Genomic DNA, 106,354 nt, shown 5'->3' with positions numbered 1-106,354 from the left:
GGGAGTTGGGAATTGGGATGCGATGCGAGTGTCTTAAAGTTGCTAAACTGAATAGTTTTGATGCTTAGGCTCGTGGGTGCTCCGCACCCACTCATTTTCTTTAATGGGTGCTTGGGCACCCGAGCACCCACGCAGTCGGCGCCCCTGCTTTGAACTAAAGTCTGTCCAACGAGCCAGGGAAGATTTTGACTTTGCCAAATGCCAGATGACATCTAAAATATGACTAAAAAGAAAATACAATGTATCTGTGAATTAAAATGACCAACAACTGTTATGTATTGTGCAGGGTGGGTGAAATTGAACGCTTTTAAACAGAAACACCCTTTTCTATAGGAGGAAAACTAATATTGGTGTCTGGAGCTCAATTTTTATCAAAAACATGATGCTGAAAACCGCACATTAATATCTGTTACCGTTTAGGAGTTACGGGGTGTTTTTCAAAAATGTGCATTTTTAACTGTCATTTTCTTGCTATGGAAAATGTATTTTTATGAAAACATTTTAAAAGCATTTTTTACGTAGAATTTAATGGTTTTAGTATATTTTTTTTAAATTAGTAAATTAAGAGTTATCAACAGAAAAATTGATTTTTTATTAGGGACACCCTGTATATTCTTAATTAACTTAAAATTACCATTCCGAAAATATAGCACACTGGATATTTTGTTATAGTCTCCTTTGAAATACAGAATTTTTAAAACTTCGTCACTTTTAACTAGTATACAGGGTGCTACAAATTCGAGGTACGAGCATTGGTATCTCGGTAACCGTAATAGATACGAAGATGGTTAAATTGGGACTAAGTTGCGCTTTAGGATGTTCACCAAGATGCCATCAAAAAAGTTTTGAAAATTTCGAGGATTGCTGAGTTTTTTGGAAAAAACGGATTTTTTGAAAATCAATTTTATTTTTTCCTATCGTTACTTTTCAGAAAATCAAAAAACTAATTGCACATTCTTATAGACACTTTATTAGGACTATCTGATAGTATTTTTAGATTTTCAAATTAGCTGATAATTTGTGAGATACAGAGACCAACATAATTTTTTTTAAATACGGACCTGCATTTTTTATCGAGAACTCGGTACTCTGAGTACAATGATGTGCCACACTTAATATATTTTTTTTGTTTTGGACATTTAAACACAATTTAATTGAACTAATTTAAAGTCCGGCTCTGTTTTTTTTTTAATATTTAATCTATGCATCGTTACAATATTGATTAGCTTTCAAACTTAACAATGACGTGGGGTAAACATTGAATACGGAAAATCTAATGCAATAAAATAATAAAAAATAACATAAAATAAATAATATAGTATAAACAATCAAATCATTTCCCAGGAAGGTTCCTAGATCTGTCGCCAAGGGGCGGCGGTAGGGGGTAGGTATTACTTAACGTCATTTGTAAATTGTAAACATGAAATTAATACATCTCAACATTTACAATAAAGAGTACAAAATGCATTCGGAAGTATAAGAAAAAGATCTGTTCAAAGAGCTATAAATAAAATTGAACGAAAAATAAATTTGTGCAATAGGGAGGGGGTAACCCTTTCGAACCTGTAGAGCCTTAGAAACTAGTTTTTAGAAGTTGATTTATTTATAATAACTACGATTAATTTGATGCATATTATTATATCGTAGGGGAGAATGCCCAACAGTGAGACACATTTTTTTTAGACCGTAAAAAATATTTTATTTTTTCATCAAAATAAACTGTTTTAGTATACTTTAAAGGCAACCACTCTCTCCTAAGCATCTTTAATTAACTACTCTCATTGAGACAAAAACATGTCTTAAAATTAACAATATTGTTATTATTGCATTTGTCTCATTGTTGGGCCCTAAGGTCTAACAGTAAGGCAGAGGAAGTTTTAAACAAATAACTATTTATTAATTACTTAAAAATAGTTAAGAGTATTTATTTGCGTTTGGCATAAAACAAAGTAGAGCTGTGTTAAACAAAGAACTTAAAATATAAACACAAGTGCTAAAAATATAATTGACTTAATCAACTAACGAAATAAAAAAAAGAGTTTTATAGATTTTTGTTGTTAATGTAACTTCGACTTAAAATAAAGAAAAATTCTGTTATATAACAATCAATAACATGATAGACATGTTCAACAATGCCAACGAGTGCCCAGTCTGTCGGACACTGTCTCACTGTTGGGAAATATATTTTGTCTCACTGCTGGACATTAACACCAGTCGGCTATTTTGTAATTTATTTTATTCTAAAACTACTTGAACAAAAAAACTTAGAGGTATATTCTAAAAAACCATTCTAAACTTAGCTCTCCACTAATGGATTTATTAAAATAACTAAGTGTTGGCCTTACAGACTGAAGAAAACGCACGTGTTAAAAATTATTTTTCGCTTCAAAAATTGTATTGGGTGCAGTTGACATATATCTCCCAACACTGCAGGTTCCATATTTGATACAAAATAGTTGGTATATTGGTAGTGTTTTACTCTCGAAACGGGAATTGGATTCGACGCGTTTTAAATGAAGGGGATTAAATGTCTCACTGTTGGACCTGTCTCACTGTTGGGCATTCTCCCCTACACTGAGATTTCAAATTCACATTTTTGTTGTTGTTGTTAAGGTACCCAAAACAAAAAAAAAGTATAAAGTGTGGCATATCATTGTAACTGGGAGACCGAGTTCTTCCAAAACCTGAAATAAAAAATGCAGGTATTTAAAAAAATTAAGTTGGCCTCTGTATCTCACAAATTATCAGATAATTTGAAAATCTAAAAATACTATCAGATAGCCCTAATAAAGTGGCTATGAGAAAGTATCATTAGATTTTTAATTTTCTAAAAAGTAACGACAGGAAAAAATAAAATCGAAAAAATCTGTTTTTGTACCTCGAATTTGTAGCACCCTGTATAGACTTTAGACCCTTTATTGATGATGTGCCCCTAATGGAACTCAAAAACATATTTTTCTAGCAAGACGAGGCACCGCCTCAGAACTGAAGTTATTAACTATCTAACCTAACCAATGCCAATTTCGAGAATAATTAAATAGCTAACCAAGATCCTAGCCTTTGGCCGTCGAGGTCGCCGGACTTAGTGCCTAAGGATTTTATCTTTGCGGAAGAATAAAGGTTTTTATTTTTAAATTGCCTGTATAATCTAGACAAGAATTAGAAGTACTTTAGCGATTATGGAAGGTATCTTTCACACTCACTGAGTTAACGAATTCCACGAGAAATGTTCAAAAACGGTTCCGTCTATCCATAACATGTCTTGGTTTGTTATTAATTTTTATTGTTATTAGATATAGTTTAAATGTGTTGATGTTGTTAAATATGGTTTAAGTTGTTATAAAATTCTGCATCTTTCACTGCAAATATTATTTTCGTTTTAATTGCTGCTCACAGCTAGATTTTTTTGCATTATTTATTTTGCACTAATTCAGTGAGCGAATTTTTAAAGACTCTATATCTCAAAGAAGAATCGAGTAAAATATCAAGTATGCTATATTTTTGGAAAGGTAATTTTAAATTCGTTTCAATAAATTAAAAATATACAGGGTGTCCCAAATCTTCTGCCACCAGATTGTGTAAATTGAATTCATCTACGCATCACTATGATATCGGCATATACATTTAAAATTGCCATCTATGAAATTTGAAAGAAGAGTTAAAATAAAAAACAAAAATAGCCTCTTTTTAGCGTATAATAGAAACATATAAAATATTACAACGTCATATTATTTATTGTAATACTAGTATCATTATTTCTTAATTCTACGAAAACGATAAAATAGGTGGCCGTTGTACCGACTATCGAGAATGTCGTCGATCTCTTGATTTCGAAGAAATCAGCAGCTGTAAACTTTACCGGCCTGTTTTTCATTTCGTCTATGAAACTTTGCAGTTCCTGGTGTAATTCTGAGGACAGTGCTTGGTTTTCTATTATGTCGTAGCATATCGACAGGAGATGCAGGGATTCGTTCTTGGTCATGTCACAACGAAACTGCGTTATAGAAAACCATATCTGGAAAGAAATGAGCATAGCCATTAGTTCTATAAAAACCAGAAAGTATATAAGATGGTATTATATACAGGGTCCGGCAATAGTGCGTCGTGCATCTGTAGCTTCTAGAATAAAAAACTTGAGAATTTTGTTAAAGTGTAAACCTAAAGTATGTTCTAGGATGTATTTCAGAAAAATATTTTAACTTCTACAGGATGGCTCAAAAAAGTGTGAGTGGATCTGTTTTTTTTAAATGGAAAACGCCCGTTATATTATTGTATTTTTGGCTATAATTTTTATTTATTTATTAATATCTCTGAGATTATCAAAATATATTAACTCATGTCTTAGGATTATGTAAAGTGATCTGAAAGGAGGTCAAAAATGCAATAATATACAGGGTGTTCCATTTAAAAAAAAACATCCCGATCCACTCACACTTCTTTGAGCCACTCTATAGAAGTTAAAATATTTTTCTGAAATACATCCTAGTACATACTTTGGGTTTGCACTTAAACAAAAATCACAAGTTTTTTTATTCTAGGAGCTATAGATGCCCGACGTACTATTGCCGCACCCTGTATATGACACGATTGACATTTTATCCAACCAATAACAAAAGAAATTGAAGGTATTGATATTTTAGATCTTAATTGAAATGCAAAAAAGTTATTATATCTGTAGTTACTTATTACTTAAATGTAAGACGTTATTTAGCCATCTGTTATTTACAATCTTGATTTGAGCACAAAAACGAAACTTGCAGTGTTACCGAGCAATAATCCCTACTATATTATATGTAAGCAATATCTGGGTGCCATACCGCCGGCACATGCAGGGCCGGATCTACCTAAGGGCTGTTTGGGCTGCAGCCCAGGGCCCCGAGGTTACAAGGGGCCCCCAGACCCCGCTAAAAACAATAGGCGATAATATGAATTTAAAAAAATCTAAAATTAAAAAAAACTACCACAATTTTTAATTACTGCACTCATTACAAAGTATTCACGTATTCAAATGCACGATTATCTCGTTCACTGTTTATTTATCGGAAAACTATCAAGTTCATTGTTTATTTTCAGAAAAAAATCAAAGTTTTAATTTACAATAATGTCTGGTCGAAAGTATAAAAGTGGAGCTGAGAAACGCAAATTACAGCTAGATCGAAAAAAAGAAAGAAAAAAATGTGCAAAAATTGGGACTTTTTTCCAATCAAAACATGAAAACGAACGACGAAATCGCTGAAAATTCATCAACAAGCGACAAGAGAGGATCTTATCTGAAGAGAATCTATTTGAAGGGAGTAGCAAATCGCAACACCAAGAAAAAGACAAATGATGAAAATGTGCAAAGTCTTGACTACCAGCAATCCTATGATCAAACGGCAAACGATATTGGTGTTCAGCGACAGGATGGTAACACCGAGACGGAAAGAAATTTAGACAATACTAATTTTGAGTTTGAGAAATATGTTGACGTGGGCTTGTGGCCAGAATTGCTAAATAATGATTTTATTAATGACATCCTCTCACATGAAATGACTGACTTTCAAAATAAAAAATCAAAAAATACATATTCAGCTTCTACAAAGAAATACAAGGAACAAAACAGAGCATTTTCAAATATACATTTCACTAAAAATTTAAAATGGTCAATCACTGGAAATATCTTGGCTAATATATTCAACCAGTGTTGGTGCTGTTTTTTTTTAAAACCTCTTCTCAATACACGACCGGAATTTCTGATTGGAAACACATAGAAACTTATTTAGAAACCCACGAAAATTCTAATGAACATAAGAAATCAATGTTAGTGTGGTTGACAAAAAAGAAAATAAGTCTGTTTTAGACAAGCAGCTTCAGGAGTAATTAAGAAAAGAAACAGAATATTATCACAATGTCCTAAAACGGGTAATTGTAGTGGTAAAATTTTTGAGTATAAGAGGCTTAGAATTTAGAGGTTCCGAGGAAGTATTTGGTTCTCCACATAATGGTAATTTTATGGGGGGTCTGGAGCTATTGGCAGAGTTCGATCCATTCATTCGTGAACACATTGAACAACGGAAGCTGCGACCAAAACCGATAATATCGTAGCGAGTATCGTACTTATCAAAAACACACAAAGACACAAAATATTATTCAACTGTGATGGATTCTACACCAGATCTGTCTCACAATGACCAACTTGCTATTGTATTACGATACTGTTTTCGGGGAAAAATGAAGATGTGTAGCCTTCATTAAAATTAGTAGTCATATTGCCTTACATTTATTTAATATTCTACAAGGGCTTTATAGAAACAAAGGGATTACTACTGAGTAATTGTAGGGGGAAATCTTATGACAACGCTGCCAATATGGCGGATCACTACAATGTTTTTTGACATGGCTATTAGTTGAGTACTTAGGTAGGCCCCTAAGTAGTTTCAGCCCAGGGCCCCACAAATTCACGATCCGCCCCTGGGCACATGGCCGTATTAAACAAGTTGCGACAGGGACACCGTGTCCACAATGTCTCAAACGTATCGATCCTTCAAAAAGCTAGCTGCGAGAGCATTGAAGTCATGATTATTAAATCCCGCTTAAGATGGACTGGTCATGTATGCCGGATGCAAGAAACCGTCTACCGAAATATCTTCTTTACGGTGAGCTTGTAGAGGGCAAAGGAAAACCGGGTGGACAACTCAAAAGGTACCTACAGGGATATTTTCCTCGAAAATCTAAACAGCGGGATAAGCATGCAGAATCAGTGGGAAGAAGCAGCGCACAATAGAACTCAATGGAGAAGAGTTGAAAACTAAGTTAACAACGACAACTAAAAAGAAAGAAATAGAGGCAACAGAAGTAGAAAATAGAGGCAACAAAGTAATGAGATTTTTGAATGTCCGGGATTCAGAAGAGAGATAACATCACGTATTAATAATATTTTCAGTCACAGAAGTGCCCATGAAAGACGACGCCTTGCGTAACCATCTGATGCGTGTCAAATACTCGCCAGCAAGTAATGGCAGTAGTACTAGTGTTATTTACAAACTGCTCTTTACAAATAAGAGTTTGCAACAGTTGTTGGACGCTGACGGACACTGACGACTCGTGTACTGGGCAAACATTTGTTATTGGCATACAAGGTCCTGCAATAGTGCATTGGGCATATGTAGCTCTTTAGCATCTGTAACAACTTAAGACATTTTGTATAAATTAACGCAAACCTATATAATAAGTATATATTAGGATGTATTTCAGGAAAATATTTTGAAACTTGTACCGAGTGTAAGGGTCAAAAATGTGTGAGCGGATCGGAATGATTTTTTTTTTAAATGGAAGACACTGTATATTATTGCATTTTTGGCTTCTTTTTGATCACTTTTTATAACCTTAAGATATTATTAAATATGTTTTGATAGTTTCATCAGAGATATTAATAAATAAAAAATATATTTTAGCCTCTTTTAAAAATTTATTGAAAATGCAAGAAATACCCTGAAATGAAACGTTATATAAGTTAGTATATTTGCATCACAGGAGCCATGAGAACCTGTCCAACAGCAGCAATGGAGGTCATTCTAGATCTAACACCACTGCACATTGTCATTGGTAGATATGCCAATGCGACAATGATTAGAATGGTCACTAACGGAATTAGTACTGGGAGAATTGTCAGATCAGGGGCTTGGAACACCCTCAAAAAGGAAATACCACTCCTGCAACTCCCAGTGGACGATATGCCAAGAACGTACAACTTTGACAAACATGTCAATGTAGTATTGAGCAATAAGAAGGATTGGAAGAGCGAAACGCTTGCCCAGCAGTTAAAAGACCATACCATAACTTGGTATACTGATGCTTCCATGCTCCTTCGGAGTGTTTGGGCCGAGAGCTAATTACTCCGAACCAATGGGCACTTACCCTAGTATCCTACAGGCAGAAATCTACGCTATCGAGAGATGCGTACAACTTATCTTAGATAGGAACTAGCTAGGAAAGGAGCGAACACTCCACTAACTGGACCAGAACCGTTCTGCTTTTCAAGTGGTAACCAACTCAAGGCGGAACTCAAGAACTTGGAAGATTTCATCCGCAACCTGGAATGGAAATCTTGCAATGGTCTAAGACACTCGAAGAAGTTTCTGAGGGCTTATGATCAAGAAAAATCACAGATCTTCCTGGGTCTGAGTAAGAACAATCTTCGGATTGTCACGGGGTTTTTAACAGGACACTGTCTCCTCAATGAACACCTCAGTAGATTGAAACTAAGAAGAAACGGCGAATGCAGATTCTGTGGGGAAGATGGTGAAACACCAGTACACCTCATCACTGAGTGCGCCGAGACGACAACCATTCGTGCCATGAATTTTGGTACGACTGATATTGGAGATGGAGAACTACCCTCTATAAAACCGTCCCAGATGCTGGCTTTTGTCAAAGCCCTGGGACTGTATGATGAGTTATGATTCAAGAAAGGGGGACACAATGGATCTGTAAGGTCGAAGTGATTAACCCCCCTCCCACTCATTCTAAATTCTAAAATTCTAAAGTTAGTATATGCATGACATAAATTAGGATTGATTTACGTATTCAATTTTTTTCGGTCACTTCCTGTTTGACATGAAATGACTTCAACTTTTGATTTTTAAATTGCACCCTTGGTTACTTTGGCTGTATTCCGTTGCAAAACCAGGCGAACCAAACCGGTAAACTACGGTAAAGAGCGGTTCCTGAAAAACATCGGTCTGGTAAAATATTGGAAACGTCATCAATGTTGACGTTTTCTAAATTTCATTACCTCTATTATAAAATTTATCTTTTATGCATTTTTAATGTACCTATATTCTCTGCTTTTACGTTTGCTTCTTCTTTTCAATGGAGTTTAATATTGAAAAGTACTTTATTAATAAAATGTTAAACTCGTTAGACAGCTCAAGTGAAGATTTGCAGGTCCAATATTAAAACAGATCAATAATAAATAAACATATCTAATCAATATTTATATTTTTATAGCTTATAAAACATTCACGATTATTTGTTGTCTTGTTTTTCATGTTTTCTTTAAATGTTCTTGACTTTAAGAAACAATGGCTGCAATGATATGTTTAAATGGTCCTAAAAAGTCATTCTATTTAGTTCATAAAATTTATTTGCCTTTACTGCCTACCTCCATTGCTTTTGGATGTATAAAATTCAAAATTTAATTATTACAAATTTTAGAAATTAAATGAGAATTTCATTCGTACCAAACCAATATTTGCTTGATTTCTGTCACAAAAATGACATTGATTGACAAACAAAACCAGAAAAACCAGCCTTCTCGCGCTGGTTAGTTTGATGACAGTTATAACCAACCGAATTTTACAGGAACCGTGTTCCGTAATAAGAAAACTTTCAGGAAACCGATAAAAACGGAACATAAAACCATAAGCGAAGTAAGCAACGGAATACACCCTTTATTGATAGAAAATGACATTCTGAATAGAATGACATATCATATGTAAACTTTTGACATTTTTTATATGGTTTTTTTAAAATTGTAACATGCGGTTCATAACGACAATTTGACTCGAAATACCAAGTGAGTGGTACCAAATTATTCGTAAAACTACTTTTTCCACATATGCTTATGAGCCACCCTCGTATGATGAAAAGTACGATTTGGGCATCTTTAAACCGGCCGGGACAAGGGACAAGACATGAAAAATATTAGACCACTAGAAATCTATTTTCCAAGGCTCCTTGATTGAAAATTAGTGTTTTTAACACAGCGATGGTACTCTAGATAGAAATTTAAAATACGATTTTTTGAAGCAAAAATGTCAAAAGTTGACATATCATTCTCTTCAGGGGGTCATTTTCTATCGAATAAAGTAGAAAAATACCGAGGGTGCCATTTTAAAAATCAAAAGTTGTAGTAATTTTCGGTGAAACAGGAAATGACCAAAAACAATTGAATACGTCAATCAATCCTTAATTTATGTAATACCAAATCTCGTTTTTATTATCTGAAAAAAATAAAAAAGTTATAAGGGTGAGCCATGTTTGAGACGCACTCTGTATGGTTTGTACAAGTGTAGAACCAGGCTTGCACAGGCGGCCTAAGCGATAATACTTAACGTCTGGGGTCTTAACAGTCCCAGCTGTTATTTTGAAATGACAGTTTTGCCCATCGATAATCCAAAAACAAAAAACGTAATACTTTCCAAGTTCAATATAATAAATATGACGTACAAGAAGAACGTATCATATTGAAACTGCAAGTTCGGCAAAACCAGCTCTATAAGAAATATTCCGAAATCCAGTATCTGCAAAGAGCATTGCACAGCCATTAACAACAACATTCCTCCAAACAACTTATTAAATGTATCGACCACTCTGTGCATCTCCAAGTATAACCTCTTGGCTTTGTGCACTATCTTTGTAACATTCTCCACATTTGTGTAAGAACAAGCTGTCAACGCACACTTGATATACTTGTACTGATTGGACAACTCCAGAGCTATTTGCCCTATAAGGTTCGACAGCAAAAAACTGTAGTAGAAGTAGATGTAGGATAGGATAAAGCTAACTGAGTTGTTTTCGATCTGCCAGAACAAGATGTCTAGTAGATAGAGTACTAAAATAAGGAAAGTTGCTACTATGAAATATAAGTTGGCGTTTCTTAAAATGCTTCGTTTGATGTCTTGACGCTCTTTGATGATTTGTTCGTTGCACACGTTGGACAGTTGTTGAAACAGTCTTTCCCATAACTTCCTTTTCGTGTAAGACCACAAAACGACACTATTGAACATGATGAAACCCGATAACTCACACATAACTCTTACTATAATCGAGAGATAACTTTCCGAGTACTCATTGTAGAACTTGTTCATCCAGATATAGATTTCCATGAAAATCATGGAAGTTATAAGAAATATCACGTAACACAGTGTGCATTTTTTACTTCCAAGTCGATTTAATCTAAAGTTGGAGTTGGGCAAGATACCAAATACTTTCATAAATTTAATATTAGGACCGAAAAGAGGCTCGCACTTGTTCTGATGGTGAACCATGATGTAATTGCTAGTGTCGAGTGTTACATCACCGTTTTACGCGTTCCAGCTGTTCCGTCTGTCTGGCAATTTATTGTAGGTATTAATTTAAGATAATCCAGGTAAATCGTGTTTGTTTAGATAAAATGTTTGTTTGTTTGTTTTGCTATCTAACAGTTGGCGATGCTGATACATGTTAATCGGGCTATTTGAAAGAATAATGTTGGAATTAGGTGGGTACATAAAAAAAGTTTTACTTATTACAAGGCTCTATAAATCATGGTTGATAAAACAGTTTGTCTATATATATATATATATATATATATATATATATATATATATATATATATATATATATATATATATATATATATATATATATATATATATATATATATATATATATATATATATATATATATATATATATATATATATATATATATATATATATATATATATATATATATATATATATATATATATATATATATATATATATATATATATATATATAAAACAAAAAATATAGTGCTAACAATTTGCCTATTCAGGGCCGGCGGAAGGGAAATATTGAGACCGGGCGTGTACCATACCCCTCTTTCCTTCAATACTATACTTTAACTACAACTAAGCATATTTATGCTACTTTAACAATAAATTTTTACTTAAAGATTCTTCTCTTCGTTCAATCTTATTCTACGGTTGTTGTTTTTTCTACACAGGTTGCATCTCAAAAATGACTCACCCCTACAACTTTTTTATTTTTTTAGATAAAAAATCGAGATTTGGTATGTTAGTATATGACATAAATTAGGCTTGATTGACGTACTCAACATTTTCGCTTAAAAAATCGTATTTTAAATTTCTAATCTATAGTGCCATGATTGTTTTAAAAACACTGATTTATTAATTTAAACAAGGAGCCTTGGAAAAATAGATTTGATCTTTTTAATAATATCTTAATTTTTTCAAATGGAACAAGGGTGGCTCATTTGTAAATTTGGAAAAAAACATTTTTTACGAATAATTTGAAACATTGTTCCAGGGTTCCAACATTTTTCGGATTCATCCTGTAAATTTGTCGTAAGGTAATGATAAATTTATTAACTAAAGCTCATTAACTAAAACTCATTCATAAATTCAAAATTAGTGGTTTCAATTAGCGTAGGTTTGGTTTGGTTATTCAACGTATTCAAAACGTCAAAATTAGTTGTAGGATTTTTCAATTAGTTCGAAAAGTTAACAAACAATTTGCGAGTAGCGTTATTTTGGCCTTTGATTATCAACCCTTAAGAGAAATCGTGGCTAAAATAAAAAGAGTATTGTTTTATAAAAGGCTTTTATTAGGCTTTCTCTATGTTATCTATCTCTAAATTTTGTCATTTACAGACTATTTGACTTGGACAAAAACGGTGGTCTCGACGTGAAAGAATTCGAGTCTCTCTATTACTACATTCGTCAATGGTTGAACGCGTTCAACACTTACGATCGTGACAAATCCGGGTTTCTCGATGAAAACGAGCTAGACTACGCCTTGAAGCAAATGGACATCAACTTTTCCCCGGAATTCATCAGATTTCTCATCACCAAAAACAACCCGAAGGCCAAGAAGATGGCTTTGGACCAGTACATCATCACTTGTATTCAGATTCAACGATTCACCGATGAATTTAAGAACAGAGATGTGAATTATTCGGGAAGTATGAATATTAAGTACGAAGATTTTTTGGAAATGATTCTAAGATGTTTATAATGATAATTTTAATCTGAAGGTTTTGATGTTTTAACTGAATAAAATGACTGCGCCAAAAAATGTGTTTTATTTTGTAGAAAGTTCTCTTCCATTAAATAGTCTTCCAGGTTCTTCAGTTCTGGTTGTAAGTCTGTCTTCAATTCTTGTAAGTTGGTTTCCACTTGGGATGCAAAACGGTTCTAGTCCAGTTAGTGGAGTGTTAGCTCCTTTTTTAGCTAGATCGTTATTAGCTTCTTTATTATTCTATTCTGTGGTGTGAGTACTTTATTTTCTTTGCTTAGTTTGTTCAAATTCCCTGGCATTCTTTGACCAACTTCGAATTGATGGTTACTGAGTTAATTGTTCTTAAGGCTGCTTGACTATCTGATAATGTCAGATGGGAACTAGATGCCGATGACAGCTGAACATCAACAGAAGACACAAGAAGGCAATTGACAGAACATCGTCTTATTACAAGAAAGAAAAGAACATAAAGAATTTCAAAAGTCTACTAATATAGTACTAAAACCTTAGATCTTATAAACTTCAATTAATGCCACTTTTTTTGCTTTTTGTATACTGTTTAACCCATGATAATAAAGAGTTGATTTGGATTTCCAACGATATTTTAGATTTGTCTTCTGTTTGAAAGTTGGTTTTTATAGTGTGATAAAGTTAGTTAGGGGAGGCACGTTGGGGAATGAGGGGAAGGTTCGTTAGGCAATTTATAGAAAGATGTAGTGAAGGAATTCTGGAAATAATTATTGATAAGTTTACTACGAGATTTCTTGAAGGAGTATAATATGAAAAACAAGCTGAATATAAGAAAGACTAGCTTATACCAGCGACTACGTTCGCGTCGAATTAATCATTTGTAATGGTGATGATAAAGCAAAGCAAGAATTTCCATTAACATACAAACTGGATAAAATTTTCTCACATTTATGTCAGCATGAGAAAAAACAATATGGCGATATTATTATATAACTTGGTAATATTTGAGGGGTAGTTTCATCTCGTTGAAATTTGACTTTCGAAAAATCCGTTTGCCAAAAATAAACTTTTTACGTCAAGCAGTTTAAACAGAATCGTGGTTAATCAATTATCCAAATTTTTGAAACAACCTGTATGATTTCTTAGAAAATTTCAAAATATGTAAAAAAACAAAATAAATTATGCGTGTCCAAGCGTTTTTCCGAAAGACTAACCGTTTTTTAAATAACAAATACTGTAATATTTGAGAGGCGTTTTCACCCTCTTGGAATTTGAAATTCGAGAAACCCCTCCTTATCGAACTTCTACACCACACAGTCAATCCGTTTGCCAAAAATCAGCTTTAAACGTCAAGCAGTTTAAGCGGAATCGTGATTACTCAATGGTCATATTTTATAAAACACCGTGTATAAATTTATAAAAAAATCTTAAAATATGTAAAACAACAAAATAAAATATACGTGTTTAAGAGTTTTTCCGAAAAACTCACCGGTTTTTAAATAAAAAATATTTTAATATTTGAGGGATAGTTTCACCCCCTTAGAATTCGAGTTTCGATAAATCCCTTTTTATCGAACCTCTACACCCTAAAGTCAATCTGTTTTCCAAAAATCAGCTTTTTACGTCAAGCGCTTTAAGCAGGATCGTGATTAATCAATGACTAGATTTTTCGAAACACCCTGTATGCATTTTTAAAAAATCTTAAAATATGTAAAAAAACAAAATAAAATATACGTGTTTAAGCGTTTTTTCGGAAACTTGACCGTTTTTTAAATAAAAAATATTGTAATATTTGAGGGGTGGTTTCACCCTCTTGGAACTGGAATTTCGAAAGATCCCTTCTTATCGAACCTCGACACCTGGTATTTCGTGTTAAATTGTTACAAATTTTTCGCCGTTATGAACCGCATGTTTCAAATAAGTCATATGCGAAAATGTCAAAAGTTGACATATGATATGTCATTCTATTCATTTTAGATTTATTTTCTATCGCATAAAGTAGAAATATACCAAGGGTGCTATTTAAAAATCAAAAGTTGTAGTAATTTCCGGTGAAACAGGAAGTGACCAAAAACAACTGAATACCTCAATCAATCCTAATTTATGTCGTATACTAACATACCAAATTTCGTTTTTTCATCTGAAAAAATAAACAAGTTATAGGGATGAGCCACTTTTGAGACGCACCCGGTATATAGAGCTATAAGAAATATAATTCCAACTTCGGCAGTCTCGTTCTGGTATAAGTGATCTTTGAAAACATTAGTATTAGTATTTAGTTGCAAGCAGTTGCATTATTTTTCAATAAGAATTTAAGAAAATTTTCCTTTCTTTTTCACAATCAATTATTGCGTGCAGAATCAGTAGTTTTAGTTTTGTCGGCTCCAAATGAGGATCAGCCAGTGTTTGGAATGCATTTCTTTGTGAGAAATTTTTCTTTGTGTAATTTCTCTAATGAGAAAATTCTACGATTGTGTTACCATTTTCCATGTATTATGTTCCATATTCAATCCGGAACAATCAAAACCACCAAAAGATATTTTTTCCCACTACGGCTGTTAATAAATTAATTTAATTAATGAGGCAAACTTATAAGCTTTTTTTGATAATAAGGATACCGGGATCCTCTTCAGCTTCTTGCGAATGAATATTTGCCTCATATAATGCTAGGGCATCAGCTATTAATAACAAATAAAGGTTGTGGGTAGTAGAAAAAGTGCGATTTTGAGCGGTAAGTCTAAAACTGTCAATTTTGCTGGCCCTTGACCCAAAACAGTTTGTTTAGAAATTTATAAAAAGTTTCGAATAGAGCACCCAAAAAACATATAGAAAAGAAGAAATCAAAACTATCGCAAAGCTTTCGTGTTAAGAATTTTTTTTTGAGCATAATTTCAGTAAACTATAATAGGATACGTCTAGGATATAGTAGTGTTAATAATGTTTAGTCAGATATTTCTTCCCTATGTGGTATGGTAATTGCTAATTTAATGTGAAAATTGATTAGTACCGATTAATTATTGATCTGGTTTTTCATTATTGTTTGTTTATATTACTGTTTTTAAATATTTTAGTTGCCGTCGCACAGTGCTTCGTCCCATGGACAAAAATCGAAAAAAAAAGTTAAAATTTACTAATATCTGAATATGTAATTTTATACTTATAGCAATGTTCAACGATCCTGTATATTATTTTTTATAAACAGCGTTTTTTGTTAGCAAATATTTTCACTAAAAATAAATTTTGCGAGCATTATCTTATATCAGTGAAAAGAATAACATTCATAGTAGTTCTGTGTATGCAGATAAACGGTACGTACTTAATTGAAAGCCACTGTGGATATTGTTAAACAAGGTATGGTAACAAGGTAACTTTTTACAAGTTCGTGATTGTTTAGTTTTTATTTATTTTTTAAGATGATTCTTAAATGGGTATAAAAATTTTACGCTTTCAAACTTCAAAAAGGCATTTAAAAAAAACATATCAAAACATATCGTATGTATTGAATGTTTTTGTTGTCATATTCATACACTTTTAATTTTTGTATAGTTAACCTGCGTCTGCTTGCGACGAATTTTATTTTATAATACTTTTCAGATGGAGTAAAATTGATATGCAATGCCGATCTGGTTAATACTTGGCTTGATCATAAGGATAAGAACTCAAAATTATTTGTATTTCAGAAATCAGTTCTTTATTAGATATTGATGAACCTTCCAGTCAAATGAGACACCACTTGTGCCTGAAAAAGCCCACTATGTTGGAGCGAAACGTCGCATAAAAAAGTTTTTAGTCTTTCAATTTCTTATAAAACCTTATACCCAAGAAAAGGAAAAAATAATATATGGATATGGTCTATTAAAGAGGTAACTATTACATCCGAACTCCTCATCATCCCCCCTAAACATCCGAACCCCCCTAAACATCCGAACCCCTCATACCAACAAAAAGAACAGTAACGCGAAAAAGTAACATAATTAGAAAATTATGTACATAAATATCTTATATGTGAGGATATTTCATCTATCTGTGATTTGGATACTATAAATTTGGAAGATTCTGTCAGCAGTTATTCTTCTGAATCAGAGTAGTTACGATCTATGCATTTTACTGTCCTAAGTAAATTTATAGTATCTTAATTTTTTTTTAATTAAATATAGCATTAATGTTTCTTTTTCATTTAAGAAAAACATTTTTATCTTATATTAGGCTTATATTGTAGGAATCATGTTCTAGTGTTATTTCAATTCTTTTTTATCACAGGGAGTTATTTAATACTTACACCGTTTTCATACTATAAATTATTATTTCCTTAGATGGAACACAGCTCCAACATTTTTATTATTTATAAGATTTTTTTCATAAACGTGGGACTAAGAACATCATCATTTAGTACAATGAGAGTACTCATCATTTGTGTCAAATAAACCTACTTTAAATAAATTGCCTGCAATAAAAGAGAAGTTTTGCATTTTTGTCCTCTAGAACCATATGTACGAAGTACGAAGCACTGTGCATCGTGGCGCCCCACAGTGGGGTATTTGACACAGATAGTTGATCGAAATTTTTTTATGTAGACCTTATATAAATTATTGCTATTTTCAGTTAAAGAGGAAATAATATGAACAAAATAAAGGATAATTCGTCGATTCTAAAAAAAGAAAGAAAAATCACTGTTCCAGTGTTTCCACGGTCAATGCCACTAATGCCAGTAGTAATATCGCAACTAATACTACTAATACTACGACTGATCCGCGAGCAATGCCCATACCACTAAAGTCGCTACTAATGCCAAATTGTGCTATACTGCTAATGGCACTAATGCGATCGCTTTGTACACAACAATGCTATCGCGGTTTACACCTCGCATTAGTATATCACTGATTGGCAAATTAGAGGAAACCAAGAATGTTTTTCTCATTTTATCAGCAAAGTCGCAAAAAGTCGCAGTATTTTATTTTACTGTATGAAAGCCCAATGTTTACTAAGTAAAACGTATATAGACAATAGCTGAATTCTTCAAAATGCGCAACTAAATCTCTAAGTAATAATAAAAATGTCACAAATTTAATCAAATTTTCTGAACGCCTAACTTTTAGTTGCAAAAAAAAATCGTTAGTATAGAGAATATCACAATAAATAATACGTTTTTGTAGAATACATACCTGCAGCTTGCTGAGTCATTTTCAATCAAAATAATAATATAAACGTAAAAAGAGCACAAGAACAACAACAATTTATAATTTTAAACATAAAATATAGCCATTTACCTCTTATCTGTGAGAAGTAACAACTTTGACGTTTCGTTGAAACAAATGAATGCAACTAAACACACCCATAGCAACGCCATTCATGGCAGAGATGATTTAACTTATCGCTTATCTTTTTTTGTGAAATCTTAAACACATTTGCTTTTTCGAATTTCGATCACCATTTTCATGCTAATACCCCACCGTGCGCCCCTCGCATGCGGAGACGCGGGCGGCCGCCCGTGTCGCCCGGCCCTTTCGCCGACTCTGTGCCTATTTTTATGATATTGGGAAGTATTTGGAGAGATAGAGGTATGGAACCTGCTTATATTATGGAACCTCTCTTTATTATGAAACTACAGATGACAGCTGTACATACTAACTGAAACTATGTTAGTAGTCACCTACAAATGCCGCAAAATGCTTAGTATACCGGTTGCGTCTCAAAACTGGCTCACCCCTATATTTTTTTTATTTTTTTAGATAAAAAAACGAGATTTGGCATGTTAGTATACGACATAAATTTGGATTGATTGCAGTATTCAATTGTTTTCGGTCACTTCCGGTTTCACCGGAAATGAGTACAACTTTTAACTTTTAAATGGCACCCTCGGTATTTTTTACTTTATTCGATAGAAAATGACACTCTGAATAGAATGACATATCATATGTCTACTTTTGACATATTCGCCCAAAAACAATTTGTATTTTAAATTTCAATCTAGAGTGCCATCATGGCTGTGTTAAAAACACTAATTTTTAATCAAGGTGCCATGGAAAAATAGATTCGATCGTCTAATGTTTTTAGTGTCTTGTCCTGGCCGGTTATAAAATGCCCAAATCGTTTTTTTAATTATATCTCAATTTTTCAAATGGAACATTAGCATATTTGGAAAAAACATTTTTTTACGAATAATTTGATACCACACACTTGGTATTTCGAGTTAAATTGTCGTTATGAACCGCATGTTACAATTTCAAATAAAGCATATGCGAAAATGTCAAAAGTTGACATATGATATGTCATTCTATTCAGAGTGTCATTTTCTATCGAATAAAGTAAAAAAATACCGAGGGTGCCATTTAAAAGTTGTACTCATTTCCGGTGAAACAGGAAGTGACCGAAAACAATTGAATATGTTAATCAATCCTAATTTATGTCGTATACTAACATACCAAATCTCGTTGTTTAATCTGAAAAAATAAAAAATTTATAGGGGCTGAGCCACTTTTGAGACGCACCCGGTATATGCCGTGTCGCTAGTTTAGCGATAAACGGTCCATGATCGCGAGTTTTTTACATTTTTTTTACCAAGAATATTATACCGAGTTTAAATATCTTTGATATTATACAATAATGCTGACCTATCTAGTGGTAAGCAACTTTCGAGTGTTTTAGTAGTTTAATATAGAGTGTACCTATTCATAATGTTTTGTTAGAGAAAAATTATCATTGTTGATCTCTTTAAAAATATAAAGTAACAATTTTCAATAGCATGCGCTGTTGTTAATATGAACCCTCTTTACTGCTGGTATTGCATTATGCCCCGGGCTGAATTATTGTCAAAAGAAAAGTTTTCAATAAGAATTTCCAATCGGAAAATATGGGACAAACAGTCTATGAGTAATGGTATTGTAGCTGTACGAGAAAAATTATTTTTTTTTGCGATTTTAATGAGATAATTGCGATTTTTGTCGGTGTATGTTGATAACGTTGATGAAAATAAAAAATTATATTTTTCTATTTCAAACATTGTGTATTGTTTTCAATCATATATTTCGTTTATGTTTACATTTTTATAAAAATCCTGATAAATTTCTGGGGGTCCATATTATCAGCAAATTTTTTCCCGCGCGAAAATTGCACTTTAAAATTGCAATTAAAATTGGTACTTTCTTCAAAGTAGCTTTCTTGCGGTGTTAATTTTCTTATTGACTAATTACAAGAATCATTAAACAACGAATTTCCTCATGTATAGTTTTTGTGGTTAATAGATAAAAGAAAAATATTGTGTCGGAAAAACAAAATGGGGTTCCATATTAGCACCATCTCCTCTATTGTTAAATTCGTATTTTAGACTGAAGTGATAATAATATTATCAGGGCTACATTTTAGACCGATTGGGGTTAATATCAATTTGGGAAAAACAGTTACAAACTATAATTTCTAAATTAATATAATTTTTTTGGGGGTGTTATTACTTGGCATCTCTAAACCAACTTTACGCCGTTTTTTTTTCGATTATAAGGTATTTATCAGATGAGAGGATCTGGCCACAGTTTTCCCCGTAAACAATGTAGAGTCCGTTTACGTGACATCAAAAAGGAACTGTTACATTTTAACTCAAAAATACTTTTGCTGTTACTTTTTTTAAAGAAAGTCGTGCAAATTAATATGACAGCATCATCATCATCGTCATCATTTTCAGCTTAATCAACCATTTCCAATTATGGTGTAGCCTCCCTCGCATATTTGGATACTCTCTCTGCAGTTTGGCCCATTCCCCCAGTCTACAGTTGGCTATGCCGGGCCCAAGTTATCTAATTTCCTAATACCACGGACCCGTCTCAGGTTTGGTCTTCTTCTAGGTCTCTTAATTCCTCGTGGGTATCATGCAGTAATTTTCTTGCTCCATTTGTTGTCCGTCCTTTTTGCCAGGTGTCCTGACCACTGCCACTTAAGAGATTTTACTCTGTAGATGACATCTGGTCTACAAGTTCAAATATTTGGGGTCCTGAATAGTTAACACCTTGAACAACGACGTCGAAATAAAAACCAGAATAGAACAAGCGAGAAATGCATTTTTAAAAATGAAGAACGTCTTCCAGAACCCCAGATTGGACCTAGAGTTGAGAACTAGGCTCGTTAAGTGTTATGTTTGGTCAATCCTATTATACCGAGCAGAAACATGGACACTGAAAGTTCAAGAGATGAATCGCCTCGAATCGTTCGAAACATGGATATATCGAAGAATGCTTAAAATTCCATGGACAGCCCATATCACAAATACCGAAGTCAACAACAGAATAGGCAGAGAGAGAGAATTGCTCAATATAATAAAAATAAGAAAAACATCATACTTAGGGCATATATTGAGAAATGAAAAATACCACGTCTTACAATTGATAGTTAAGGGTAAGATTGAAGGAAAGAGAGGTCTCGGCAGGAAGAAACTATCTTGGTTGAGAAACATCAGAAACTGGACTCACCTAACTTTTGAAGAACTTATAAGGAAAGCCGAGAATCGTGAAGATTTTGCCAATGTGATCGCCAACTTCCTCGAAAGAGACGGCACGTAAAGAAGAAGAAGAAGATGACATCTATTACCTGGGTCTTTTGTCGTATCCACTCTATTCTTTTACGGTCTCTCTTGGTTATTCCCAGCATATTTCATGCCATTGGACGTTGTGCAACCTACTGTGTCTTTATAATGTCCATTTTAAGCGTCCAGGTTTCGCATGCACAGGTGGTAGTACACATTGGTCGAATATTTCCTTCATTAGATAAAGTGGATTCTAGAATTGAATATGAGTGAGTTTCTTCCATAAATACTCAATGCTAACTTAATTCTTCTGTTGATTTTTGGTAGTAGAGATCCCGAGCTGTCTATTAGTTGTCTTCAATATATATATTCTTCTACTATTTCCAGTGTTGTGTTATTTCTTCGAATGTCTTTTCTGTCCACTAGTTCGTTGTACATTGCTAAATTCATTTTGAGACCCTCTTTATTGCTGGCTGTATTTGGTTTGTTAATTTGTGCTTGTAGTTCTTCAGGACTATTGGCAATTATAAGGTTGGCAATTGATTAAGATATTCTCCATCTATTTTTAATCCTTTGTTGGTCCAGTCCAGTTGACGGAAGGTTTCTTCTAGTGTCAACAGCTTTGGGGATACTTTGAATGTGGTAGACAATAATTCAGTATTAAAACTAAAAGAATATCAGACTTCCACTTTCCACTGTCTTTATTTTCATTTATTTTTGCTTAAACAACGTTTAGGTCAGAAGTATCACTGACCGTTATAAAGAGTGAACTAAACTAAATAACGGTATATAAATAACGAAAAATAAAAAAATAAACAAATTAAGACAATGGAAGTCCGAAATTCTTTTAGTCTTTTTAGCTTTGGGGATATCGCGTCTCCCTGTCGTACTTTTTTGCTACTTGGGAGTTGGGATCAAAAAGGGGTAATTTGACATATCAATCTTTATATTACTATTTTATGCTCTGCATCTGTTGAATAAAATACCTACTTTATTGTAGTGATTTGCGACGATCTAGATATACTATATGTTTATTCAGATAAATTGTTTGTTTGTCTTCCAATCCAATATTTTTTTACCAAGTGTAATTCGCAACGATATCGAAATATTAAGCCCTAAACAATGACAATTACATTAAAAAAAAATAGATAAAATACGTAAATTTATTAAGGTAAATTAATTTAATTGATATGGAATAGAACACGTAAAAGAACAAATAGAATTTTGGCGTATAGATTGTAGAATTACATACAGTTCAAAAAATAGATATTAAGTTAATTATTTCTTTTATTAATAAAATCATATTGTTATAAATTTCGAAATTATTTTTTAAACTGATTTATTTAATAAGGAATTTATATATTTTCTTTATTAATGATAATCAGTCTCATGTCTTAATGTCTATCTCCATATGCTTCACTATTATATAATTAAATATTAATATTACAAATATTATTATTATATATAGCTTTAGAGAATAACTGATTGGCATTTTTTCAAAGGAGTTACGGAGCATATGCCCCAAGAACACCTGTTATTAAACGAAACCAGTCTTGCAGAACACCGTGCATACGTTTTCTTCGGTTACCATGTTAACCGTCAATATAAACACAGTTTGCTCCTTGTTCTGCTTAGTATGTGTCAAATATTTTTACACGTCTGCTACTAGTATTAAATTCAGATTTTATATACAATGAGTGAAGCTACTGAGGGTGATCTTTTACAAGGTATGTTTGAATATCCATATATAATTAAGATTTAATTACATGAACATTGGAAAACCCATGTAACTTTTAAAAATGATGATAAAATCTACCATTTTATTTCAGAGACAAACTTATTTCAAACTTTTTAAAGAATTCTTTAAAATGAAGCGTCGTCTAAATTATTCAAAATAAAAATTTAGACGAATTTGTTTTCGAGTTATAAGAGATATAAAAAATTACTCGTAAATTAACCGAAAACTTTAAATAATCAAATGATTGTTATCACAAATGATGTTTTTGATTTTCTTTTACAAATATGAGATATTTTTTAGCTATTAGAGAGTCGCTACAAAAAGATGGCACCCTGGGGAGATTCAAAGGAGAAATAAGAGCTGCTATTATGACCGTATTGAATCGAAATTCCGAATGTCACGATGCTCCAAAAATTCCAGACGAGACCAAGTTGATAAATGATTTGATTAGGGAATATTTATCGTGGAATGGATATCTTTATACCGAACAAATACTTTCTGCAGGTAAATAAACTTAGTGTATTTACCTAGTATAGTCCGGTCGAGCTACCAAAATCCGAGTGTTTTTAGAACTTTTTTTATGATTCTAAATAGTTTTTAAGGGGTTCAAATTTAGCGTGGTTAAGTCAGTTCGAAAATTTTGGCATTTCGTTGCTACATTAAATTGTACCAGCAAAAAAATGAAGGTGTAAATAAAAATAAGATGTTTCCTCTTGGAAAAGGTAAGTAACTAAACGACCAGTGAGGCTTCTACGGATAGAGCTCTATATTCGCCCCTTTAACCCATTAACGCCCGCCGTACTCAAATGAGTACAGTTATTTTGGACAAACTCTGCCATCTGATGGGCAATATATTAAGTTGTTAGCTATCGCGCCATATTTTATTAATCTCTGGGCAGTGTTTACTGATAGTTGACAGGTATTGGTGTGTTTTGAAAAGATTAGTTACAGTTTTAAAATATGACTTATTTTGAACCTGGTAAGTAAAGTGAATATAATATATTTAGGAGGCTATTTGTATAATTATTGACAAATTACGCCAAATATCTATTTTATATGTATTAAACAAGTGGTAAAAATTAGCCATAGATTCATAACCTCATTTCCTGAAACGTGAATCAGCGCCAAACACGGATGTACTCAAATGAGTACAGTGGGCTCAAGTATGAATTTTTAATTTCAAGCTACGTTTTGTTTCAGAAATGGATGACGACTTTCAACCAATAACGACCACAAGTTTTTATGGTCGAAAAATATTTTCTACATTGCAAGAAGCTGCGGATGCAATTGAGAGTCACGAAGACGAGGCTGATGTAATAGTCCTGCCACCAGAACCGGATGTTCTCACCGATCAAGAAGAGTTTGATGATGATAATATTATGGAAAGCCATATTCCAAACGATGTGCCCGGATATATTGAAGTAAATTTTGGCAATACAGACGAATGGAGTGACAGTGACGACGAGCCATTATCAATATTTGTCAGCAAGCGTCCTCGTGCCGAAGAGAGAAATCCTGTATGGGAGAAAATTGAGCCGGTTTATGTTTTCTCACGTGACACAGAAAATGGCGCTAATGATCGTTTAGAAAAAGTAAAGGAAAGTTTACGTGGCTATAATCCAGTGCAAATTTTTGAGAAACTGTTTGACGATAATGTGTTCCAACTTATGATAGAGCAATCAATTATTTACTCTCGACAGAAAAATAATCATGATTTTTTTGCTACCATGGAAGAAATGAAAATTTTCATTGGAATTTTGTTGCTCTCTGGGTATCACAAATTGCCACAACAGAGGATGTATTGGTCTTTAGATGAAGATTTAGGTGTCAAAATTGTTTCGGGATCTATCTCACGCAATAGATTTCTAGAAATAAAAAGATACCTACATTTTGCAGATAATGATAAAATAAATAAAAATGATAAAATGTTCAAGTTACGGCCCCTTATGGACATTTTGAACAAAAATTTTAGACAGTGGGGATTTTTTCATAAATCTCTGAGCGTGGATGAAGCAATGGTGAAATATTTTGGGCACCACTCCGCCAAACAATTTATCCGCGGAAAACCAGTCCGCTTCGGATTCAAGGATTGGATGTTGTGCAGTTCAACCGGGTATTGCTACGCGTTTGACACCTATTGTGGCAAAAACAGTGAGAAGAAGGGGCAATCACTTGGTCTTGGTGCTGATGTGGTAATTTCATTGCTAGAACATCTAGACAACCCAGCTGACCACATAGTGTACTTTGACAATTTTTTTACCACTCTTCGTCTCATGAACCAATTGACAGCTAAAGGTATACGTGCTACAGGCACTATTCGTGAAAATCGGCAGAAGAATTGTAACATTCAGTCTTCTAAAATGATGGACAAAGAGGAAAGGGGCACATACGACTATAGATTTAACTGTGAGAATAACTTACTGATTGTGAAATGGAAAGACAATAGTGTTTGCTCAATGGCTAGTAATCACGATTTTATTGAACCTCTCAACTACGTCAAGCGATGGTCGCGAGCCAAAAAGGAGATAACTACGGTCCAACAACCTTTGGTTTTTCAAAATTATAATGCTGGAATGGGCGGCGTTGACTTGAATGACCAGGCAACAAATACTTACAGAATAAGCATAAGGGGCAAGAAATGGTGGTGGTGTTTATTCACTCATATGGTCAATGTAACCATGACAAATTCCTGGAAGTTACATCAAATTTGTGCCTCGCCGGAAGAAAAAATTAGCCTTCTTGACTTTACAAGATATGTTGCTCGGTATTATCTCCGCTTGAACAATAAAACTCGTAAAACTAATCGACCATGTCAAGTTCCTGGTGCTGTGAGATATGACAATGTTGGTCACTTCCCAGAGAAGATTGAGAAACAGCTTAGATGTAGCGTGTGCCATTTGCGTATTAGATGGCGTTGTAAAAAGTGCATTGTTACACTTTGCGTAGAAAGAGAGTGTTTTGAGAAATATCATACTTAAAAATATTTTATTTATGACCTAAGTTTTTTATTTGTATAGGTATAACAAAAATAACTAGTATATTTTCACTTATTTTGTTAAAAATACTTTAAATAGATATAGTTTTGTAGTATTAAAGGAGTAGTATTTTTATACACCCATTAGCCCAGTGTACTTATTTGAGTACGGCGCCATATTGCATTCCTAAAAGCCCAGATTGCCATTTTTTTATATTTCTAACTATTACTTACACCCAACTGAGTTACTTTTTCTAATAAAATTGGGTATTTTATTATTAATTTGCATTTGGGCCTTAATGGGTTAAACTGTGTTGAAAATGTATAGTTTCCAAGATATTTAATTTAAAAGATTTTGTTTGCCGATTTTCTGGATATACCCTTATTCTTAATGTAAGGATAGAAACCTTTGAAAAATATTGAATTTTTTGTTTATAAACTTTTTAAATTTTTCTCGCCTGACGGTTAGAAGACGTTAATGTAAGAATTCTAAATGCAATTTGATGCCCTTTTTAAGTTATGTTGTATTTAAAAAAAAATGCCGAAAATGAAATAATCGGTTTTTATTATTTTTTTCTTACCTTATTATATATTATTAATATTAATCAATCTGCGGCGATCCACGCTAAAAAATCTTTCGTTGGAATAAGTAAAAAAAGCTCGATTTTGGCCGGGAAATTTTTTGGAAATTTTCAAAACACAGTTTAAATAAGGCGATTATAGGGATCCAGTAGCTCTATTCGCAGAGGCCTCACTGGTCGTTTAGCTATTTACCGTTTCAAAGATATTTGCGTTTTTTAATTTTGGCAAAATTTCAACTTTAAATCGTTTTCTACGAGTCCTTATGAAAAGCTAAGAAACGAAAAATAGGCCATGGGAGGGCGCCATCAGTCGTCTATCCGACGTTGCATAAATGGTTTCTTAGAATTTCCCAACATAGAAATTTCCCCGCGAAAATCGAGCTTTTTTTAATTATTCCGATTTGAAAGATTATTGAGAAATCTTAAAAAAAGGTCCCCTAAAGAAACTCATGGGATTTAATATTGTCGCGACCTAGCTGGGGGGTTGTTTGCTAGGATCGTTTATACCAGGTTCTCTCTTTTAAGCAAAACAACCGTTAGGAAAATATACATATTAAATAAAAGTGTACAGTGTGGATAAAAATATCAGAACTATTTTGGGAAATGCCAAGAATTGCTAAGAGTATGCTGAAAGGAGTATTTACAGGAACATCTTCAACGTCTTCACTGCCTTCTGACTAACCATTTAACTTACTACCGATTAACTGGCTACAAATTAACTGTTTATTACCCTTATTATTACCCTTCTTGATTTTAGTTTCATAATATTTTCTTGTTTTTATTTTTATGTTTGTTTGTTGTTGGTTGTTGGAACGAATATTTATTTTATTTCTGTAGGTATAATTTTACCAAAGACCATACGTTCCTTGTTTTGATATTTATGTTTATTGTTGGAAAGAATGTTTATTTTATTCCTGTAAGTAAAACTTATTAATAAATAATAAGCTATTCTGATCAGACGGTAAGTATTTTTATTTTATTTACCCCCCACCCCCCCTCCCGCGGTTCTGTCTCCTGCGGTTCTGTTCGGCCCCCCTGCGAAATTCGTGATACAGGGCCCTTTCAATGCTAGCTACGCTACTGATCTGACTTTAATTGTTTTAATTAATAATGTTTATTATAAGAACCGTTTACGTGAACGATTCCCTTGGGTCTACATCAAATTGGTTTACTAGAATTATATTTTACATGATTTTTCCCAATTTGATATAAACCCAAGTTGGCCTATATTTAAGTCTTGACAATATCTCGATCGGACTAGTAGACCGGGTGGTGCATCGTCGTTGGAAACAGGAAATCCCATGCAAACTGTCCAAATATTGGCTCCTCTATTAATTTTACAGCTGAGACTGTAAATAGGTTTTTAAAGGCCTGTCAATGCTGAATATACTTGCCAAATTGAACAATTTTGGACAAGCCGATTTTAAGTAATTTAAGAAAAACTGCATCTACTTCTAAATTAAAACTGACAGGTAACAATGTAACACCAAGGAGATGTTCAACATACCTTAAAAATGTAATTTGTTGTACTGTCTACACTACTACGTTATTGTACCTATTCACTATTGGCTATCGGCGGAAAAATTATTGCAAAAATTATGTGAAATCGCCTGCACCCACATATAGAAAAAATCCTTCCAGAATCGCAAACGGGTTTTCGTACTAACCGCGGCACCGTCGATTCCATATTTTCCTTCCGCCAACTACAGGAAAAAGTAAAAGAGCAGCAGTCTAAACTTTATGTTGCATTCATCGATCTAACAAAAGCCTTCGACTCTGTGAACAGATATGCGCTTTGGGCAATTATGGAAAAGTTCGGAGTACCCAACACATTTCTTACAGTGTGTAAAAGCCTCCATAACAACAACGAGTCAAGAGTGTCACATCATTGATCACTGAGCGACACGTTCCTAACAAATACAGGAGTTAAGCAGGGATGTGTCTTAGCGCCTCTCCTGTTCAACATATTCATGGCAGCGCTCTCCATTATAGTGGACAGCAAACTGCAGGAAAGAGGATTGGGCATTAGATACAGATACGACGGCGGTCTGTTCAACATAAAAAGACTCAGGGCAAAAACACGTACAAAATTCATCACAGAACTTCAATACGCTGATGACTGCGCTCTAGTTGCAAACACAGTACAACAATTACAATATACCTGGACATATGATGCTTTGGGCCTTAAGCTAAACATCGACAAAACTAAAATCATGTGCACTCCCTCGGAAGATTACAACAATGCTATAAAAATCGAAAAGAACTATTGGAATATGTGGCGGAATTCAATTACCTCGGCAGTTTGATTTCGGAAAAGGCCAATATTGATTCTGAAATTCAGCACAGGATTAGCAGCGCCTCAATTGCATTCTGGAAATTAACAGATAGGGTTTTCTACAATCATGACTTGTGTACAAAAGCGAAACTTGCAGTGTACCGAGCAATTATAATCCCCACCATGTTATATGGCAGTGAAACCTGGGTGCCGATGCCGTACCGCCAACACATGAACAGAGACACTTTAGACAACTCTTAAGAATCTGGTGGTTCCATCATGTCTCAAACGTATTAATCCTTGAAAAAGCTAACTGTGAGAGTATTGAAGTCATGGTTACAAAATCGAGGAGGCCGGGTGGAAAGTAAGAGGAGGCCGGGTGGACAACTGAAAAGGTACAAGGACATTTTCCACGAAAACTTAAAGGAGATTAACATGCAGAATGAGTGGGAAGAAGCAGCTCACAATAGAAATCAATGGAGAAGAATCGTAAACTCAGTTAACAGCGACAACCAAAAAGTAAAGAGGCAACAAAGCAATGAGATTTTTGAATGTCCGGAGTGCGGTAGGCAAATAACATCACGTATCGGGCTTTTCAGTCACAGAAAAGCTCATGAAAGAAAACGCCTTGCGTAACCATCTTCTGATGTGTGTCGAATACTCGTTAGCGAGTAATGGCTGTATGTATGTATGTATTGTACCTATTGCTAGTGTCCTCGAAAAGCATTTTTGTAGGTTAAAACGATGAGGCAAAAGCTTTGAATAAGAAGACTAAGGAAGGATCATAATGCTATCCATGTATTCATGCATGGTGGGCGGAAAAAGCTCTCTAGGGTGGGGATCCTTGACAGTTCTGTTTGACGATTCATTTGACACATTTGAATTTGATTTGAAATTTTGTGGATTTGTCAGTCTTTACGGAGCTTATTTTATGTTATTTATTATTTATTCTACTACTGATAGTTGTATAAAGGTAGTAAATCTAGATGGAAATTGTGGCAGAACTTAAATTAACAGTGACATTATCGCGATTTATCGAAAAAGACTCTAAAATAGTTGGTTGTGTAGCGTGCGATAGATCTCGGCAAAAATTGAGTGAAATAATGGAACAACTTTTCGCTAGTAAGTGACTATATAATATACATACGTGTAGTAAACCGATCATTTATGAAATTCGCTTAAATTAACTAAATTATATATTTTCTTGCATTTTAACTTTTATTTACTACTTGTCAAAGATCAGATGTCAAAGAATTTTGATACGTTAATTTGACTTACCTGCGTCAGTAGCGTATCGGATGTTTGTGTTAATAAATACTTATTATAACTTATCTATTTTTATTAGAATTATATATTTTTATAACAATTTTAATAATTACCAACATTTATTCATAACGTAAAATAAAATAACAAATTATTGAGTCTATCCCACGTCTACCCTACATCATAGTTTTACATTTTTTAAATAAAATTAGAACGGCACTGATAAACCGGAATTTAAGTCGGGCATATTTGAGGCCCATCGCGGTGTACCTAAGATTTTTGATATGCTCCTTCCTTAGTCTTCTTATTCAAAGGGCAAAAGCCTAACGTTTAGAAAATACAATTACAAAATTATAGGATAACAACTTAAGGTACGTTGGCATTTGCCTGGTTAATTTAAAAATAGATGCAGTTTTTCTTAAACTACTTAAAATCAGCCTGTCCAAAATTGTTCAAATTTGGAACGTATTTTTGAATACGCAGACCTTTAAAAAACTTATTAATGACTTAGCAGTAAAATCAATAGGAGAGCCAATATTTGGTCAGTTTAAACTTTGAATGGAATTTCCTATGTTTCCAACAACGATGCACCACCCGATACCTATATTAATATTTGTTAAATTATAAGTATTTAGTATACTTTTACTTTTTTTTTAAGAATCCGGACAATCAAGCGATAGGACTGGCAGAGATGTTTTAACAACCAAGTTAGGTGTTATGGATGATTCCAAAACAGCGAAAATTCCGTTATTGTATTATATTGTGTCAGCTTTCCAAAATACCGACGATTCTTAAGAATTACTTTATTTTATGTAATATTTATTTCTTATAAATAAAAAAACATATAGGATGTACAGGTGACTTTTTTGCAAATTTGTGACTTATTTTCTTTTATTACGCTTAAAGTTTGATTTTCATGCATCCGTTATCCGACGATACGATGATACGGTATTAATTTTATTGGTTGAATTTAAAGACTTTGATTGATTAGCAAATTACGCAGTTTTTAAATTTATTGCATTTTTATTCAACGGATATACGATTTGCTTGTGGTTGGTGTCAATTTATATTTTTATTTCCATAACGATTTCGCTATTTTACTTATAAATTAGGCCCTCTGCATTTTTCAGCCGTTATACTGTATCCTAACGTTATTCGTTATACAGCACATGCGCACTCTTGACAAAATAACGGACTGCGTTTCCCTTGGCCCCTTCTGAAAAACGTTTTTGATGCTCAACTACAGCACGTACTACGTTATTTATTTTGGTAGGTGGCGTTTATTCTAATCAAAGCGTCAAATAGTTTATAAGCATGAATCATTGAATACTAGTTATAGGTTGAGTCTTATTTCATAGTTTGGTAATGGCCTTATATATACATAAGTAAGTATAGTAATATATATATAAACAAGAGTAATGGTTACAACTGTTTTTGTGCTGTTTTTCGTTTTATTCCAAGTTGAAGTTGAAGACGGTCTCTTGACAGCTGGTATTGAATATCGGTATATTGCCAAATTTATGTTTAGAAGATCAAATTTTTGATAATATTTTACTAAACAGGTCATTAATTTGACGAGAAAATACTTACAGATTCGTTCCAAGAATAGATTTATTTATAAAACTACATTGCCTTACATTTATTTTAGTTAAATGTTAAATGATTGCAATAGATCCGACAACAGTGTATAAACTTTCACGTTATTAGCGTTACCGATTTTTGTCCGCAATTAGCGTAATACGTTATCCCTTATCAAAGTATTCGGTTATTTAAGTATCAATGCGCCTGCTCTGTATCACGTATAAAGGTATAACGGAATATGTTTAGAGGGCCTAAAATCTCCCTAATATAAGAGCTAGCAACGTTTTCGAGAGAGCATTTTAAAAAAGCTGGTTCTTTAAAGAGAGAAATTTTTCTTTAAAGAGAAAAAAAAAATTCTTTTCTTGAGAAATCTCCACATGAGAGATGGCAAATGTTTTTTAAAACACCCTGTATAACGGGAGAAATTTTGCACCCTGATAAGTACCCCCACCATGCATTAACCTTTTATACAAAGTCGTGCGTCTAGGCAGTGGATCAAAACAGTAAAAAAAATGATTGTTAGAAAAACTCGGGTGCGTTAAGGCAAGGTGTGTTAATATTTACATGCAGAAAAGTGTGTAATTAAATTATGACAATTAAAGACCGTGACGGCACGGCGCACAATGGATCGAAGCATAAGAAAATAGAGACATTGGCCGTTTTTGAAGAGTTCCAAATTTAAATATTTTTTTACATATTTGTGTTAAAGAGATATTCTAGTCTTGTAAAACATATACAGTATGTCTATTTGTTATTTACTTATTGAGCATATGAGCACCATTTGAAGTAAATTGAAAAATCATTCAAATTGGTAGATAAAGAGTCTTACATTTGATTGTAATTTTAAAATGGATGTAAAAGATATTCGTTTCTTATATATAACGACTTATTAGAAGCGTTCTTGGGCTATAATATTGGATTGTTAAATTTTAAAAAAAAGTCACAACAGAAGTGAAAAACTCATTTGTTTTATTTATGTCATTAAGACTTAAAAATATAAAGTTTTCTTGAATTACAAAAAAATGTAAACGGATGTAAGTGGAGATATTACGTGCAATGTAAAGAGCCACCTTTACTAGCACATATCATAAAAAAAATGGCTGCCCCAAAGTGCCACTGCAAAAAATATAATGTTTTTAATGTGAAAATCCTTGAATGTATGCAATGCACGCACAGTCCACCATCAAACAATTTGTAATTTGCCGATATACATAGGTAAGTATATTCGTCGAAGAATATTGGAGTGGGACTTAATTACACTAAAATACATAAGGCATATGGTTGAAAGGCCCAGAAATGTTTTCGTTAATACCATTAATTTTTATGTAGTTAAGATAAACAAGTGACACCGGACATGAATGAGTCGAAGTTCAGGTTTTGTCTTTTTATCAATACAGAAATGATATAATATTTATACATTTGTAATACAGTGCCCTTAGCTTAGCAATTTCGTTACTCAGATATCAAGTTTGCCATGGAATAACAATCAAGCCCATTGTGAAAAGCAATTTCTCTTTTGTTATAATGTTTTTGTTTTCTTTTTTATTTAGAGATTAGTTCTTTTGTGAGTCACCCTGTATATTTTGTTAACTATTTGGTACAAAAGGCCATATCAATTTAGATTTAACAGAGAAAGTAATTTCTCATTTGTTATAATGTTTTGTTTTCTTTTTTGTTTATAGACGAGCTCTTTTTGTAAGACACCCCGTGTATTTTTTAAAATTACTAGTACAAAAGGCCATATTAATTTAGATTTAATACAGAAAGCAATTTCTCTTTTGTTATAATATTTTTGTTTTCTTTTTTGTTTAGATATTAGTTCTTTTTTGAGACACCCTGTATATTTTGTAAACTATATGGTATAATATGCCATATTAATTTAGATTTTTGTTGTATTTATTGAAGTCGTACATAAAAAGCAATCAAATAAAAGTATTAATTTCGAAATAAGTCAATGTCCATATTTTCTTATGCTTCGATCCATAGTGCGGCGCTCTGATTGGTCATAACGTTTTCGCACTACTTTTAATCCGTAAATTTTTTACTCCAGCCCATCAACAGAGAAAGTAAAAGAGCTAGAAACGTCGGGAAAATGAGAATTTTAAGAATCCTGGTTCTTTAATATATATTTTGCTATGCTCGCCTGATCAAAGTGCGGCCCTTCTGGCTGCCATGCCGGTAGACTACTGCGGTTCACAACTGCGCACCACATCTGTACAGGGTATCCCATTTTCGTGTGTTTTATGGGATTTCTCGTTTATGCGTAGAGATACAATGATGCGATTTTCACATTACTTTGCTACTTTTTTTATGAAACTAAATATGCTACACAAATCTTTGTCCTAGCCTCCTTAGTTCCTGAAATAGAGGGCGAATTTGTGATGCGCAGTAGTGTAGTAGTGAACGCAAGGTCTACCGGTAACCAGACGGTCCGCACTCTGTTCAGGAGAGCATAGCATAAGATATGATGTAATTTATTACTAAATTTTACTAACATTTATAACACTGTTCACATTTTTTATTACATTTTGGTAAGTTAATGACATTAATTTTTGTAAGATTGCTATGAGAATTATTGGATGCCAAATTAATTAAATTGCTTTTATCTCATCAAGGAGACCGAAATCGATAAAATATCAAAAGACAACTTTTATTCAGCATTTAAGGGTCTATAAAATTCTGCTAACAAAAAAAGTCAGTTGCGCAGATATTTTTCTTAGAAAAATATTTCAGTGATAACTCATATACAGGTCCCTGGTGAATATGTGGACACTTTTTGCATTAAAATTTGTCGCTCTTATAGTAGTTTTTACCCTCAAAATTTCATTTGAATCGCTTATAAGCACTTTGAAGAAAATTATAATAAACCGAAAAAAGATGAAGACTTTTACGCTCTGTAGCTACGAAACAAAGCAGAATCGGATCCATGTTAATATGAAAAATAAATCTTATTTTTACGTGAGGAATCTCCCCACGAGAGATCGCACATGTTTTTTGAAATACCTGTATTATTTCAAAACTCTCGCTTGGGCTTCCCTATAATAAGGAACTTTGTGTCAAATACAATAACAAAATGAAACCCTCTCACAGGAATATATAATAAATAAGTGTTATTTCTTAAAAAGTATGGATAACAATCAGAAGATAAAATGTTTTAAAAAAATACGGCTTCATATAGTATAACGATTAAACTTATATTTCCAAAACTGAACTCTCTACATGTTTGTCATTGGTGTAATATCATCTGCAGCTGCTATCAGTCCTTTTTGGGCTCCCTTGCTACTACAGCTAGGTAACAAAATGCTCCGCATCTGGGTATCGGCTGAGCCGCTAGGAAGGCACCTCCGTCAGGTGAGTTTTCGTATAACATAGGCTTTTTTGTGCCACCTGCCGCGTGCTCCCGCCATTCCTCCAAATCAACTTCGGCGACACCGCCAGGCTGTAGAAAAAGAAACAGTTAAATTATAATAGTTTTATAGAATAATTTTCTCTCAGCGTGTTGTTATTATCATACTATTAGGCTTCGTGCTACGTGGGCGACAAAAGCGAGCGGCCGAGGCGTGCGACAACAGAGGTCGATGAGCGCGCCGCGCGCCACATATTTCAATCGCCTTCGATACCGCTTCAGTCGCGCGCATCTCCTTAAGGTTGTCGCCCACTAGACCGCGGCGCGACGCGGCGCGGCGCCATGTGGAAATTTCTTTTGTCTGCTTGCCATGTATTTAAATGGACCAACGCACATTAGAGCGCGCAGCGCAGAAGCGCGCCGCGGGGTTTCCGTCAACAAGTCGAAAGACTTCTCTAGCAACTTTTTTCCGTCTCCCGCGTTTCGGCGCGTTGCAGTTGCGTACTCACAAGGGAAATAATTTTGCATTCGAGTCTTTTCAGTTGGCTTTTTGACTAGGAACTAGTGATATGTATTAATGGCAGAATTGTATTTCTAAAGGTAAATTAGGCAAATCGATTTTCATAAAGGAATATGATATTTTTTTTATTCTTCCCTCACTAGAGACAGATGGACGAAATGCCTTTCTATCAAAGATTTAATATAATTGAGGGGTGTAGAGGCAAAACTGGCAATCTCCACTTTTTAACAAAAGTGACAATCTCCAATTTTTAAATTCTAATTACCTAAATATATCAAAAAGATCAGGGTTTTTTTGACCACATAACTAATATACACATCAGAATCAATAAGAATTATCAAAAATATTAGTAATTTGTCTCTTCTGAAAAAATATGATGAGTAGATATACGCGGTGTTTTTTCTTCTAAAACCCTCAATTGAGGAGTGCGTAAAATGTTTCCTTTATATTTTGTAATACTGAAAAAAATGATTTTGTCTTTTATTAAATCTGGAAAAAGATGGTAAAATTCTCCAAACTTCTTTCTTTTTTGGTTAATCGTATGAGTCCAAACTTTTCCTCACCCCCTCTTCCTCTTCCTCTGTTAGAAGAGCACAAAAAATACGCTTTCGTCAGTACTTGAACTCATTGCTTTAAAAACTAAACTATTGTAAGTAAAAAACACTTCAACTATAACTAAATAGCGTTGCCGCGTTTCAAAAGCGCGCTATAGTGGGCGCAGTCCCTTCGCAGCCGGAAAAAATTCTCTTCCCAGCGCCGCGCCGCGCAGCGGTCTAGTGGGCGACAACCTTTACGCTTCGTCCTACGTGGGAGATAAAAGCGCGCGATTCGGGCGGTGCGAGCGACGCGTATTTATCAAACAACGTTTTCCTACAAAGCTGTCCTAAGTAGGAGAGTCGCGCGACTGAAGCGGCATTGAAGGCAATTCAAATATGACGCGCGCGTCGAGCTCATCGCCCGCTGTTGTCGCACGTGTCGCCCGCTTGCTTTTGTCGCCTACGTAGGACGAACCGTTAATCTCCTACCTACGCGTCGCTAGACCCGTATTTATAGTCGCGTCTCGAAACTGTGTCTTAGTTACCTATTATTTTTGTCGGTCTTTTCCGAGACCCATTTTCGAGACGCGACCATATATACAGGCCCTAGAATTGGCATAATAACGAGAGGATTATTTGTTTCTTTTGAAAATATAAGACAGGGTTTGACTTCTGGGTAAGTCATAGATTAGTAAAAAACGTAATATTCATTATTATGTGACAAAAAGCCCAAACTGTAGTAGATAGCTATGACACATTTAATGAGACAATTTTCTTATCAACCCCTTAGGGTATTAGAATGTTATTAACAATTACTAGTTAATAAATTATATTTTGATTAAGTCTTTAGAACTAAAAATATGATGACATTTTTGATCTAAAGAGTGGTTAACTTCAAATATTATAAAGTGTTTGATTTCAAAAATTCATGAAATTTTACAGAGAACTTAAATCTACACTAACCGGCATCGGCACGAAAAACGGGCACCATAAAATTTTCATGTACACCCCTATAACTTTTTTATTTTTTTAGTTAAAAAAACGAGATTTGGTATGTTAGTATAGGACATAAATTAGGATTGATTGACGTGTTCAAATGTTTTCGATCACTTCCGGTTTCACTGGAAATTACTACAACTTTTGATTTTTATATGGTACCCCCGGTATATTTTTACTTTATTCGATAGAAAATGACACTCTGAATAGAATGACATATCATATGTCAACTTTTGACATTTTCGCTTAAAAAAATCGTATTTTAAATTTCAATCTAGAGTGCCATGGGTGTATTAAAAACATTTTTAAATAAAATAATTTTTAAAGAGGCTTGGAAAAATAGATTTGATCGTCTAATAATTTTTGTGTCTTGTCCGGGCCCGCTATAAGATGCCCAAATCGTAGATATAAGTATTTAATCATATCTCAATTTTTTCAAATGGAACAAGGGTGGCTCATTAGCATATTTGGAAAAAGCATTTTTTTACGAATAATTTGGTACCACACACTTGGTATTTCGAGTCAAATTGTCATTATGAACCGTATGCAACAATTTCAAATAAACCATATGCGAAAATGTCAAAAATTGACACATGATCGTTCTATTCAGAGCCATTGCCTGGAAACTTATATGGTAAAATTTTGATAAAATAATTTAGTACACACTAAAAACACGGTATGTCGCTAGTGGTAGGAAAAATAATTTTTAGAGGTTACTAGTTTATTTGGTTGCCTGTGATATGCATATACAGGGTGTTTCCTAATTAATCTAAAAAATATAAAATCGTTAGAAAATGTATTAAGCCGGGCTATTAATAAGTATATTTATTTTTTTCTCGACAACCGTTTGATGAACAAGAAAAACTTAAAAGATCAATTTTGTTGAAAAGGGATGGCCAGTCAATAAAAAAATATTTTTTCTTTAAAAAAGCAGTAGTGTACCATTTATGTTAAGCAGTTTTTTAATTTTTAACACCCTGTAGATCAGAAAGGAAGTACTTTAGACCCAATGGTTAGATAAAAATTGTTTTAAGAACACATGAGGAATCACACCATAATTTTTTTAGACTAATTCGAAAACACCCTGTATATTGTCAACTTGACAATGACTGCTAATAAATCAAAAATACCTTTTCAGTGAAAAAGCCTGATTTTCGCAGGAAAAATTTTGATTTTTATTGAATTTGGGCCTGCGTTTGCAAATACTGGTTTGTTTTTTAATTTTCTATCTATCTAAATTTTAAATATCATAGTCAGAAATAGTTTTATTATTTATTAACTGTAAAAATGGTGTTTTCTTGTTGTGTTGCATCTTGCAAAGAAACTAACAAAACTGCAAAAATCTTTACGTCTTATCTTAGATAAAAGAAAAATATATGGTATGTATTCGTTGTTCGATTTTTTTTCGTTCGCTTTAAAATCTATAAATCTCGGTCTATTCATTAGACAGCCAGTCGACTTACGATCATTTACATGAAACTCTGTAAAATAAATAAAAAAATAAATCGTAAAATATATATATTCTTATGTTTTATTAAAGTTACTCTGATATACTAATATATCAGTGTAACTTTAAAAATAAATCCTTTGAATTCAGATATAAACATAAAAAACATTTACAGCAGAAAAGGCGAAGGCGCTGGGTTAAACGTAGTCTTCACTAAAAACACGGAGGGGCGCTTTGACCCAAAATTTTACTATTAAGTTTCATATCTATCTTAATAGTAGATTATTTTCTTTTATCTATGATTCAGAGTGACATTTTCTATCGAATAAAGTAAAAAAATACCGAGGGTGCCATTTAAAAATCAAAAGTTGTAGTCATTTTCGGTGAAACCGGAAGTGACCGAAAATAATTGAATACGTCAATCAATCCTAATTTACACATACCAAATCTCGTTTTTTTATCTGAAAAAATAAAAAAAAATATAGGGGTGAGCCACTTTTGAGACGCGCCCGGTATATTGTGTTCTAGTGGACCAATTTTGATTATTTTTAAGCAATTTGTAGCTATATTATTTGACTTTTTAGTATCTCTGACTAAATTAAAATTGAAAGTTGCCACCATGTCAATTATACGAGGGATAATGTTGATATTTTTGTAAAAGTTTGAAACACCATGTGGAGTACCGTTAACAAAGCAAGGAATTTAAAAATCATTTTATCATTTAAGTATATGATTTCTCGAAAGTTTGTTTTTTGATTCATATCAAAAGCTTTGTGTTTCTTGGAGATATTCGCTTTTGAAGAAGACACTAACATTATTTCGTATTTTTTACATTAAAACCATGCCGTTGTTTGGTCCTAGTGAACAGACCTATAAAATAGTGTTTATGATTTATGTAATGTCACTGTTTTTGAAAAATCATGATCAATTATAGCAACAATAACATAACTTAAAAACATCTCTACTAGAGTAAACGTCAATAAACAATAATTATATGACTTTTCAATGATAGTGACATTAGAAAAACAATAAACACTATTTTATAAGTGTGTTGTTGAGAACCCAAAATCAAATTGCTGTAAATCATTACTGTCTTATTCAAAAGCGAATATTTTAGTTTATTGGTCTAACCTAACCTTAAAAATAGATATAAACAATAAAACTTATATAAATGTATAAAATCAAATAAAATATTTTTGTAAATGTAAAAAAATAATATTTTTGTTGTATAAAAATTTTTATTTGCTTTTGCGTTTTATCTTTCAAAAAACACTATTTTATATCATGCCTAGTACATACCAAAAATCGCTATTTCGAAAGTAACGTCGCGACGGGAGCACCAACGTCAATAGTAACCGAACAAATCGCGACAGGCAAAACCGAAACCCTAGAAGCGCTCCAGCGACTGCTGGAACGAAGTACGTGGCCGCCGAGGTCGAGCGTCGATAATCAGTTACAGCAGTTACTTCTGTTCGCGACAGAGAACTAAAACTCTAGGAGCGCGACGGCTGGAGCGAAGTAGCACGCCGCCGAGGTCGAGCGTCGATGCCCAGTTACAGCAGTTACTTCTGTTTACGACAGGGAACTACAACTCTAGGAGCGTGACGGCTGGAGCGAACACGTCCCAATAGAGATAGCGCGGCGCTACGGACATACCAGTTCCAGATACTACTGTTGGTGACCGGCGAAATCGCGACGGCTGGAGCTAAACACGTCGCTATGCGGTTACTACGTTTCGAGCTAACTTCAAGTGCGATTATAAAAATTTTTTTCGTCATTATGATTGTCGTTCTTCAGTAACAGGTTCCTGATTCGTTGTGGAGCGCGACAAAACGTTACAAAAAAATACCCCTCCAAAATCGCGTTACTCAAATACCGACAGATAACTAATTGAGATGAATAAAAAAAACATGGAGAAAAGACGTACCTAGATTATAAAATAATTCCTTGCTTTGTTAGCATATTCCACCGAGTATTTTAAACTTTCACCAAAATATCAAAATTTTGTTTTCTCTCGTATAATTGACAGATGGAAACTTTCATTTAGAAAGATTTGCTAAAAAGTCAAATAACCTAGCTAGAAATTGCCCAAAAAACATCAAAATCAACCCACCAAAACACAATATACACTGAGATGCAAAAAAAACGCAACGGAGAAATTTTTGGTCAAATTTAAAGTGTTATATTTTTGTTATTTTTAGCCCTATTTTCATGATTTTTTAGCAACCTGTATATAATTATATCAAATTTAATTTGTAAACTCAGTTTTTTATAAACTTTAGTATTTGGCATATTATACAGGGTTAATCGGGGAGTTGTTTTTTTACCTTAACTTTAAAACACCCTGTGCAATAATTTCGTGTGTAAATTATCTTAAAATATAATTTTACGGTCAGAACCATGTCTCCTGAGTATTTTGTTTCTTGGATCATGTCAATATATGCCTTGATTAATTTTTAAGAACGAAATGAACTTGACACCAACAATTTGCAATTTTATCAATTATCATTTCTTTTTGAAGTTATTTTTCAATATTACAAGCCGGCTTTGGTGATTATTGTGAACTATATACTACTATGAACTGCTCATGTTCGACGTTTGGGACATGCTGGGTCTGGGGGAGGGTTAGGATTAGTTAAGTAGGTATTACAGATGCTTTCTTTAATATCGTTAGTTCTGTTATCGTTATTAATGTTTATTAAAACCAGGACTGTATCTTAGTCTTAAACGTTTTTTTTTTAATTTAGTATAAAGTATCCAATGCAGCGTAATATGACATTACGACAATAGTCACCAAAACCATCTCGTCATATTAAAAAATTACATCAAAATATAATGATGAATGAAAAAATTGCAAATTGTTGGTGTCAAGTTCATTTCGCTCTTAAAAATTAACCAAGGCATATATTGACATGATCCAAAAAACAAAATGCTCAGAAGACATGGTTCTGACCGTAAAATTATATTTTAAGAAAATTTACACACGAAATTATTGCACAGGGTGTTTTAAAGTTAAGGACAAAAACCAACTACACGATTAACCCTATATAATATGCCAAATACTAAAGTTCATAAAAAACTTAGTTTACGAATTATAGTTGATATAATTATACACAGTTTGCTAAAAAATTCATGAAAATAGGGCCAAAAATATAACACTTTAAATTTGACCAAAAATTTCTCCGTTGCGTTTTTTTTGCATCTGAGTGTATTAAACATTAAAATACATCAAAAATTTAATTTGCTCGTTTTTCGTACCCGTGAATGTATAAGAGAAAGTGGTGGTATTAATTTCAAATAATATAGTTGCTGCCAAATTCATTACTGTTATACTGAAGTGGTTTGTTACCTACTGAATACAGTTAAAATCACTTTCCCAACAATTTAATTTAAGCATAAAATTAATTTAAAAATAAATTATATCTAAAAGACACAACTATAAACTGTATAACTCTCAATTTCAAACACATTCACTATTGGAATTGACTGTTATGACAGTTTAGCTTACAGTTGGGGGTTGGAATCTTTGTCTTTCTTTTGTTACACAGCAAAATAAAACGCTAAATCACTACAATACACTAAAACACTGTTACTTTTACACTTGACGCGCGTCTTGCTAACCACGTAAGCATCATCAGCAGATGATTAAAACTGTTTTGGTGTATTGTGGTGATTTAGTGTTTTATTTTACTGTATAGCTTACCAGAAGATGAGCTATATCCGGCAGCGCACTAGCGGGAGGCGGGTCCGTAAATGGCGGTTGTAGCTCTCCCTGCTGGATATTAACCACCAAATAATACATAAAATCGTTCCTTAGTTTCATCTCCTCGATCGATTTGTTACAGGTGGCCAATTTCTTCATCCATCGCACCGCTTTTTGTCTATCTAAAACAGGTAAACGATAACCGACGCGTATTCCACACAACTAAGCACATTTACCATCGGTTTTGTTCAGATTCGGTAGCATAGTCTTGGCCAGAAACATGTTATAGTTGCAATCGTAGTTCAGGTCTTCCGCCGTGTCCGTCATCTTGGATGATTTAGAGATAGTTGAGCGATCACAAAAATTTTTAGACGTTACATTGACAGGTCATAAAAATGACGTTATTGTCCGGTAGATTTTTGACACAAACAGGTTAATTCTTTGTTTGACGAGTTGTAGTCTTGTGGGACAATTTAGTGTACAGGGTGGACCATTTTGGTTGTTTCTATAGGGTATCTAGTAAACCGTGAGAAATATTCAAATTTCATACTGCAGTCTCGGTTCTTTTTTTGAAAAAATACAATGGCGCAAACGGATCGTGGCTATCTTGATCGGTTTCGAAGCTACAGGGGGATTCTCAAATTTTGTACTTTTTGAAGATGTTCGATAGTTTGTTTTCTGTGTAGAATGCAGTGGCGTAGTTAGACTTTTTTTGAAAAAAATATTTTTTGAGATATTAACTATACTATTTTTTTTTATTAAAACCTCCTGTATATTTTTAAATTTTCTTATTCAGCTTGGCATGGGCTTCTCGAAAATATTAACACTCTATATTTATTTTCACTATAGAAATTTTAAAACATTTCCCGATGCACGTCATCAACTTTGAGTGACAAGCGATGGCGACAGCGCTGCCAGATTGTGATGGATTTAGGAGATGAATCTTAATTTAAAAGTGACAAACAATATATTTAGTATAATATAATTTTTATATATTTTTTGTAAGGCAGCAGTTACTCGCTACAAATTGAAATAAGCAGAAATAACTTGAAAGTGGTATAATGTGCTTACCAATCAATCTTACTTCTCTGACTTCTTTCAAGGGTAATAAAGGACCTTTACTGTCACGTTCGCGCTCAAAATATTTTATCAGTGAAGCTACAAGCGCTTTGCGACTGTTTAAAGGCTTCGGCATATTTTCAATCCACAATTTCAAAAAATGCAGTAAAAAGTCTCGAAAATTTAGTTCTTAAATTGAACTGTTTGTGCCTAGAAGTACAATTTAAGAAAAAAACTATGAAAAACGGCAAAAAAACGAAAATTACTCCCAAAAATTCAACAACACGATATTATACAAAATAATGACTGACACTAGGATAATTGTCAAATAATACACGACAACATTGCTGAACATGGCGCAATGTGACCAACAAGGCGATAATAAAAATCGCTTTAAACTGATTTTTGCAGCTTTAATCTAAATAAAATATCTGTTACAATCATTTGCTCCATAAAGTATAATGAAGAGCTGCTTGGTATTTTAAATTAGTCAACAAATTTAAACATGTTTGCTAAAATTTCATTTACTCAGGTTTATAGGCTTTAGTGTCAATTTCTATATGATTGATGACGTCAATAAATGTTTTAAAATTTCTATATTAACCTCAACATTTAAAATGTTTCTTAAAATATCCACTTAGTAGATAGTAGGCCGCGTAACATAGTAAACGGTTGTCATGGTGATCGGGATATACCTTTGATGGATGCCTGGCATTTAATTTCCACAGATTGATGTGTGTGTGTTTAAAATAATAAAAAAATGAGTAAATTTGAAAATTTTGAGAAATATAATATGTTAGAATGTTATATTGAGTCTAACAAGCATAAGCAAATAGCAGTTGATTTATATTTTGAGCGGTATCCAGAGCGCTAGCAACCAAACCCAGCCATTTTTAAAAGGTTAGAAGATACTTTAATCAATTTTGGATCTTTTCAAAAACCGCGTCTGAGAAATTAACAGAAAGAAGATGAATAAAATCAATATATTAATGTCCTCGGAGCCGTAACACTAGATCCAACAACATCAAGTAGAGCTATTGAAATGCTGTTAGTGGCGGCGTGCGGAGACGGTACCAACTCTGTCTAAAAATATACAGGGGGTTTTATTTAAAAAAAAAAACATAAGTATAGTTAATATCTCAAAAAAAATTCGAAAAAAGTCTGACTACGCCACTGCATTCTACACAGAAAAGTGCCTTTAGAATGTATATAATTCATTTTTCCGTGGTTGCTGAAATAAACAAACTATCGATCATCTTGAAAAAGGACAAAATTTGAAAATCCCCCTGTAGCTTCGAAACTGAAAGATAGCCACGATCCGTTTGCGCCATTGTAATTTTTTCAAAAAAAAGAACCCGAGATCAACCCGTATCAAAATTGAATATTTCTCACGGTTTCCTAGATACCCTATAGAAACAACCAAAATGGTCCACCCTGTACAATTTTTTTTTCTCAATAACAAGGGGATGTCCTTTGCCGGAAAGACTGCGACCTGTGAGGCTTATTGTGTTTGTCCCCTTTCTATATCTGCACCCATTCTCCTATTCCTGTACCCTGCACTAACTTATTCAGGTCCTTGATAGGAAGGGGGAGCATAGTTCCTCCGGTTCTAGCCTAGTTTTCCCAAATAAAAAGTATCGCTTGCGATCCAAAGCATTGCATAAAACTATTATATTATGTGCTCCGCTGTTTCAGGATATTTATCGCAGAGTCTGCAGCAAAGACCTCCTTGATACAGGTTGAGCTTGTTCAGGTAACACTTGACAGCCATGTGTCCTGTCAAGAGTCCTGTTGTAATCTGCAGTTTATTCCTGCTAAGCATTAGCAGTTCTTTTGCGGTTTTAAAGCTAGGCCCTTGGATAAAGGCCTTCCTGAGCCTGTGCCCCTGTCTGTTTCTCCAGTGGACATTCTGCTTTTCCCTGATCCAGAGTTTTAGTGCACTACGGGCTATACATTTGGGTATTCCTAGTACTGGCTCTGGACCAAGATAAGATGCTGATGATCCTTGCCTAGCTAGCTCATCGGCTTTTTCGTTGCCTTGGATGCCGCTGTGGCCCGGCATCCAGAATAATAATTTAATTAGTGTACAGAATTACCTAGTATCCGAAAAAGCCCTACAGGGTTCGGCAATAGTGAAAAAGCGGCATCGGTAGCTCCTAGAATACAAAACTTAGGAATTTTGTATAAGTGCAAGCTTAAAGTATTTGTTAGGGTGTATTACAGGCAAATATTTTAACTTCTACAGAGTGGCCCAAAAAGTGTAAGTGGATCGAGATGAATTTTGAAGCGAAACTTCTTTACGCGCTGGTAGGGATTTTGACGATTGATTCACGCATTTAATTGTTTTGGGCACTTCCTGTTTCACTGGAAATGACTACACATTTTGATTTTTAAATGGCACACTAGGTATATTTCTACTTTATTCGATAGAAAATGACACTCTGAATATAATGACATATCATATGTCAACTTTTGACATTTTTGCTTAAAAGCAAATCGTAAATAATATAATAATAATAATAATCGTATTAGCATATTACTGTAAACATAACTTCTGACAAGCAGCGCAGCGTCCGTTTAGGTTTAACGCAGAAGTGTTTACAAAAAATAACTATTTTATTTTGTAGATTTTCTTGCAGTGCAGTGGCGAAATACCCATAAAGGATTTTTTTGGAGAGTTCAATCTAGAGTGCCATGGCTGTATTAAAAACACTAATTTTTAATAAAGGAGGAAATTTTGGAAAAATAGTTTTAATTGCCTAATGTTTTTCGTGTCTTGTCTTGACCGGTTAAAATATGCACAAATCGTATTTTTAATCATATCTCAATTTTTTCAAATGGAACAAGAGTGACTCATTAGCATATTTGGAAAACCAATTTTTTTACGAATAATTCAGTACCACACACTTGGTATTTCGAGTCAAATTGAATAACATCACATGTTATTATTATTGCAAGTAAACCGCATGTTACCGAGACGCCGAGGTACCGAGAGTGCCATTTAAAAATCAAAAATTGTAGTTATTTCCGGTTAAACAGGAAATGACCAAAAACAATTAAATACGGCAATCAATCCTAATTTATGTCATATACTAACTAAATGTCGTTTTTTTATCTGAAAAAATAAAACAATTATAGGGATGAGTCATTTTTGAGACGCTCCCGGTATATTGGGTGATTCAAGTATATTTCACTAAAGGTGTAAAATTGTTGTAAATGGAATGGATATAAACAAATAAAACTCATCATTTATAATTTGGCATAGTTGTTTATTAACATAGAATTTAATATACCACATGAGAGAAAAAAGGCAAACCAAATTGACTGGTAAATGACGATAAACTTATCGCATATAATTTTACATATAAAATGACAGCGATGATAACTATGACGACGTTTTTTTTCAAATGGTTAATGTTGGAATTGTTAGGAAGGACTAAAGTATTAATTGAAATTTTTAGTATGTGAGCAAACACGAGAGGCGCTTTATTTACTTTAATTTCTTAACATGACAGATGAAGTTCAAAGGCGGATGTTTTGTGTAGTTATCTCTGTTTTGTGCCAGTATTTGGACAGTTCAAGATTTGCATCGGATTTCCTATACTTTTAACGCCCATGCACTAGCCGGTATACAATTCAAAGAACTGTGTTCACAGGCAGAATTGGTCTTGTCCTTCTACTATGTTTTAAACAATATTTTTATTGTATTAGATATACATAGATTATGCATCTGGACCGTACCATATACCATACAAATTCAGATTGCAACAGATCCTAACAGTTAAGAAGTAGATCACTTCCATAAGAGATAAAATAGAGAATCCAGTAAATAGACCTAGAAGACCTCCAAAATTAGCCAGGAAGTCCGTTGGACCATAGAGTTCGTGGCGCTTTGATGTGACGAACTGTGAATTCTTGAAGTACAAATTCAAACGAGATTGATGAAAACTGAAAAAAATAATAGAAAAACAAGGATTATAAAGATGCGTTTTTGTTAGAGCTATAATAAATTAGATAGATTAAAAAAAGCAAATACTTTTAATCTATATAGTACCGTTCAGATTTAATTTATCCATGATCAAAACAATGGGCGTTGGCTTGCAAAAGGTGGTTCCTAAATATCTTGTACTCCTATTGGCTGGGAAAAAGACAGAGTACATTGAGTACCTGTCGCTCTGAATACTTTCGTGAGAGTTTTCACATGGTTAAATAAATTAGTCATACATTCGTCATATAAATAGAAGTATAGCATAAGCAATAGTATGTTTTAAGATGAAAGTTCTAAAATGAAACACTTCATTCACCACAATACACCAAAACATTTTAAAAATAAACATTATTTTTAATCATCTGATGATCATCGAATGGTTAGCTAAGATGGTTAGCTAAACGCGAGTTTTAAAAGTAAAGTGTTTTGGTGTATTATGCTGAATTAGTGTTTTATTTTGGTGTTGTTACACCAAAAGCTCTAAACCTCCCCATCTGTAAATAGTATTAAATAGTTTTTAGTGTTGTTCTTTTTTGTTAATACACTTCTTTAGTTGAATTAGATTTTTGATTATCCACACAGTACCCAGCAAAAGGTAAAAATATAACCACCTTTTAAAGGTTTTTAAGAAAACTAATAGAAAAATGTATTTCTATTACTTTTAAGTAAATGTATTTATTATTTTGAAAAAAACATCTTTCACTTACTTTTTGATAAAATTCTTTTTGTTAGGATACAAAACTGTCTGTTTCTCTTGCCATTGCCAATTAGCTTGAGATGTCTCAACATCGTAGCTTAAATCAGTGCAGATAGGCATACAATCACATGAAGGCACCTAAAACCAATAAACGGCATATAATTTTCAGCATATATTATAATTTATAACAATTTTATAGACAATTTCATTTCATATGGGAGTATTTTTATTAAGAGATTTAATGAAAAGAATTTGATATTTGGTATCAGTTGGTGCTTTGTTTTATATCACAATATAAAAATGAAAAAACTGTGTTGATTTAAAATACACAGTATAGTGTTCCATGTTCCAAATAACGGAAAAAGTGCCCCATATATACCAATCAGTCTAGCTTATTTAATTATAATTAGTGGGGCATTACAGGGGCACTAAATTCTATTCTTTGGCAAAAAAATATAAATACCACAACAAAAACCCGCATATATGACTCTATAGTTAGAGAGGGAAGCACACTTACTTATGGCGCTAAAGTATGGCAGATGAGCAAGTCCATGGAAGGAAAGCTTTTAGCAACTGAAATGGACTTCCTTAGAAGATCGGCAAGAAAATCAAAATTGGAAAGAGTGCGAAATGAAGAAATAAGAAGAATAACGAAGAAAGAGATAACCGTCATAGAAGAAATCCAAAAAAAAACAATTAATCTGGTATGGGCATGTAAACAGAATGGGAGAGGAAAGGCTACCAAAGAATATAATGAAATGGATCCCGACTGGAAAGAGAAAACGAGGAAGACCCCGAGAGACATGGTTAAAGGGGGTAACAAACGCATTGTCATAGCGCAATTTACAAACTGATGACTGGATGGACAGAAGACAATGGCGGCAAGGAACCGGAAGGCGGATCACGCTGTCGAACCGGACTTGAAAAATGGGGTTCTTTTGGCTAACCCACTAAGCAAAAAAATACAGAATTTCTACAGAATACAGAAAATATATTTGAATCTCACTATCTATGAACATAAATTCAAATGTGCTCTATTATTTTTCAAAAATAATTGAAGATTACCCCCCCCCCTTGAAATAAAAAAATTCATTGTTCTCAATACCAAAAATCAAGTTGTCATGTTTTATTTGTAAAATGTCCCTAAAGTTCCATAACCAACAACATATATAAAGCGTTAAGTGCCACGGCTATTAAATTGAAAAAAATTCTCAACAGATACACCGCCCGCTCTTATACATTTGTTATACACCAAAAATGTTTTTTTATCTCAAAATAATAATTTTGGTACTTAGAACATTATTTACTTCAAGTCTTCAATTGTTGTTAAAACCTCAAATAGGAAAACTGACATGGTGTATTATCTGAACAATGGTTCACTCTGTATACCAAGAATTTACAACTTTGAGAAACATCTCACTGAGTAACCTCACTGTATTGAGTAATAAAAAGGATTGGAAGAGAGAAACACTTACTCAGCTTATAAAAGACCATACCATAACGTGGTATACTGATGCTTCCAAAACCAAAGCAGGGACAGGGATAGGAGTATTTGGGGCGAAAACTAACTACTCCGAACCAATAGGCACCTACCCCAGTATCCGTCAGGCAGAAATTTACGCTATCGAAAGATGCGTACAATTTATCTTAGATACGAACTATCGAAAACAGGAAATTGCCATCCTATCCGATAGTCAAGCAGCACTTAACGCGACCAACTCAGTAAACATCAATTCGAAGTTGATCAAAGAATGCCTAGAGAAGCTCAAAAAATTAGGCAAAGAAAATAAGTTCTCCTACTCTGGGTGCCTGCTCACCAAGGGATAGAAGGCAATGAAAAAGCAAATGATCTAGCTAGGAAAGGAGCTGAACACTCTACTAACTGGACCAGAACCGTTCTGTTTTCCAAACGGGAACCAACTGAAAGCGGAACTGAAGAATCTGGAAGACTCCATTCGTAACTTGGAATGGGTGTTCTCCAACGGTCTAAGACACTTGAAAAAGTTCTTCAGAATCTTCGGATTGTCACGGGGTTTCTAACCGGACACTGTCTCCTCAACGAACACCTCAGTAGGCTGAAGCTGAGAAACAACGGTGAATGCAGATTCTGTGGGGAAAATGAGGAAATATTAGAACACCTTATCACTGAGTGTGCCGAGACGACGACCATTTGTGCCATGAACTTTGGTACGGCTGATGTCGATGATGGAGAGCTGGCCTCTGTGGAGCCGTCTCAGATACTGGCTTTTGTTAAAGTCCTTAGACTGTATGATGAGTTATAACTCTACATTCTACACCAAAAATGTTGTTTATCTCGAAATAATGATTTTGGTACATTAGAACATTATTTAGGAACTTCAAGTCTTCAATTGCTGTTAAAATTGCAATTAGGAAAACTGATATGGTGTATTATCTGAACAATGGTTCACTATGATTTTTTTTATTAATACTATTATACAGAGTTCTAATCATTTTTTTACTCTTAAATTTATTACATACCTGTATATCGTCATTATCTTCTGTCTTATTTTGAGATGAGTCATTCATTGGTTTTAGTTTATTTATTAAACCTTTCGTTTGCAGATATTTTTCTGCGTATAACATGCATCTCTTTTTACCGGCTCCACATATTGGATAACCTTTTAGACCTAAAAAATATTACCTTCTTTGAACGTTAATTTGCCAAAAATGGAAACTTATCCTATATCCTACATATGATTCTATTAGATGGTGACTGCATTCAGCAATTAATAGAATACTTAAATGTTCCTATTGAGTTATGCAAAAGGCCATACCATCATGTGGTATACGGATGCTTCCAAAACCAAAGCAGGGACAGGGATAGGAGTATTTGGGCCGAAAACTGAATACTCCGAACCAATGGGCACCTACCCCAGTATCCTTCAGGCAGAAATTTGCGCTATCGAAAGATGCGTACAATTTATCTTAGATAGGAACTATCGAAAACAGGAAATTGCCATCCTATCCGATAGTCAAGCAGCACTTAACGCGATCAACTCAGTAACCATCAATTCGAAGTTGGTCAAAGAATGCCTGGAGAAGCTCAACAAATTAGGCAAAGAAAATAAAGTCCTCCTACTCTGGGTGCCTGCTCACCAAGGGATAGAAGGCAATGAAAAAGCAAATGATCTAGCTAGAAAAGGAGCGAACACTCCACTAACTGGACCAGAACCGTTCTGTTTTCCAAACGGGAACCAACTGAAAGCGGAACTAAAGAATCTGGAAGACTCCATCCGTAACTTGGAATGGGTGTCCTCCACCGGTCTAAGACACTCGAAAAAGTTCCTTAGAACTTATGACCGAGAAAAATCAAAGGTTTTCGTTGATTTAAGTAAAAACAATCTTCGGATTGTCACGGGGTTTCTAACAGGACACTCTCTCCTCAACGAACACCTCAGTAGGCTGAAACTGAGAAACAACGGCGAATGCAGATTTTGTGGGGAAAATGGGGAAACACCAGAACACCGTATCACTGAGTGCGCCGAGACGACGACCATTCGTGCCATGAACCTCGGTACGTCTGATGTCGAGGATGGAGAGCTGGCCTCTGTGGAGCCGTCTCAGATACTGGCTTTTCTTAAAGCCCTGAGACTGTATGATGAGTTATAACTCGTTATAACTCAAGAAAGGGGAACACACAATAGATCTATAAGGTCGCGGTGATTAACTCCCCTCCTAAACATTCTACATTCTACTATGCAAAAGACAGTGTTTATACCAAACTGGAGCAGCTATTGTCGACAACATGAGAGAAATGATTGTGACTGCTTTTTGAAGAAGAACTCCACATGTGCCTTTTAACATGAAACGAATAAACAAATAACATCTTTTGAAAAGAGAATCATTTTATTCAGTGAACAGGAAAGGAAACATATTGGAAAGGAAACTTTTTGTGTCATAATTATACGCTTACTTATATCTAATTTTAATTCAGTAATAATTAAAATATGTTTTAAACATGTATCTTTTTAGTACCGTTGAGTATTTTACTCTACATCCCTTTAATTTTTGTTAAATTACCCCCCCAAAAAAAAAAGTTATATCCACCGAGTTTTTATCAAATAATAAACATCTACTGGCACAAAATCATAAAAATGAAAATATCTAGGAAAATCTTTGTCGGAGGGGTAGGCAACCTTAATAGTATTTGGAAACCGGTATAATATACTGGGTGTTCTATTTAAAATAAAGGGGTAACTTGCTTGTGGCAAATGTTCAATATTAATTTTGTTTCACCCTGTATAACTTTTCGGATCAAATTTAATTTTCTTTAACATGCAATGGTTATTGTAATTAAATATCAGGTTATACAGGGTAAATTGCAATTTAGGTAGCTGTTATAGAAATTTAAAATTTATTTTTCAATTTCACAAAATGTGAAATATGTCCAAAATCCTTTCAATGGGTAAAGATTTTTGTTTTGATTATAATCCAAACTGTTATCAATATAGCTTTGAATTGACGTTTGAATACTACAAGAATCTGCTGATGCAGTTAATGGTGATCAGAAACACATTCAAAAATGGCTCAAAAACCACTATTGACCTCCCTTTGTCACAACCACAAAGCATTCGGGGTGACTAAATTAGATCGAGGAATGTAGACAGATGTGTAAACAGGAGCTGGAGTATTTTTAGGAAAGACCAAGAGCAAGCTTATACTTTTCCATGTATAAGTACTCGACCGTATTCCAGACAAAAATTTTCATCATTATACATACAAAATACAAGTGCGCTAGAAAAATCAATAGAAGAGCTTATTCAGAAAAGCTCGTCAATATATGCCCAAACAGTCCAGCGGCACTTAAGAGACTCCTTTGGGAATGCCTGCATAAACTTGAAACTCTGGCAGAACCGAACAGTATTACATTATTCTAGGTATAATATGGTATCTTGTACCATATCCAGTACTGGGAATACCCAAATGAAAAAGACAGGGGCACAGGCATGGCAGGGCTTTTATCCAAGGACCTAATTTTAAAACCACAAAGGAACTGCTAATACTCAGCAGGAATAAAATGCGGATTACAACAGATTATATGGCTGTCAAGTGCTACCTGAACAAGATCTCCCTATATCAAAGGAGACTTTGCAGACTAGGCGATAAAAATCCTTATACAGCAGAGTACATAATATGTCACTTCTAGATTCTGGATCGCAAGCGACACATTCTTGGGAATACGAAGCTAGAACCGGAGGAACTATGCTCCCATCCTTTCCAGAAGCTGCACAAGCTGGTGCAGGGCACAGGGATAGGAAACTGGGTACAAGACATAGAAATAGGACAAACAAAATAGGCCTTATAGCATAGGCCGTATAGCATGGCCCAATGGCCCATGAATATCGATGGAAAAAATTGCCACACCGCCACGCCGCCGCCGGCGCCGGATAGATTGGTGTGGTATCACGTGGGACTAGTGTGTATGCCATACAGGTATTGATTAAAAGAAAATAATCTAGGCATATATTTTCGTCATATGTCGCGAAGTGGAATAGTATGATTAGTGATGGGAAAAACCGATTAATTTCAATAATCGAGTACTCGAGTACCAAGCGGTTGCAGTAACCGAGCAATCGGTCGAGCAACATATCACTCGTATTTAAAAATACAGTTTTTCGTCCGCCGCTTGTTGTAAGTACTCGTTAAAGCCAAGCGCCAAGCAGTAAGTTGCGTGCGCAGGGTACAGATTCTTTCGGTGATGAGTGGTAAGTAGCAAACGACGAGCGATTCGCTTGATCGCTTGATTTAGTTTATTTCAAAGCATTGTCGGTGTATGTCGTAAAATTTTGTCTCTCAGATACGCAACGGATAAATATATATACGGCGTCGTATAAATTTGCTACCTGCAATGTATGTAGAAAATTCACTCGGCTTTTTATCGAGTATGTCACATTAAAATCGGATTTCAATTTATTTCATTCTAGGATCGCTTGCTTTCGTCGCTTGGTACTTGTCACTTGCATCGCTCGTTCATAATCGAGCGATGTCGATTATTTAAATAACCGAGTACTCGAGCGAAATTTCGCTCGAGTGATCCCATCACTAAGTATGATATCGAGTGTTACTAGTGGGTTACTTAATTTGTTAGACTTACGTGGCATAAAGAAGTTAACGCAACGACACAGCTGCAACGTGAAATTTGTCAGGCATTCTAAGTTGCAGTTGAGTTGCGTGTAGATTTTAAAATACTTAAGTTGTCTCTCTGGAGGAAAGTAGCATTCACGTCTTTTGGGATTATAAACTTTGACAGTATCCGAGGTGGTGATCATGACGGGTTGGATAGTACCCAGAACAACTTCATCAAGAGGCACCCTAAAATACTGTTGACTCGGTCTGGGAATTCTCATGGGTGTGTGTAAAGCCACCTAAAATACATAGGTTTAGATATTTAAGGTAATTAGATACATCAAGTGTTTCATTAATGTCGAGAGATTCTCTATATATTGAGGCAGTAAAAAACTGTCCCCTAATTTCATAGTCCTCTAATTTTAAAAGATCTGTCCTCGCGGACCCCCCTTCCTCTTATTCTACATTCTGTTATTATTATTATATTTATTCGGAATTATGACAGTTGATTATTATTTTTTTATTTTACCTTGTATCCTTGTACTGAATCTTTACAGATATGATCGATATCGTTTTTGGGAGTCACCATGGTTACCTCTAAGGAATTCTGTACCCCAGCAAAGGACGCTCTTCTAGGATATGTTTCTAACAGATCATCTTTTGAATAGCCTTTATCCAAATTCCAAGTCAAATTTCTTCTTTCTGGATTTTTCATAAAATTGTCAAAGAACAGTCTGCAAAGCAGTTTGTGATTTTTAATGGTTCTTTAATGAAAAATAATTAATATAGCAATTCAATGAAGTAAAATGTTATTTAGTAAAGACAGTTTTAATAAACAAGTTCTAAATATCTTTTAAACCAGACCTTATTTTTTAATGATATTGAAAATCATGTTAAAGTTTATTGTATTTAGCATGCTTTTCTGCTCTTCAAATCATATTTGTTGCGAATGAAGTTTCAATGTATACATTTAAAAATGTTTTGTTTTTGTGTAATAAGATGTGTTTAAAACACAAGTAAAATTATAATTAAGTATTTATCTTAATTGGGGCAGTCGGTAGGATTACGTAAAAATAGCTGAAACTAAGTAGGTACCCTTGTCTTTATCTCAAAGATAACATAATATACCTATATTAATATTTATTTTAACTTGTATAAACAATTGTTAATGCATACTATAGTTTTTGTCAGTAAGTATTCTGTAATAAATCATACAAATTAACAATATTAATATATTAAACCGTCATGTCAATGAAAAGTTAAAAAGAAATTGGAACTGCAGTTAAGCTAATGACGTAGAAACAAAAGTTATATTTTGGGTATAAACTGAGTTTGACAAGGCAGGACTCATAGGCTTTTTGTTTTTTTATATAATTGTACGTAAACAATAGGTACATAAGACATTTAATGATCTCTTTGATTAAGACGTTATTACTGGAGTTTGTAATAACATGTAATATTATATGCATATCACTTAAAAAAATTCACAGACAGTGTCTTCTTCCACAATTACGTAAAACTATAAAGAAAAATTTATCATAAGACTCTAAGAGCCGCTAAGGACCTTTATTATAATAGAATAATAGTCAATTCTGGTAATGTTGCTAAAGAAACGTGGTCTATTGTGAATGATTTGAGAAACAAAGCTTCTTCGTCTAGCAATATCTCTACCTCACCTGAGAACCTTAACGATTACTTTGTAAATGTAGCGAAAAACTAATACCATATGTCCTTCTCATGATCCACTTTCATATCTCTCTAATGATAATGTAAACTTCCACAGTTTCTTTTTTTCGCCCGTAGTTTTAGAAGAGCTTCGCAGTACAATTAATACCATCAAACATAAATCCTCATCTGGGACCGACGGGCTAACTTTAAAAATGTTTTCGAATCTGCCAGAAAGCACTCTGAATCACCTAACTGCTTTAATAAACATGTCATTCCAAAATGGTATTTTTCGAAAATGTCTTAAGACGGCAATAATCATTCCTCTGCATAAAGGAGGAGACAAAGATGAAGCTTCTAACTATCGCCCAATTGCACTCCTTCCAACGCTATCTAAGATCATAGGTTGGTTAAAGGAAGGCTGGTATCTTTTCTGTTTAAGTACAAAATACTTACTGAACATCAATTTGGATTTCTAAGCAACAAGTCCACAAATGACGCTATATTTTCCCTCCTTAATAAAGTTTACTCCAGCCTAAATAACCATCATTCTACAGCAACAGTTTTCTGTGATTTTTCTAAGGCGTTCGACTGTGTAAATCATAAGATCCTAATTAATAAACTACAGCACTATGGGTTCAGGGGAACATCTCTCGAATGGTTTAAGTCGTATCTGAGCAACAGAAATCAACTTGTGAGCAATATGTCACCATTAAATATTGGTGCGATTCGAACCTCCTGAGTCTCAACATTTCTAAAACTAAAGCTTTGTCGTTTAAAAATTCGCTGCAGCCTTTTGTACTTAACAACACCACCATTGATGTCGTAAAATCTGTAAAATTCTTAGGACTTGTTGTAGACAATTCTCTGAAATGGGACATTCATATCGAAGCTTTGTCGAAAAAATTGAGCTCTGCCTGTTTTGCATTAAGATCTGTTTCTAAAGAGCTTAACTTGTCAGTGGCTAGAACTGTTTATTATGCACATTTTGAGTCGCACCTCAGGTATGCCCTTCCATTCTGGGGTACGTGTTGTGCGACTCAATTTGACCGCATTTTCAAGCTCCAGAAGAGAGCTGTTCGATATTCTTTAAAAAATTAAAAATATTAACTCTTCCTTCCTTATTTATATTTGAATCCGTTTGCCTAATACGTAAGCATGTATCAGCTTCTCAAGAAAGGCCATCTCACACTTATCCACTCAGGAACGCGGAGCAAGATCTTTATCTACCTACCCCACGCTCAGAGTTAGTTAAAACTTCAATATTATACAACTCGAAAAAAATGCACAATCACCTGCCATTTGAAATCAAATCCATAACATCATTTTCTTCATTTGGCAAAGCATTGAACTCTTATTTACTAGACAAGGCTCACTACGCCGTAAATCAATTATATTTTGATAATCGAATTTGATCTTGTAAACACTGATCTAATGTTTGCTATTGCTATATTTACCAATGACACCGAAATAAATTTATTTAGAGGTCATTGATATTTACTATAAACTAACTAAATATTTTTGAATATTATTTTTATTTTTTTTTTATTCTTTGACATTGTTACCATTTATAAATGTTTATTTTAAACAATAAGACTGACAATATTATTTCTATAATCTTTTGTTTGTTTGTTTGTGTACCTTGTTTGTTTACTTCGTTTGTTTACTTTACCTTTGTCTACAAATTGTAAATTTTTTTGATAATAAAGGCATTTATTTATTATTTATTTTATTTATTTATTTTAATGTAACTATTGCTTTAAACGATACAGGAGAATTTATTGAACTAAATTTTGGCACAGTTGGGAGGATTCAAAAAATATAAAGCATTGTGCTGTTTTTAAATCGATATTTTTTTCTTTTGGATAAAATTATGTAAAAACTTAATATTATAAATATATCAGCATCTCTATCAAATTGTTCTTTTTCCCGCTGAAGTCTTTAAATAATTATTGTTAAGTGGACAGAACAACTGAACACTTATTATACACTGAGATTTCTTGTATAATTTCAGTTAAATACTAGAAATGAATATCGTGTGATCAAATAAACTCAACACCACATTAAGGGTAGGAATAACATTTTGGATTTAATTTTATTATTATTTCAAAACTTATATTTTCTATGATTACAAATACTTACACTTCATCATTAAATATATCTTCCCTATCCAGCATATTAAAACTGTAGCATATTCCTTCGTCCGTAATAGTAGGTGTAAACAGTTCTTCACATTTTACTTCTTCGTTCATCCATTTGCAAGTTTTAAAAAAATGACTGTTGCGTGTCTGTTAATTGTATATCGTCAATATGAAATATTATATTTATTTTTATACATACTTTATTCATAAACGTTAAAAAATCATCTGTATATACATTCTGGCCTATTTTATTTAGTTTGTACAGCGTACTGCGATCTACGTCACAAAGTAAGCTCATGTAGAGGGCGTTTCGTTGCCTTAAAAATCAAAAATAATTATGTAAATATTAATTAAGTTACTTAAAAATACTAAAAAAAGATTAACGGTTTTATAACCGACATATTTCTCGGTTTTCCGTTTTTTCTTATTTTAGGGCCAATAATGTGGGGCAGAATCATCTTTATGTTAGGTTAGGTTATTTTTAATCATATCTCAATTTTTTCAAATGGAACTAGGGTGGCTTATTAGCATATTTAGAAACAGCATTTTTTACGAATAGTTTGGTACCACACACATGGTATTTCGAGTCAAATTTTCGTTATGAACCGCATTTTACAATAATTTCAAATAAACCATACATATGTGGAAATATCAAAAGTTGACATATGATATGTCATTCTATTCAGATGTTATTTTCTATCCAATAAACTAGAAATATATCAAAAGTTGTAGTCATTACCGGTCAAACAGGAAGTGACCAAAAACAATTGAATACCTCAATTAATCCTAATTTATGTCATACACTAACATAAAATATGATTTTGTTTGCCGATGACACTACTATCTTATGTGCTCGGAAATCCCCTGAAGAAATTCAAACTGATTTTGAATCGATTTTGCTAAATGTTTGTGACTGGTTTCAGGCAAACCGATTATGCCTGAATGACACTAAAACAGAAAGAGTTATTTTTTCTCTTAAAACAAAATATAAAATAGATTTCTGCAGTGTCCGATTTCTGTGAATAAAATTTGACACAAAACTGATTTTTGAAAGTCACGTAGTCTATGTGGCAGGGAAGGTTTCCATAAGCAGGTATGCATTTCGGCGATTGGCTAAGTGTGTGTAGAGGGATGTGTTAGTAGCTGCTTATCATGCTCTCATTCACTCGGTGCTTACTTATGGAATACTTGTTTGGGGTTACTCAGCTCATGCTGACAGACTGTTTGGACTGCAAAGAAAAGCATTGAGAATTATGTCAAATTTAAGTTATCAAGCAGATACAAAAAACGCCTACAAAAAAATGGGAATACTGACACTTCCATATTGCTATATCCTCCAGTGTCTTTTATTTGTGAAGGATAACCTAGAACTATATACTACGCATGATGAACAACACAATTATGCAACCAGAAACAGAATGAATATAAAGCCTGTTCATTTGCGCCTCGGAAGATCTTGGAACTCCAGCCTTCATTATGCTCCTGCATGCTTTAATAAATTATCTCAAAATGTCAGAAATTTACAAGACATCAATTTAAAACGACAATTAAAAGCTACCTTCATATGACTTATTTTAGTGTTACTGATGTTTTAGAAAGCAGTGAAGGGTTATAGCGTGGTTATAGGTCAAAACATTTACATTGTGTATTTGTGTTTCATGTTTTATGTATTTTTTTTTCATGTTTTTTTTTGTTATTTATTGATTTTTGTGTATTTTAAATTACTGTTTGATAATTATTTGTTTTGTTTATATATATATATTTGTTTATATTGTTTATTTTATAATTTTGCATTTTACAAAATATGACTTTGTGTAAGGATACTTGTATCTATTAACATTCAATAAATGATTTGATTTTGATTTGATTTGATACCAAATCTCGTCTTCTTTTGACAGAAAAAATAGGAAAGTTATAGGGGCGTATACAAGGTCAACTAAAATTTAGGTAGCTGTTATCGAAATTTAAAATTTACTCTTCATTTTCACAAAAAGTTAAATATGTCAAAATCCTTAGATTTTAGGTATATACTTGTTTAATAAACTCACCTTTATTTTTTTCATAGAATCTAAAAATCAATTAATATATAGGGTGTTCCATTAGAAAAAACACAACTTTGATGTGTAACTTTTTTTGGGGACACCCTGTATAATTCTATATATTTTTTAAAATGCTTTCAGTTAACCTACATATGCTGCCAAAATTTCACTTCGATATAAACTACCGTTCTCCTTGGAGCTTCCGTGGCGTATGGTAGGCGCCACCCTGTATAATATATATATACTAAAATGAATAACTAATTGTGAAAAATTTCCAACCCCAGATGCAACATTTTTCGTACAAGCGGTTTAAAATTCTGATGCAAAATCCGGCATTTTTTTATCTCTTTTTATTGATTTTTTTTATATTATTTGATTTTACATTACATACATGTTAAATTTTTTTACATATAGGTTAAAATCCAGACAACACAGTATTGATGACATCGGTATAAAGTACAATTTAAAATAACGAAGATTTGAACAATGTTGTAAGTATCAGAGATAAATATGTTTTTTTACCACCTTGTATCGTATCCTTATACAGATCGAATATATTGACTTTCCTTAACTTATAGTCCAAATTTCAATTTTCAGTATACTGAATTCATTTTAGTACTGTTTACTTAAGACCTGTTTTATTATCTATTATCTCAAAAACTTTTAGAGATTGCTACAGAAAAGTGAAAATCCGGTTCTCTATAAATGGATAACATACAATCGATAGTGAATCACCCTGTATAGCTGAACATAGACCTTTAGGACAGATAAGTAGAATATAAAACAAAAAAAAAGACTACGAATTTTAATAATGTTCATGTTCTAAATAATAATACATACATTACAATATATAAAACTTACTCAGTTGCATTCAAATCTATCTGGTTTTGCAGTTTAATGGCAATGTCTGTGTGATTATACACAGAAAGTCTGCTCTTTGATTCTGGACAAATGGTGACTGCCGGAAACGGAATACTATAAATGGGTGTTTCGCTCGTGGCAAAACTAACTATAACTGGAGTCCTCTCCCATTTGTGGTAAACCTCTTTAATTTGAAATATGCAAATGGCCAAGACGAAACTAAACACAATAAACCACCAGACTCTACAAGAATTCACTGAGTTTTAATTGTTAAGCTGGTAAAGTAACATTTATATTTTACAGATGAATAAAATAACAATTTGTGCATATAAATAGATATGATTATTATTCAGAGTGTCAAAAAATAGTGTACCAAACTTTAGTTGGTGATTCTACAGTAAAAATAAAACAAAAAGTTCCTATTCAGGGTGGCCCAATATTTCGAGGAAATAGAACTACTATGTATTGGGCAAAATTTACTCCTTTACAAAAGTGCTTCGTTTTTTTTGATGGACAAACTTTAAGAAATAAACAAATTTTTCAAGATATTTTAAGAACCAATATTCCCATTTAAATGAAATTTGGAATGTATATATATTTTGCTAAGATAAATTACATAAAAATAATTAACCTGTTGCTGTTATACAAAAAATATCACAGTCTTATGTTGCAATTAATTAATTAACAGACATAACAAAACAAACTATTAAAAAAAATAGTTTATAAGAAGAACATAATTATTAATATGAACTAAATAAGTTAATAAAAAATGTATTACAAGCTTTGAGATTAGATTTTTTGTGATTTTACATACAATTAAAAACCTTATAATTACCAAACAAGAAACAAGAAATAAATTCCACTTGAAAAGTCATTAGATAAAAAAAAACGGAGGGATAAATAAATTATAATATGACACATAAAACTTTTAGAATACCTAGTAGTTTTATTGTGTTTTTACCTTTCAAAGCGTGTTCTTTTTTCTCCAAAATACCTAAATCCATGAATACTACTACATTGGCAGTATTCCCTAAAATAATTTCTTATGCTTTTGCAAACAATCGGTTGCTCTTGGTCACTTGTTGGATATTGTTCAGACTTTGCCATGCTTCAGACAAAAACTTATCAATAAAAGTTACTAATAACTGAATGTTTCTGCTAAAGAATTTTTGATCAAATGGTTTATAAAAAAGAAAGTCGACTGGATTAAAGTTCGAGAAGCATTTGTAGTGACTTATTTCCTCTAGGAATAAACACATTCCCTTAATTAGAGGTGTCTCAAAACAATTATAGTAAGTGACATGGGTGTGATACTTATCTTCCCGTAATACGAAGGGATATAGAGCTATAGATATAGGTTTATCCTAGTTTTTGTTGTTCAATTAGGATATTAAAATTTTTGGAGTAACGTTATAATTTGAAGTTCTTCATTCAGTAATGAAATGGACCCCACCCTGTAATATTGAGGTCGACCTGATACAAATTGTATTTTTATGAACGTGATAATATCTAAATTTTTATATTTATAAACATAACGCAGGTATACGGGGTGGCCCAATAATAGGAGACGTCGCGTCGGTTGTAATTTTGAAACCTTTAATAATAGAACTTGAATTGGAAAAACTATTTATATTATAAATACTAATTAAATATATAAATTTTTCACAACGTTTTGGTCAGAAGCATCAACTATCAACTATTAACTAATATTAATCCTAAAACAGATAAGCAATCCATAAAACAAAATAAAATTTGTAAGGCTTACATAAGATGAATATTTCAATAAACTAATATAATTTTTTTTCTTTTGAATGTCGTTACTTATAAGAGACAGAAAGAACAAAGAAGAAAATGCTACTTTATTTATATGTTCGATTTTTTTATCAAATGTTTGCATTTATATCGTGACAAAAAAATATTTAAACTCAAGACTATTATCGATTATAGTGATAATAACCAAACTAAAAATTATTTTTTTTATTAAAATTATAATGAAACAAGAGATAGCGAGGGCGATAGCCTATAAAAGAAAAATAAAAGAGGCTTTTTTAATTCAATCTAATAAAAATAAATGTATTGCTCATGCGTCTGTAGATGTTAGTAATGTATGGCAATGTCTTCTTTAATTTTAAAGAACATAACATAAATAAACATAAAATACGTAAAAATTAAAAACAAATTAAAAATAATAATACAGAAAGTTTGAAGCTTTTTGGTTTTACCTTATTAAGTAATAGTTAAGTTTAATTTGATACAAGTCATTTTAACAGAACGTCAATAGTTTTTATAGACGTGTCTGTTTAAGAAAAACTAAAGTGTTCTCGAATAGTTACATTTACATTACTTTGAATGTGGTAGACAATGATTCAGTATTAAAAATCCATAGACAATATTATATCCAATTGCAGGTCCGACTCATTGGTGCGCCAGCCTGAGGAGGATGCTCTCTCTCTCTCTTGACGATTCCATATGTGAAAGGAACATCGGAGAAGATCAGGCGAATAGCTAAGCAATATAAAATTAAAACTGTTTTTAAGTCTTGGACTACTCTAAGAAGTGTCCTAACAAAAGCAAAACCTGAATCATCAAACCAGGAGAAAGAGTGCATCTACTAATTTAGTTTAGTTCACACTTGATAACGGTCAGTGATACTTCTGACCGAACGTTGTGTAAGCAAAAATAAATAAAGACAAAAAAATACTTAACGTTTCGGAAAGGACTAATGTAAGCCACTGCTGACACCGTTGGATTAACGCAGCAGTGTTTACAAAAAATAACTATTTTATTTTGTAGATTTTCTTACAGTGGTGAAATACATATAGGACTTTTTTAGAGAGATAAATCCGCCACAGAGGTATGGACATTTTTTATTACTATCTACTTTTTCGATTTTTTCCTTACAATAATCACACTTTCAATTCGAGCAATAAATTAAAATCATTTTGGTTTTAAAAATAACTAAGTCTTAAGATTTAAGCCTTCCTGAATCTGACTTGTTGCAGCTCTGAGTGTAGAAAAGTGCATTTAAAACCATTTTATTGGGAGCTCACAATAGAAAATATTAATTAAAAATAATTATAATGATATTCCTAACATTAAAAATAATCAATGATTATTTTTTTATAAAAAAATATTAAACATTTTAATCTTACATTTTAGCAAGTTATACTAAATTCCCTATCATAATATAGCGATATATGATATACAATTTGTAATTTATGTGATTCAGCATTTTTAAAAACCAGTTTGTGGATATTTTATTAAACATATCTGTTTTCTTCAATTCATATTATTATCCCTCTGTGTAACTTTCAGTATTACTGGTAGTACTAACGCTAGTATAAATGTAATGTCTTTTTTTCTGTATAAATTAATATTGAATTTTGCAATAAAAGATATTAATTCTAAAAATATAAATAAAACACTATTCATTAAAATAGAAATATATTTGATCAATATATTTTTATTTATAAAAAGTATTATGTACTAATTAGCAATTACACTGCATACTTATGTATGTACTATTGTACTCTATTAAAATACAATAAGTTTCGGTATTATTTAATGTTTAACCATGATTTTAGGAAGCTACAGTAACTTAACAATCGTAACACAGCGGTGTATGATACGCATTTTGTATTTTTTATGATTCAAAATCAGCATTTTTAAATAACAGCTTACGGATGAACTGAGTATTTAAAGCACTACGTAGGATTAAAAGTATTAACTCTACTATAAAAACAAAATGAAAATGTTCTTTAGCAATTTCTGCAAGTAGGTAAATATGTGATTTCTTTAATTATGGTTTGTAATACTAAAATAAAACGAAAAAACTAATTTAACTATAAAGTTGCGTCACTGATGACGCTCCTAACTCCCAGTGGCGTGCAGTACCATTTACAGTAGGGTAGGTAACAGAATCAAAAATATGAAAAAATAAATAAAAAAACGTATGTATTTCATAATATATATATATATGTACAATGTACGTATATAAAATTTACTGTCTAACGTATTTTAACTTTAAACCCAAACAAAAGAAAATTCAAATAACAGCAAATAAATTTAATTATTTGTAGATACAAAACGAATAATCTGTCTATTATTCAATCATTATTTCTTCCCGATAGGCGACTCAACGACTGGCGAATTAGCTAAAACAATAACCGTACACAATATTGCCAGATTGCCAATTGCCACTGCCTAATAGATTTTATGTACCAAAATGATTTTACAGTCAAATAAAATAATAAATGAAATCATTTGGAGACAAATCCAGATGACAGACAAGCAAATTTCTAATTTGCTACATAAATAGCAATATACAAATTTTTCTAAAACACAGTTATTTAAAATTGATCATATAAAATAACATGGACTGTTTCTTACATAGTTCTGTAATAACATCGGAACTGGCAATACCTCATCGGCGGGATCGAGACATCGGGTGCATCCGTGCTGCGGTAACGCACTGCTTTTGCTTGTCCATATCCATGTAATGTTAAGTTGCGGCCGTGCGGTCGATTTCGAATAATGGGATGCGTTTTTTAGGTAATAATAAGACGTTGAACAGGTGGCGTTTGTTTTGTATGATGTTTCCGGCTTTGCAACCGTAATACACAATACTAACTTACTATTTAGAAAAATAAAACAATGTAGGTCGCATTGTAGGATTTGTAGGTAGATATATAATGAAAATTGATCAGATAAATATATTTTTATTTTGCGTCTGTCTTGAATAAATTGAAGGGTAGGCAATGCTTTTTTGCCTATATGTAATGCACGCCACTGCTAACTCCTTAAAATGCGCCCACTCTAGTATACAGGGTGAATCTTAAAAATGAAAATATTTTCAGGGCTGATATAGATCTCGATAAAAGAAACATACTTTCTCATTGCCGTTTTTCATCTTATAGCAAATTTTGTTAATATTCAAATTTTGCTAATTAACAAATCAGCTAAAGGAGGAAACTGATGAATTTAAATATAAATGTCTGGCGATATACTTTTCCCGCCCAAAAATATACAAGAAGCTCTTGACAAATTTATTTTGCCTTCCACGTCCAAAGACCCAGAGACACTAAGAAAATGAATATATGACATCGATATCAAACCTGGCTTAGAAAATTTTAGTGTATTTGAGACTCTAAAAAGCAAAGTTGAAAGTTTCGATGAACCGAATGAACTTAATCGATATTGTGTTCTATGTATTACTTAATCGTAATCGATATGAATATCAAGTTCAACTTATTTTATAATAGTGATCGTGATAATATTGTGGGTTTTGAGGACCAGGAGAAGGAGAACAGAGAGTTTAAACCAGCTCGGGTGTCTAATGTTGTTATGGTAATACACTACCAAACCACTATTATATTAAAAATGTTCAGAAAAACAAAAATAAAACTACAAAAACAAAATAGAACACACAAGAAACGAAAATAAAACTACAAAAACCAAATATATCACACAATAAAAAAAATAAAACTAAAAATACAAAATATATCACTCAAGAAAAGAATGAAATAAATTAAGCCGCACGCTACAGACTCAAAGCTGCCGTAACTGTATGTTGTCGATGACAAAAACTACGACTGACTACGACACTGGTTAATTTCTGTTGCTGGCACCCATAATGGCGGCGTGCGCAAGGATATGCGCGTAGCGTTCCGCCAAAGCGAGTCGGCCTGCCGTGTGATTTATATGCCGTGCCTAAAGTAGGTACCAGGATGTATTTCAGGAAAATATTTTAACTCCTATAGGATGGCTCAAAAAGTGTGAGTGAACCTGGATGATTTATTTTAAATGGAACACCCTGTATATTATTGCATTTTTGGATTCCTTTTAGATCACTTTACATAACCCTAAGATATGAATAAATATATTTCGATTAGTTTCAGAGATATTAAAAAATAAATCAAAAATATATATTTTTAAGCCCTTCTTAAAAAAATATTAAAAATGCAAGAACGCTGTTCTGAAATCAAAACTATATAGGTATTTACTTTAGATGGTCTGTTCTTACTTTGCTATAAATATGGTAATCATAAAACATACAGAATATTCAATATTGTACGCCAAACTTTCTAAAATATAAAATATTTTACTTTGTTTTTTTTTTAAATGAAACACCCTGTATATTATTTTGTTATTAGATGGAGAATTCAAAAATGAACATTTTTTGTATTTAGAGTATTTCAAATTTTTTAACGGTTTCGCAGATACACGCAGTATTATTTCATATGGCGCTTTCAATGGTAAAATACGAGAGAAAAATCATTGGGTGGCTTTGATAAAAATTTACTGTGGAAAATGCCATATGAAATATAAAACTGCAAATATCTGCGAAACCGTTAAAAATTTTGACTTTAAATACAAAAAATGTTCATTTTTTAATTCTCCCTCTATTGAAAAAATAATATACAGAGTGTTCCATTTAAAAAAAAACGAAGAAAAATTATTTTATATTTTAGAAAGTTTGGCGTAGAATTTTGAACTTCCTGTATGATTTACGATTTTCATATTTATAGCAAAGTAAGTACAGACCATCTAAAGTAAATACTTAATATAGTTTTGATTTCAGAACAGTTCTTGTATTTTTAATAATTTTTTTAAGAAGGGCTGAAAAATACATATTTTTGATTTATTTTTTAATATCTCTGAAACCATCGAAATATATTTATTCATATCTTAGGGTTATGTAAAGTGATCTGAAAGAAATCCAAAAATGCAATAATGTACAGGGTGTTCTATTTAAAAAAAATCATCCAGGTCCACTCACACTTTTTTGAGCCACCCTATAGAAGTTACATATTTTCCTGAAATACGTCCTGGTACATACTTTAGGTTTGCACTTAAACAAAATTCTCAAGTTTTTTATTCTAGGAGCTACAGATACCCGACGCACTATTGCCGGACCCTGTATATTATTTTCCTGAATGGATTAGTCATAAAGTTTTTAATCCCCCCTCTGGATCTTTCCTGCGTTTTCTTTCTTGTAAATTTAATTTACTACCTATGTTGCCATATTATAAAGTTATTATGTTTTTAACTAAAAATTTTAAAAAATAATTTCCATTAATTTTTTTAAAACATTTTAATTTTTTTTTCGTGAAAAAAAATCATAGACGTGTTTCTGGGGTCGAAATATACCACCCCTAAAAATATTTGCACTTATTTAAGACTCACCTTGTATAGTATAATATAGTACAATATAGTACAATATAATGAAAAAGTTTAATGATAAAGCGTGCTTTATATGATGCAAGGTAAACAATTTTTCTAATAAAATAAAATAAGAAAATTATCAATATAAAACACTAATTTACCACAATACACCAAAACACTTCAGTTTTGCACTGGATGCACGTTTTGCTGATTATGTTAGCATCATCAGCAGATGATTACAACCAAAACAGAGTTTTATTATCTGCTGATGATCATAATATAGTTAGCAAAACGCGCGTCCAGTGCAAAAGTAAAGTGTTTTGGTGTATTGTGGTAAATTAGTGTTTTATTTTACTGTTGTTTAACACCAAAGGTTCCAAGCCTCAACTGTAGGAAAAGTAAATTCAAAACTTGCTTGATCATAAAAATGTTTGATCATACTGTATACGAATACATACAATGATCTATACATTAAATTAAAAAACTTCCGAACATTTTTGTCCACAAGTCCACTTCTTACACATAGTTGCGTTAAACAAATTTTTGTGGTCCGGTATTACAAATTCATGTCTACAGTCTACTATTTTCAATTTCTTAGATTCAAGTTTTGTGATTCATATTTTTTGCCGCAACAAAATATGTAAATAACTCGAATAAGCCATAGGTATAAGTTATTATCGCATTTAGTGTCTCAAATGATTTCGATGTTACATTACTTTTCTTCTTTGCGTCCCGACCATACTTTATATAATTTAATGTTATAATAAATACGCAGTGTTAAGAAGTAGATGATCTCCATTAAGGACAAAACAGAAAATCCAGTAAACAGTCCTAAGAGTCCACCGAAGTTGCCTAGAAAGTCTGTAGGTCCATACAGTTCGTGTCTCTTGGAAGTTATAAATTGGCTGTTCTTGAAGTAGAGTGTTAGACGAGATAGAGATATGTTGGGACTGAAAGAAATATATACTACTTTAACAAAAATTCATAATATAAGCTCTCTTTTAAGAGGTTACAAGATAAATGAGATCAAATTAATATCACTGAATGACAAAAAAGAGGATATTCTACCGGGTGCGTCTCAAAAGTGGCTCACCTCTATAACTTTTTTATTTTTTCTGATAAAAAAACAAGATTTTGTATGTTAGTATATGACATAAATTAGGATTGATTGCCGTATTCAATTGTTTTTGGACACTTCGTGTTTCACCGGAAATTACTACAACTTTTGATTTTAAAATACCTACCCTCCGTGATTTTTTTTACTTTATTTGATAGAAAATGACACTCTGATGGAATGACATATAAATTGTCAACTTTTGACATTTTTGCTTAAAAAAGAATTGTATTTTAAATTTCAATTTAGAGTGCCATGGCTGTGTCAAAAACACTAATTTTTAATCAAGGAGCCTTGGAAAAATAGATTTGATCGTCTAATATTTTTCGTGTCTTGTACTGGCCTGTTAAAAGATGCCCAAATCGTATTTTTAATCATATCTCAATTTTTTCAAATGGAACAAGGTTGGCTCATTAGCATATTTGGAAAAAACATTTTTTACGAATAATTTGGTACCATACACTTAGTAATTCGAGTCAAATTGTCGTTATGAACCGCATGTTACAATTTTAAATAAACCATATACGAAATTATCAAAAATTGACATATGATATGTCATTCTATTCAGATTGTCATTTTCTATCGAATAATAGTGTTTTATTCAACGAGCATATAATGGTTAGGTTGTATGGCATGCGAGTGTCATAAATCATCCATGTGAATAACAGCCATTATATGCGAGTAGAATACTATACTTTATCCAGGACTATCAAAAAAATTTAGATAATATTAATATAAGTTTTTATTTTTAATGTAAAAAAAAATATTGAACGAGTATAACGAGTAAGTAACATGGAAAGAAAACATTGAATTCATTGAAATTTTCTTTAACTAGGTAGCTAACTAATTTGGCTTTAACTAATTAAAACAAAAATTATTTATTCCAAGCCGGTTTGGTCGAGATATCCGTGGAAGCGGTGAATAATGAAACCATTATTCACTAGTGAATAATGAATATTATTATTATTAAATAAACTCATATATAATAATCAAATTATAGACGAGTCGTGGATAAAGTAGAAATATAGCGAGGGAAAAATCAAAAGTTTTTTATGACATACTAACATACCAAATCTCGTTTATTTATCTGAATAAATAAAAAAGTTATAGAGATTAGCCACTTTTAAAGCGTACCCGGTATACATATTCATAAGATTTTAATAATTCTTGGTGAACATGATGGCAGCTTTTGACTTTTTCGATTAGATTTGGAGCTCTATCAGATCTCTTAATGGAACATTTCGGTTAATAGTGTGTTGCTGACCCAGTTTAAGGATTTATTTTCAAATTTTGTTCTTAGACATTACCACCTACTTCTCAAAAAAAGGTTGCATGAAGCTATTATGCGATAAAATAGACATTGTGTTCCTCCAGTCCCAAGGCGTAGCTGTTGTCTCAACGTCATACGACAAATCTGTACAAAGAGGCAGGCAGTCACAACGCACTGCATTATCAAGAGGGTTTTCCTAAAATATAGGACATTTTTTTAATTTAAAATGGTTAACGAGGCGAGCGTTCAAAGTTCAAAGTAATGTGGTGTATTGTGTTATTTGACAATTTAAAGGGCATCTAATGTTTTCAAATTAAAATACTACTATCAAAGTTACTTACTGTTATGTTTTTCTGACGTTCTGCTTTTCTGGATGACTTTCTTCTGGGTAGGAATTTGACTATTGTCCTTTTTTCAAACTGACCTCGCAAATGGCGCATTTCAAAAAGTTCTGCTGCTTCTGCTATACAATTCTTGTTAAGATATCCACAAATTGGGGTATCTTTATATCCTTAAAATATATTAGTCAAAAAATTACAGATATTAATAAAAAGCGGAAAAACCATGGCGATATTGATAAAAAAACAATAATCAAAAGTAAAAACAAACAAAACTAATACAAAATCAATCAAAATTCTTAATTTCGGAAATTGTATGCACGTTTCGATAACTATATTTGAGACCAATTAAACTTTTAGTTACGTAATTGAGGACGCAATTTTTAAATTCATTGTTGCCAATCATGGATATATTCTGCGCCGCGGCCGGGCTGACTAAGGTTGTCGCCCACTAGACCGCAGCGCGACGCGGCGCGGCGCCATGTGGAAATTTCTTTTGTCTGCTTGCCATGTATTTAAATGGATCAACGCACATTAGATCGCGCTGCGCAGAAGCGCGCCGCGGGATTTCCGTCAAGAAGTCGGAAGACTTCTCTAGCAACTTTTTTCCGTCTCCCGCGTTTTGGCGCGTTGTAGTGTGCGTACTCACAAGGGAAATAATTTTGCATTCGAGTCTTTTCAGTTGGCTTTTTGACTAGGAACTAGTGGTACGTGTCAATGGTAGAATTGTATTTTTAAAAGTAAATTAGGCAAATCGATTTTCATAAAGGAATATGATATTTTTTTAAGTCTTCCCTCACTAGAGACAGATGGACGAAATGCCGTTCTATCAAAGATTTAATATAATTGAGGGGTGTAGAGGCAAAACCGGCAATCTCCACTTTTTAACAAAAGTGACAATCTCCAATTTTTATATATATAAGCCTAACTTAAGGTTGTCGCCCACTAGACCGCAGCGCGACGCGGCGCGGCGCCATGTAAAAAACACTTCGACTATAACTAAATAGCGTTGCTGCGTTTCACAAGCGCGCTATAGTGGGCGCAGTTCCTTCGCAGCCGGAAAAAATTCTCTTCCCAGCGCCGCGCCGCGCAGCGGTCTACTGGGCGACAACCTTAACTGGAATTTAAATTTTTCGCTGGTGATTCAGGTCGTAGCTCTGCTATAAAAAATGTCAAGTTGCTACATTTATTTATTTATTTCGTGACATTGTCATTCGTTTTGCCACTTTAGTTTTGTGTTACGAGTTTTTGGTTTAAATAAATTGTGTTGTGATACTTCAAGCTTAAAACTCTTTAATAGCAGACCTTGCAGTTGAACATTGTTCTTTTTAAAACTTCTTTTAGTGCGAAGTGTATCAAAACAATCACAACTTTATTAGAATATTTTGAACGAGAAAGCGTTAGTAATGGCCCTTTATGTATCTTAAGGAGGGTCCACATTTAGTAACATGTTATATAACATTGCTATATAACAAGCTACATGTAACATGTTAAAAAACCTGGCGACGTCCACATTATAGTTTTAGTAATCATGAATTGTTTTGGCGAGAAAGATGCTCTGCTCGCAGCAGCGGCGTGCGTAATTATTTTTGAAGAAAGTGAAAGAAAGTCGAGAAAAAGGCGGTTTTGGGTTCGCCATAGCCTACAAGCAAGGTCTAGATATAGTGGAACTCATCTATTAGAAGATCTAAAAAAGGATGATTGCGCGCCTCTGAATTGGGGATTAGAATACAAGGGGAGTTTCAAAAATTTTTGTAGGATGAGTAGTTCTGACTTTGAGCACCTGATAAATCTAATTGGTCCAAAGATTCAAAAATCTGACACACGATTTAGGGATGCAGTACCTGTTGTAGAACGGCTAGCATAACGAGAGTTTCAGAGATTAATAAATAAGTCAAAAAAATGCTTTTTCAGCCTTTTTTAAAAAAGTTATTATAAATACAAGAAATTACCAATGACAAATGAATTATGCTATCAAAACTATACTAGGTATTTATTATAGCTGTACTTACTTTGTTATAAATATTGTAATCTTAAACCCTACAGGGTGTCCAAAAACCTATGCCAAACTTTCTAAAATATAAAATTGTTTTTCTTTTTTTAATGAAACATCCTGTATATTATTTTTTTGTTAGATGGAGATCTAAAAAGTGGCATTTTTTGTATTTAAAGTATTTTAAAAATTTTATTTATAGGAGCTACAGATGTCCGACGCACTTTTGCCGGACCCTGTATGATGAACAAAAAATAAATGAGTCTGTTTCCCATGGCGTGTTTTTGTCCTTTAAAAATGTTAATAATTTAAACGCAAACCATTTTGAGTTGTACACTTCATCTAAACCAGCTCCAGATTTGCATTTTTTTTGTTCCCTCTGGAACTGGCCTATTAAACAACGCATTTTTTTCGACTTCTTCTCTTTCCAAATTCATAATTTTTGAAATTTTTACCCATGCATCGTGCTTTTTTTTGTTTGATTTTAAATGAGGGGCTGCGGATGTCCCATAATACTGTATTATCTCTATACAAGTCAATAAGTTGAATCGATAAGTCTGCTCTTTGGTCCACTTCATTAATAATAATAATTAATAATAAATATTATTGACCAGTAAATAAACAACCCAATCGGCTCACCACACTAAAATTCTGTCGCGCACGTCTCTGAAAATATGAGCGGCTAAACTAGAAATTTAGCTCTGGACGCATTGTAACATGTTACAATAGCAGTGTCGCATAACATCTTTTGATCTTTACCGACTACAAATGGATAACATGTAACAAGTTATATAGCATCGAAATTTGCTACATATAACAAAAAAATATGTAACATGTTATATAACTTTGCTATATAGCATTGTTATATAGCAAGTGTGGACCGTCCTTTAAGTGCTATTAAGAAGGTGAATTTTGTTGATGTAAATAATAACTGTTTATATATTCTTATATAATTAATTTATTTTTGTTTCCTAAAATATTTTAATTAAAAGAAAATATGTAATAGTGGGCCACATTGTGCCGGTCAAGCTTAATTACGTGACTAAAAGTTTATTTGATATGAATTATATGAAAGTAAAATTAAAATTACTTAAAATTTGGCCGCCTATTTTTAAAGCACTCTGTGTATAGCATCAATAGCAGGTCAATTCTACTTTTGCTTATATGATGCTAAAATGGTTAGCCAAGCAGTATACATATAAAGGGTGTGAAAAATGCATGGCCAAATTTCAGAGGTTCATTCCTCATAAAAAATTGCAAGAAAAGCCAGTGGTGTACATCTTTTTTCTCAATTATTTTCGATAAGGTGTGTCCCTTTGCCTCAATTAGGCCTAAATGAGGTCATTATTACTATCATGTCTCTTTAAAACTAAGCTTGTCCGGATTTAAGATTATAGATACATTTTTCTATATTTTTTGATGAGAGACACGCCTTAAAATTTGGCCGCCTATTTTTAAAACACTCTGTGTATGGCATCAATAGCAGGTGAATTTTACTTTTGCTTGTATGATGCTAAAATGGTTAGCCAAACATTTAATCCATATGTTTTTAATTTTTTGTATATTGCTCTCGATTTGTGTTTTTTCCTGTTGTAACTATTTTAGTGACTTGCCGGGTGAAGCAGGTAAAGCAAAATTTCACATTGCAGTACCTAGGATAACAGCGCGTACAGATGCAGAGGAGCGTCCGCTGTTCATCCGCGTGTTTTTTAAGATAGCCGTCGGACGAAATCATCCGGGCGGAGCATAAGCGACCTATGAGAAATTGTTCATATAAACTCATGGTACTTGCTCGAAGTCGCGGATGGTCCGATCCATCTGAAAGCGCTGTAAATCTTAATTAAACAAATATTATACAAAATATCATAAATCATTTTATTCATTTTAATTGCCGTTTTACTCTGTCTTTATGTAGTTTGGTAAGTTCTGTCTTCCTGGTTGGCGATAATCGTTGGAACGTCTTGAATACCCTGTATAAAAATCGAATCGAATATCGTATGTTATTGTTACCAATCATATTTATCAATGGCCGAAAATCGGCCGGTTCAATATCACAAGAAAAAAAGCATTTAAATTGTGTCAAATACTTAGGAATCGACTAGTAAACATCTTATACATTAAGGGTGGCTGCAACAATATCCCGTAATCCTGCTGTTAAAATATAACAATTGTTATGTTTTAACCGCAGGATTATGGGATGTCGGCGTCGTTGCAGCCACCCTTAATCTACAACCTCCCGTAATCTTGCTATTAAAATAAACAACTGATTTTTATAGGTATATTAAAACCAGCGGATGGCAGGATATCATTGCAACATGGTTGCAACCACACTAGGGTGGCTGCAACGACGTCCCGTCATCCTGCTGTCAAAACATGACAGATTTCAGAGTTTCAGAGACAACGTCAGATTTGTTCTAGAACAAATTTCGACGCCATTTTAATTCTCTCCGTTTAGTTTTGTTTTGTAAATTCAATGTGATATTTCGGTAGAAATTTATAAATATAAAGGTAATAAAGGCATATAAAATACCGTATGATCGAAAAAAAACGGCGTCCAGTTGGCTTGGAAATGACGATCGATGACAGTTCCCATATAATTTTACATATAAAATGATAGCGATCTTAATTTCATAGCCATCGCTGACGCCGTTTTTATTCGATCATACGGTATATATTACATGAAAAATCCTGGAGAAGAAGACGTTTCTGCAGTACTAGGTATGTCCCATGTATATTAAAAATAGGTAGTAAATATACATTATTTCTGTATTTTTTAGATGCAAGAAAATTTTGTTATGTTTATGATCGGCGATTTTTTTTTGAAAATGGAAACAATTTACAGCAAGGCAAGATCATTTTTAACTATAGCCAACATTAGTTATCTCCAGTACCTATGTGCGATTTATTGTCAATAATGCAATAAATCTGACTGATACAATCTGATTATTATCCGACTAAAAGTCTCTTTTTGATTTATAAACCAGGTCTCTTTGGGAATAATGGACGCTTTTTTAAACAGTATATTTATATTTTATACCTTGATATTTTTACATTGTTAATTTTACTATAAAAAAAATGTATTTTCTGTTTTCAGGTTTTGTATAAGGCTCCCGTTTTCTGTCCCTGATGGCTGTGAATACATGTAGTTATTTACAAATTACTGTAAGTCATGCTTATACCTTACTAATTTATGTTAAAATTGCACATAATTAAGTAATTGCTGTAGAAATCATTCAATTCTTTATTTTTTATATTTATTTAGTCACGTTGTCTCATGTTTCAAGTAAATATGTTTGAATAACATTTTGTTTTGTTTTATTTATGATAAGAAAGAGTACAAAATACATTTAAACTGAAAGAGGGCCCGCCATTGAATAACCGGAAACGGAAATAAAAATAAAGCCGTCATGTCAACACAAGAATAGATATCAACCAGAAGCCTAACTTAAGGTTGTCGCCCACTAGACCGCAGCGCGACGCGGCGCGGCGCCATGTGGAAATTTCTTTTGTCTGCTTGCCATGTATTTAAATGGACCAACGCATATCAGAGCGCGCAGCGCAGAAGCGCGCCGCGGGATTTCCGTCAAGAAGTCGGAAGACTTCTCTAGCAACTTTTTTCCGTCTCCCGCGTTTTGGCGCGTTGCAGTGTGCGTACTCACATGGGAAATAATTTTGCATTCGAGTCTTTTCAGTTGGCTTTTTGACTAGGAACTAGTGATACGTATCAATGGTAGAATTGTATTTTTAAAGTAAATTAGGCAAATCGATTTTCATAAAGGAATATGATATTTTTTTTAGTCTTCCCTCACTAGAGACAGATGGACGAAATGCCTTTCTATCAAAGATTTAATATAATTGAGGGGTGTAGAGGCAAAACTGGCAATCTCCACTTTTTAACAAAAGTGACAATCTCCAATTTTTAAATTCTAATTACCTAAATATATAAAAAAGATCAGGGTTTTTTTGACCACATAACTAATATACACATCAGAATAAATAAGAATTATCAAAAATATTAGTAATTTGTCTCTTCTGAAAAAATATGATGAGTAGATATACCCGGTGTTTTTTCTTCTAAAACCCTCAATTGAGGAGTGCGTAAAATGTTTCCTTTATATTTTGTAATACTGAAAAAAATGATTTTGTCTTTTATTAAATCTGGAAAAAGATGGTAAAATTCTCCAAACTTCTTTCTTTTTTTGTTAATCGTATGAGTCCAAACTTTTCCTCACCCCCTCTTCCTCTTCCTCTGTTAGAAGAGCACAAAAAATACGCTTTCGTCCGTACTTGAACTCATTGCTTTAAAAACTAAACTACAGTAAGTAAAAAACACTTCGACTATAACTAAATAGCGTTGCCGCGTTTCAAAAGCGCGCTATAGTGGGCGCAGTCCCTTCGCAGCCGGAAAAAATTCTCTTCCCAGCGCCGCGCCGCGCAGCGGTCTAGTGGGCGACAATCTTTAGAGTTTGCGCGGGAAACATCGCCTAACCTAAAAATAGCGGTAGAACCTGTCAACGCACTGGCGTTCGCAGTTCACTTATGTTTTGCGTTTTGCTGAGAGCAGTAGCTGTTCGTCATTCGTAAATATTGAATATTGTAGTTTGGGTTGTTTTATAACTGAACGGAGCGAATAGTCTGGAATAGTTATTAAATATTTGTTGTGCTAGGTACATTATTTATAATAACTTCAAAGAGTACTGGTTCAGTTTGTGCCTCAAGAATGTGCAAAAGCCGGAGTTATGTTTCGCCAGGACGCAAAATGTTTTACGATACGTTTGTGGATATTTAATAAAAAAATGTTTGAGTATACATTCATGTGATATGTGCAGGGTTCGGAAGTAGTTAATTAAGACGTAATTTACCTGATTAACTACGTGTAGTTTTTCTTCAAAACTACGTCTTTTCCAGTTCATTAACTACATGAAAACTACGTTAATAAACTATGTGTTCATTAACTACATGAAAACTACGTTAATAAACTATGTATTGATATTATGAATAATTTTTCTTTGTATGAGGTGCAATAGAGATAATATGATGAAAATATTATACTTAAAGCCATATTTCTTCCGTTTTCTTAAATACATTATGTGTTTTTAAAGCTTCAACTTCTTATAACCTCACCTCAAACCTTTGATATTTGAAAGTTACATACATAGGTTACATAAACTACACCCTCTACATAAACTACATTAACTACATGTAATGTAGTTTATGTAGTTTTTAAAAGTAACATGTAGTTTTCCGAACCCTGGATATATGTACCAAATATGCAAAGGCACGCAGTGAGTTAGATGATACATCGTTGTTTTGCCATTTACGTGCCTATGAAAATAATAAAGAGTGAAAATAATAATTTAGATATTTTTGGCAATTTTCAGATGTCACATGACAATTTTGTATCTTTTGTTTCTTCATTAAAACTTGTTTTTAGTAAATATTATGAAGAATATGGGACAAGACATTTTATTAAAGAAATATATATAATATGCAAACAAATTAATTTCAAACATCCATGTACTAGTTTTCCCCTAAAATATGTAACTAAATTATATCTGCTTATGAAATTGTATTATACATTAAAAAAGATAAACCTTAATTATAGAACAGCCAATAAAAACAAACTAATTATATGGAGGCATGAATAAATACCTAAGTATTCTGATGTTAGCTTGTTTATTTATTTCGTTTGAAACTTAAATGAACACCTACCCTATCTTTACAGGATGTTTTAAAACGGGCCAATTGAAGGTAAGTATCTCAAGTGTCCTTATAAAGAACCCAAAGTTTTAAATTTCAAGCAAATCTCTTCTTATATTAAAAAATCCGCCATATTGGATCCGCTAATTTGATTTTTTTTCTTCAAAAATATTATAAAAGTGTCACCGGAACTCAATACGTGTGCAACATTTCGGAAAAATTGGGATAATAGAAGTGATCAATAAAGCTGCTGCCAGATTTGCAACAAACAAAGGTATGGTAAAGTTAAATAAAATCGTTTAAAAATATAAACTATTTTTATACCGCGATATCTCTAATGGTTTACTAATGCAGTGTTTTTTATCGCTGGCAATAAGTTTTACATTAAAAATATTACTCCATAAAATATGTTGGGACATTTGTACTAAACCAATATTACAGCATCTTAAACAAATTAGCCTTTACTTTTAACTTTAACAAACTCACCTATTAAAGTTTTAAGCAGTAGTTTTATTAACTGCCGAATGATATTAATTAATTCTATACTTTTCAATTTACAACAAAAAAATAAATACAACTCTGTATACATTCAACGGAAATTTATTAAATACGTCTCTGTGTTCTACCGCTATTAAATGGCGGCCCAATTCGTGAAACGTCACGGATTTCAGCTCCAGTTAGGTTTCTGGTTGATATCTATTCTGTGATGTCAAGCTGTCAATTGGAAAATTAGTTCTCCAGACGACAACGAAGGCTTTCGGTGGCGTATCGTGTTTCCACGATTTAACACAGAGTTGACACTTCTTTCTAGTTTAATTATTTTATGGTTGCAACCACACTAGGGTGGCTGCAACGACGTCCCGTCATCCTGCTGTCAAAACATGACAGTTGATGTTTATATATAAAAACAAATTTACATATAAAAACCCATTGTTTTGTTTTAACCGTTTGTTTAGCCCTTAGTAGTACAACACTATTATCAAAATGACATTCCCTAGTCTATATTATTTTAATTATTTATACAGGGTGAGTGTCAAATCTCATTAGTCTTAAACTCATTGAAACCTAATGGAGAGCCCGCCATTGAAAACCGAAAACGGAAATAAATTTAATAAAATTGAAATTGTCATGTCAAATGTGTAAGATTTTTTTTTTGTTTACTTTCTTTATAAAATAATAAACAATCTAAACAACTAACAAAACCATAACTCGTGACAGGATAATTAAAATGTTTCAAAGTATTATATTGTCAGGAAAACAAATAAATAATAAATCACAGACTCACCAAATAATCCCTGAAGCATTGACCCTGAGCGGAGGCGTACTTTAATACCTGTCACAATTAAAAGTAAGGATAAGTGTCCAGTTCATAATTCCGACCTATTTAACTGCTATATGCCGATATTGTTTTGCCCTAACTACCTATTATTTATTTTCTATTTATCTTACTAGATGGACTAATTTATCTCTGTCTCTCTCAATACAAGATTTACAAACATATCTATGCAAATGCACTGCTTGGCCTTCCGCCCACGCACCCCCTGATGGCGCGGACTCCAGAGTAATCAGCCGCACGGGCAACAGAATAAACACAACATATCGATCCCGAGATTCGAGGACCCTGGGGGCCTGTTCCCGCCGCTGAAGACCCGGAGGTACCGTCCCAGACATAATAATAATGTCCGTTGTCACACGGCGTACGGAATCCCAGATCCCTGCCGTGTGCGACGTTGCGACATTACGAGGATTCGCGTCCCTGCTACTATGACATTACGGGATCCCAGATCCTGCCAAGCAACATTAACGGGCCTATCCTTGCGCTTCCTCAAGCTAAGCAGTACTAACTCTACTGAGAACAGAAATTCACTAATCCACCTAAAGCTTACGTGGCTATCATATTAACTAATTAGGTACTTTATAAAAGAACTATCCAATCTCTCTCTCTCTCTTGATTACAAATTTACTTATCTCATCAAATACTAACGTACTGTCTTGCCCCCGTCCACGCCCCCCCGTGGCACGGTCTAGACGAACCAGAAGACCCGGATACAGCGGCTGAATCTCTCGGGGTCCCGCTCCCGCATCTGGTTACGCCCAGAGGCACAATATAAAAACCGGTGATAACCAGGATTTTACTCCCTACACCGTTGCGACATTACGAGGAATCGCGTCCCTGCTACTATGACATTACGGGATCCCAGATCCTGCCAAGCAACATTAACGGGCCTATCCTTGCGCTCCTCCTGACTAGACAGCACCGACTCTACAGAGTAAAGAGATTCAATAGCCTATCTAAACAAAGCTCACGTAGCTGCCGCATCGGTATACCGCCGCATTATTTAATTACTAACCCTATCTAACTTTCATATTCTATATTTTGACCTAGCATGTATACGGCGCAGTTATTTAATGTAATATTTAATAATATGTGTACGCAAATGATATCTAACAAAACGTATCAATATATTTATCAAAATATTCATGATCTAATTAATTAATAAACTACGACACTTAGTGAGATGTACTCACCCTGCTTTCTGCTTATATCACTGCACTAACTAACTAATTAACTTTACTTTAACTGACACACTATTCACGCCACCGCACTCAAAACTGTACTGTGCGTCGGAATACGTGTATTTTTCTGCATTAGGTAATATTCCCAAACTTTCTTTTTCGAAACAGAATTGTTTCGACCAATCATCGTTCGATTTTGAACGCTTTTCTAGGAATACTTTTACCCCTAAAACGGAGCGCAGGACGCCCATAAATCAGATATGGCCTGACATGCTTGAGACGCAGAAATACTTAGCAGGCACAAACTCTTAATATGTGTCGTTTTAAAACCTATGTTAAAAGAAATATTATTGGGAAAATAAACTCACGTTATAAATGTCACAGCCGCCCATTATATTAGTTACCTAAGCCACACCTTTTTTATAATTTCACATTGACTTCACATTAAAGGGATTTTACTTCACATGACAGAAACTTCTTCTTATATTTATTATTTTATGGTTATAGTTACTAACTTAGCTTAAACGATTAAATTACACAAGTCGCAATATAACAAAAAAAAACTTTATTTATTTAAATTTCTAGACCCACATGTCTTGTTTACCATGTTAGCATCACCAGCAAATAATAAAAAAAACCGTGCGTTGAGTGTTTAAAGTAGTTATGGTGTAATGTTGTAAATTTTTGTAATTTTTACTTACTAGGCATAAAGAAATCCACACAGTCACAATACCAGTACGTGAACTCCGTCAAACATTCCAATAAACAATTTCTATGAGTATATATCTTAAAATATTTCAATTTTCTATCTTTATCGAAATAGCATTCTCTCTTTTCGGGTTTGAAATTCTCAACGGTTTTTGTTGTAGTGATCATCGATGGTTTAATAGCGGCAATAACCTCAGCATTCAAGGGTACCCTAATAAATTCCTGCTTAGGTCTGGGTGTTCGAATAGGTATATGCAAGGTTATCTAAAAGCAGGAAATATATTTATTTATAAAAATATACCGTATGATGGAAAAAAGACGTCTAGGGGGCTTGGAAATGAACATTAATGAGATTCCCCAAATAATGTTACCTATAAAATGACAGCAATCTTCATTTCATAGCCAATGAGTTTAACAAAAACTAAAGTAATGTACAAAGTAATATAAACTAAAGTAATGTACAAAACTAATGGACAGAAAATACATTCAAATAAATAACACAAAACTTGAAATAGTAAAAGAATGTACATTTGTATTGTCCCATTTTGGTTGAAATCATACCGTTATTAGTGAAGATAGAAGGATGCGGTTTTCACAAACCTGTTCCACTTTTTTGTCAAACGGAAGATGCTGTAAACAAAATTTTCGTAGCCCTCTTCGTTTCTGAGCTACAGCGTCTTTTTGATAATTTTGCAATTTGGGACACCCCCGATCTTTGTTATTGTTAAAGGTATCGAGATGGTGAAAACTCTTTGTTATAGAAATTTTTACGTAGAATACAGTGGCGTAGTATGTTATTCTACAATAACGATATTTTTGAAGATATGAACTAAAGTTACGTTTTCTTAAATGGAACACCCTGTATATTTATAAATTATTTGATCTAGCCTGCCATATGCTTCTCAAAAATATATATTACTCTATATTTATTTTCACTATTCACTGCAATATTTAAAAGTTTTCATTAAAATATCATTTTTATTAGTAGGCCATGATTGATAATAGGTAAAAAAAAACTAAAGAATTATTAAAAATATACTGCTATGAGAGCGGCTATCGGTCTCTATGACATTTTTTTTATTATTTGCATATTTGTTTTTGTGCTTTTTTGTTTTGTGAATGCTTTGTCGATGAAGCTGTTTTGGCTTTTTGTACAATAAAGCGTTGTTTTTTTTTTCTCTTGTTTTATTTTAGAAGCCTCTAATAAATTCTTTATATATCAGGAAAACTTAACTCTCTACCGCTATTTTTAAATCTTGGAGGCTATCGTACCGGAACTTTTAGATATCCCTTTAGATAATTTACATGAAATATAGTTTCAACAAGATGGCGTTCCCCCTCACAACTTTGAAAATATTAGAATTTTGTTAAATGACTATTTCCCAAATCAATGAATTGGGACCAATGGACCCATACGGTAGCCTTCCTGAGCCCTGGATTTGTCCGTTCTCGATGAAATATATCGTGGCAACTACAACAATGTCGAAGACCTGGAAAATACGATCAAGCTTTAAGATATTTGCAAACCCATTCTGTTATAATAAATTCAATTATAAAAAAGAGATATATTTAGAGATTCAATGGTAACAGTTTAAAAGTAAAATATTTCAGTCCCAAATAAAATTATAATATGTGTATTACTATTTTAGTAAATACCACATTTTGATTTTTTTTTGTTATATATCACGGCCTACTAATAAGAAAATTATATATTTTAAATGTTGCAGTAAATAGAGAGAAGCTCATAGCAAGGCGGATCATACGATTTATAAATATACAGGGTGTTTGTTCTATTTCAAAAAACATAACTTTAGTTTATATTTTCAAAAATATTTTTTTCGTAGAAAAACTTACTAAACAGACTACGCCACCGTATTCTACGTAAACAGTTCTACAAGCATCAGTTTTCACCTTCTTGATACCTTTCATAATAACAGAGATAAGGGGGGTGTCCCAAATTGGAAAATTTTTAAAAAGACCCTGTAGCTCAGAAACGAAGAGCGCTATAAAAATTTTGTTGACAGCATCTTTCGTTTGACAAAAAAGTGGGAAAGAATTGTGCAAACTGCATCCTCCTATCCTTACTAATAATGGAGATATCATATGATTTCAACCAAAATGAGATACCCTGTACATATTTGGGACAACTACAACCAATACACAGCTCGGGATCTCTATTACCAGAAATCAACAGAAGAATTAAGTATGGAGTACTTATTGAAGAAACTCAATAATATTCAAATCTGGAATGGCACTTTATTTAAAGAAGAAAATATTCGACCAATGTGTACTACCAGTCATAACCTATGCATGGACACTTAAAACGGACATTATAAGAAAACGAAATATGCTGCGAATAACCAAGGGAGACAGTAAAATAATAGAGTTGATACGACAAAAGACCCAGATAATAGATGTCATTCACAGAGTCAACTCCCTCAAGTGGCAATGGGCAGACACCTGGCGAGAAGGACGGACAACAGATCGACCACCAAAATTACAGCAGTTACCCACGAGGAATTAAGAGACCTAGAAGAAGACCGAACCTGAAATGGGACCATGATATTAGGAAATTAGCAGGGATAAATTGGGACCGCATAGCCAACAATAGACAAGAATGGGCCAACTACAAAGAGAGTATCTAAATGTGTAAGGGAAGCTACACCATAATTGGAAATGGTTGAACAAGCTGAAAATGATGATAATGGTGATGATGACATACTTTAGGCTTGCACTTATACTAAATTTCTAAGTTTTTTTTACTATGGGAGCTACAGATGCACTATTGCTGGATGCACTGGACAGCCTGATGCACTATTGCTGGACCTTGTATAATAACACTGGTCTTAAAAAAATCTCGAGCTCTGGGACCATACCTGCTGACTCTTATGTAAAAGCATAAGATGTCAGACGATATCGAAATAATGACAGAAAATGCAATTTACGTATGAATTAAAACGACAGACAACTCTTATTGTCATTAACCTCCTCGTTGCGTTGGACAGATCGTTACTTGTCTTTTACTAGTATTCGTCTTTACCTTAAATCCATGGTCAAACGGATTACATATATGATCAACATTATCCATGTCATCCGCCAATATAATATCAAATGAATTTTTTGCTCCAGAAAATAGGGCTCTCCGCGGATAAGTGATTATATCGTCATCTGGAGGATATCCGTTTTCAATTTTCCATTTTGTTTTTTCACCAGGTGGGAATCTGCTAAAGGAAAAATTGTACTGTGCCCTAAAACGAAAGTCATTGTGTGCTTTATAATATTTATGGTACAGGACATGCATGATTATTACGCTCATCGTATTTTTAATCAAAACCTAATTTTTACGTATATTTATGTTTAGGAGAATACAATTTTTACAGGGTGCCTATCAAAAACTTGAAAAATAGGGATTGCCACGGTTCAAAGTTTTTCCTACGGGCCCGGCGAATGTGCGTCGGCCATCTGTAGCTCCTATAATAAAAAGCTTTAGAATTTTGTATAAGTGCCAAACTGAAATATATACTAGAATGTATTTCAGGAAAATATTTTAACTACTACAGGGTGGCTCAAAAAAGTGTGAGTGGATCGGGATATTTTTTTTAATGGAACATAAAAATACTTCTATATTAGTCTCTCATTAGCCCTCATCACTTTACATAATCCTAAGATATTATTAAATATGTTTCGATAGTTTCAGAAATATTAATAAATAAATAAAAAAAGAAGCGCTTTCAGCCTTTTTTAAAAAAATATCAAAAATACAACAAATGTTCTAATTTAACAAAACAGCTAAATATTTACTATTGTGGGCCTGTACTTACTTTGGTATAAATATCTTAAACTATAGAGAGTGGTCAAAATTCTATGCCAAATTTTCTAAAATATAAAATCATTTTTTCGTATTTTTTTAATAGAACACCCTGTATAATATTCCTTTGTTACAACAATAGTAAATATTTAGTATAGTTTTTTTTCAGAACATTTCTTGTATTTTTAATACTTTTTTAAAAAAGGCTGCAAAAACTTCTTTTTTTTAATAATTTATTCATATCTCTGAAACTATGAAAACATAATTGATAATATCTCAGGATTATGTAAAGTGGTTAGAAAGGAAACCAAAAGTGCAATAATATACAAGGCAAATATACAAGTAGTTTTATGTTCTATTTAAAAAAATCATCCCGATCCACTCTCACTTTTTTGAGCCACCCTGTAAAAGTTAAAATATTTTCCCGAAATACATACTAGTATGTACTTTAGTTTGGCACTTATACAAAATTCCTAAGTTTTTTATTATAGGAGTACAGATGCCCGACGGCACTGTTGCCGAACCCGTAGGAAAAACTTTGAACCGTGGCAACCCGCTATATTTGCGGCAAGTTTTTGATAGGCACCCTGTGAAAAGAGTATTCTCCTATTCATACTTAAAAATAAGGTTTTAAATACGTAAAAATTAGGTTTTGATTAAAAATACGATGGCGATTAGCAAAAACTGCGTTTCTTTGGAAAAATTAATAATTTGATATCCCTTATCGATGCGAAGGAATACACATTCGACAACAAACGGCCAAGAATTATCAGTCTAGCTCATCGACTAAGAGCTAGTCTAGCTCATCACTATCGACAAACAAAGATATTTGAATATAGCATATTTTTTTAAATATTATATAATACTTATAATTCTGTTATTTTGAAAATAAATTTTCCAACAATAAATTCTAATAAATTATAGAAAACTGTCGAAGAAAAAGATATAAAACTTTGTAGAGAAACGCTAAATAAAATATTGATTATAAACCGTATTTGACTAATTGAGAACTGATATTTTTCTAAGTATTGTAAGTAAAATTTCTTACACAGCATCTTCGTATATTTCAGTTTTGTCCAACATATTAAAGGTGTAACAGACGCCTGCGTCTGTAATGATTGGTCGAAAAAAATTATTGCATAGTTTCACGTCGTTCATCCAAGTGCAAAACAAGAAGAAATATCTTGGAGTTACCTACAACACAAATACTCTATAAACGATGACATTTACCATATAAGTTTACACATAAAATAGCAGCAATCTTCATTTACGACCCAACTCAGAAAACGTTTATATTTTTATATATTGAAAAATTGTTTGAAAAGTGTCCCACCGAAAAAACAGCGTCAAGTTGACTTGGAGATTACGATAGATGACAATTACCATATAGTTTTATACATAACATGTTTTTTGGGGTATTATTTTAATAACAATGAAAAAAAAGTTGTAGCCAAGTGGTTAAGAAAAATATTGTACAATTACCATATCAAGGAAGCTAAATAATTCTTCTTCTATCTCCGTAGAGTAATCGTAGTATTCATAATCTTCGTCATCTACATCAGTCTGGTTTTCGTATAAAATATTTGTCAAATCTTTTAATTGACTGGACACGTTTAATGTACATACCATATTCATCAAAGCAAATTGCTGCAACCTTAAAAACAAGATCATTTATTTTGTTTTGAATTAATATAGCTATTTTATTGTTTTTGCAAACTCTAGAACTGTCCTGTCTTGGTCTTGCACATCTGACGCTGGTATTAGTATTGGTCTTGGGCTTGCTATTTCTGTATTGGCCCCTCTACACGTTGGCCTATAGGTTGGCCAATATGCTGGTGCACGTATTGGTCAGAAAATGATTGGCAATCTGACCATACGTTGGAATCTAGCCATCCCTGACGCCTATTTCATGACGCCATCACTAGCCAACGTATACGACGGACGGGGGTCTGTTCAACATTAAAAAAAAACTCAGGGCATTACAGAACTTCAATACACTGATAACTGCGCTCTGGTTACAAAAACGTTAAAGTAACCCTACTAGAAATGCTGAACACATATACCTGGGCATAAGAGGCTTTGGGCCTTAAACTGAACACTGATAAAACTAAAATCATGTGCACTTTCCCGAAAAATCGTAACAATGCTATAAAAATTGAAGAAGAACTTTTGGAATATGTGGCGGAATTCTATTACTTCGGCAGTTTGACTTCGGAAAAGTACGACTCTGAAATTCAGCACAGAATTAGCAGCGCCTCAAGAGAATTCTGGAAATTAAAAAACTGGGTTTTCTACAATCATGACCAGGGTTGCCACCTTTTGTATTTAAAAAATCTGGACAGCACTAGTACAATCATTTTTCTTAAATGTAACATTTTATGTGCCCATCGGATTTTGAAACAATATTTTACCCTTTTTGCGTCAACTTAAAAAAAAAACTATTCGATATTTATAGAAATTATGTAAAAATAAAAAATGAAAAGTTGAAAACAAAATTAGTAAACAATCAATTAAATCTAAAACAACTAGAACAAAACCTAAACAAAATCAAACGTTTTAGCAGTATAACCTGTATAATTGGCTTTATTAGTTTATTTAATTATTTTTAAATGAATATTTTTTGAATTGATATGTTTGATTGATGATGTGAAATAAAACACTGATTCCTCACAATACACCAAGACACTTTAAAATATAACATACTTAGTATCAAGCATAAAAAGGACTTAAACCCTACAAATGCGGTAATTTCCATTAAACACTTTACTTTTAACACTGAACGCGCGTTTCGTTAACCAGCTTAGCATCATCAGCATATGATGAAACCTGATGGTTAGCTTCCAATTGATGATTAGCGAAACGAGCGTCCAGTGTTAAAAACAAAGTGTTTTAGTGTATTGCGGTGAATTAGTGTTTTATTTTGCTGTTCTAACACCAAAAGTTCCAACCCCCAACTGTATTGATTTTTTTTTACTTTTTTTGTTGCTGTAATAATAAGAGCCTTGTCATTTTTAATAAAATCCAAAAATTCTTATATGCGATATATTAAAATTGAATGGGATTTAAAGTTCCGTTCCAATGAGCTAAACTGAACATCTATTTTTAGTGTCTGTCTACTGCAACATCATACGTGAAAATATATAAATAACAACCTTAAACAATGAAAATATATAATTTACTCTAGTTTTAAAAATACTTTATTTTTTTATCTATAATTGTTATATCCTTTTTAGCAAATTTTCTTTACGCAAGTTTTTATTATCGAATATTGTTGTGATCCTGGGTTGGACCACCGTTGTCACCAATCTTGTAGTCGCTGCCACCAAATGTTGTAGTTCTCTATTTGACTCGTATCACCACTTGTGTTGGGAATGTTATTATTTATTTTTTTATAATTAAATTCTTACTAATTGGTTACTACTTTTTATTTTTAAATTTTTAATACAAAATATAAATTTTAACTAACAAAAATTCAGCAATCTTAGGGCTCGAACTCACTGTTCTGCTCGACTCAGATCGTTGCGACCTGGTCGTCGGCTGGCCGAATGTATTGCGTTTTTAGCTGCGGCCAGATGAACGACCAGTTTCAACAGAGTTGTCAAATCTAACGATTTTTTACGTTTTACCAATTAGAAAATATTGTTTCAGAAATGTTAAAATATTCGAGTTAACTAAAAAGCGAAGTTGCTATTCACAACCAACAAAAAGCATTGTGTACGCGCGACCGACAAAAAGGGAGATATTCTGTTTCTGTGTTCTACTGATATGGCGCGATACGTAAAAAAAGATCGTCAGACACTGGCTCTAAATATAAGCAGGTAGAAAGTTTAGCTTCCAGTTATTTCAATGTTTACAATATAACGAAGAATCTACAACAGTAATTACTTCTATTTTTATGAATATTTATCATAAAAATAGAAGTAATTACTGTTGTAGATGTAGTTACTTTCTTAATTTTTTTTTCAAAATAATGTACCTAGTAGAAATATAGTCTAATGAACCCTGTTTGAAAAACGTTAAATTAAATATCATATTTAAAATACAGTTGTCCTCCTTGTACATGACTACAATACAACTAAAAAAACTAATTTAATAAAAAAAACAAGTGGTTGTAGAAAAACTTTAAATATTATTTTTTTTTATTTTTTAAACATCGAAACTCAAAGGTATAATAACAGGTATCATACCAACCATAAATAGAGTAGGTATGTTATATAAAAATGTTTTGAGTTATTCACGTTTTTATTGACGTTTCGACCAATTTTAATTCGGTCTTCTTCAGAATCTATAATATACGTATAAATAATTTTCTACGTTTGTGGTAAGAAAAAATTATATATTAAACACATTGTTAGTGATAAAATTGTATTGTATATTATAGATTCTAAAGAAGACCGAATTAAAATTAGTCGAAACGTCAATCATTAAACAAAATGTAAAGACAAGTTTCGTTTTATTCACTACTGACTTAAAACCAAGATTTTAAAAACTTAAAATATAATAAAAAAGTTAAAGAAAATTGAAAAAAGAAAATATATAAATAGTTTTTATTGTACCGTATTATCGAAAAGGAACGGCATCAGCGATGACCATGAAATGAAGGTCGGTGCCATTTTATATGTAAATTTATATAGAAAATGTCATCAATCGTCATTTCCCATCCAACTGGACGCCGTTTTTTTCTATCATACGGTAGATATATGTACAAATATTTTATTCAAACATAAATATTATTTTCTCTATTTGTACCTTTTACGGAGTGATCAACATAGTAACATAGGATGACTATTTATCAGCTGTTATTACTAACGTCAAAACAAATCAAAAATTAAATAATATTAAATTAATATTAATTTAAAGTTTTTTGACGATATTTAAATTCGATTTTCAAAATAATGTGAGATAATCAAAACGAGATGAGAAATAAATGGGTTTAATCGGAAGGTTTTCTAATTCAGTTATTGAATAAGTGTATTAAACAATATAGGTTACGTGCTTGTAAGAAATTTTTATAAAAAACCGCATATTAAGTATGATATGGTCTCGTACACTTTCGATTAATAATTCATCGGACATGTTTAATGTAAAACCGCTCCACTAAAAACAGTCGCTCGGCGTAGACTATTCGCCCCCTCCCATGCATTCTCTGATTTCGGCTGATGGCGCGAGTACCGCCGTTAGCTCGAAGCGCACCGAGCGCACCGAGCTAACCGAGCGCACCGATCTAATGCGGTGCGCGGGCTTACATTTATTTCAACGTAAACTGAAAATTACGTGTCGCTCGCTCTCGCCGATACCTATTCAGTGCGCGCGGAGCTATGGTATTTTTCGTATCTTAAACTCTTTAGGCATAGCCGTAGTATAAGGGTAAAATTAATGTTTTATACAATTTGTAGAATATACATATAACATATCACCATATTAAATGTATGTTCACAACAATATTCATTAAGCAAAGTATCAATATCTACTTTTTTTAATTCTAAAATTTCTAAGATTTTAATTAATTCGTGGAAAAGAACTGTTTTTAAATTCAAGAAATTAACTTTACGGTACTTGTGGATCAAAATCGGGACTGTCCCGACAAAATCGGCACTGGGGGTGACACCCCTGATCATAACTTGAGCACAAAAATGAAATTCACAGTGTACCGAGCAATAATAATCCCCACCATGTTATATTGAAGCGAAATCTGGGTGCCGTACCGCCGGCACACGAATATATTAAACAAGTTGCAACAGAGACACCTTAAACAACTGTTAAGAATCAAATAGTACCACCATGTTTCAAACGTATCGGTCCTTGAAAAAGCTAGCTGCGAGAGCGCCGAAGTCATGATTACTAAATCTCGCTTTAGATGGGCTGGTCACGTATGCAGGATGCAAGGAAACTTACCGAAATTTCTTCTTTACGGTGAGCTTGTAGACGGCAAAAGGAAGTCGGTTAGACAACACAATAGGTACAAGGATATTTTTCACGAAAACTTAAAGGGGATAATCATGATAAGCATGCAGAATCAGTGGGAGGAAGCAGCGCACAATAGAACGCAATGGAGAAGAATTGTAAACTCAGTTAACAACGACATCCAAAAAGTAAAGAGGCAACAAAGTACCTAATGAGATTTTTGAATGTCATTGCGATTGAAGTGCGGAAGACAGATAACATTACGTATCGGGCTTTTCAGTCACAGAAAAGCTCATAAAAGAAAACGCCTTGCATCTTCTGATGCGTGTCAAATACTCATCAGCGAGTAATGGCAGTAAGTAAGCTAAGGTATAGAGGAGCCATTAGACCAGGACCAAGGGCATTCTTGCTCATTAATAATTAAAACTGTACTGTTTTATGTCAGCGTTTTCCATACAATAACTATATACTTACTCCTCTTTTGTAATCGTTTTATTTCTTATTTTGATGAATAATTCTGTAAAATTATGAAGCCGCCGATCTGCTTTCGTTTCTGGGCAGATGGTGATAGCAGGAAAGGGGATCTCGTAAATTGGTGTTTCTTTTGTGGCAAAACTTACTATAACAGGACTGGAGTCCCATTTTACATAATCTGCACGTATGAAGAAGCCACAAATACATATTGTTGTAAGGAAAATTATTAACCACCATATTCTAAAATAGAAGATATATTATGTTAATTTAATTCTCCATTAGTAATACAAATTCTGTATCTTTCTGTTGTTCTAAACTAGTGATGGAAAAATCGCATTATTTCAATAATCGAATTATCAAGTTATGCGTGATTTAATTGAATTATAAATCACATTTATAATTCATATTATAATTCTAAACATAGCACCTTGCGTGATCACAAGACATGCAACATTGTCATCCCAACATTCACCACACGTTCGTTATTCGTAATTCCAATTTGCAGTATTGGCAATGTTGTCATCACCCCATAAAGTTAAAACAGGGTAAAACGCTAGATTTTAGTGATGAGGAAATGCACGACCAAGTATCGCTTGGTCTTTGTCTTGGTCTTGCACTCTAATAGTAGTCTTGATCTTGGTCTTACAGGGTCCAATCTTGGTCTTGCTGCGAGACACTGGCAAGTCCTACACTTTTTAAAGGATTTTTACTAAAAGCACTTCCTGCATAGAAAACCTTTAAAAAAATAGTTAAATTAATTGTATTTTAAGTAATTTAATACAAATGAATCTTCTTGAAGAAAGAAACAATATTTGTCCGATAAAAATTTTTATTTTCTAATATACATGGTGGTCCAAATTTAAATCAAGAAACTTTGTTAATAGTTTATACAGATAAAAATAATAAAAAAAGTTCTAAAATGTAGAAGTTTCATTTTTATTTCGATTTTTTCCAAATAATGTCTGCACTAACATCGATATTTGGATGAAAATTGATGTCGGGTTTCTATTAAACCATTGAAACATAAAAATACAAAATTATTACTTCAGTCTAATAACTATCTATCTAGCTACATAGGTATTAACCATTTGTGTGAAAGAGGTATTAAACATTTGTGTGATTTGTGTTTTTCATAAAAATTATGAAAGAAAGATACAAGCCTATTTTTTATATGAAATATTTCATATTTCAATAATAAAACGTCAAAAATATGCGTCCAAATTTATGTATTGTATGATCTAACATAATAAAACGGTTTTTTCATTTTTAAATTGCGTGTAAAATATCAGCTGAACAAAGTTACACAATATAACCTAACATACATATAATTGTAACTCATCTTAATGATATATTAAGTAATTACTGGTTATTAATAATTTTGTTCACGTTGTAATATAAACTAGATATATTTTTATTGTTTGCATGCTATATTTTTGGAATTTTATAAAAAATCATTATTAATGTTATTCAGAATTATTATACAGGGTGAGTCCTAAATAAGTGCAAATATTTTCAGGGCTGGTAGATATCGATAAAAGAAACATATTTTCTCTTTACCGTTTTTCAAATAGGTCCACAATAACCGACTTTTATTTCAAAAATTTAAAAAAAATGATGTTTTGCTTAAATTTTGAGAACCACTGGATCTTTTCTGTGTTTTATTTCTTCTAATTTTAATCTACTACCTATGTTGTCATATTATCAAGAAATTATGTTTTTAACTAAAAATTAAATATTCTTCAAAATCTTTATCCGAGGGGTGTCTCACTATTGGAATTATATGTACATTTTCTTGGCAGTCGCTGGCAGTCACTGGCAGTCTTATGGCAGTCGCCTATAATAATTACATGGCAGTCATAGGCAGTCTTCTTCGTAGTCATTGGCAGTCGCTTGACAGTGAAAGATTATTTTGGCAGTACGTGTACATTTTTTACCCGAGTGAGACACCCCTCGTCTTTATCGAAAACTTCCGAATTTTCAAAAATTTTGTTTTGCGATAAAAAACTCATAATTCCCATATAATAATTTATAGGGTCGAAATATTCTACCCTTAAAAATATTTGTACTTATTTAAGACTCGCCCTGTATAGTAAAGGACAATGGATACATGAGGTAGATTCTTATTAATGACTATTAACGACTATTGTACAAGGAGTACAAAATTCGAAGGTGACCATTAGAAACTCAATAGCAGCGAGAGGTTACACCCAAAAATATCTCTTTTTGGGCTATCAAACAGCTAATCTGAGACTACTAATAAAATATTTTTTGAAGTAAAACTTCTTTACGTGCGATGGTAACCGACAACTTCAACTACTTCAAATAATAAAGGCATTTTGAAAAAGCAATTAAAAGATAAAAAACGCTGCTAAGACTATCAAAATGTTGATCTAATAACAATTTGACGTTTATACTATTACGTCAAAAGCAACTTTTTTCCAAAGCCTACCATGACTTCACTGAATCATCGTTTCTTGTTGACTGTTATTAATATCTTAGTTATTAGATATTAATGTATTATGGTATTCTGGTATTTCGTCGATTTTAAAATAAACTAACTGTTTTGTATCTTATTTTTTTGTTAGAACGGGCATAATCAAGAGGGCTACTTATACCGCGTTGTAAAAATAAAGTACTTAAGGGCTTATATTTTAGTATTTATTATAATTTTGCTAATATCTTCGGTTTGAAAGAAGATAGCTTTTACTACTCTTTACCATCAGCTAAAATTACATATACTATCATACAGGGGCGGATACAGGAATGTATTTTAGGGGGGGCCCAAAATAAAAGGCTTTTTAGGGCGCCATTTTTAACAGAAAAGCCTAATATTTAACACAATTTACAGATTTTGGCAATTTGGGGGGGGCCCGGGCCCCATGGGCCCCCCCTCTGTATCCGCCTCTGCTATCGTATTTATTTATTTTTTGAAAAAACGCACTATGTTTGTTAAATTGTAAGAAAGAGCCCCCTAGCGTCTACGTTCAAAACCTTATTATTATTATTTTTATGGTATAATATAGAGTAAGAAACGCTCTTTTAAACGAGCCCTCGTTTATTGGATTCTGATCATCCAGTCTGGAGTTATTAACATTTAAATAAAGATAGATCTAACCTTGCCCCACCACTTTATTTTAGCAGATAGGGGAAAATGGTTCTAACAAAATAAATCCAAAATTTACTGAAGATTCTGAAGCTATTATTTATAGTACTTAGTCCATAGTAGTGGCGCCCCCTAGCGGCCGTTTTACAAACTTGAAAATAATTTCCAGCAATTTCTCATAGCCTCTTTAGTTATAAATATTTTTTTCTGTAAGCCCTACGGCTAATACTTTCCGAGATACAGCCAGAGCTATTCTTAGTGGAACACCCTGTACATGACAAAGTAGGACCCGTCCAGATTAGCTCTGGCAGAAAAAAGGAGACGTTAACTTGAAATCTTTACTTTACTTTTCCTGATATTTTGACGGCGTTTTGTGCACTATGAAACCCTATCATCAATGGCGAAAATATCGTCCGATTTAATGGGTCTTTGAAGCGTCGTCGTCGCGTCGTAACTCGAGCCCTATGTGAGCTAGGGGGTTGAAACTCGGAATGTACTTGAATGTAATGAAATTTGGTATATCGATAGATTGAATCAAGGCCAACTTGACCGTGTACCACACGTATCACCGTTACAAAAACGCGATAGTTTGCTAAAGTTGCTAAAGTAACTCATGTGGAACAGGTATTACCGTGACTACTTTTGTTCTCTCACTGTTAAGCAAAAACAAGGTACTTTTTAACTATGTATCACACAAGGTAGATTTTATTTTGGTTCTTCTTCAATCATCCGATATGGATTTCAGACCTTCTTGATACCATTTTCTCTATATAATAGAGATATTCCCGATTCTTTACTTTTTAAATTGCTATCTATTATCTCATTTATCAAAGACTACATACCTTTCTCCGTAACTACGCGTTTCGCCCAAATAGAAGAATCCATGAATGCTGGTGTGACGACAGTATTCTTTGAAATAGAACCTCAAGTTCTTGAAGGTGGGTTGTTTCATATTTCGACTTTTTTCTGTTTTGTGACTGGCACTTGAAAACTGTATATATCTAACCGCTTTTAAAGATGTTCGATAAAAAACGTATAATGCGATTAATGCTTAGAGTTCATCTAGGGACTGCGTAATTAGTTAAATTACTATAAAAATAGTCACGGAACATTTTCCCTAACTTGTGCGTGAAATTACAACGTTGCGATGTTTTTGTTTATCAATATGCTCATCGTCGTTATGAAATTAGTATCTTCTCGTTTTAATTATAATGTATTTCAGTGCATATACAGGACGGATTATATTTTGCTGTTCCTCTCATACACACCTCACATACAGGGTTCGGCAATAGTGCGTCGGGCATCTGTAGCTCCTATAATAAAAACTTAGGAATTTTGTCTAAGTGTAGACCTAAAGTATGTTATCCCAGTCAAAATAGACATTTCAATTAACAATAATTCGCATAGAGCTGAAAATTGGTACAGGTCTTAAATAAACTAATATAAATAATATCTGAAAAATCCCCACCTCTCCCACGTCTGCTAAAAAAAATATTTAAGGTCAAAAGTCAAAAATATTTTTTTTTGCTTATTTCCCTAAACGGTAAGCGCTATCGCAAAAGTACCTTAAACAAATGTTGTAGACCATTAAATTTTCCACAACAATGGTTCTTATACTTTTTTTTACGAACCACCATTCCTGAGATATGGCGATTTCAAAAGTTGAAAAACTCGTATTTTTCATAATATACACACATTTCCGCACCACCTGTGAGGTAGTGTACTTGACACGTTGGTTCCCCCTATAGACCTAGTCCACGATCTATTGTGGTTAAGTTTTATTACACATTATACTATTAATTTAAAAAAAACGGTGCTCTTGGTAATGATTATAGTCGAACGGATTGTTGTTGATTTTGGGAGAATTTTAATGTGAGTGGTAATCTTCAAATGATACTTCAACAGTAATGTCTTCTTCGCTTTCTTCTCTCTCATCTTCTTGCGGAATATCTGGAAATCCATCTATGACAGATGCCATCAGTTGTCTTCTCACTAAAATCCTTATCTGTATTTAAGTCAATATTGGAGCAAGACTGATCTTGACAATTAGTACATATTGGTGTACAAAACAATCCGACTCTTTTACAACCACAGTTTGCGCTGCAAATTGCAAAAAATTGTGTTAAGTAGTTTTTCTGGAGCAGGGGGAAGTAAAGTTTTAATCGGCTCCAAAGTAGTATCTATATATATTTCCAACCCCAGTCTTCTGGGTTCAGTTGATTACCTAACCACAATTGAACTTGATAGTATACACGATATAAGTGTTGACAGGCAGAAGCAGGAGGAAGACAAGAAAGTTGTACCATTTTATTGTTCCGAGTATTTTTAACAAAACTTAAATATCTCTATACTTGTCTATAGAATCATTTTTTTTTGGAGCACCATATATAGCAAGAAGCAAGTGAATTCCACTTGTGGAGAAAAGTCAATCTTTTTGAATACGTCTGCGCAATCAATTAAATCATTACGTGTTTCAATTTATATGGGCGAAACCCGTTACAATATTTTTATTAAATTGAGCCTCTTATGATATATACCGGCCGAGTATGTGTGCATATTAGTAATTTCGATGTTTGAAATCGCCATATCTCAGGAATGGTAGTTGGTAAGAAAAAAGTATAAGAACCATTATTGTAGAAAATTTAATGGTCTACAACATTTACTTAAGGTACTTTTGCGATAGCGCTTACCGTTTAGGAGAAAAAAAAGCAAAAAACATATTTTTGACCTTTAACCTTAAATAATTTTTTTAGCAGACGTGGGAGCGATAGGGACTTTTCAGATATCATTTATAATAGTGTATTTAAGACTTGTACCAATTTTCAGCTCTATGTGAATTATTGTTATTTAACCCCCTTTTTTTTGTTTATTTTGACTGGGGTAGTATTAAGATGTATTAGAGATGAGCAAAATTGCGATTGTGATTTTAATATTTAAATATTGTACTAGGTAATATAATTAGATGTACATTACAGCTTAACAGTTAAAAAAAAGTTAATAAAAATCAGTTGTTTAGTTTTTAAGTTTTTTTTAAAGCATGCTATAGCTACAGTGCTACAGTGCGTCGGGCATCTGTAGCTCCTAGAATAAAATATAATTTTGTTTAAGTGCAAATCTGAAGTATGTTCTAGGATTTCAGGAAAATATTTTAACTGCTATAGGGTGGCTCAAAAAAATGTGAGTGGATCGGAGTGATTTTTTTTAAATGGAACACCCCGTATATTATTGCATTTTTGGCTTCTTTTCAGATCACTTTGCATAATCCTAAGATATAAGTAAATATATTTCGATAGTTTTAGAGATATTAATAAATAAATAAAAAATATATATTTTACAGCCTTGCTTAAAAAAAAAATATTAAAAATACAAGACCTGTCCTGAAATCAAAACTATATTAGGTATTTAGTTTAGATGGTCTGTACTTACTATGCTATAAATATAGTAATCTTAAATCATACAGGTTGTTCAAAATTTTACGCCAAATTTTCTAAAATATAAAATAATTTTTCTTCGTTTTTTATTTTTTCAATAGTATTCGTATTCATTCTTCGTATTATTTTTTCAATAGATGGAGAATTAAAAAATGAACAATTTTCGTATTCAGAGTATTTCAAAATTTTTAGCGGTTTCGCAGATATTCGCGGTTTTATATTTCATATGGCATTTTCCATAATAATTTTATGGAATATAAACCAAGCCACCCAATGATTTTTCTCTCGTATTTTACCGTTGAGAAAGCCATATGAAATAATACTGCGTGTATCAGCGAAACCATTAAGAATATTAAAATACTTTAAATGCAAAAAATGTTAATTTTTTAATTCTCCATCTAATAAAAAAATAATATACAGGGTGTTCCATTTAAGAAAACAAAGAAAAAAGTAGCACCCATAAATGGGTGGTGTTAATTTAGTTTAGTTAAACGCAACTGTAAATGATCTATGTTTATGTTAAGTTGTTTTCAATAATAAATAAATAAATTTATTTTCACTATTTACTGCAATATTTAAAAGTTTTGATTAAAAGATTATTTTTGTTAGTAGGCCATGATTGATAATAAAAGAAACTAAAGAATTATTAAAAGTATGCTCACGTCTATAGTATGCCGCTATCTGTCTTCTGTTTTATTTCGAGAGCCAAAATAATATACGGGTATATATAGTACGTACAATAAATAGTATAATATCTATATATAGAACATACAATAAATTCCTTATAATATAAAGAATTTATTGACATATTTTGAATTGATTGAATTTTTTGAACATACAATAAATTCCTTATAATATAAAGAATTTATTGTATGTACTATATCAAGGAAACCAAAGTAATTGGGACCAATGGACCCATATACGATGGCCTCCCTGATCGCCGGATTTGTCCGTTCTCGATTTCAATGTGTGCTTTTTTTATTTAGGTATTTTTGAAATATATCGTGGCAACTAAAACAATGTCATCAGGCAAGCTTTTAGATATTTGCAAACCCATCTCGTTATATAAAAAAAACATATTCAGAGATTCAGTGGTAACAGTTTAAAAGTAAAATATTTCAGTCCCAAATTATTATTATTTTAGTAAATACCATTTTCATTTTTTTGTTCTTTCACGGCCTACTAATAAGGAAATGATCTTTTAAATATTGCAGTAAATAGTGAAAATAAATATAGAGTGATATATAATTTTAAGAAGCTCACGGTGGGGGGGGGGACAAAGCGAATATTAAATTATTTATAAATATACAGGGTGTTTCATTTGAAAAAACATATCTTCAGTTCATATTCTTAAAAATAGTTTTCTCAGAACAAATTAACATTGAATAAATAATTTATTAATTTAAATTTTTTATTTTCATTTAATTAATTGTGACTAATACAACTGCATTCATCATAAAACAGTCTGACTAATCTACAATATTGCTAATAATATTATGTAGCATCTTGAAACTATATTAATAACAGATTCTTTTGTTTGTGAAAATATATGATGCAAAATAACCAAGAGTAGATGATTTTAGTGAATTGAGTAACATAGTGGGCATATGTGTATGCTTTTACTACATAAATACGATAAAAATGTGATTGAACATCTTTTTGTGTGATAATTGGTGTGATAATTTATTATGTTCAACTCTTTGCCTCTTGGTTTTGCAATATTTAATTTGCCATCTTTTGCTTCTTTTGTAGTTAAGATTTTTGGCTGTCCATGCCAACAATCATCGTGACATATGAATAAGCTGCTTTCATTGTCTAAAAATACGATATAGGTATAAGTAAGATAAATAAGAGTGAAAAATAGCTGAGATTATTTCGCCCCTGGAGAAGAAAATCAAAAAATAAAAATAGCATTTTTTGTAAAAGATCACTGTATATATTTATTTTTTTTAGTTTCTTATTTCAATAAGTTTTTAATAAACTATTTAGTATATTAACGTAACACTGAAATACCATAATGGATTACTTACCCCTAGAGCAGTGCCAATTGTTATAGGATAGAATGGTCCAATATAAATATTTAAAGGCCTTTGAACTCTCATCATTATAATCAGAATAATTTGCCTAACCGCATTGGGTTGCTTATTCCAATTACTTTCATATAACGCATCTGAAATACCCGTACTCTAAAAACAATAAGCTTTAGAACATCCCACTGAAAAATTATGCATTTCTATCACAAAATATACCAAAACGAATAACGAACGTAAGAACGCTGAGTGAAAGAATAGGGAAGATACGCAACCTAATGGGCGAATTCGTGACAAGGCTGGTTTGATTGACCCTTAGTGTGCGAACACAGTGCAAGCAGGTTTGCCGCTTACTGGTAGCCAGCGCCAATCTGGGTACCTATTCTTGACATCGTTCGCAACTTTGCGTATACGCATCACGTGTATTGTTATAAACAGGCTATCCCAGAAATAAGTGCAAGTATTTTAAAGGGTGGTAGATCTCGATAAAAGAAACATATTTTCTCTTTATCGTTTTTCAAATAAGTCCAAAATAACGGAGTTATTTTACTTTGAAAAATTTCAAAAAAATGATTTTTTGCTCAAATTTTGAGAACCTTCTTCATGTGCCTTCTCCTCATCGGAGGTTGGCGACCATCAATTGGAATTCCTCCTGTCTTGAGCCAAACGGATAATTGCACTTGCCTCTCCTATATTAAACCACTGGCGCAAATTCCGCATGCAGGAAAACCGTTTACGCCCGATGCCTCGTCGTCCTTCAATCTTTCCCTCAACGATCAGCTGTAGGAAACTATATTTATTATTTCGAAAAATATGACCAAAATATGTTGCTTTCCGTCGTTTTATTGTAGTCAATAGTTCTTGGTCCTTGCATATTCTTTCTAATACTTCGAGATTTGTTTGAGAACCACTGGATCTTTTCTGGATTTTCTTTCTTATAAATTTAATCTACTACCTATGTTGCCATATTATCAAGAAATTATTTTTTTAAATAAAAACTAAAAAGAATTGTAAAAAAATTCCAAAAATATTTTCACAAAATTCCGAATTTTCAAAAAAAAATATTTAGAAAAAAACCTCATAGGCGTGTTTCTGGGGTTGAACTATACTACCAGTTAAGTTAAAATACTTGCACGTATTTCTGGGACACCCTGTATATGGTTACATAGTAGCGCCGCGCCGGCGCCGCGCCGCCTCGCGCTTATAACCTTGAAAAATTAAAGCGTGTTATCAAATCGGCTAGTTCACAGTGAAAGCAGGTAGGAGCCGTCAACCAGCGTTCATCGGCGTTCTCGCTTTTACAGGAACGAAAATTTATTTATTTCTGCTTTTGCAGGCGCCGACGGCGCACAGAGGGTATTAAGAACTAAAAGTTGGCCAAAATTATGTTTTATGATATTTATGCTTTTTTGCTAGTAATATTAATTATTAGAGGAGGGGGTGCTAATATGGAACCCCATTTTGTTGTCCTACACAATATTTTTTCCTCTACTCTGAAACCCTTTCCACCGATCAAATTATTAGAGGAGAGGGTGCATTCTGTGCAAAACCAAGCAATTGGATGAGGATGCTAGAACAAGAAAGTAATTTGTATATTATAGACGATATTTGAGCGAGGATGGGGGTTATAGGGTAAAGACTATTTCGTTTAAGAATCTATTTAAATCAATGTTTTTTTTTTTGGCAGTGGCAAATATTGGCAAGAATTTTGTACATATTCCAAAGCTGGAGACTTTAAGCACTGAACGGATACTAATTTCCATGCGGAATATTGCCGAATAGTCTTACACCTTATAAAAATGCCTCTGATTTTTTAAATATAAAACATTATAAAGAAATAGAATAGAAGGAAACGTTTCAAAATAAAAATATGGCATAAAACAGGACTTGCCAGCTGGCTCTGTATCCATCATGACAGTTATTATAAACAATTTGTAAAAAGCACTACAAACAATTCCACTATTTTATAATCTTAGAAATTTTCAGAATACACTCAAGATAATTCATACTTATAATTGAAATATATTATTTATTTGATAGTCAACTTACGACTTAAAAAAAGCTAATAAACGCGCTTACATTTAGTATTTATAGATTTGTATTCAGTTAAGATAAAAAATAAAAATAAAAATATTTCACTTTTGGCCAGGTTTATAGACCAAATACCCCTATGTGCGGGGCCGGCGCGGCGGGAGCGGCGTTTGGATATGGTTAGGTTAGGTTAGTTAATCAGGTAAATTTCCTCTTAATTAACTACTTCCGAACCCTGCTCGTATCTCCGAAAAAGCCATATAACAATACACGGCATATACGCAAAGTTACGCATCACGTGTATTGTTATATGGATTTTTCGGAGATGCGAGATGTGAGCGATATGTGGTCAAGAATAGCTTAACTGAATACAAATCTATAAATACTAAATGTAAGCGCGTTTATTAGTTTTTTTAAGTTGTTAGTTGACTATCAAATAAATAATATATTTCAATTATAAGTATGAATTATCTTGAGTGTATTCTGAATATTTCTAAGATTATAAAATAGTGGAATTGTTTGTAGTGCTTTTGCAAATTGTTTATAATAACTGTCATCATGGATACAGAGCCAGCTGGCAAGTCCTGTTTTATGCCATATTTTTTTTTTTTGAAACGTTTCCTTCTATTCTATTTCTTTATAATTTTTATATTTAAAAAATCAGAGGCATTTTATAAGGTGTAAGACTATGCGGCAATATTCCGCATGGAAATTAGTATCCGTTCAATGCTTAAAGTCTCCAGCTTTGGAATATGTAAAAAATCTTGCCAATATTTGCCACTGCCAAAAAAACATTGATTTAAATAGATTCTTAAAAGAAATAGTATTTACCCTATAACACCCATCCTCGCTCAAATATCGTCTATAATATACAAATTACTTTCTTGTTCTAGCCATGTTCTAGCATTCTCATCCAATTGCTTGGTTTTGCACAGAATGGCCCTATTTGATCGGTGGAAAGGGTTTCAGAGTAGAGGAAAAAATATTGTGTAGGAAAAACAAAATGGGGTTCCATATTAGCAACCTCTCCTCTAATTAATAATTAATATTACTAGCAAAAAAGCAAAAAAATCATAAAACATAATTTTGGCCAACTTTTAGTTCTTAATACCCTCTGTGCGCCGTCGCGCGTCGGCGCGTCCAAAAGCAGAAATAAATAAATTTTCGTTCCGGTAAAAGCGAGAACGCCGATGAACGCTGGTTGACGGTGCCTGCCTGCTTTCACTGTGAACTAGCCGATTTGATAACACGCTTTAATTTCTCAAGGTTATAAGCACGAGGCGGCGCGACGCGGCGCTACGATGTACCCATATACAGGGTGTCCCAGAAATAAGTGCAAGTATTTTAACTTAACTGGTAGTATAGTTCAACCCCAGAAACACGCCTATGAGGTTTTTGTCTGAATAATTTTTTTTAGAAAATTCGGAATTTTTTGAAAATTTTTTTGGAATTTTTTTTAGTTTTTATTAAAAAAAATAATTTCTTGATAATATGGCAACATAGGTAGTAGACTAAAGTTACAAGAAAGAAAATCCAGAAAAGATCCAGTGGTTCTCAAAATTTTAGCAAAAAATCATTTTTTTTTTGAAATTTTTAAAATAAAATAACTCCGTTATTTTGGACTTATTTGAAACACGATACAGAGAAAATATGTTTCTTTTATCGAGATCTACCACCCTTTAAAATACTTGCACTTATTTCTGGGATACCCTGTTTATAACAATACACGTGATGCGTATACGGAAAGTTGCGAACGATGTCAAGAATAGGTGCCCAGATTGGCGCTGACTACCAGTAGGCGGCAAACCTGCTTGCACTGTGTTCGCACACTTACGTCTCAAATGCAGTACGGTGGAGACACCAATCGCTCTGCGGCCAATGCATAAAACACTTATTTTCTCTAATTCGGCCAGCGAAGGCATATCGATGACGGTGTAGAACTGAAAGCGACAGTGTTGCCATATTAAAATGTGTAATAGCTGTAATACGTTTGACAAAAATACCTTTGTATGACAAATCCGCGTTTATGTATTGAATAACCGCGATTTTTTTAAAATTATATTTGCATATTTCTTAAGTTATAGCATGTTTTGCTTTTTAGCTGTTTGCATTTAACTTGAATTATATACCTTTTTATCAAAAGGTAATAAAAAGTACTTGGATACAACTTGTCTTGCCATTGTCAATTTTTTTTCAGTTTTTACTAAATTTTATCAATCATTAAAATTTATTACACAATTAACTACTAATAGTCATAATTACTGTTCATGATAATAACAAAATTTAGAAAAAATTCCAAAAAAATTGACAATGGCAACACAAGTTGTATGCAAAGGTACTTTTATTACCTTACTATAAAATTTGGGCTTTCCAGGTTGGCAATTAAAGTAAAATGCAAACATCTATAAAGCAAAACATGCTATAATTTAAGAAATATGCAAATATATTATTATGTATATTAAAAAAATTAACTTATTATATTTATTTAGAATACATTTTTCATATGGGGTTTCCATAATAATTATTAATAATAATTCCCCTATTGACAATTCCATATTCCAAAGAATTAGGATAGAATAATATATCTAATATTTTAATATTAATGTATTCACCATAATATGTATAAGTAGAGTCTGATAAGGAAAATAACTTGTAGGTGTGGAGCCTGGAAAAGTGATTTAGGATTTATAGGATCCCACAGATATGGAAATTATACACCAGAACAATATCATAACCGTATTAGAATTTGCTATAGAGATATGTTATTAAATAATAATAAGAAGAAAGTAAATAAATATTGAATCAATTATTAAAGACGCCTAAAACTGTCAATCAATAAAACTAGTACTGTATTTTTATTTTTCTATTTGCTATATTAAAATTCCTTAGTATTTTTAGTTGATCCCTCGTATACGGCCAGCGTTCTGACTGATAAAATAGCACTTCCGTTCCACCCGGTAAACATACAAATTTTTTGTCACCTCGAAGGGTCACGGGCCGCCTTTGAAGTCAAAATAACAATAGAATTCCTTAGAGTGAGCCAACTGTATATATTTATATTCTTTAAACTGTGGTTCTGTACCCAAGATCCGCAAATCTACGGATTAATCAGTAGTTCTGGCAATACTACTGTCTCCGGCAACCACTCACTCTGTCGACTGAAAGCAGAACTTACAGAAACTACGGTAGAGTATTCTTTATCCGCTGCGCTGTAAACGACGATCAGCGCGCAGCGACGCAGAGTTAAACTAAATCTCGGAATTCTCGGACAGGCTGACGGTAATGCCAGCTATATCTCGGACAGGTTTTGTACCACGAAATCGCCCAAAAGGTTGCGCATCTTCAGCTTCAATCAACGGTAATACTAAATCGGTGAAACTGCTACAGTCAGATTAACAAATATGATTCCGCTTTTAAATATTAGTTGCACCATTTAAAATATAGTATTTTAGTGTATTGTGGTAGGTTTTTGTAATTATCTATTCTTTCTATTATCTTTCTTACCAGTAATTGAATTTCATTGCCGTGCCAAGCCAAAAAAAATAGTTGTTTAATTAGCATTACAAGAAACAGCACCCAAAATATGAGGTCCAATAAATTAGCGGGCTAAAACAATGCGTTTACTAATATTATTGTCAATGTAAATAAATTAATTATTAAATTATTATATTAAATAATTGTGGCTATACTTTAAGGTCCTAAATAAAGTTAAGTAGCTAAAATTTCCGTTTTATTGTACAATATTATTATTAATACTTACAAACATCAATATTTGTACCATAAGAGCAGCTATATTTAAAGAATTAAGAAGAAATTCTATTAGCAATAAATTACTAATAGCCTCATTCAGGTCCTCGACATAACTAAAACAGGAGAAAAAAAATAATATACAGTGTGTGTAAAAATAATATATTACGTGGACATAGTGTTATTACGCATTTTTGGAATCAAAATAAGTTCATTGGACACAATTTACTTTTATACAAAAGCGCTTCGTTTGTCCGCTAGATGGTATCAAACTTTAA

At 32.9% G+C, this 106,354-nt stretch overlaps 5 protein-coding genes across 6 annotated transcripts; 2 read left to right on the top strand and 3 right to left on the bottom strand.

Moving 5' to 3' along the window:
- Positions 1-12,047: 12,047 nt before the first annotated feature.
- Positions 12,048-12,815, top strand: LOC115874288 (peflin-like; the record flags this gene model as incomplete). Its single annotated transcript, XM_030889395.1, has 2 exons — positions 12,048-12,100; positions 12,402-12,815. Coding segments are annotated over 2 exons (417 nt in total), but the record flags the coding sequence as incomplete, so codon positions are not given.
- A 10,037-nt stretch (positions 12,816-22,852) lies between these two features.
- Positions 22,853-30,932, top strand: LOC115874270 (lisH domain-containing protein FOPNL-like). The gene is made up of 3 exons (XM_030889371.1): positions 22,853-22,974; positions 23,286-23,489; positions 30,737-30,932. Exons 1-3 carry the CDS (start codon positions 22,941-22,943, stop codon positions 30,871-30,873), a joined length of 375 nt encoding a protein of 124 aa, XP_030745231.1. The 5' UTR covers positions 22,853-22,940; the 3' UTR covers positions 30,874-30,932.
- Positions 30,933-34,832: 3,900 nt separating this feature from the next.
- LOC115874245 lies at positions 34,833-42,617 on the bottom strand. The gene is made up of 3 exons (XM_030889343.1): positions 42,444-42,617; positions 42,208-42,389; positions 34,833-35,098 (listed from the first exon to the last, which is right to left on the bottom strand). The coding sequence occupies exons 1-3, from the start codon at positions 42,532-42,534 to the stop codon at positions 34,916-34,918; spliced, it is 456 nt and encodes a 151-aa protein (XP_030745203.1). The 5' UTR covers positions 42,535-42,617; the 3' UTR covers positions 34,833-34,915.
- A 3,925-nt stretch (positions 42,618-46,542) lies between these two features.
- On the bottom strand, positions 46,543-95,876 carry LOC115874287. Its single transcript, XM_030889394.1, has 17 exons — positions 95,680-95,876; positions 91,735-91,974; positions 86,839-87,010; positions 86,405-86,550; positions 84,589-84,796; positions 81,542-81,812; positions 70,634-70,803; positions 70,337-70,488; positions 68,623-68,858; positions 60,745-61,000; positions 58,044-58,161; positions 57,846-57,991; positions 54,568-54,772; positions 54,067-54,337; positions 50,451-50,599; positions 47,962-48,089; positions 46,543-47,214 (listed from the first exon to the last, which is right to left on the bottom strand). Exons 1-17 carry the CDS (start codon positions 95,787-95,789, stop codon positions 46,989-46,991), a joined length of 3,204 nt encoding a protein of 1,067 aa, XP_030745254.1. The 5' UTR covers positions 95,790-95,876; the 3' UTR covers positions 46,543-46,988.
- A 3,837-nt stretch (positions 95,877-99,713) lies between these two features.
- Positions 99,714-106,097, bottom strand: LOC115874244 (odorant receptor Or2-like). 2 transcript variants are annotated; one of them, XM_030889341.1, is made up of 4 exons: positions 106,090-106,097; positions 105,834-105,935; positions 100,299-100,454; positions 99,714-100,083 (listed from the first exon to the last, which is right to left on the bottom strand). In XM_030889341.1, the coding sequence occupies exons 1-4, from the start codon at positions 106,093-106,095 to the stop codon at positions 100,021-100,023; spliced, it is 327 nt and encodes a 108-aa protein (XP_030745201.1). In that variant the 5' UTR covers positions 106,096-106,097; the 3' UTR covers positions 99,714-100,020. The 2 variants fall into 2 exon arrangements, 1 of the variants encoding a protein (XP_030745201.1); XR_004048805.1 differs by lacking the exons at positions 105,834-105,935; positions 106,090-106,097 and adding an exon at positions 100,518-100,601.
- Positions 106,098-106,354: the final 257 nt, after the last annotated feature.

The sequence above is a fragment of the Sitophilus oryzae genome, unplaced genomic scaffold (assembly GCF_002938485.1).
Source record: "Sitophilus oryzae breed Bouriz unplaced genomic scaffold, Soryzae_2.0 scaffold_125_pilon_pilon, whole genome shotgun sequence".
NCBI lineage: Eukaryota > Metazoa > Arthropoda > Insecta > Coleoptera > Curculionidae > Sitophilus > Sitophilus oryzae.
This window is presented reverse-complemented; position numbering and strand designations above follow the sequence as displayed.

Bases quoted from the DNA above. Each gene is read 5' to 3' on its own strand.
- LOC115874270 (XM_030889371.1), top strand. From the start codon at position 22,941: ATGAGTGAAGCTACTGAGGGTGATCTTTTACAAG. The intron at 22,975-23,285 runs GTATGTTTGAAT...GATATTTTTTAG, and splicing joins TGAGGGTGATCTTTTACAAG to CTATTAGAGAGTCGCTACAA. The intron at 23,490-30,736 runs GTAAATAAACTT...TTTTTTTTTAAG, and splicing joins CGAACAAATACTTTCTGCAG to AATCCGGACAATCAAGCGAT.
- LOC115874245 (XM_030889343.1), bottom strand. From the start codon at position 42,534: ATGACGGACACGGCGGAAGACCTGAACTACGATTGCAACTATAACATG. The intron at 42,390-42,443 runs GTAAATGTGCTT...TACCTGTTTTAG, and splicing joins GAATCTGAACAAAACCGATG to ATAGACAAAAAGCGGTGCGA. The intron at 35,099-42,207 runs GTAAGCTATACA...CTTTTTCTACAG, and splicing joins CGGATATAGCTCATCTTCTG to CCTGGCGGTGTCGCCGAAGT.
- LOC115874287 (XM_030889394.1), bottom strand. From the start codon at position 95,789: ATGAAACAACCCACCTTCAAGAACTTGAGGTTCTATTTCAAAGAATAC. The intron at 86,551-86,838 runs GTAATTGTACAA...TTTGTGTTGTAG, and splicing joins TATTTAGCTTCCTTGATATG to GTAACTCCAAGATATTTCTT. The intron at 58,162-60,744 runs GTAAGTTTTATA...TTGATTTTTAAG, and splicing joins ATAGATTTGAATGCAACTGA to GCAACGAAACGCCCTCTACA.
- LOC115874244 (XM_030889341.1), bottom strand. The intron at 100,455-105,833 runs GTAAGAAAGATA...TATTGTTTTTAG, and splicing joins GCAATGAAATTCAATTACTG to AGTACGGGTATTTCAGATGC. The intron at 100,084-100,298 runs GTAAGTAATCCA...TCGTATTTTTAG, and splicing joins CAATTGGCACTGCTCTAGGG to ACAATGAAAGCAGCTTATTC.